This window comes from Leucoraja erinacea, chromosome 30, assembly GCF_028641065.1.
Source record: "Leucoraja erinacea ecotype New England chromosome 30, Leri_hhj_1, whole genome shotgun sequence".
In the NCBI taxonomy this organism is placed as follows: Eukaryota; Metazoa; Chordata; class Chondrichthyes; order Rajiformes; family Rajidae; genus Leucoraja; species Leucoraja erinaceus.
In genome coordinates this window covers 11,802,489-11,946,667 of record NC_073406.1, presented here as the reverse complement: position 1 = coordinate 11,946,667, position 144,179 = coordinate 11,802,489, and the positions used below count along the sequence as shown (strand labels likewise).

Below are 144,179 nucleotides of genomic sequence, written 5' to 3'. Positions count from 1 at the left end.
ACACAGTGATGGATTTTACATTTCCCAGATGGTTGCCTCATGGAGCGAGAATACGACCCACCATTAGATGGCAACTTCGTTTTACTACCCTTCTTAAATGTGGGACTCAGTGCAGATGATGTCGATAAAGCTAGCATGTAATGGGATTTATTAAACCCCTGTTGCCTTGTGGCAAACACACTCCCAATGTAATCAATCATAGTATCACAGGATCATACATCAGAGAAACGGGTCCCTTCAGTCCATCTGGTCCATGGCTTGTTCATTGTGACTTGGAAACGGCACTCTTATATTAGACCTTTCGAGGTCTTGGTTTCAAGCCCAATTCCAGTAACTGAAGCAATAAAGTATAGGCTGACACATTAGAGTGGGACAGGCAGAAGTCCTTCAGATGATGGATTAAGATGAGGATGCACCTCCTCTCTCAGATAGATGCAATGCAACCCTTGGTTTTCTTTCCAGAGCAGTGGAGCTCTCTCCAGGGTCTTTATTATTTACCCACGTATCAAGGACACTAACAATAAGACCTTATATCCATTATCAGACAGATCTTTGTGTGGTAATGTTGTGCTGAAATTGGATGCTGTAATTTCTACATTACAGAAATAAACTTCATAGGAAGATAACTGTTTATGTAATAATGTTGATTCAATAATCAGGGGAATATTAATCTACTAGATAAGCCAAGTTAGCAGCAATACTATGGAGGATGAACTCATGAAGAGTATCCTAAATGGCTTTCTTAATCTGGCAATGTTGAGCATCCAACAAGGGAATAGACTATTTTATACGTGGCATTGGACAATAAGGAAGGGTTAATTAATATTCTCATTCTAAAGGGTACTTTAGGGGCTTGGGACTGGATTTGAAAATGAATTAAATCAGTTCCAATGTTGTTTTATATATACAGATTGAAACTGATTTAGTTCAATTTCAAACCAATCTTTACTCTAAATAAGGTAAACAACAAAGTTAGGAAGAATGATATGGTAGACTAAGAAATTCCATAAAATGTATCGCAATAAACACCCAAAGGCTAACATTTAATTAATTAATACTCAGTCTAACATATCATTGGGGAAGTATAACAAATAAAAAAATGGTTCAGTAAAAAATAGTCTGATTCTCGCTCCGTTGTATAAGGCCTTTGACAGAGTGCTTCCAAAGAGGTTATTGAACTTAATTAGAACAGGGATTATCAATACTATTTTACTGAAGATTGAGAAATAGACAACAGATTGAAAACAGGATAGGAATAAATTGGTCTAATGGGGAGTGGGGGGGGCGGGGGGGTTATGATACAGGGATCAGTGGAAGACTCCTGGCTGCTCACAAATGATCTGGATGAGGGAACCAAATGTATTATCTCCATGTTTGCTGTTTTTTTTTTTGTTTTTTTTTATTTATATTTTTATTATTATTGGAGATAAGTACATAGTCTATTACATCATTACTGTCTTACATTTTTTAAATGATAACATTGACAGTTATTATTACATTGTCTCCAATATTTTTTACATTTTTCTTCGGTTTTTTTTTATAACTAGATAGAACTAAAAGGATAGGTGAAATAGAGGGAAAGAAGAGGGAAAGAGAGGGGGAAAAAAAAAAAAAAAAAAAAAAAAAAAAAAAAAAAAAAAAAAAAAAAAAAAAAAAAAAAAAAAAGAGAGAGGGGTGAAAAAGGTAATTAAGGAAGAATGGAAAAGTTTGTTTAAGTTTAAAGACATCATTCGAGATATGTTCGTATATTTCAAAGTGTAGTATTTCATCCAATCTTTAGTCCGGGTGCTAGTCAGGTTCCTGTGCTGAACTATTCTGACCCTTTAAGTACTCAATAAAAGGAGACCATGTTCCAACGAATAATTCCTGTTTGTCCAACAGGGCAAGTCTAATTCTTTCCACGTTTAAGGTCTCCGTCATTTCTATAATCCACATTCTGATTGTGGGGGCCGTAGGGCCTTTCCAAAATTTTAGGATTAATTTTTTTCCTGTTATTAAACTGTAATCGATAAAGTTTCTTTGTGTTATTCTAAGTGTTTGATTTAATTCTAATATTCCGAGTATTATTAATTTTGAGTTTGGTTCCAGTTGTGTTTTGGTTACTTTGGATATTATACTAAAAATATTTACCCAAAAATTTTTAATTTTTGTACAGCTTGTAAACATGTGCGATAACGTAGCTTCTGAATGTTGACATTTATCACATATAGGTGAGATATGTTGAAAAATTTTATGTAATTTTGTTTTGGCGTAATGTAACCTATGTATTACTTTAAATTGTATTAGAGAGTGTCTGGCGTTTAGTGAACACTGATGTATGTATTGTAAACTTTCTTCCCAAGTGTCTTTCGTTATTACCTGATTTAATTCTTTTTCCCATGCTTGTCTGTGTAAGTCCGTCATAGGGATGTCACTGTCTAATAAGATATTATATATAAAAGATATTAATTTTTCTGTATTAGGATGCTTATTCCAACATTCGTCAAGAATCTCTGGGTTTCTATTTCGAAAGTTTTTAGAATTTGATTTAACATAATTTCTAAGTTGAAGATATCTGAAATAATCATTCCCTCGAAGTCCATAAACCTGTTGCAACTCCTGAAATGTCAAAAAAGAGCCTTCCTTGTAAAGGTGTCCCATATTTTTAATTCCATTATTCTTCCATTGTGTAAAACCCCCCGTCTAAACATGAAGGCTTAAACAATGAATTATTCACGATTGGAAGAGAAAGAGATAAGTTATCTAATTTTAATGTATTTTTTAATTGTTTCCAAATTTTTATAGCACTAAATATTATAGGGTTTTCCCTGTAAATTTTCTTGTTTAATTTGGACGTAGCAAATAATATCGAACCAATGTCATAAGGCATACAATCTTCCTTTTCCATTTTTAACCAGTCTGGTTGCTGGTCTATTTCTCCCAACCAGAAGTTCATATTTTTAATATTAACTGCCCAGAAATAAAACAAAAAGTTAGGTAAAACCAAGCCTCCATTATTTTTTGATTTACACAAGTGTCTTTTGCTTATCCTATGATTCTTATAATCCCAGATAAAATCATTAACAATAGAGTCCAATTTTTTAAAGAAGTTTTTTGCCAGGTATATCGGAATCGTCTGAAAAAGGTATAATATTTGTGGTAAAAAAATCATTTTTATGGCATTAATTTTGCCAACCATTGAGATAGGTAATGTTTTCCAGTATTGGATATTCTTATGTAATTTATTCAATAATGGAGGGAAATTCGCTTTAAATAATGATGTATATATCTTAGTTACGTAGATACCTAGATATTTAAATTTTTCATTTACTACTTTAAATGGGAATAGTTGTATTATCTGTTTGTTATGTTCCCTTATTGGCATAATTTCACTTTTATTCCAATTTATTTTGTATCCTGAAAGTGCACCAAATTGGTTTATTAGTTTTAATAGGTTTGGGATACTAATTTCTGGTTTAGTGATGTAAATTAATACGTCATCTGCATATAAAGAAATTTTATTCACTGTGTCTTTAGTGTTATACCATATATTTCCGGATGCCCCCTAATTCTTTCTGCAAGTGGCTCAATTGCAAGTGCAAATAGTAATGGAGATAACGGGCATCCTTGTCTACAACCTCTAGATAGACTGAATTTAGATGAAAGTCTTTGGTTGGTAAGTATTCTAGCTGTAGGATTTGTGTATAGTAGTTTTATCCATGTGCAAAATTTTTCCCCTAGCTGCATCTTTTCCATCACCGAAAATAAATAAGGCCTTTCGACCTGATGAAATGCTTTTTCAGCGTCAAGTGAGATTATTGCTAAATCTTCATTAATAATTCTCTTGGTATATATAATATTAAATAATCTTCTTAGATTATAATATGAATACCGTTTCTGAATAAAGCCTGTTTGGTCAGGGTGTATTAATTTATTTATCACTGTACTTAATCTACGTGCTAGTATTTTAGTTAGTATTTTCTGGTCTGTGTTCAGAAGTGCAATTGCTCTGTATGATCCCGGATCTTCCGGATCTTTATCGGCTTTAGGAATAAGCGTTATTATAGACTCATTTAAGGTGTCTGGGAGTTTCTGTTGAGTGTAAATGTAATCATATAGTCTTTTGCAAGCGTGGGCTCAGCAGATCATGAAATTTTTTGTAAAATTCTGAACCTAGACCGTCTGGCCCTATTGCCTTACCATTTTTTAGAGAGCCAATAGACTCCTCAATATCCTTTATCGTAATTTCCCTTTCTAATAATTCTCTATCATTTGCATCTAAACCTTTTAAATTACATTTTATTAAAAAATCTGCTATTCCTTCTGGTTGTGCTACCGTTTTAGTTGAATAAAGGTTATGATAGTATTGTAGAAATCTATCATTTATATCTTTGGGCATTTTTAATAATTCTCCTGTCTCTGTTCTAATTTTATGAATTATTTTTTCCCCTTCCATTTTTCGCAACTGGCGTGCTAATAGTTTTTGTGGCTTGTCTCCAAATTCAAACTGTAATTGTTTAGTTTTTTGGTAAAGTTTTATTACTTGTTCTGAGTACATTTTATTTAATTTATATTTCAGTACAGCAATTTTATTATGTTTTAACGTAGATGGCGTTCTCGCGTTTTCTATATCTAGTAACTTAATTTCACTTTCCAGTGCTTGTTGTTTAATCCTGTTTTCTTTATTATAAAATGCTTGTGCAGAGATTAATGTACCTCGAGCATACGCTTTAAACGTCTCCCACATAAGGGAAGCAGGTGTGTCAGGGTTGTCATTTACCTCAAAAAATATTTGGATTTGTTTAGTAATATATTCCTGGCATGATCTTTCGTTCAAAGATTTGTGGGTTAAGTCTCCAATATGTTTGTTTCTCGGACATTCCATTTAATTTAATCATAAATGTTACTGGTGCGTGATCTGAAATTATGATGTTGTGATATTTTGAATTATAAATAAATGGAATAAACGTAGAGTCAACTAAAAAGTAATCTATTCTTGAGTATGATTTGTGTACTGGTGAATAAAATGAATATTCCCGTCCGGTTGGGTTTTCTATTCTCCAGATATCCTTAATATTAGTGGTATTAATAAATGAATTTAAAAATACACTTGAATTGGATTTTTTTTTTTTTTGCCTTGATGATCTATCTAAGTATGGGTCTAATGTACAATTGAAGTCTCCTCCGATTATTAATTTGTATTGTGCAAATTCAGGAATTTTATTAAATGTTTTGTTGAAAAAAGTGGGGTTATCGAAGTTAGGCCCATAAACATTTAGGAGGATCACTTTTTCTCCATTTAACTCTCCAACCACTATTATATATCTGCCATCCATATCCACTATTATTGAAGAGGACACAAAAGGTATTCCTTTACGAATTACTATTGCTACTCCTCTTGACTTGTGGGAAAAAGAGGAATGATATGATTCGGCGATCCACTTAGCTTTAAGTCTATGTTGAGATTGCTTTTTAAGATGTGTCTCTTGAAGAAATATTATATCTGTTTTAATTAGATTTAGGTGTGCCAAAACTTTACTTCTCTTAATTGGTTCATTGATTCCCTTGACATTCCAACTACAAAATGTTATTCCCTGACCCCTTCTTGTCATGTTAGCATCTTGCATATTGCATCTGAGGTGGTCTATAACCGGGCAGAAGGAACAACACATAGAATCTGACCCTGCTCCCAAACCTCAGATAGATGAATTTAAATTCGAATACATCATTCTTCCGATCATATCTCCTTGCCTTGGTCTTGTTTTTCCATTCAAACCTTGAGTTAGAAAAATATTTGAAGAAAGAAAAGTGATAGGGTTGGTTAGTGTAGGGTGAGGAAAAAAGAACTACATCTACGATTGGTGTAGTTAGTGATAGCCACACTAACGTGGCTAGAATTCTAAGGACTTCCGTAGCCTTTGTAAAACGAAAAAATTCCCAGCTCCGTGCCCGAGGAAGAGGAAAGGAAAAAAAAAAAAAAAAAAAAAAGAAAAAGGGGGAGGAAATTATATTTAACATTCAATAAACTTCTTATGGGAGTATCAAATTTATTTACCTAGTCATACTTATACCCACACAATATATATGCTCCTACCTACGTATACGCTTATATGTATATGTATACATACCCACATGCCTATTAGTATCAACACGTAACCCTGTAAAAAGGTTCAAGCCACCAAAATGATTTTAAATTGAAAAATAGAGCGAAAAAAAGAAAAGGAAATCCGTCTATCTTAGTTATGATATAGGTTAATTTACCTCTAACATATCTTTCTATGTACTATATTATATAATTCCTTTCTTCATTTATCAAAGACTATTAAGTGTTGATCATTGTTATCCATCTTATACCGTATTAACTTTTATAAGAATTAATAATGTTAATAATATTAGTGGAAATAAAGATATTTAATAAGTATTAGTTGTTACCTATATAGTTTGATATGAATTTATATATAATAGCAGTGATTAGTAACCGAAGAAGAGCCCAACCAAAAAAGAGAAAAACGAGGGAAAAACCCTCGAAAGATCGCAGTTTTTATCCAATGTCCTCCATCATTTTCGGTTTCCAAGTGTCTTTAAAGTTCTTGAACGAATTTTAAAGGTCCTTTTAGATCTGGCGGTCATCGTAGACCATGTCTCCTAAGGAGTGATGTAGATTCTTCAGTCTGGAGGTGTGTTACCGACTTCCTTGGCGAATTCGAGTGCTTTTTCATGGTCTGTAAAAAATAACTCATTGGAATTGTAGGTGACTCTTAGTCTTGCGGGATAGAGTAGGCTGTATTTCAAATCCGGTACACTCTTCAATATTCTTTTGGTCTCATTGAACAGCATTCTTTTCTTGAAGACCTCTGTCGAGTAATCTCGGTATATGCTAAATCTCACGCCTTCAAAAAGAAGTTGACCGCTCCGAACACTTTTCTTCATTATCTCATCAAATTCATGATCCTGTAGGACTTTTACGATTATTTGTCTTGGGTGGGCAACATCTTGCGTACGACGTCGCTGTGCTCTATGGGCACGACCGAGTAGAGGTTTGTGATCCAGTTTTAAGACTTTATGTAGAAGGTCTGCCACGAAATCCCGAGTGCCCATTTCCCTCTCGCTTCCTTCTTTCACCCCTACAATTCTTAGATTCTTACGTCTTTGACGCCCTTCCAGATCAATACATTTATCATTTAGTTTGCTCACCATACTTGTGAGACGTTGGTTTTCAATAAGGAGCTGACTTACTGTTTCTGCACTTGTCGCCGCACATTTCTCAAGCTCGGTTATCGCTATTCTGTGTTGATTAAGTTCGTGGCGGATAGGGTCCATCTCTGTTTGAACCTTTGTTTCCAACGAAACGAGTCTAGCTTCCATCGCTTCCATCTGGTTTTTGACCTCTTCCTCCCTCGTCCGCTTCCAGTTTTCAAACATTTGTTCAACTGTGGCGTGTATTTCTGCTTTAAGATCTACCTTGAAGGTGTCTAATTTCTCTCCAAAAATCTTCAGTTCAGCAGCCAAAAAGATTCTCAGATCATCCATTTCCGATTTTCTCCCTTTGGGTTTCTTTGGAAGTTCTTCTTGGGCCATCACTTTCTTTGGAAGCTCTTCTTGGGCCATCACTGTAACTGAGGCCGAGGCTTCTGTAGGGCCTTCTTTCTTCCGTCTGGGATCTTCCTTTACCCGATCTTCTTCCACGGGGGGGGGGAGTGTTGTATCGACATATCTTGAGTCGCAGGCCTGATGACGTCACGCAGGCTGCTCCATGTTTGCTGTTATTGATACTGGGTATCAGTGTAGATTTATGACACAGACACAGAGGATACAGGGGATAGAGGCTAGTGAATGAGCAAAGATATGGCACACAGAACGTGATGTAAAAAAAAAGTTTTTTTTTAAAGTCTTTCTCCTTGGTAGCAAAATGGAAAGGCAGTGCAATTTTAAAAGGTAAGAATATGGAAAGTGTTGGCGTTTACAAGGACTTAGGTGTCCTTGCACAGAATCTTTGAAAATCAATGCAGAGGTACTGCAAGTAATTTGGAAAGTAAAGCCTATTAGCCTTTATTGTAAAACAATTTGAATAAAGATATCTTAATGACATTAATCAAAGCCCCGGTGAGATCACCAGGAACATTGTGTACGGGTCTGGTCTTCCTACTTCAAGGATAGAGATGCAATAGGTATATTGATTTATTATGTAGCAAGAGACAATGGAAAGCATTATTTGCGAGCTATCCAGGAGAAACGTACCACAGACAGACAAAATGGAATAAAAATAAACTGCAAATGCTGGTTTATATCAAAGATAGATACAAAATGCTGGAGTAACAGTGGGTAAAGACAGCATCTATGGAGAAATCAAATGCAGAGGTTTAGAGTCGGGCCCCTTCTTCAGACCATAGCCATAGATGACGCGTGCAAAGGAGTAACTAGAGTGCAGAATATAGTGTTAGTACAGATGAAAAAATGTGTGGATGGGTCACAATGAGGTAGATTGGAACATCAGGAATTTGTCATTCGCACAATTGTCCCTTGTCCATTCAGGGGTCTGATCACAGTGGGGAAGAAACTACTCCTGAATCTGGCGGTGCAAGCTTTCAACTTTTGCATGTTCTGCCCGATAGTCAAGGGAAGAAGGGAGAATGATTGGTGTGTGAATGGTTCTTGATTACGTTGGCTGCATTCCCACGGAAGCGTGAAGTATAGGTGGTGGTGTGAGGTTGGGGAGAAGCGGAATAGACAGAATGTAAAGATTCATCAGATTGTTTCTTGAGCTGGGCAGTTGGAGGGCATTGCAGAATATTGTTCGATGACAAATGATTAAGCAAACTAGATCTATAATATGTAGATACTCACAAAAAGTTGGAGTAACACAGCGGGACAAGCAGCATCTCTGGACAGAAGGAAAGGGTGATGTTTCGGATCGAGACCCTTCTTCAGACTGGTTAGGGATAAGGGAAATGAGAGATTTAGATGATAATGTAAAGAGATAAATAACGGTGAATGAAAGATGAGCAAAAAAATAATGATGATGAAGGAAACATGCCATTGTTAGCTGTTTGTTGGGTGTAAACGAAAAGCTGGTGTGACTTGGGTAGGGGAGGGATAGAGAGAGAGGGAATGCTGGGGTTACTTGAAGTTAGAGAAATCAATATTCATGCCACTGGGCTGTAAGCTGCCCAAGCAAAATATGAGATGCTGTTCCTCCAATTTGTGTTTAGCCTCACTCTGACAATGGAGGAGACCTCGGACAGAAATGTTTGTGTGGGGATGGGAAGGAAGGAATGAGAATATATATTCAGAAGAATGAAGTCTGATTGCATTTGGAGGTCTTATTACTCTTGACAGGGTAGATGCAAAGATAATGTTAAGCTAGGTTGGGCTAGCCAAAACTTAATTAAAATTAAAAAAAAAAAAAGGGACAGCCATTCAGGACTTGGAGGAGAAGAGACCTTTTCATCAAGTGTTGTGAATCTCTGAAATTGAAACTCCATACTCAAGAGGGCTATGGATGCTCAGTCGCTGATTAAATTCACAGCAGAGATTGATGGATTTTTGGATTTAACTGGAATCAAGGGATTTGGATTTGTGGCGGATAGTAGCAAGGCGAAAAAAGACCAGTCGTGACTTTAATGAACGACGGAGCAGGCACAAGGTGCCAAAGGGCATATTCCTGCTTCTAGTTCTTCCGTTTTTTTCATTCTAATTGGATGCAATGTGCTAAGGCACTGACGAAGATTGTGTAAGTTGCTACAGAAATATGAGTCCTTTTATTCCCAGCTTCGGAAACTAACCAGATTCAAAACTGAGAACACACTGAAAAAGAGCCAGACTTTGAAAGAAATCAGTTTTGGATCAACTGTTCTGTCTCCACAGACAGGCAGTGCTGATCTACCTAAAGTGACCTTGATAAATTTGTTGCAAGCAAATGCAACTGTAACCTTGTAGCTATTTCAAGCTACAACTGATCTCAACTGCTAGCACTTTATTCCTTAATTGAAACACCACTGTAACAATCGACAGAATAGGTGACGCAGAGAACAAGGAGATACAACTGGGCCAAAATCATTGTTCATGCACTAATGTAGTTCAAATTCCACAAGTCAGGGAGTTATTTAATAACCTTCTTCTTGCACTTCTGCATTAAAACTTTACTCTAAAGGCCCTGTCCCACTTTCCTGAGTTACTCACGAACTCTCCCGAGCTTTCCCCTTGATTCGAACTCGGGGAATGTCAGGGAATGTCGGTAGCAAGCCCGTCGAAGTTTCGTAGCGGCTCGTAATGCCAGCCGTAGGAACTCGGGGCATCAGGTAAGTCGGGACGTTTTTTCAACATGTTGAAAAATGTCCACGAATTTAAAAAAATAGCCCCGAGTACCTACGAACGGCTATTACCGTAATTCTCCGAGTTCGAATCAAGGGGAAAACTGTTCAGTTCCAAATAAACCCAGTATCAAATATAAAATAGAGCCTTAAATTATTATTTGTGAAATTACTGAGCGATGGATGTTGTATGGAAGTGGACTGTTTTCATTCTTTACTGGGGTTTGTTACACATGCAGGGTGACGAAGGCAGGAATCCAAGGCCAAGTTGCTGAATATGTGAGTTTTTCCTGCACTGTGTCTTTGTGTGCAAACCAACATCTGCAGTTCCTTGTTCTACATAGTGAAAGTGTTGTTTCGCCCCTTCCATTATCCTGGTCTCTTCTGGGATTTGCATTCTCAGTTTGTTATCATGAGGAAAAGTTCAGGGATAAAAGGGAGAATAAATGATTGATTTTCAATTTTTGAAATTAAAGAGTGAACAAATGCACTGAAAGAGAAGAGAAAGGGATTTTTGATGGATCATTGAACTGCTAATTGGAATTTTCATCTTCAAAATGCAAAGGAAATCTCCCGTCTGCTCACAAATGGGTTTGGGCGGCCACGGTGCCACAGTGGTAGAGTTGCAGCCTTACAGCTCTTTCAGCGGCAAAGATGCAGGTTCGATCCCGACTACATGTGCTGCCTCTACGGAGTTTATGCGTTCACCCCATGACCGCGTGGGTTTTCTCCAAGATCTTCGGTTTCCTCTCACACTCCAAAGACGTACAGGTTTGGAGGTTAATTGGGATTGGTGCATGTGTAAATTATCCCTAGTGTGTGCGGGGTCGTGTTAATGTGCGGGGGTTGCTGGTCAGTGCGGACTCGGTGGGCCGAAGGGCCTGTTTCCGCGCTGCATCTCTAAACTAAGCTAAAACTAAACTAAATGATTGGTTTTCACTTTTTTTTATGAAGGAGTGAACAGAGAGGAGAAGGGGATTTTTGATGGAATATTGCACTTAGAAGTGTCAACATCAAAAGGCATAGGAAATCTCTAGTCTGCTCGCATATACCAGGGATTAAATCTCTGCCCTCTGATTATAACAGGGACAGATGTTTCTGAGCAGTCATTGAAGGAATAGTAATCAGCAGTCAACTGGTCACCGTGGAGGCATTACTATACATGAAGAGTTGATTCTCCAGCATCACTGTTCTGCTTAATCAGTATTCTTCCCATGCCGGCTGTGTGTGGCAAAATCTCATTGCAGTTTCCTACCTTCAGCTAACCCAGCTAGATTCCAGTCATTACTTGCTCAACACAACCATCCTCAATGTGTTGGAAGGAACTGCAGATGCTGGTTTACACCAAAGAGAGACTCAAAAAGCTGGAGTAACTCAGTGGGACAGGCAGCATCCCTGGAGAGAAGAAATGGGTGATGTTTCATGTTGAGGCCCTTCTTCAGACGCTGCCTGTCCCGCTGAGTTACTCCAGCTTTTTTGTGTCTATCCTCAATGTATTGTTGCCCCACCTTAGTCAGAAAGTCATAGAGCCATCGATAGATGCAGCATGGAAACGGGCTTTTCTCCACGTCGATCTGCACTGACCATTGACCACTTATACTACATTAGTCCTCACATTCATCCCATTTTTAAATCTTCCCACATTCACTCTAATTTCCCTAAGATTCCACCATGAACATACACATTTTGGTGGAATGGACTCGATGGGCCGAATAGCCTACTGCTGACCCTGGTGCTTATTTGGGGGCAATTTGAAGCGGCCAATTAACCTACAAGTCTGCAAGTCATTGGGATGTGGGAGGAATCCGGAGTACTTGGAGGAAACATGTGCAGCCACAGGGAGAACGTGCAAACTCCACACAGACAATACCCGAGGTCAGGGTTGAATATGAGTGTTTGGAGCTGTAAGGGCAATTATCTGACCGAGAGGTTCAGTGCACCTTCTAGGGCATATTAATCTGCTGTTGGATGTGGGCATTAACCACTTTTGGAATGAATCCAATGATGGCTGGCAGGGGGTGGAAAGGTTTTGGGTTACTGACATCATTGAGGCTGGATCAGTTCTGTTCAGTTCAGTTCATTGTCACGTGTACCGAAGTCCAGTGAAATGTTTCTGTTGCGTGCTAACCAGCCAGCAGAAAGGCAAGACATGATTACAATCGAGCCTTTCACAGTGTACAGAAACATGATAAGGAAGAAACGTTTAGTGCAAGGTAAAGCCATTAAGTCGAATCAAAGATAGCCCGACAGTAGTTGAGGACTGCTCTCTGGTTGCAGGTGGGTGGTTCACTTGCCTGATAACAACAGGGGAGAAACTGTCCCTGAATCTGCAGGTGTGACTTTGGTGCTGGGATTTGTGAGATCTGTGGATGGGGTTTCAGACAAGGAGGTGACGGCAGCAGGAGCAGAATTGATTCCTAGCGGGTGCAGAGTAGAGATCAGTTGAGGTAATGAATTAAAGAGAACCTACCTGATTTAGGTTTCCAGCACTTGCCTCAGTGACACTGAGGCCTGTACCTGTTTCAATTGTAATACTGTAAGACTGACATTTCTGTCCTGGGCCTCCCCCACTGTCAGAGTGAGGCCCAATGCAAATTGGAGGAACAGCATCTCATATTTTGCTTGGGTAGCTTACAACCCAGCGGTATGAATATTGATTTCTCTAACTTCATGTGACCCATGCTTTCCCTGTCTCTCTGTCACTCCCCATCCTAGATCTCCAACTAGTTATACTGTCCTTCTGATTCAATATTACTGCTTGTATGCTGCATTGTCACCTTCCCCTTAGCTAACAATGAACCATCCTACATTTCCTTATCATCATCTGCTTTGTCCTATTGTTTTCACTCCTTACCCTTCCATATCTCTATGTCTCCCTCTCCTCTGACTCTCCGTCTGAAGAAGGGTCTCGACCCGATATGCCACCCATCCTTATCTCCAGAGATGCTGCCTGCCCTGAGTTACTCCAGCATTTTGTGTCTATCCTCTTTCAACTTCACAGCTGCAGACACTTGCATGGAAAATAATATCTCCAGTGCAGGAAATGCATCACTGGAGCAAGCTCAATTCATGCCCTTGGGTGAAATTTCAATGTCGCAATTCAAACTGCATAGAATTGATCTATGACAATATTCATAATCGTATTACACCACAGTAAAATCAATGTTCACAGTGAAGGTTGCAGCATTTCAAAGAACACAGTCTTCATGGGCTTCTGACCAACAATCGCACTGTTCAATACTTCCCGCTATTGTCCATAACTTTCAGAATTAAATCTGAAATATTCAAAGTCAATGGGTTCAAACCTCCAATGGTTTAATATCCTGACAGTCTTCTCCTCACATTTTGCATGTGGAGTGCCCAAGAGATTATTTTCTGGTGACTCCCTCCTGTATAAACTCAGAAGATGAGAACCACTGCATAGCAACAATAGGAATGTATTTTAACAGTCAATTACAATTCAATGCTCTCACTCTTCAATTGGAGTTATTTCTCTTCTTATTTGTTGGATGTTATGGAATGTTTCAACATATAAATGATGCTTATTTTCCATGATTATATTATTATTTTTATGTTACCACAGTGAATTAGAGTTGTGTTTAAATTCTAATCAGTGAATGAACTGTTAGAAGTCTTCATTTTATTTCAGTTTACACTCCTCGTCTCCCAACTCTACGGATGCCATTCACTTCCTCATGCTTCATCCAACAGGAGGTTACCTGTGGATCTTGATAGCAGAGCCATTACAGGAAGGTACTATGCCCAAGATAGACACAAAATGCTGGAGAGAAGAAAGGTGAAGTTTCAGGTCGAGACCCATTCTTCAGACCCTCTCCAGAGATGCTGCCTGTCCCGCTGAGTTTCTATCTGCAGTCTGAAGAAGGGTATTAACCCGAAATGTCACCCATTCCTTCTCTCCAGAGATGCTGCCTGTCCCACTGAGTTACTCCAGCTATTTGTATCTATCTGCAGTTCCTTCCTACACAAGGTACTATGCACTTGGTTCTATAATTCCGTGATCCATCAGACATCCATTCTGAGATCACCTGGTATGCAACAATGGGTCTGGTTACTGGAAGAGGAGCAGGAGCCTGTCCTCGTATGTCCAATTCCTTATCCAGAAGACGCAGTTCAATCTGTTTGAGTCCTTGCCTGGAAATGGGTCATCACTAAAGTCTGAATGGTGGCGTCTGGAATGCCTCGTCTTAAATAATGATTGAAGCATTTCAAAGTTGGCCGCTTAAGCGGTTGAATAGCTAAAGCTTCCGAGAGCTATGGGGAGAGATTCACCTAAGGTGTGTTAATGAGGCTATTTGGTTCCTTCTTTGTGAAAACTTCTTTTTGTTCTCTGCTCTCCTCCGGCAATACTGATCTGTAGGGATGGCTCTAATTTCATGAAACGATTTTCAATGCCTCCCTGCTGTGTAGTATCATACCTGTGACTAAACGGTAGAGTGTTTGCCTCTGAGCTAATTGGCTGTCCATTCCGATCCCACTCTGTAAATCTGTGCAATTGCCCTTTCATATATTACCGAGTGGTGCCACAGGGATGCCGTGCTCCTGATGGGGCATTAAGCCTCTCAGGCAGAATATCCAAGATCTTCAACAGGCAAGTTTTCCCTCTGAACAATTTTTTTCCTCTCCACCCATTTTCTTAAAGAAAGCTCATTATTTGATCCCTAAACCAGGGCTCATTGTGGGATCAATTTGTGTACAAATTGGACAAAGATAGAAAGTAGGCACCTCATATTTCGCTTGGGTAGTTTACACCCCAACGGTATGAACGTTCTGTAACTTCAGATAGCCCTTGCTTTCTCTCTCCTTCCCCTCCCCCTTCCCAGTTCTCCTACATCCTACTGTCTCCATCTACTTTCTATCTTTATCCCGCCCCCTCCCCCGACATCAGTCTGAAGAAGGGTCTTGAACCGAAAAGTTGCCTATTCCGTCTCTCCATAGATGCTGCCTCACCTGCTGAGTTACTCCAGCATTTTGTGTCTACCTTGGATTTTATCCAGCATCTGGTTCTTTCTTACACAATTGTGCACAAATTGAATGCTAGCTTTCCTGCAATAGTGCTCGTACACCTCAAATTAAATCGCAAAGCTCCCTGGTATCTTTTCATGTGGAAAATTAAATTGCACAGCCTTTCAATTAGTTATAGTATCATCAAATTGTTGCAGCACAGGTAGCCAGGCAGCCCGAACCCAGGCAGGACAGTCAGTCCCGTTCTAAATGGCTTACCCTTATTCTTAAACTGTGGCCCCTGCTTCTGGACTCCCCCAACATCGGGAAACATGTTCCCTGCCTCCAGAGTGTCCAAACTCTAGCGTGTAATAATCTTACATGTTTCAATAAGATGCCCTCTCATCCTTCTAAATTCCAGAATATACACGTCCAGCCGCTCCATTCTCTCAGCATATGACAGTCCCGCCATCCCGGGAATTAACCTTGTGAACCAACTCTGCACTCCCTCAATAGCAAGAATGTCCTTCCTCAAATTTGGGGACCAAAACTGTACCCATTCTCTGCAAATGCAGAGTGGATGATAGCTTTGATGCGTTCATTCTGTAGGAGTGACCCCTAGCTCCCTGTTGCCTGTTACTTTTGTTTCCCATCTCTCTCCCATTCTGACCTTGCTGTCTACAAACTCCTGCACTCTTACAACAAGGTCCAATGTAAACTTAAGGAATAACATCTCATCTTCTGTCCAGGTACATTGCAGCCTTCTGGATTCAATTTCCAATACTTGAATGTTAGGTAACGTTCTGCCTGTCTCAGAACGGACCATTTCAGCCCATCTTCTTTTTAGCTCAGTTTTTTCTCTTTCCATTGGTATAATCTGGTTTGATGAGTATGCCTCACTTCCTTTCTATTAGTGTCACATAACACATACAAAGAAGCGTAATTGGCTTCCTGTTGTCACTTTGTCATTTGATCAAACTCTATCATTCCATCTCCCCATGCCTCCCTTGTCTTCGCCGCTACTGAAAACCACCATGTTTTACCCCTTTCTCAGTTTCGACAAAGGGTCGAGAACCTGAAACATGAACTGTTTCTCTCTCCACAGATGCTTCCTGGATGTTTTCAGCAGTTTCTACATTTTTTTTTCCGATTTCAAGCCACTAATAGTACAGCAAACTTTTTCTTCACAAGACTTTGTATCCACATGTTATGAGATCCTCTCACCTGGTGCTTTAGATACTGCTGTCAGCTTCCCCTTCATTGTCCCGTCACCTCCAGTCAGGAGTCTTTCGTTAACACCTTTCTCACAGCCAACAATGGACCATTGTGGGCTCCACCTTTCATTGATCATTGCTGCTGGCTTTGATTTGTCCTTTTACATATCTTTCATTCACTTGGTCTCTGTACCTTTTCATATCTCTCATTTCCCTCTCCCCTGACTCTCAGTCTGAAGAAGGGTCTCGAACCAAAACGTCACCCATTCCTTATCACCAGAGATGCTGCCTGACCTGCTGAGTTATTGTGTCTATTGTCACTGAAAATGTTGTAAGCCAACAGATCCTGTCCTATTGACAAGCCTCGCTGCGGCTAATTGTATTCACTTGAAGATAATTTGCTCCTTTTTTCCCCAATTACAATAATCAATAAAACAGTTCATTATAGAAGTTCCCTTCTGTACAACATGCTTTATTCCCACTTTGAATTAACCCATGTTAATTGAAGAACATTTTGCAGCCTGTCCTTTCTCATTAAGGTGCCGTGATAAAAGAGTTGAGCTCAATAGAAGGCAGATTTGGATCTCTTTTTCAGCTAATTGATTCACACGACTGGTCAAATCACTAAGCATTGCCCACAAGTAGTAATCACAGAATGAAAATTCCAATCTCATTACATCTGATTTAGTTCCCTTTCCATAGTTTCTTTGTCAGGCAAGACTCTTCTAGCACTCCGATCTCAGAACTGGAAGATAGTGGATTCAAGCCTTTACTTCTGACCACATAATCTACACTGACGTTTTAGCGCTGTAGTCATAGATAGTCATAGTGATACAACGTGGAAATAGGTCCTTCGGCCTACACTGTACAACATGTCCCAGCTACACTAGTCCCCCTGCCTGCGTTTGTTCCACATCCCTCCAAACCTGTCCTATCCTTGTACCTGTCTAACTGTTTCTTAAACGTTGGGATAGTCCCTGCCTCAACAACCTCCTCTGGCAGCTTGTTCCATACACCCACCACCCTTTGTGCAAAAAGGTTACCCCTCAGATTCATATTAAATCTTTTCCCCTTCACCTTGAACCTAGGTCATCAACTCACCTACTCTGTGCATCTACCCGATCTGTTCCTCACACATATAATTGATAAAAGTGAATATCTACAGATTTCCCATTTCAAATGAATCAATATTTGATATAAAGCCAACACCCTGTATGATACATGCCCAATAATTTGGCTGAAATTTACCTGATGATCCTGATCTCTGAGCTATTATTTCACAAAGCTATCCGCACAAGTTGGTTGTGATTTCTTGCACCTCTTGTTGCACGCATATGTGCCTTCAGGTTGAATACTATCTTTATATCATTATTACAGCTTCTGCTCCAAGGCCACAGGGTCATATAGCACGGAAACAGGACTTCGGCCAAACTCTATGGAACTGATGCGCTGCAATGCTGAGAACCATATTCTGCGCTTTGTATCTTCCTTTTTGCTCCATCTATTGTACTTGAATTTGACTATTGTATTTATGTTTGGTATAGCTGGTTTGGATAGCATGCAAAGCTTTTCACTGTACCTCAGTACATGTGACAATAATAAACCTAAACCTCAACCTAATGTTCACACCCTGAACTAAAGCATTTGAGTTGAAAAAAAATCATCATTAGTCAGTAGAATAAATGTGCTGTATAACAGCATCAGTGCCTTACATGCTGCCTCTGGAATTTAATTCACTATAGAGTTTGTTGCACTGTGGTGATTGTATAATCAGTTCAGCTCCATCAACTAGGGACAAAGTTGCTTCTTGCTGATTATCTAATGATTTCTGTATTGATGTTTCTGGGAACTCGATGGAGGCATTTTATACATCATGTTTCCTACTTTAGAATGGAGGCTATGTGTTTGGGCATATCATGATTCACAAAGATACAAAACAAATGAATATTTTTTTTTCATGTTGAACATATCTCTGGAATTATTAAATGGGATAGCATTTGGCTATTCAACATTTTACATGTTTGTTTTGCCACATTAAGCTCCGTTGTGTAAACGCCAAACGAAAAAATAAAAATGGATTAGCCCAGTTATGATGACAATCATAGTTGTATACCCTGACAATATTTACTGTACAGATTCATGGATGAAGAATGCGTAATTAGTTAAGATACCGTACGGATAAACTTGTATCCATCTAGAAGACCGTATATCTCCAGGAAGAAAGCAAAGTTGGGGAAAAGGTATAATATAAGTTGGATTTTACTTAACTCTCCTTGCGGAAGATATATAAATTGCAAGGTTATAAATATCATTCATCAATAATGCTAATTTTCTTGGGATTAAGCTGTTCCGACGTTCCAATGCACTTCCAGCTTGCAGGCTATTTAGGCAGACTTCGGTCACCTTGAATGTACTATCGGATATCACGAGTAGAACAAACCTTTCTTACATTTTGCTGCATCTTATCTCTTAATCCCTAAAGTGGAATTAGCTGAAGGTTATGAGTGAACTTAAGGGAGGGCGTCATATAGCAAGTGACATTACAAGATAACTTATTTTTCCCGCAAGTAATGGAAAATGTCTTTCTGTTTGATGTCAGCACAGTAATCTGCTGAACCATCAGACAATTCAGTTGCAGGCAAAGCTCGATGCAATAGGTAAGCATTATTGCTTCACTTTCTTTCTATCCTTGTATTTTTTTCTGATTAGGTTTCTTAACTCCATCATGTCCTAAACCATAGCATCAAAATCTGAAAATTCAACTCTTCTCCAGACTTAACCATTATTTTGTTTTCAGACTCTACTCGACAGCCTTGAAAAAAAAATTTAAATGCAGATGCTGGAAATCTGAAATAATATCTGAAAATGCTGGAAACACTCAATAGGTCAAGCAGCAACTGTGGACAGAGAAACAGTCAATGTTTTATGTTGGGGAGTTCATCAGTTACTGGACAGTAAGTAGTAATTGTTTCTTTTTCCTTGGATGCCATCTGACCATCTGAGTGTTTCCAGCATTTTCTGCTTTGAGGCTGGCAATGATTATGTGCGTTAAATAAAGGGCACTCAAAAACAATGTAAACCAGACCTGAGTAATACACGGGGTCCCTTAAAGACTGATCCAATGACTCCCACATCCATGGCTTCCAATAAGTCACATCATTTCAAGGCTACATTGCAATACCAAATAAAATACTGTTAAATGAACAAGTTAAGTGTGATGTAAATATCTTTATCTCTGCGCTGAACTAGGACTCGTCTCTCTTGTGCCAGGATCAATAATTGCACAATGGAGTTATGCAACAGTGAGCCTCTTGATCTGCATCACAACTCCTCACATGCCAGAATGCCCCTGATGCTGAGACGTTTCACAATTAGAGTACTTATGTCTTCAAATGGCATTTCTTTGTCTGCCGCATATTTCCAGAGGCGCCAATAAGTTTAATTTAAACAGGTTAGTGCTTCTGCGAGATACTACATAAAGGCATTTGAAATGGGATGCTCCAAGCACCTTTCCTGTTGCGAGGCTAATATTGCACTAGTGTGTGTCAATCTCTCTGGATGATTAAAAAATATCATTCAGAAAGCTCATTCTTTTATTGTGTTGTGTCTGTGTGTGTGTTTGCGTGCGTGCATGTGTGTGTGTGTCTGTGCGTGTGTGGCTGTGTCAAGTGTGGGTTTATGTGAATATGTATTTGTATGTGAGTGTATATGTATGTTTATGTGAATGAATGTATAAGTGTGTGTGTGTGAGAGAGTCTGTATTCATGTGAGTGTATATGTGTGCATATGAGTGTTTATCTATATATGTATGTGTTTGCGTATATGTGCAGTATATGTGTGTCTATGTGAGTGTGTCCATGCGAGTGCATGTATATTTATGTGGGTGTATATGTGTGCAATGTTGACATGCCAAACATCCGAATGCTAAAACAAGCCAATCTTTTCCAAAACCCATCAGAGAAAAAGATTACCGGGTGTGTAGAAGAAATTATTCAGGTTTAATCTCAAAGATTCCCAACAACAAATGGCAATCCCTCTCCCACAACCATTCAACATGGAGCATTGAGAAGTTTGAGGTGATTCGTTGGGAGCTCAGTTTGAATGGGAGAGGAACGGCAACCCACTCCTCCATCCACTCCCCACCCAATCTGCAGCAAACTCTGTCAGTGCCACATAGGCCTCATCAGCCACCTTAGAATTTACAGACAGACACAAAAAACTGGAGTAACTCAGCGGGACAGGCAGCATCTCTGGAGAAAAGGAATGGGTGACGTCTCAGGTTGAGACCCGTCTTCAACCAGGTTAGGAATAAAGGAAACGAGAGATGCAGACGGTGATGTGGAGAGACAAAGGATTTACAGAACTTGACCAAAAGCAAGTCATCCTCATTCCCAATGGACTTTCTAAGAAGAGGGAACATTCTGTAAAGTTTGATTCCAACAGTACAAGCTGGACTTTGCCAGCCTTTGGATTCTTTTATCATTTCCTGACTGCATTCATTTTTGTCATTCAATCACATGCTGCTGAAGATGTACATCATTTAATTTATTCTGACACCCTGCAGATGTGTAAATGACCTTATCACACCGACCTTCAGAGTAAATCACTAAATGGCACAGAAAGTACTTGAGGCAAATAACTGCATGATTTTCTCATTAACCTTTGTGATCATTGGAGTTTTGTTTTTTCCTTGACTTGTGTTGTGCGGGTGCCCCTATGTGTAAACCGTAAAACCAGCGAGGATCTGATTAGAATGGTATATCGCTAGGCATCATTTACATTGTTGTTTCAGTGGTTGTTTCAACTATTTGTTAAGGTCTGTTGATGGTGTCCTATTGGCACGATGGATGGGAACTTCTTCCAGCAGACCCAATAAACGTTGGTAGAAGGCCATTGTCAATCTTCCAATTCCAGGGACAACTGCAATACCTTCCAATCCCACAAGGGCGGCACAGTGGCGCAGCGGTAGAGTTGCTGCCTTAGGGCCTGTCCCACTGTACGAGGTAATTCAAGAGTTCTCCCGCGTTTTCCCCTGATTCGAACTCGGAGAATGTCCGCAGTGGGTCTGTAGGAGTTCGTGGATGTCTCGTAGCGGCTCATACGAGTAACGGTAGTGTACTCGGGAAATCTTAGGGAAAATGTCCACGAGTAAGAAAATACTCATGATGAAAAGAATTGTTACTTTTTACTCGTACAAGCCGCTACGAGGCATCCACGATCTGCTACGGACCCGCTACGGACATTCTCCGAGTTCGAATCAGGGGAAAACTCGGGAGAACTCTTGAATTACCTCGTACAGTGGGACAGGCCCTTTACAGCGACCCGGGGTCAATCCTGGCTACGGGTGCTTGTTTGTACATTCACCCCGTGACCTGCCAGGGTGTTTTCTCCAAGAACTTTGGATTCCTCCAGCACTCCAAAGGTGTACAGGTTTGCAGGTTAATAGGCTGGGTATAAATGTAAAAATTGTCCCTAGTGTAGGATAGTGTTAAAGTGCAGCGATCGCGGGCCAGTACGGACTCGGTGGGCCGAAGGGCCTGTTTCTGCACTTTATCTCTGAACTAAAAAACCCTAAAAAATGGGCTGCACGATGGCGCAGCTGGTAGAGCTGCTGCCTCACAGCACCTGAAGTTTGGGGGCTGCTATCCATTATGCTGCCGATCACAGATGCATACCTTTTCAATGTGTGGGAAGGAACGGCAGATGCTGATTTAAACCGGAGATAGACAATAAAAAGCTGGAGTAAGGACAGGCAGCATCTCTGGAGAGAAGGAACGGGTGACGTTTCAGGTCTCGGTGCTGCCTGTCCCGCTGAGTTACTCCAGCATTTTGTATCGATCTTCATTCCTTTTCAATATCAGGCAAGGGGCTCGACCTTGAGTTTGATACGGGAGATGTAGTGAGATGTCAGCAGCCATGTTACACACCCCTCCAGGTTTTTTGTTTCGATTGAAGTCACTCCTCCGACTTACACCATCACACCAAGTGAAGATCTTCCCCGCTGTATTTTAGTGTTACCTGAAACCCATGGAAGTTGTTCCCTTGACAACGCCAGCAACTTCAGCAAAGCGAGAAAAATAAATGGAGGAAAGGAAGATTAGACTGCTGTCCCTTGTGACAGTGCAATTGTTATTGTTTTTGCCTTGAAGTCAGACTCTGTGGACATTAACATTCTTGACTTCCATATAATTCTTTTTACTGCTATTTTAACAGAAATACATTTATTTTAAGTGAGCTGGTGCCGTCATTAAGATAGCAAACGGAAATATCTCACATAAAACGCTTTCAGCATTTACATGCTAATACTTTATGGATAAATTTGACACAATTTGAAAGGCAGATATCTCAAGACACAGCCAGAATGGCATTGCACATCCGTTATTGTCCATTCCCTGAATTACTTCTATTTGTCACTCAGAGCCAAAGATCTCTTGGAAATGTTCCACAGGGAAGCTGATCGGGCTATTCTGCCACTTTCAATATGAAGATTTTTTTTTTAAGGTTTTAACTAAAGATCTTTCTCCTGATCTGTGGGAATATTGCACCTCTTCAGTGTAAAACATAGTTTCACCCGTGAATAGATCTACGCTCAATAGAGTGCGTGAGTGAAAGTAAAATAATCATCTACTATGTCTTCAGCCCTAAGCCAAGTTTGAAGTGACCCATTTATCTCTCAAGATATCTTAATCATTGATAACTGAGTCAAGATGAAGTCATGCTTCAAGCAAGGATAATTACATTTTTGGCATCATATGCTACTTGAATATTCATTAAGTAAAGATTCATTCTGATTTAAATATGCCAAGGAATTGCGCTTGGCTCGCATAACTCTTCACGTCTGCAACTGATAGTATCCATTGCTATTGGCAAGCCAGCAATGCATAAAATTGTCACTGAGCTTGCACTCCTGTACTCTCTCCGTGCTCTCCTGGGATGGAATCAAGGCACATAGTTTTTTTCCTACTCATTCTTTCTCAGGACTTAGACAATATCTTATCTCCTATCAGGATGTCAGGGTGACAGGGGTTATGGGGAGAAGCCAGGAGAATGGGTTAAGAGGGAAAGATAGATCAGCCATGATTGAATGAAGTAGACTGGGCCAAATGGGCCGAATGGCCTAATTCTTCTCCTGTCACTTTTGATCTTATGAAATCCTACAGTTTGCATGCCCTCCTGTAATTAGCACCTTTAAAATCTATATTCATAGATCGCATGGAGCCTTTTATTTTGTTAATCGATAACAACTAAGCTACATGTGGCACTAACAGGGTTTACAAGGATAAGGGGGACCTCTGAAACCTGCCAAATAGTGAAAGGCCTGGATAGAGTGGACGTGGAAAGGATGTTTCCACTAGTGGAAAAGTCTAGGACCAGAGGCCACAGCCTCAGAATAAAAGGATGTGGTTTTAGTAAAAGGGTGAGGAGGAATTTCTTTAGTCAGAGGGTGGTGAATCTGTGGAATTAATTGCCACAGAGGCTGTGGAGGCCTTCTATGGTTATTTTTAAGGCCAGATGTTTGATTGGTAAGGGTGTTAGGGGTTAGTTCAGTTTAGTTTAGTTTATTGACACGTGTACCGAGATACAGTGAAAAGCTTTTTCTTATGTGGCTGTGGGGAGAAGACAGGAGAATGGGGTTGAGAAGAGAATGGAATTGAATTATTTATTGTCACGTGGCTAGACCCACTTCCCTCACGACGGTCCCCCCACCCCTGGTCCCCCATTGTTCTTCCCCTCCCCCCTCATGGCAGTCCTCCACGCTCTCATCGACCATCGCGTGCTGGTCGACCTGTGAGGCATTGCTGCCGCCACGTGTCAAGAGAGTCAAGAGTCAAGAGTCAAGAGTCAATTTAATTGTCATTTGGACCCCTGGGGGTCCAAACGAAATGCCGTTTCTGCAGCCATACATTACACACAAATAGACACCAGACACAACACTTCACCACCGCCGAGGCCTAATTGCCGCAAGGCTTCACCACTGCCACTGCTGAGGGAGGCCTCACCGCTGTCGACGCCCCGCTACACGGCTTTGTGGTGCTGACCCCGGACTCTGACCCTCAAGGCACCGGCCGGGCCTCGACCCGGGCTTCTTCTACAGCGGCGTCTCGATAAAGGCCTCCGGCCCCATTCCCAGTCCGCAGCTGTGGCCCATCGGGAAGCCTTCTGGCCGTGCAGCCCGTCGAGGGAATGCTAGATCGGCCATGGTTGAATGGCAGAGAGGGCTTGATGGGCCAAATGGCCTAATTCTGCATCTTAGAACTTATGAATTTATGAAGACAGATACTTATACTTAATGAAATCAGCAAAGAACATCGACTAACTTCCTGCCCTGTGCCTCCTTATTCTGTTTTGTAAATGAAAGGTTAATTCGTGAGCAAATCAATCTACTGGCTTCACAAACTGTTGCATCAAACAAAGGGGCAGCACAATCATCAGGGCAGTGAAATGATGGGGCAAATATTAAGGAAATAAATGGTTTCGACATCATGAACTTGTTGAATGTGAACTGTAGAATGTATCCTCTGCTGTATTGAAAAGCACCAGATCTGCCCGTTCAGGTGTACCATATTAACAAAAGCACTTCAATATTTATATTACCCAGTTGAGTAATTTCTTTTCTGCACCATTGAGACTGTGTAGAATATTACAGACAGAGATTATTTATTAATGCAAGCAAAATTATTTCCATAAATTAACAACCTATTCATGATTTTGTTCTCTTTTATATAATTTGTTCCTTACACATTTACAGTGTCAAAAAGAACCTATTGTTGTGCGCCTTGAATCAAACGGACACAGGAAGGTGACAGCTTGGGAGTCAGTCATTCAGCCTTTTGAATCCGTGCGTTCTGCTTTCAGGACATAGTAGGCATGACTACAGAACATATCAGTGTGTCCATATACTACTATATAAATATATACGCACATGAATAAATAAACTAACAAAGTGCAAGTAAACAGATAATGGGCTATTAAAATTCAGAGTTTTGTCTGAGCCGAGTTTAAAAGCCTGATGGCTGTGGGGAAGTAGCTATTCCTGAACCTGGTTGTTGCAGTCTTCATGCTCCTGTACCTTCTACCTGAAGATAGCCAAGGAGATGAGTGTGTGGTCATGATGGTGTGGGTCCTTGATGATACTGCCAGTCTTTTTGAGGCAGCGACTGCGATAGATCCCCTCGATGGAAGGGAGGTCAGAGCCGATGATGGACGGCAGTGTTTACTACTTTCTGTAGTCTTTTCCGATCCAGGGCTCTCAAGTTGCCGAACCAAGCCACGCTCTCTATTGTGCACCTGTAGAAGTTAGAGAGGGTCCTCCTTGACAAACTGACTCTCCGTAATCTTCTCAGGAAGTGAAGGCGCTGATGTGCTTTATTTCTACTAATTGCATCAGTGTTCTCGGACCAGGAAAGATCTTCAGAGATATGCATGCCCAGGAATTTGAAGCTCTTAACCCTTTCAACCATCGACCCGTTGATATCTTCTGTACTCTGACTCACCCCCATCAATGATACGTCCCACGGCAGTGGTGTCATCAGCAAACTTGATGATGGAGTTCGCACTATGACTATCGGCTACGCAGTCATGAGTATAGAGTGAGTACAGCAGGGGGGTGAGCACGCAGCCTTGAGATGCTCCTGTGCTGATTGTTATCGAGGCTGACTCATTTCCACCAATACGAATAGATTGTGGTCTGTGAATGAGGAAGTCGAGGATCCAATTGCAGAGGGATGCGCAGAGACCCACTTCTGCGAGTTTGGTAACCAGAGGGGAGGGGATGATTGTATTAAAATCCGAGCTGTAATCAATGAATAACAGCCTGACATATGAGTTTTTGTTGTCCAAGTGGTCCATAGCGGAGTGGAGAGCCAGCGAGATCGCATCCACCGTTGACCTGTTGTGGCGGTAAGCGAACTGCAGTGGGTCCAGGTCTTTGTCGAGGTAGGAGTTGATTTGCACGATGATCAACCTCTCAAAGCACTTCATCACCACTGACGTTAGTGCCACTGGTGACACAGTACTCAATAGATAACATAATAAACAAAGGAAAAAAGTTAAATAAATTAAAAAAAAACAACGTAGTGCAAACCAATAGAATTTCCTCGTGCAACTGAGGCAGTTCAAAGTTTGGAGTTTAGTTGGAGTTTGTAGTGTTCAACAGCAAGATGGTTCTTGGGAAGTAGCTATTCCTGAACCTGCCTGTCAAAAATTTTAAAGTCCTATACCTCCTTTCCGATGTAATGGGTGCATTGCCAACATGGTGTGGGACCTTAATGATTCTGGATGCCTTTTTGAGTCAGCACTACTTTTACATCCCTTCGATGGTGGGGAGGTCAGTCCCAGTGATGGGGCACCTTTTGCAATCTCCTTCCCTCCTGGGCTTTTGAGTTGCTGAGCCAGGCCATGATGCAACAGCTGGAGAAGTTCAAGAGAGTATTAATCGACGTACCAAAACTCTTCAATCTTCTAATGAAGTAGAGGCATTGGTGGGCTTCCTGTATCATTGCATCTATGTGCTGGATCCAGGACAGAACTTCAGAGATATTCAGTCCCAGGAACTTAAAGTTGTTGACTCTTCTTCAGACGTTTCAGAATAGTTGAAGAAGGGAGTCGAGTCTCAAGAAGGATTTTGGACCCGAAACATCAGCTATTCCTTTTCTCCAGAGATCCTACCTGACCAGCTGAGTTACTCCAGTACTTTGTGTCCTTTTTTATAAACCAGCATCTTCAGTTCCTTGTTTCTACTGATAAATGTACCCTTCTGATTTCCTTTAAATTTCTCCCCTCTCACTTAAACTTGTGCCTTCTAGTTCTAGACTCCGCTACCCTGGGTAAAAGATCTCCGCCATCACAATTTTATTAATTTCTATATGGTCACCCTTCAGCCTCCTGTGCTTCATCGAGAATTAATCCAGTCTCTCCCACCCCTTCTTACAATTACAGCCCTCCAGACTAGACAACATCCTGGTGAATATCTTTTACACTCTTTGGATTTCCATCGCATCCTTCCTGTAGCTTGGCAAGCAGAACTGTACACAATATTTTCAGAATTTCTTCAATGTATTTTCTTGACTATTTGTCCTAATGGCAAGAGATAGTACAATTGTGATTGAACAGGAGTAGACCAAGATGCAACTTAATGCCAACGACATAAAGAAATCTTCATGTGTAGCTGAGATCAAAAAACTGAAAGATCTTTGAGATGAGTTGTGACAGAATGATTATGAGTGTGGGTGAAGTTGCTTGGTACTGTGTGAAATCACAAGGAGCATTAGCTTTTGCAAATCAACCTGCAACTGCTCCCTTGTGAGTCTGTCCACCTACCCATTCACACCTCCACACTCATGACCTTGAGTCGAGGTGAAAGTCAAAACAATCTGCTGATGCTGGAAATCCAAACACCTTCCGACCGGGTACATTACAGCTTTCTGGACTCCGTGCTGACTTCTCCAAAATGTGTAGAGCTGCAGATGCTGGTTTATACTGAAGATAGACACAAAATAAGCTGGAGTAACTCAGTGGGTCAGGCAGCATCTCTGATTAAAAAAAAGAATAGGAGACGTTTCGGGTTGCGACCCTTCTCCAGTCTGCAGAAGGGTTCCAACCCGAAGCACCGCCTGTGGTTTTTCTCCATAGATGCTGCATGACCCATGGAGTTACTCCAACATTTTGTGTCTATCACTGAATTCTACAACTTCTGATAACTTGATTTCTCATTCTAAATTGATCATCTATCTGAGATATTGGCTCAGCTAACTTGTTTTCTTCTTTCTATACACATACACCAAACCAATTAACCTACAAACCTGTACGTCTTTGTAGTGTGGGAGGAAACCGAAGATCTCGGAGAAAACTCACGCGGTCATGGGGAGAACATACAAACTCCGTACAGACAGCACCCATAGATGGGATCGAACCCGGGTGTCCGGTGCCGCAAGCGCTGTAAGGCAGCAACTCTACCAATGCGCCACCGTGCTGCCCTAAAGTAGTGGTCAAATATGAAAGGGACATTAAAGAAGCTTTTAGAGGCATATGGATCATAAGATCATAAGTGACAGGAGCAGAATTAGGACATTTGGTCCATCAAGTCTGCTCCACCATTCAATCATGGCTGATCTATCTCTCCCTCCTAAACCTGCCATCTCCCCATAACGTCTGACTCCTGTACTAATCAAGAATTTATCTATCTCTGATCATAAGTGACATGAGCAGAATTAGGACATTTTGTCCATCAGTCTGCTCCACCATTCAATCATGGCTGATCTATCTCTCCCTCCTAAACCTGCCATCTCCCCATAACGTCGGACTCCTGTACTAATCAAGAATTTATCTATCTCTGCTTTAAATATACCCACTGACTTGGCCTCCACAGCCTTCTGTGGCAAAGACTTCTACAGATTCACCACCCTCTGGCTTAAGGGATTCCTCCTCATCTCCTTCCTACAAGAACGTCCTGTAATTCTGAGGCTATGACCTCTAGTCCTAGACTCTCCCACTAGTGGAAACATCCTCTCCACATCCACTCTATCCAAGCCTTTCACTATTCTGTACGTTTCATTGAGGTCCCCCCTCATTCTTTAGATATGCGGGAAACGGAGAGATATGGATCACGTGCAGGCAGAGGTGATTAGTTTTTAAGTTGGCATCATTTTTATCATGGACATTGTGGGCCGAATGGCCAGTTCCTGTGCTACACGGTCTGTGCTCTATGCTCTAACCTAGCTCGGTAATAACAACATCCTCACTACATTAATAATTCTTCCTGCCTTTCTGAGTGAACGAGCCAATTTGTTCCAAATTATACCCTTTTTTTTTTACTGTGGGTTTACGCTCGATAGGAATGGAAGTGAACTTCATGTAACCTTTACAGCTGACAGAAAGAAAGCAGTCTCTTGCCTCATCACACAGGACTATATTGGTAGTCAAATCCCTGAGGACTGCACTAATGTAGCATGTCTCTCTGCCCCTTGCTGGGTCTGTATAATTTAATAAAACCGCATTGCTATCCAGGAGCATGGAAGAGCTTTGAAAGGCAGCTTTTTTTAATTATAATTTGACATTTGGGATTCAGATGGGATCAATCAAAAACCATCAACAGTAGGTTCATGAAATTAAAATGCTTCATTATCTCTGCTGATTGTACATGGTCCTAAACCTTAAGGATGTTGAAAAAATTACGGGCATGTTCCCAATTGCGTTTGTAGAATAGCAAAGGCCACGGTTGTTCCACATTCCCAATGCATTAATAAAGTCAGCAAAACTGAGTTACTCAAAATGCCCATTTACCGTAATCAATACCGCCTGCTGCAAGAGGTGCTGTAGACTCTGTGCTAATTATCTGTTGTTCAGTTATACAGGTTGCAGCGTTTCCGACAGTGAAGTGGTTACGTCACTTGACTGGGGATCTGGGAATCTGGATTAATATCCGGAGAATAGGAATGCAAATCTCATCCCAGCATTTGTGTGTGCCCCGAATATAGATCCCAGCATTAAATGGAAGGTGAGTGCTCAAGCAGTCTAGATTTCTGGAGCTAACCTCTAATCCTGTAGTTTTTAAAGATGTGGCCAAAGAAAAAGTGGGTGCAATATTTTGATCGTCAGGAAATTTCACAGAATCTGGAAGCGTCCCGTCATGCTGCGAGATAGCAATAGAGTCATGTAGCATGGAAACAGACCCTTCTACCCCACTCATCACTGCCGACAAAGATGCTCTTTCTAAGCTTGTCCTATTTGCTTGGTTTTGACTCATATCCCTCGAAGCCTTTTCTATTCACGTACCTGTCTTAGCATTGTTACTGTGCTTCCTCAACTAATTCCGGTGGCTGCTTGTTCCATAAGCTCATAACCTTTGACACACCGGGTCACTGGGTTCCATTTTCCCACTGCCCTCTGTGTGAAAAAAGTCCCACTGAAATCCCCTTTAAATCTTTCTGCACTCAGCTTAAACCTGCGCCCTCTAGTTTTAGACTCCCTTATCTTGGGAAAAAGAGGGTGACCATCCGCCTTGTCTCCATCAGCCCCTCATGATTTTATAAATCTCTATAAAGTCACCTCTCGGCTTCCTTCACTCCTATGCTCCAGGCAAAACAGTTTCAACTTATTCAGTCTCTCCTCACAGCTCAAGCCCTCCAGCCCTGGCATCATCCTTGTGAATCTCTCCCTGCACGCTCCTTATTTTAATAACGAGTTTCATGTCCAGAAACCTTGACATCACTGGTGGGGAACTTAATACCTGTACAATCTATTATTGGTTATTTAGTTCAGAGATACAGCACAGGAACAGGCCCTTCAGCCCATCGAGTTCACGCTCACCAGGAATCCCCAAATGCTACCACTAAACACACTAGGGACAATTTTACAATTTTACCAAGTCAATTAGCCTACAAACCTGAATGTCTTTGGAGTGTGGGAGGAAACCGGAGCACCCGGTGAAAATCCAAGCCGGTCACGGGGAGAACGTACAAACTCCATACAGACGTCATTCATAATCAGGATCCAACCCCGGGACTCTGGCGCTGTAAGGCAGCAACTCTACTGTTGCGCCACTGTGCCCATACTAGGGATATGTAACTGGGTATCTAGAATGTTATAACATTAACTAGTAAGTGTCTCACTGTGTTGTGAGGAAGGGGTTGTTGGATCAGTGTGCCAAGGTACTGCATCAAGAAAATATACTCATAGAAATGATCGCCATAGCTCAGTAATGACCTGGAAGCAGATTCATCAATTTTTCATATCATTCACTCATGAGGTTGAAAATTGGTGCTAAACCAACAGCAGATTGATTCACCACACACGTACCCACTGTGATCTTAGTTCTCAAGTCATGTTGTGAAGGAGGATCTGAAAGCAATGCTCGAAATGTTAAATACTTTGGTAATTGGAAAACATCTCCACCAATTAGTAAGCTGTCAATGAGAATGTACAGCGGAGAGTCAAGATGGATTTTTAGAAGAAAAAATAGTGTTTCACGAGTCTTTAAACTTTCACCAGGTTCAACTATTGGGGTAAGTCTTTAGGTTTTTTTTAAAAACATTGATAGGATGATGGAATTTGTATAAAATATTAGAATAAAATCAGTAGACAAAAATGCTGGAGAAACTCAGCGGGTGAGGCAGCATCTATGGAGCGAAGGAAATTGGCGACGTTTCGGGTCGAAACATCTTCTTCAGAATAAAAACAGAATAAAATCAGTTATAGTTAATGGACACAAAACAGTGAAATAAAGGGGATTTATAAAAACGTAAGAAAATTGGATGTTAAATCTTTGCACTAAATGTTATACCATTTATCCTCATATTTCTTTACAATGTAGGAGGCCATAGTGACCCACTGAGCCTATGATGGCCCACAGAACAACCCTATTCCCTCATTAATTTTCCCTGTAACCTATTGTCCCCCTAGATTCTACCACTCATCTACATAAGGGCTGCACGGTGGCGCAGCGGTAGAGTTCCTTCCTTACAGCGCCAGAGACCCGTGTTCGATCCTGACTATGGGTGCTGTCTGTATGGAGTTTCTGCTTTCTCCCTGTGACTGCATGGGTTTTCTTCGGGTGCTCCAGTTTCCCCCCACGCTCCAAAGATGTGCAGGTTTGTAGGTTAATTGACTTCTGTAAATTGTCCCTGGTGTGTAGGGTTGAGATAGTGCACGGATGATCATTGGTCAGGAATGGACTCAGTGGGCCGAAGGGCCTGTTTCTATGCTGTATTTCTAAACTAAACTAAACTAAACTAAACTAAACTAAACTAAGCTAAACTAAAGTAGGAAAAATTTAGTGATCAATTAATCTGCAAACATGCACTTCTTTGGGACGTGGGGGAAAACCATAGCAGACTGAGGAAACCTACATGGCCACCAGGAGAAGGTGAGAAATACCAGACAGCATCTGAGGTCAGGATTGAACCTGGGTCACTGGAGAAAGGCAGCGACTCTACTAGCTATTTGTTTAAGAAGGAACTGCAGATGCTGGGAAATCGAAGGTACACAAAAAAGCTGGAGAAACTCAGCGGGTGCAGCAGCATCTATGGAGTGAAGGAAATAGGCAACGTTTCGGGCCAAAACCCTTCTTCAGACTGGCTAGCTATACTAGCTACTAGCTATACTGCTATGCCACCTGCTGGAGTGTGAATGGATAAATCTAATTACATTATAAAGCTTGGTGAGACTATAATTGGAAAGATCTGTATATGTTTGGTCTCCAAACACAAGGAAGGATGTATTTGCCTTTGAGGGAGTGCAGTGATGGTTGACTGGACTAATTCCTCGTGAAAAGAGATGCCATCATAAGGAGAGCTTGATTAACTTTGTCCTAACCTCCTCAGGCTTTAGAAGAAGCATAGAAACATAAAAATAGGTGCAGGAGTAGGCCATTCGGCCCTTCGAGCCAGCACCGCCATTCAATATGATCATGGCTGATCATCTAAAATCAGTACCCCATTCCTGCCTTTTCCCCATATCCCTTGATTTCGTTAGCCCTAAGAGCTAAATCTAACTCTCTCTTGAAGAATGGATAGCAAAACGGATAAACTCCCCAGTGGCTTGTCAGGGCATATGCTGTAAGGATATATCACCCAGTACAGAAACTGAAGGTCACACTCAGAATTAGCAACTTAAGGCTGAGACACTCGGTCTTGGAATTTATTCTAGAAACAGACAGACACATTTCTGGGTGATGAAAGGATTCAGAATATGAGAAAATCAAACTTTAATATTAAGTTCAGCCAAAATCCTAATGTCAGAGCAGGTTCAAGGCCTAGTGAAGCCTAACCCTCCACATGTTTTGGTTTTAAAAAACCCTAAAATAATTAAATCCAGCAATTGTGCAGTAGTGGGAAATCTGCTAAACATTACCCTAAGTATTTTATTTCTCTCATTTAAAATCGTAGATAGACACAAAGTGCTGGATTAACTCAGTGGGTCCGGCAACATTTCTGGAGAAAAAGGATGGGTAACATTTGGTTCTGGACCTTTCTTCAGTCGTCTGAAGAAGGGTCCCGACCCAAAACATCAGCCATTCTTTTTCTTCAGAGATGCTGCCTGACTCGCTGAGTTACTCCAGCACTTTGTGTCTATCTTTGGTTTAATTAACATCTGCAGTTCTTTGTTCATCATCTAATCTTAAAATCATCCCTGGAAGAGAAAGAAAACTTACTTTCAAACTCTGTCTCATTTCTCCTGAAACCACCTCTCCCTAGATAGTTCTGCAATTTCCAACATCTGAACAGAGATAATATCAAGTTCTTTCAAACCCAGCACGGACTCAATGGGCTGATTGGACCCATATGGAGAGTGAGATGCAATTAAGTGCAATATCGCTTCAGAAAGTAATAGGTAATAAAAGTTTAGTTTAGTTTAGAGATACAGCGTGGAAACAGGCCCTTCGCCCCATTGAATCACACCGACCAGCGATCCCCACACATTAACACTATCCCACACACACTAGAGACAATTTTACATTTATACCAAACTTATTAACCTACAAACTTGTATATCTTAGAGTGTGTTAGGAAACTGAGGATCTTGGAGAAACCCACATGGTCACGGGAAGAACGTACAAACTCCATATAGACAGCACCCAACGTAGCTATAAGCTATTTGCCCTGACAAGCCACTGAGGAGTTTATATGTTTTGCTATCCATTTTTCAAGAGAGTTGCATTTAGCTCTTAGGGCTAAAGGAATCAAAGGATATGGGGAAAAGGCAGGAACGGGGTACTGATTTTAGATGATCAGCCATGATCAGCTATAAGCACTGTAAGGCAGCAACTCTACCGCTGAGCCATCATGCCGCCCAACTTGGGCATTCTTTAATAAAGTGGTAAAACACTGTATAAGTGCAAACTCTTCCTTCCTAAGAAATTTCTGTCGGCCTGAAGGAAAAGTAGTGAAGGAGAAGGGTTGAACCATTTCCCATCAAACTCCGTTTATACTGTCAATGCCATTCCCTCCCACGGATATGTGGGAGAGTGGGAACAAATAATCACTGCCTTTGTTAAGATTATACCTTGGACGGTTCTAACAAGAATAGTAGCTTGCGCTCTTTATCTCATTTTAAGGTTTTGGATCAATTAAGTGACATCACCCAGCTGCTAATGGTGATAATTAATTAGTGTCACTTGCTGCAAGGAAAATGCTAACTACACACCCACAACATTTTTTTTCCGTGCTTGTCACTGCTTTACTGAAACACACATTGTGGGTTTGAATCTGGATTCTGAAACTAAAGGTGTTTGGAAAGCCCATCATCATAAGCCTGTTTATCGCAATTAAGCAATTTCAGAGACTTCATGAAAAGAAAATTCTTCGACAAGGAAGGAAAACCAAAACAACTGGAAATTGGACACAGTGCTACATTAACGCGGTGGGATACAGCCCTGTATTAACATGGTGGTTAAACCAGGGCAGTAGAAGAAGAAAGCTTCAGGTTAAATGTTAACGGTTTGGTAACTTGATTTCCGAATGTCATCATGCTAGTTGGAAAGTTTAAATACAGGTAGTAACATAATTAAAAGACGCAGCTATGTTATACAGTTATACTTGCTGTTACACACTGTCACTCTGTTATAACTTGCTGTTAAACACTTGCCCATCAAGCATCCCTGTGATGGTGCACTTACCTGGCCTCTGAAACAGCCTAGAAAACAATCCTCAAGCTGCGGATATGCCAAAACGACCCCTCTCTACCAGATGAATGAACTGAACGGTTTGAGGTTAAAAACAGCACCCAGACACATGCACTACTACCATCTCCCAGTGACCAGTCGCTCAGGCTGTCCGCAGCCGGATTTGTCAGCATCAATCCACGCAAAGCTGCAGGGCCGGACAACATTCCTGGATGCATTTTAAGAGACTGCGCGGAGCAATTGAAAGATGTCTTCACAGACATTTTTAACATCTCACTCAGCCAGGCAGTAGTGCCCAACTGTCTTAAGAGTGCCACCATCGTCCCTGTCCCGAAGAAACCAAACCCAGCCTGCCATCATGACTTTCGACCAGTGGCTCTAACACCCATTGTAATCAAGTGTTTTGAGCGACTGGTTATGCAGCACATCAAAAATAGTCTACCTGCCGACCTAGACCCACTGCAGTTCGCCTACAGAGCCAACCGATCCACGGAGGACGCAGTCTCAACAACACTGAACCTCGTACTGTCGCACGTTGATCGGAAAAATACTTATGCCAGGATCCTCTTCATAGACTTCAGCTCTGCTTTTAATACAATCATTCCGCAGCAGCTGGTGGAGAAGTTGGAGCTATTGGGGGTTGATGCTGGCACATGTAACTGGGTCCTGTACTTTCTATCGCAACGGCAGCAGGCAGTCAGGGTGGGCAGTAGGACATCAAAAACCATAGCCGTGAGCACTGGCTCACCCCAAGGCTGTGTCCTAAGCCCCCTGCTGTTTAGTCTGCTTACACACGACTGTACTGCTAGACTCAACAACAACTTCATCAACAAGTTCGCTGATGACACAACAGTGGTGGGTCTCATCAGTGACAATGATGAGTCGGCGTACAGGATGGAGGTGGAGCTGCTCACAGGATGGTGCAAATCCCACAACCTCATTCTCAACGTGGGAAAAACTAAGGAGATGGTGGTTGACTTCAGGAGGGCGGGGAAACAACACCATACACCTCTGCACATCGATGGAGCTGATGTGGAAAGGGTCAGCAGCGTGAAGTTCCTAGGACTCCACCTGTCAGATGACCTGACATCCACGACCAACACCACAGCACTGGTCAAGAGAGCCCAGCAGCGACTTCACCCTCTCCGAAGACTACGGAAAGCAGGTCTCCCCACTACACACCTACGAACTTTTTATAGGGGGACAATCGAGAGCACATTAACCTACATCACTTCCTGATTCGGGAGCTGCAAGGCGTACGAACGGCACCAACTAGACAGGATTGTGAAGACCGCCAGCAGGATTATTTGTGCTCCACTCCCTTTCCTGCTGGACATATACAGGAAGAGATGTATCAGCAGAGCCATCTCCATCATCAAAGACCCCTACCACCCATCGCATCACATATTCTCCATCCTGCCATCTGGGAAGAGGTACAGGAGCATTAGCTGCAAAACCAGCAGGATGCTCCTCAGCTTCTTCCCGCAGGCTATAAGACTGATAAACGGACTTTGCCCCCTGCCAAAGTATCGCGCACCAACCACCAACCTGGACACACTGCAGCAGAGCCACTGTCGTGCCGCTGCCGATCGGAACGCCTGTTGATGTTTAGTAGAGAGTAGAGTGTTTAATTTGTTCATGATATATGTATTTTTATTTCTATTTATTTTTTACTGCACACTGAATGGACACTGGTTGAGCAACATTTTTTTGTTTCCTCTGGGTATGTGAGTACTCAGGAAAATGACAGTAAAGATATACTAATAAGAATAAAACTGGGTGGCAACCAGGGTCACAAACATGGGAGAGGAAATGGCGAGACACCTTTTTGACTTGGCTTAATGGGCCAAATGGCCTGATTCTGCTCCAATGTCCAATGGTCTTAAATCAGGTCCAAACTTTGATAGTGCTTCTCTACCTCCTGTTCTTTTCTCCAATGTGCTTTATTGTGTGTTGGTAAAAGTGCTTGGCCATCTTGTCCAAGTCACTGCACTCCTATAGTGAAAATACTCCCCTGGTGCCGTTGGGTAGGTATTTCAGGACATAGACCCTGCAATGATGAGTGAGCAGCAACATTTGTCCATGACAGGATGGAATGTAATCTGCAGGTACAAGTAACATATTCTAAAAACTGAATTTTATTTTAAAAAAAACAAGTCAAGAAGGGTTTCGGCCCGAAACGTTGCCTATTTCCTTCGCTCCATAGATGCTGCTACTCCCGCTGATTTTCTCCAGCATTTTTGTGTGTCAATACCTAAAGTGCTGTTACCATTGGAGGAGCTTAATGTTTTGGCAATCCTCTTTCTCTCTGTCCTGTGCTTGGCTAGCTGTGTGCACTCTGTAGAGATAGTGGACATGGGGAGGATGTTTCAAGTAATGGGTAGAGTCTAGGACCTGGGCTCACTCAGAATAAAGAACACACTCAGAATAATGGGACGAACCTTTAGAATATAGATGAGGTTCAATTTCTTCAGCCAGAGAATGGTGAATCTGAGGAATTCTGAGAATGGCATGGTGGCGCAGCAGTTGTTGCCTTACAGTGCCAGAGAGCCGGGTTCGATCCTGACCACGGGTGTTGTCTGTACGGAGTTTGTATGTTCTCCTAAACCAGGTGCTCCGGTTTCCTTTACAGGTTTGTAGGTTAATTGGCTTGGTTAAATTGTCCCTAGTGTCTAAGATGGTGTTAACGTGCGGGGATCATTGGTCGGCACGGACTCAGTGGGACGAAGGGCCTGTTTCCATGCAGTATCTCTAAACTAAAGTAAAATTCATTGCCACAGATGGCGGTGGAGGCCAAGTCACTGGGTATTTTTAAAGCAGAGATTGATAGGTTCTTGATTAGTAACCTGTCAAAGGTTAAATGGAGAAAGCAGGAGAATGGAATTTAGAGGGGAAAATAGATCAGCCATGTTCAAATGGGGTAGCAGACTCAATTGGCTGAATGGCCTACTTCTGCTCCAATGCTTTATGGTCTTAAGTCAGGTCCAGACCTTAATAGTGGTTCACTGGCTTCTGTTCTCTCCAATGTGTTTGTATCATTTATTGGCCAAAGTGCCTGGCCATCTTGTGGGATGTCTAATCCATCGCTCCTTCCTTCATCACACAAACTGCAATATTGATTCATACGCAGTAATTCCTTGAATGATTTGTTGCTCGAAAGGATCATTGTTCTGGTGCTCAGTGATGATGACATGTAGCCATTTCTTAAGTAAACTTCACTTCAAGTGCCTCAACTCTGTTCAATAACATTTTGCTAAGCGCTCATTTTTTCACAGCCATTGTGCGTGCATCTTAGGGATTACATGGAATTCCCTGCCGCAGAGGGCAGTGGAGGCCAAATCACTGGATGGATTTAAGAGAGAGTTAGATAGAGCCCTAGGGGCTAGGGGAGTCAAGGGATATGGGGAGAAGGCAGGCATGGGGTATTGATAGGGGGACGATCAGCCATGATCACAACGAATGGCCTCCTCCTGCACCTATTTTCTATGTTTCTAGTTTCTACAACAGCGCAAGGCACACATTTAACTTCTGTGAAATATTGCTGCCTGCACATATTTTCTTATTCTCATAATCTTAGATAGTTTACTGTATGCAACAGCTATATCGTGATGTACTTAGCAAATGTTAAATTTTCTGTGGTTGGTTCCAAGACACATAAAGTATGTCACACATCTCTGTTTTTTTCTACTTCCAATCTTCATGAACATTTTGGAGATTGTCAACTCTTCGCTTCCTTTGACATCCTTTTCCATTCCATCGCTCTTTGCAGTTTTGTCTAGTGCTCCTCGTAAGGTTCTTCACATGTCCCTGCTCTCAGAACGATGTTATCAGCAAATTACAGGTTGTTGATCTTCCATTCTCTGATGGAGACAGTTTCTATGAAATACTTAAGGTGGCTGACATGGTTCATTCGAGATAGGAAGAGCTCAGAAAGGCTTGAGGCTTAGTTCTAGTTTAGCTCAGTGATACAGCGTAGTAACGGGACTTTTGGCTCACCGGGTCCATGCCGACCAGCGATTCCCGCACACTAGTACTATCCTAACACACACTGGGGAACAATTTACAATTTTACCAATGCCAATTAACCTACAAATCTGTACGTCTTTGTAGTGTGGGAGGAAACTGGAGCACCCAGAAAAAACCCACACAGGTCACAGGGAGAACATCAAACTCTATGCAGAAGTGTCCAGAAGTGTCTCTATTAACAAAAAATCATCTTAACCATTGCTACTGGCTTAACGCATTCTTTATTTAATTTATGGAGACTGGTGCCCCTTTGAATTGCCAAGGTGCTGAGGGATTGTGATACGTTTACGGTGCAATCAGCTTCAGGTCACAAAGAGGTTGCAGCACCCCGTCTTTGGAGTGTGGGAGGAAACCGGAGCACCTGGAGGAAACCCACACGGTCACAGTGAGAATGTACAAACTCCATACAGACAGCACCCGTAATCGGGATCGAAGTCTCTGGTGATGTGAGGCAGCAACTCTACCGCTGCGCCACCATACAATCCAACATCTCCAACCTGGCTCCAAACAATTCCAAAAGGTTTTCATGTCTGCACAAAGTTTTCTTAAGTTAAACTGTCTCAGCTATCATCCATTTCCTCATACTGGATTCAAAGATGCTACAAATAACGCAAGGTCTGATAAGCAAACCTTTCAAACTTGCAAAATGCAATTATCCCCCAATAATCTTAGTTCCATCAAGACTTTATCAGCATTCACCCTGCTGTGGTTTGCATGCAAAAAATCAATCACGATGAACCTTTTTATTCATTTCAAGGTGAGTTGAAATTTGTTCATAATGCATCTGATACACTTCCCAAGATCTCATTTGAGAGGTTTACGCTATGGTACAATTCTCTCTCTGTGACTAATAAGAAATAACATCTTCATTTTTTTCTGCTCTAGGTTATTTGGCATAGCCAGCTCAATATACAGTGGAAGTTCTTCCTTCCATTCTTTCTCAGTTAAACTTGTTACCTTTTAGTTTAGTTTAGAGGTTCAGAATGGAAACAGGCCCTTTGGCCCACCGAGTCCATATCAACCATTGATCATCCATTCACAATGATTCTATGTTATCCCACTTTTGCTTTCCCACCTCACGTGTTGGCCAATTTGCAGAGACCGTTTACCCTACAAAAAAACTATCTGAAGAAGGGTCTCGACCCGAAACATCACCTATTTATTTTCTCCAGAGATGCTACCTGACCTGCTGAGTTACTCCAGCAGTTTGTGTCAACCTACAAATCTGCATGCCTTTGGGATGCGGGGGGGATACTGGAGCATCAGGAAGAAACCAACATGGTTACTGGGAGAACGTGCAAACTCCACACAGATAGCGGCCGAGGTCAGGATTGAACATGGGTCTCTGGTGCTGTGTGGCAGCAGCTCTACCAGCTGCACCACTGTGCCGCATGCAAGGAGGAGTTGAGCTTTATATGGGGAACTGAGATGATCATGGTGAATGATGGGACCGGCCTGAGGAGCTTGGTGACCAACCCCTGCTATTTTCATGCATCCTTATGTGATCTCTATATGTTTGAGCTTGCATGTGAGTGTGAGTGTGTCTGTACATGAGTGTGTGTGTGTATGAGTGTGAGAGTGTCTGTACATGAGTGTGTGTGTGTGTGTGTATGAGTGTGAGAGTGTCTGTACATGAGTGTGTGTGTGTATGAGTGTGACAGTGTCTGTACATGTGTGTGTGTGTGTATGAGTGTGAGAGTGTCTGTACATGAGTGTGTGTGTGTATGAGTGTGAGTGTGGCTGTACACGTGTGTGTGTGTGTGTATGAGTGTGAGAGTGTCTGTACATGAGTGTGTGTGTGTATGAGTGTGACTGTGTCTGTACATGAGTGTGTGGGTGTGCATAATTATGAGTGTACATCAGTTCACGTGAGTGTGCGCATCAGTGCGAGTGCGCACACCACACTTACTTGTGCATGAGTGTGTTTGTGTGTGCCAGTATGAGCGTGCATGTGTATAAGTGCACATGAGTGTGTGCATCACCTTTACTTGTGCATGAGGTTGTGCACATGTGTGTGCATCTGTGTGTGGCATCAGTTGTGTGTGTGTATGTGAGTGCATGTGTGTGCGTGCGTGCATGCGTTTGTGTGCGTGCGTGAGGGCCATCCAGACAGAAGAGTGATGTGCAGTGCTGCATTGCACAATGTAACAATGTCTCAGCAACCTAGAGCAGCATTTCTCAACCTTTTTACTCTTGCGGAACTCTTGAAATAACTTTTATGTCTCAGGGAATCCCTACATAAAAATTGTTATATATCTTTATTAATCTCTTTCTTTCTCTTTCATAAACTGAAAGTTCATAAGGCAAACATAATATATTCTGATAACTGGTTTAAGCAAAAAATAACATGTTTTTCGCAAGTTTATTGACAATGCAAAAAAATAACTGAAATCAAACTGCTTGTTCAATATTGAAGCAAATAAAGGCAAACAGAACTAACCTTGGAGGAGAGAGTGAGCGCGAGAGAGAGAGAGTGAGAGGGAAAACACACATAAACCTTTCGTAAACTAACAAAAACATATACAAATACATTTTTGATTAACAAAAAATAAACATAAACATACTTAAATTTAAAAAATTCATATAACATCCCTAAATGACGGGTAAAAATGATTAAATAACGTGGGTGAATGAGGGACTGTACTTGCACGACACAAAAATGACTCAAAAATGCATTTACATACGAGTAGCCTATTTCAAGTTCAAGTTCAATTTATTGTCACTTAACTAATTAAGGTACAATGGAATTTGAGTTACCATACAGACATACCAAGTGAAAAGCAACAATACACAGAGCCACATAAAATAAAATTGAACATAAACATCCACCACATGCCGCTGCCGACGATCCGATGTGCAAGCCCTTGCGTCAGGATGATGGAATCTCCGCGATGGTAAGTCCGTGCCTCGCCAGCGGCCTGAAGCTCCGGGCCAGTCCCCGGGAAAAGTCGCACCACTCCACGTTGTAGGCCGCTGGGGGGGCGGAGATGCGACATGGAAAAAAATCGCATCTCTGTCGAGGTAAGTGTCTGAAAATAGTTTCCACGATCCCACCCCCACATAAAACATACCAAGAAACATTAAAACATACATTCAAGACATGCTTAAAATAATAAAAACAGAGAAGGGACGCGACAGACTGTTGGCGAGGCGGCCATTATGGGTGCACCCGGTGGTTAAAATTTTTTTTTAAATAAAAATTTAAAAGCACTATTTGTCACTATTTCTCTTGGAACCCCTAGCGACCTCTCGTGGAACCCTGGCGTTCCGGGGAACCCATGTTGAGAAACACTGGCATTCATTTTGCACCTACTGCTTCAGCTGCCTAAAGTCTGAACATGTAAGCAGCACAAATGTGCCTTCTAACAAATAAGGCAATACCTCTTTGAATACATATATATATATCAAAGATCAATATGCAGCTGTATACATCTATATTACTAAAAGTCTGTTCTTGACCGGTTTTGGCCATCTGTGCTGCGATTTCTGAGAGAATGTCGCCACCTACGGCCGTCATTTTTGGCCACCTCGCTCAGAGCCCCCCTCCGCCGCATATGTGCCGAGGATTTTTCCAGTCGATGAGAAATGACAGAGATATTAATGTTTTTACAAAACTCCCCATTCTCTCTGCTGCCCCCGATGGCAGCAGGGGGGAGGGAGGGACTATAAAACCAGGAAGTGGCGTGCCTCAATTAGTCTGCAAGATGGAGCTCTGTCAATTAGTCTCTGTCACTCTGAGCTCTGAATGACACTGAACAAATGTCTACAGCACTGTGAGTACCCTTAATTTGGTTTGAAAATGAAAAAATATAGTTAGTTTGAAGTAAAAACGTTCTGCCTGCAAATGGTTGTTTAGGTTTGGGTTGAAGTAAAAAGGCACTCTCTCTCCCCACCTCGCTCTCGCTCTCTCGCTCTCTCTCTCTCCCTCTCCCCCTCTCTCTCCCCCTCTCTCTCTCCCCCCTCTCCTCTCTCCCCTCCCCCCTCCCCCCTCTTCCCCCCCCCCCTCTCCTCTCTCCCCCCTCCTCTCCCTCTCCCCCTCCTCCCCCCCCCCCCCCCTCCTCCCCCCCCTCCTCTCCCCCCCCTCCTCTCCCCCCCCTCTCCCCCCCTCCTCCCTCCCTCTCCTCTCCCCCTCTCTCCTCTCCCCCTCTCTCTCTCTCCCCTTCTCTCTCTCCCCCCCTCTCTCTCTCCCCCCCTCTCTCTCTCTCTCCTTCTCTCTTCTCTTCTCTCTCCCTCCTCTTTCTCTCCCCCTCTCTCCTCCCCTTCCCCCCCCCCCCTCTCTCCCCCCTCCCCTCTCCCCCTCCCCTCTTCCTCCTCTTCCTCCCCCTCTCCCTCCCCCCCCTCCCTCCCCCCCCCTCCCCCCTCCCCCCCCTCCTCCCCCCCTCCCCCCCCCCCCCCCCCCCCCCCCCCCCTCCCCCCCCCTCCCCCCCCCCCCTCCCCCCCCCCCCTCTCTCTTCCCCCCTCCCCCTCCTCCCCCCCCTCCCCCTCCTCTCCTCCCTCCTCTCCCCCCCTCCCTCTCCCTCCCCCCCTCTCCCTCCCCCCGTCCTTCTCCCTCCCCCCCCTCCTCCCCCACTATCCTCTCCCCCTCTCCCCCCTCTCTCCCGTCCCCCTCCTCCCTCTCCCCTCCCCCTCCTCCTCCCCCCCCCTCCTCCCTCTCCTTCCCCCCCTCTCCTCTCCCCTCCTCCCTCCCTCCCTCCCTCTCTCCCCCTTCCCTTTTTCCCTCCCACCCCCTCCCTCCCCCTCTCTCCCCCCCCTCCCCACCCTCCTCTCCCCCCACCTTTCCCCCCTCACCCCACCCTCCTTCTTCTCCTCCTCTCCACCCCCCTATCCCTCTTGCCCCTCTCTCTGTGTCTCTGTTTCTCTCTCTCTGTCTCTGCCCCTTCTCTCTCTGCCCTCACTCTCTAAACCCCCCCCCCCCCCCCACCCCCCCCTCTCTAGATGTGACTGCAAGTTGGGGGCTATGCGTTAGTAGATAGGGTGGTTATGGGGTAAAAGGAGCAAATTAATATATCAAGGGGGGGAATTAGCATGAGTGCGGGGGGGGGGAGGAGGGGGGGGATAGTTAGTTTGTGCCGCTGCATGCCGCCTCGCCCCCCCCCTACAACCGCACATTGGGGGAACAGACCCAACGGGTCTGCAATTGGTCTAGTATATATATATATATATATGTTCAATACGCTTCAATTAAAGATATTGCTGGCAGAAGGAAAAAGATTTCTCAAAATGTTATGATTATGAAAATCTATATGCAATAAGTTTCATATATATATATATATGAAACTTATTGCATATAGATTTTCATAATCATACCATTTTGAGAAACCTTTTTCCTCTTGGTTTATATTCTATGGACCTCTGCCAGCAATATCTTTAATTGAAGCGACTGAGCTTAGATTCTCATCAATTTATCTTGTCAACAATATAATGAAGCATGTTATTAAGTGACTTTCCCATGACATCCTACTGTATGTCACTATTAAATTCATTATTAATACCGTCTTAATTTTGAACATAAAGGAAAGCTGGAGTTTGATTTTAACAATCAAAAGACATTTAATAATCTTCTGCCTGTGGATTATGGCTGTTGGGCTTCAAACATTAGTGAAACTGAATGAAAGGACGCAAACCTTTACAGTGATTTGCAGCGTTCTCTATTTTCTTTTATTAATTCTGAGCGCGGGTGCTAGTAGCAGGGGCTGTATTGATTGTCCATTTCTCATTGCCCTTGTGAGATGGTGATGAATCTTTCCTAAAGCTGTTGGGAGTAGCTTTGTACCACCTCAATAAACAAGGAACAAAACAGCCTTCAGAAAAGGTCCCCACCAACCCACACATCAGCCCACTCCATTCCCACAGATCAACTAATAAATACAATGCTGTCTGGTCAAAGATGTCCCTTTGTTAGGATGGATCTCTCTCCTCTGTTGAAATGGAATAACCTAGTTTGGGATAACAATCTCATTCCAGATTCATTCATTAAATTTGCGTGGGTTTCACTAGCCTGAACGGAGACAGATGATTCTTGACAAGATGCTCGTGAGAGATGCACAAAGTCACCATTTATCACACAAATGGCAGGTCATCTCACCATCTGGTGATGCGACGAAACCGAAGGACCCAAAAGAGGTTTACACGATCACAGAGAGAACTTGCAAACTCCACACAGACGTAGAAGCTGCTAAGAAGGTGGCAGCTTGACCAAGCCTGGGAAGTGATAGTTAGATGCGGATGATGGGTTTTTTCTCCATCCTACTTCTCCTCTCTTCTCCTTCCTTGCCCAGTTCCACATTATGATGCACTTCCTTCCTCTGCGTTTGCATTTGCTTGCAGCGATTCCTCCCAACCAGCCCGGTGCTAATGAGAGTTTGAAAAACTAAATAGTGCAGGCGCTGAAGGTCTGAAATAAAAAACAGAAACTGCGGGGTAGGGTCAGCTTATCAGGCAACGTAGGTGAAGAGAGAAACAGCATCGATGGAAGATAAAAGATCATTGACCTGCAATGTTAACACTTCCTGCTCATATGGTCAGACATTAAGTTTGTTCTGCCATTGTTATTTCAGAGACAATTAATGTTGGTCAAAGACAATGTGCATGTTCTGGGACCACAGTTTAAGTCTGTGATCGTTGCAGAAACACTCAGTTATAAACGTGGAATTCCCCTACTGAGATTCATCAGATTAAACAGGAGACTTTCCTCTAGTTTTCTTAACTGGATTCACAGACTAAATATGAATAAAAACAGAGAAATTTAAAACCAACATGATATAAATGAAGACAAATACATTACTTGACTAATACATTACCCAAAGGCATGCCCTGGGAATACAGCCTCAGTGTTACTGCTGGCATTACAGTACAGAGGATTGGCTCTGTGGCTGCAGGTAATGTTTGGGTTGCCATTCATCCACTGGTGAGCTTTAGTTTCTGTTCACAGAAGATACACACATAAAACTGTAGTAGTAACTCAGCGGGTCAGGCAGCATCTCTGGAGAAAAGGAATGGGTGTCGTTTCGCGTCGAGACCCTTCATCAGTCTGATGAAGCCAACTTATGTAAAGAAGCTGGAAAGCCAGTCTTTTACAGAAAAAAATGCCCAAGGCTCAGCTTGCATGTGTTCTAGTCAGAACGATCCTGTTCCATTATCACTCACATCATCCCTCAATGTTTGGTACTCAGAAAAGCACAAGCCATGTTTAACCAAACTTCTCTTGTTTAATGCAACCCATCTGAAAAACAGGAGTAGGGAACAGCAGCCAGGGGAAAAATGATACAAAATGCTGGAATAAGTCAGTGTGTCAGGTCGCATCTTCTCGAGATGAGTCTGACCCGCTGAGTTACTCCAGCACTTTTATTGTAAACCAGCATCTGCAATTCCTTGTACCACCCAGGGGAATCTTGTTAAACCAATGGAACTAAGAAATAGGAATAGGAATACTTTAATATCACATGTGATTAGGCACAGTGAGATTCTTTGCTTGCATACATAATGTATACAGATAGAAACATAGAAACATAGAAATTAGGTGCAGGAGTAGGCCATTCGGCCCTTCGAGCCTGCACCGCCATTCAATATGATCATGGCTGATCATCCAACTCAGTATCCCATACCTGCCTTCTCTCCATACCCTCTGACCCCCTTAGCCACAAGGGCCACATCTAACTCCCTCTTAAATATAGCCAATGAACTGGCCTCAACTACCCTCTGTGGCAGAGAGTTCCAGAGATTCACCACTCTCTGTGTGAAAAAAGTTCTTCTCATCTCGGTTTTAAAGGATTTCCCCCTTATCCTTAAGCTGTGACCCCTCGTCCTGAACTTCCCCAACATCGGGAACAATCTTCCTGCATCTAGCCTGTCCAACCCCTTAAGAATTTTGTAAGTTTCTATAAGATCCCTCTCAATCTCCTAAATTCTAGAGAGTATAAACCAAGTCTATCCAGTCTTTCTTCATAAGACAGTCCTGACATCCCAGGAATCAGTCTGGTGAACCGTCTCTGCACTCCCTCTATGGCAATAATGTCTTTCCTCAGATTTGGAGACCAAAACTGTACGCAATACTCCAGATGTGGTCTCACCAAGACCCTGTACAACTGCAGTAGAACCTCCCTGCTCCTATACTCAAATCCTTTTGCAATGAAAGCTAACATACCATTCGCTTTCTTTACTGCCTGCTGCACTTGCATGCCTACCTTCAATGACTGGTGTACCATGACACCCAGGTCTCGCTGCATCTCCCCCTTTCCCAATCGGCCACCATTTAGATAATAGTCTGCTTTCCCGTTTTTGCCACCAAAATGGATAACCTCACATTTATCCACAGATGATGTTAGACAGACAGGGACTGAAGAAGGATACTGACCCAAAAAGTCACCTATTCATTTTCTCCAGAGGTGCTGCCTGACCTGTTGAGTTACTCCAGCATTTTGTGTCTATCTTCAGTATAGACCAGCGTCTGCAGTTCCTTCCTACACATATAGAAGGTGATGTTAGTCGTTGAACAAGGAAGTGGGGTGAGGGAGAAGAATAATGTGAAGCATAGCATTATACCATCCATGGTATCCCAGCGACCTTTCCCATCTAATTCTGTTTAACAGCTGCCATTGGAACAAAGGGCCAGATAACAGCCTGTGCGCCAGTGAGAGAAAGAAGGGAGAAAATCAGATTACGTAAACACAAACAAAATCCTATACTACGAGTCAGCAGAAAAAGCAGTCCAATGCCTGTAAGCATTCTTAAAGATGAACCCTAACCATTTATAGCAAGGGTTCCCAACCTGGGGTAAAACCCAGCGGGTCCATTTCGCCTACCCAGGGGGTAAATATGGTGATTCCGGATTTGTACATATATTTTATCATTGACTTACTGAGTTTGGTTCAGGTATACCGGTATCTGTTCATCATTAGTTGTTCCTAAATAAGTGAAATAACATTGTTATCGTGCTATTAAAGTTGCCTGGGGTAAACGGGATGAAAAAGGTTGGGGAACCCCGGATTTATAGTGCTCAAGGGGGAATCCAGTGGAATCCAGATGCACTGATCTTGAATGATCAGCCATGATCATATTCAATGGCGGTGCTGGCTAGAAGGGCCGAATGGCCTACTCCTGCGCCTATTGTCTATGTTTCTATGAATCGTCGAGTGTCGAGGTTCGGAGTGTATCAATGACACTATGATACAATTTATTTGTTGTCATTTGAACCTCATTGAGTTTCAAACGAAATTTGGTTTCTGCAGTCATACACACAAGTAGAAGAACCAAGACACAACACAATTTACACAAACATCCATCACAGTGCATCTCCTCCTCGCTGTGATGGAAGGCAAAGTCTTATCTCTCCCCTGCACTCCCCATTCTCCTCCCGATGTCAGAGTCAAAGCCCCCGGCGGGCGATGGTAAATAAGTCCCGCGGCCATTTAAGCCGCGCCGGGCGATGCAAGACCACGCTCCGGGTCTTGACGTTGGAGCTGGTGCTGGTAATGATATTGATATATAATTACAGCAGCTAAGGCACTTTATTGAGATTTATAAAAGAGAGTGAGAGCAGAAGTAGAGAGCCCGAAGCTAGCAGCGGTGATAAAAATTGTCATTAGAAATTATGTTGAATCCCCTGTTGGAGGCAAAAGTACTGATTAGTGTTGCTGTGGATTTAGTGTGACTGTTCTGACTTGTCTCTACATTGTGGCAAATGGAAATGCTAATTAAGCACTCAGAGGAGATTTTAATAACACGTTGGTCTGTACTCAAGACTGGGCATTGCCCTTTTAATCCCTCTTGTATCTCATTTTATAATAGCTGTGATCAATTTTACACAAAATGAATGTGCTTTTAATAAGTGCTGCTGGTGCTGCCTTTACAAGCCGGCTACTTGCTTTACATTTCTTCAGCAGGCTGGGTGCCTCTCACTCTGTCAGTTATGTTACTTCCTACATTCTGTCTGTGCCATAAACACTTTCCTTCCCTAACTCGTGTGAAGTTAATGATCTCATTACAGATACTCAGTGTCAACGGCAAAGTAAAACCAAGCTTTGCGCAGCGGTATTTCACAAGGTGCCAAGCTGGGCGACATGGTGGCTTAGCAGATACATTAATAGAGGATGCAGCAGAAAGCAGCGCGTTTTGTTCCAGGGACGCAAAGTCGAATCCTTCCACGGCAGTCGGAAATTTCAATGCATTTTTGTTTTTAATGTTACGACCAGGTTGCCTTCAAGTCTGAAGAAGAGTTTCGGCCCGAAACGTTGCCTATTTCCTTCGTTCCATAGATGCTGCTGCACCCGCTGAGTTTCTCCAGCATTTTTGTGTGCCTTCAAGACTCAGCTGGTTCATCGACATTCTTCGGATTGCAGTGGTTAGTGCTTCTGCCACCCAGCTCCAGCGACCCAGGTTCGATCCTGACCTCGGGAGTTGTTTGTGTTGGCTTGTTATGTGCTATTAAAGTTGAAGATAACATGTTGAAAATTTTTCGGCAACAGTGCCGACAATTTTTGCTGTCGTAGGTTGTCATAGGTTGTCATAGATTGATGTAGTTGTTGTCGGAGGTGCAGATGTAGGTTGTCGCCAGGTGTCGTAGGTGAATTCCATTAAAACAAGTCAAGTTTATTTGTCACATACACATACGAGATGTGCATTGAAATGAAAGTGGCAATGCTCGCGGACTTTTGTGCAAAAGGACAAACAGCCTATAAACACAATCACAACACACATATACCTTTACATAATAAAAAATGGAAGGAAAAACGTTCAGTAGAGTTAGTCCCTGGTGAGATAGGCATTTACAGTCCGAATGGCCTCTGGGAAGAAACTCCTTCTAAACCTCTCTGTTCTCACCGCATGGCAACGGAGGTGTTTGCCTGACTGTAGCAGCTGGAACAGTCCGTTGCAGGGGTGGAAGGGGTCTCTGGGATGGGGAGGCTGGGACGGTGTTCTGGCGGCGGTTGCCTGAGTCCGGGGTTCGGCCGCGGGCCAGCAGCTGTTTCTGCAGGACTGGTGGGCGGCAGCTTCAACCACCCCGGGCCGCGGTGTTTGAGCCGCGGGACTGTTTTAACATCGCCCGGGGGGGGCGGGGGGTATCGCCCCAGCGCAGAGGGAGAAGAGGAGGGAAGAGACTGCGACCTAAGACTTTTGCCTCCATCACAGTGAGGAGATGCTGGGTGGACTCACTGTGGTGGATGTTAATGTGTGTTTATTGTTGTTTTATTGTATTGTATTATATGTATGACTGCTGCAATTTCGTTCAGACTAAGTCTGAATGACAATAAAAGGCTATCTATCTATCTATCTATCATGATATTGTTGGCTCTGGAGTTGCACCTCCTGATGTATAGTTCCTGCAACTAGTCCCTGGCAGTCACCTAAGTGGGACAGACCCTTTAAAGAAAGCTTTTTCATACAGAGAGTGGTGATATTTGGAATGAGCTGCCAGAGATAATAGTTGACATGTACATAACAACATTTAAAAGACATTTGGACAGGTTCGTGTGTAGGAATGGCTCAGTGGGTTGTGGTTCAATGGAGGCAAATTTAGAAGGGGAATCTTGGTCAGCATGGGGAGTTGGGCTGAAGGGCTGTATGACTCAATGACTCTATAACACCATGACTGTATGTACTGGTAGGTTATTTGACCAGTAAATAAAGGAGTTTAACTCTGTGGCAGCAAACTAATTCGCCTTATTTCCACTCTCTTTAACTACTGAGGTGCCTGCATTGTTTCTGATGTAGATATTATTAGTACATCTTTCTGCAGAAAATCAACACAGATCTGGGTGGGCAGCATGGTGGCGCAGCGGTAGAGTTGCTGCCTTACAGCGCCAGAGACCCGGGTTCGGTCCTGACTATGGGTGCTGTCTGTATGGAGTTTGTATGATCTCCCCGTGGGTTTTCTCCAAGTGCTCTGATTTTCCCCCACAATTCAATTCCATTCAATTCAATTCAATTTTATTGTCATTGCACAAATACAGGTATAGGTACAACGAAAAGCAGTTTAGCGTCTGGTCATATAATAAAAAATACAAAATAAAAATACAATAAAAATAAAAATACTGGTTGACAATGTGTGGGTTGTGGATGAATTAAACTGGTACATCGGCAAATAACTGTATACAAATGGGAGAGTCTAAAGATAGCTAGCGACGGGACTCAGAGTTCAGCAGTGTAATGGTGTTATTGAAAAAGCTGTTCCTCAGCCTGCTTGTGCGAGACCTGAGGCTCCTGTACCGCCCCCCTGATGGGAGGAGGGCAAATAGTCCATGGTTAGGGTGGGAGGGGTCCTTGATGATTTTCCCGGCCCGTCTCAGACACTGTTTGCGGTGGAGGGCATCCATGGCAGGGAGCGGGGCACCGATGATGTGCTGAGCGGTTTTCACCACCCGTTGCAGTGCCTTCCTGTCAGCTGCGGTGCAGCTGCTGTACCATACCGTGAAGCAGGTGGTCAGGATGCTTTCGACAGTACAGCGGTACAAGTTGGACAGGATCTGGGGGGGGGACAGGTGAGCTTTCTTGAGCCTCCTCAGAAAGTAAAGGCGCTGCTGCGCCTTTTTGATCAGTTTGGTGGTATTGAGGGACCAGGACAGATCCTCTGAGATGTGTACCCCGAGGAATTTGTAGTTGGAGACGCGCTCCACCTCAGTCCCGTTTATGTGGATGGGGGTGTGTCTGCCACCTCTGGTCTTCCTGAAGTCAACAATAATTTCCTTCGTCTTCTTGGAGTTGAGGACGAGGTTATAGTTGGTACACCAGGGTGCCAGGTTCTGGACCTCCTCCCTGTATGCTGACTCGTCGTTGTCACTGATCAGTCCTACCACCGTGGTGTCATCGGCAAATTTTATGATGGCATTGGAGCCATACTTAGGGACGCAATCATGGGTGAAAAGGGAGTAGAGGAGAGGGCTGAGCACACAGCCCTGTGGCACGCCGGTGTTCAGTGTTAGAGTGGAAGAGGTGAGGTTGTTGATCCTAACAGAATGTGGTCTGTTGGTGTCCAATTGCAGAGGGAGGTGGTGATGCCAAGTCCGCTGTGTTTCCAGCTTTAAGTTTCATTCCTTCTGCTGCCGGTCCTCTACCTCTGGATAGTTTCTCAGCTGTGATTTCCTCTGGGTTGTTATTTCCCATTTGGCTGCTGGTTTCCCGCCCAGACAGTGTGGGCATGAATCTCACGTTAACCTTGTGACTGTTTAGACAAGTTTGCGAACATCAGCCAGACCATTGTGCTCAGTCCTGTGTTGCACGGCTACAAGGTGGGGCACGGTGGCACAGCGGTACAGTTGGTGCTTTACAGCGTTTGCAGCACGGGTGACCCAGGTTCGATCCCGACTACAGGTTTGGACGTTCTCCTCGTGACTTGCGTGGGTTTTCTACGAGATCTTCAGTTTCCTAAGACGTACAGGTTTGTAGGTTAATTGGCTTGGTATAAGTGTAGATTGTTCCTAGTGTGTGTGGGTTAGTGTTAGTGTATGGGAATCAGTGTTTGATTCCAGAAGACCTTGTCACTCAGTGACTGCTGCAACCATACTCTTAGACTGTGGTCCATCCTTACTGAGACTTTGTGATGTCTGCACCTATTTTCGGTGCATCACTCAGCACATACTCCCGCACCCTGGAATGTGCCAGTCAGCAGCTTTCGCATAAGGGCACTTTGGTATGCTGTAGGACCAACAAGGTAGAACGGTGGGCAGCAGGGTGGCGCAGCGGTAGAGTTGCTGCCTTACAGCGACAGAGACCTGGGTTCGATCCTGACTATGGGTGCTGTCTGAACAGAGATTTTCGGTTTCCTCCCACACTCCAAAGACGTACAGGTTTGTAGGTTGTTTGGTTTGGTATAAATTGTAAATTGTCCCTAGTGTATGTAGGGTAGTGTTAGTGTGCGGGGATCGCTGGTCGGTGGGGAGTCAGTGGGCCGAATGACATGTTTCAGCACTGTATCTCCAAACTAAACATAGAACAGTGCAGAACAAGAACAGGCCCTCTGCCCCCATTATCTGCTGATTTGGGCAGATCAAACTGTGTCTTTCACTGAGTTGATCATCTGGTAGCAGTTGATGTTCTGTGTGAGTATGCCCTTTAGCTGTGGCTCATAAATGCCTTACCTTCTGTGTAGGAAGGAACTGCAGATGTTGCTTCACACCAAAGATAGACTCAAAATGCTGGAGTAATTCAGCAGGACCGGCAACATTTCTGGAGAGAAGAAATGGGTAACGTTTCGGGTCGAGACCCTTCTTCAGACTGAGGAAGGGTCTTGGGCCGAAACATCACCCATTCCTTCTGTACAGAGATGCTGCCTGTGCCACTAAGTTACTCCAGCATTTTATGCCTATCCTTCTCCTTGGTCTGATGGCAAATGTAGCTCAACGATGATACCCTCACTTCCACATCAGTGGGTGAGTGGTTAAAGTCCCAATGCGGCAACTCAACGCCATTGCATTGGCCACCACCCACACTTCCATGATTGAGCAGACACCACCTTGTTGAATTGCCGTCTCTCAGATGCGATATTCAACCAATGATCGAACAACCATTGTCTTAAAGAAGAGTACACAAAGTGTTGAAGTAACTCAGAGGTTAGGCAGCATCCCTGGAGAACATGGATAGGTGACGTTTCAAGTCGAGACCCTCCTTCAAAGAAGAGTGCTGACCGCTTGGGTGAATATTTATTCATCAACTGACTTCACATTTACTTGTCTGAAGAAGGGTCCTGACCTGAAATACCATGTGTCCATTCCCTCCACGCATGCTGCCTGACCTGTTCAGTTTAGTTTAGTTTAGTTGAGAGATACATGGTGGAAATTGGCCCTTCAGCACACCGAGTCCACGCCGACCAGCGATCCTCACACACCAACATTATCCCACGCACACTAGGGACAATTTACACTATACCAAGCCAATTAACCTACAAACCTGTACGCCTTTGGAGTGTGGGAGGAAACCGGAGATCTCGGAGCAAACACATACAGGTCAAGGGAAACATTTACAAACTCCGTACAGACAAGTAACCGTAGTCAGGATCGAACCGTAAGTTCCTCCAGCACTTTAGTTTTTTTTTTCCCCCAGATTCCAGCAATCACATTGTTTAGGCCCTACCTTCAATAGACTTCAAACACTTTCACTGCATTTGCCTGGGCTGGAGTTTCAGTCTCAAGGCAGAGAGGTGAATCGTTAATGTGCGTTCATTTTCCAATTAAACTAAACATTATTTTGTTTACTTGAATGAGTGAAGGCAGTGAGGAAAAAGGTTAGGATAGTCTTCTTTCAGCAGTCAGGTTTTGGAGCATGGAATCTACTGCCGTAGGGAGCAATTGAGCCAGAGACCATGACATTTTTAAAGGCTAAATTAGATAAATATTTTAAGTAGTGGAAGAAATGGTTCTGGGGACAGAACAGGGGAATACAATTAGCAAAGGTTGGCACTGGTGTCTTGGCTTTCCTTTGTGCTGTAAGTGCCCATGGTTCAATAATTACCTGTTAAGAAGTCACATTCTCTTCACACTCAAAAGGATTTTCGAATATGGAATGCATTGACCGCAATATCACATAAGTTAAGTCAGTTGCAGTTTTCGAGAGAGATGTATTATGTAAGAAAACGGCCTTTGATCGTGACTGCTGAGCCTGGGCGAGAATGGCACGTTTAAGGAAAGCAGACTATTATCTAAATGGTGGCCGACTAGGAAAAGGGGAGATGCAGCGAGACCTGGGTGTCATGGTACACCAGTCATTGAAAGTAGGCATGCAGGTGCAGCAGGCAGTGAAGAAAGCGAATGGTATGTTAGCTTTCATAGCAAAAGGATTTGAGTATAGGAGCAGGGAGGTTCTACTGCAGTTGTACAGGGTCTTGGCGAGACCACATCTGGAGTATTGCGTACAGTTTTGGTCTCCAAATCTGAGGAAGGACATTATTGCCATAGAGGGAGTGCAGAGAAGGTTCACCAGACTGATTCCTGGGATGTCAGGACTGTCTTATGAAGAAGGACTGGATAGACTTGGTTTTATACTCTCTAGAATTTAGGAGATTGAGAGGGGATCTTATAGAAACTTACAAAATTCTTAAGGGGTTGGACAGGCTAGATGCAGGAAGATTGCTCCCGATGTTGGGGAAGTCCAGGACAAGGGGTCACAGCTTAAGGATAAGGGGGAAATCCTTTAAAACCGAGATGAGAAGAACCTTTTTCACACAGAGAGTGGTGAATCTCTGGAACTCTCTGCCACAGAGGGTAGTCGAGGCCAGTTCATTGGCTATATTTAAGAGGGAGTTAGATGTGGCCCTTGTGGCTAAGGGGATCAGAGCGTATGGAGAGAAGGCAGGTACGGGATACTGAGTTGGATGATCAGCCATGATCATATTGAATGGCGGTGCAGGCTCGAAGGGCCGAATGGCCTACTCCTGTACCTAATTTCTATGTTTACTCATTTCTGCACCTTCACTTCCAACAGCCATGAGGAAATAGTTTTATTTCAATTTTATTTTTAATTGATTACTCGAAAATATAAACAGGAAATGCAATCGGTACACGGTTTTCTTTATTCATTGACCAGCAAATCAACATATTCTCTTACAATGCATCAATGGTGAGAAGTCAATGGGTGGCACAGTTGCTGGCATAAAGTGCCAGAGACCTGGGTTCGATCCTGACTATGGAAATGTTTAACCCTCTCTTATGATCCTAACATCAACAGCAACTTTCCATTGTTGCAAACTCCAACCATTGCTATCAGGAATGTATTCAGGTTACTTATTCATGTCACAGCCTACCTGTCCAAGATCGTTTGAACCAGAACCTATAGTTTATTTGAGTAATTAGTGTTTGTTATGAGGGAAACATTTACATGTTCACAATACAACTACCAATGAAAAGTGTTAAAAAGGATTGCAATTGCAACATTTCAACCCAATGTATTAATTCTTAAGTTTTTTTCTTCAAGTCGAAACCTTAATCAGCAGTTTGGGGTCGAAAATAATTTGCTTTCTCTCCAGTTTTATGAGTTTGGATGAGACTAATCTGGAATCCACAGACACTTTAACAGATAGCCAGGAGGTAGCCACCACAATGGGCAGGTGGGTGGTTTGTGAAGTCGAGTGGTTCTTTCTGCAGCTTACACCACCAGACTTTTACATCATAATAATCATAATCATGCTTTATTAGCCAAGTATGTTTTGCAACACGAGGAATTTGATTTACCATACAGTCATTCCAATAAAAAGCAAAAAAACACACAAAATCCATTTTAACATAAACATCCACCACAGTGACTCCTCCACATTCCTCACTGTGATGGAAGATGAAAAAAAAGTTCAATCTCTTCCCTTCTTTGTTCTCCCTTGAACCTTCCGTTGACGGGACGATCTTGGCTCCCATAGCCAGCGGTCGGGCCCTCCGCATTAGGGCGATTAAGCTCCCGCATTGGGGGGATCTCAGCTCCCTGCGCCGGGCGATCAGACCCAGTTTCGGAACCTCTTGCGATTTTGGAGCTTCCCGACATCAGTCTCTACCCGAGACTGCGATCTCCTCAATGTTGAAGTCCGCAGGCCACGGCAAGGGATCGCAGGCTCCAATGGCAAGTCCACGGCCCCACGATGGGGCTCAAAGTCAGTCTCGAGCAAGGCCTCCAGCTCCATGATGTTAGGCCGCAGAGCGACCGGAGATACGATCTGGAAAACAATTGCATCACCGGCAAGGTAAGAGATTGAGAAAACGTTTCCCCTGAACCCCCGCCCCCCCTACATAAAATAAACCAGAGAACATTAACATAAGCTTTCTAAAACACACTATAAATAACAAAAAAGACCAAAAGACAGACAGACTGTTGGCGAGGCTGCCATTACTGATGCTGCCACCCGGTCGACATACATCTACTGCATATCCTCAGGGTTCTCAATACCTCTCAAACACCTTCTCGACTGTATGTGGATCGGGCCCAGAGCTTCCAGGGAGTTAGTGGGGATATTTTGTATTCATTCAAGGATGTTGCAAGCATATCTCTGTCTATCTGGAAATCTCTTCTCATGACAGAGCTCGGAATAGAGTGTCTGTTTCTGAAGTCTTGTGTCGGCATCATTGATTATCTGTCCAACGTATGCCAGCACCAGGTGTGATAGCAGATACATCTGCTGCCGACTAGATAGTAGCTCCTGACGTAAGCCATGGATTTCATTATGTGTCATGAACAAGCTTGATATCGAAACTTCAGTCATGTGAATTTGAAGAACGTCTTGAGATGACAGATGGCCTTTATCACTGGCTCTCAGGAATGAAATAGAAATTCACAGAGACTTTTACAGGTGGTATTTATCATCAAGGATTCTGACCATCTGGACCATGCCCTTGTTTCGCTGCTGCCTTCAGGCACGTCCCACACCTTCAGTTTCAAGAGTAGCTTTACTTACATAGAAACATAGAAAATAGGTGCAGGGGTAGGCCATTCGACCCTTCGAGCCTGCACCGCCAATCAATATGATCATGGCTGATCATCCAACTCAGTATCCTGTACCTGCCTTCTCTCCATACCCCCTGATCCCTTTAGCCACAAGGGCCACATCTAACTCCCTCTTAAATATAGCCAATGAACTGGCCTCAACTGTGGCAGAGAATTCCGGAGATTCACCACTCTCTGTGTGAAAAATGTTTTTCTCATCTCAGTCCTAAAAGATTTCTCCCTTATCCTTCAACTGTAACCCCTTGTTCTGGACTTCCCCAACATCGGGAACAATGTTCCTGCATCTAGCCTGTCCAACCCCTTAAGGATTTTGTAAGTTTCTATAAGATCCCCCCTCAATCTTCTAAATTCTAGCGAGTACACGCTGAGTCTATCCAGTCTTTCTTCATATGAAAGTCCTGACATCCCAGGAATCAGCCTGGTGAACCTTCTCTGTACTCCCTCTATGGCAAGAATGTCTTTCCTCAGCCTTACAACGCTATGTACAATAGTGATCGCAACTTCTACAGAAGTGTGGCTGTTGGCTCGCTAGGAGCTCATCCGTACCTTTGACAGGTCTTGTTTTTGGTCCTGCTGGGAGTCCACAGACCCCGATTCACCTGGAAAACCAGGTGGGGGAGATGGTTTAGTCGCCGACTATCCTTCAACTATCAGGTTCTTGAACTGACTTGCACCACCCTCAACCCACCTGGAACATGGAACGTTATAGACCACCTTGTGCACCACTTTGGTCTTGTTTTCTAGTTTAGTTTACATTAGTTTAGATATACAGCAACAAAATAGGCCCTTTGGCCCACCGAGTCCACGCCGACCAGCAATCCCCACACACTAACGCTGTCCTACACACACTAGGGACAATTTACAATTATACCAAGCCAGACCTGTACGGTACTGTTTGGAGTGTGGGAGGAAACCGGGGCACCCAGAGAAAACCCACGCAGGTCACTGGCCCAACGTACAAACAGCACCCGTTGTCAGGATCGAACCCAGATCTCTGGCGCTGTATGACAGCAACTCTCCTTCTGCACCACCGTGCCCTAATTGTGTTTTGCACTGTCTTGTTTGTTGCCGCGTTTTCTTTCTTTGAACTGTCTTGTAGAACATGATTTATGTGCAAGTTAAATGATGTGTGTTTGTCTGAGTCTGTGTGTCTGTGATGCTGCTGCTGCTGCAAGCAAGATTTTCATTGTAATTGCACCTCGCTGTACTTGTGCATTTGACAATGGGATCGACTTGACTTTCTTCAAGGTTCTCTGTCTGTTATAACTGACTTCAATTCAACTTTGATGAGAGGTATTGAGTCACACATCGTAACCCACAAAGGTAATGCAAAGTTATCAACAGCAATTGTCAGGAGCTATGATCACGTTACGAGAGAAATTAAGTTATTGACCTTCAAATCTCCAGGGAAGAACAGAGACTAAAGTAACCATTGACATTTGCAAGTTGATTTTTTATTCTGGAAATTCTTTTGAGACACAATAATGGTAGTTATTACAAAGAGAGACACAAAATGCTGGAGTAACTCAGTGGAACAGGCAGCATCTCTGGATAGAAGGAATGGGTGATGTTTCGGGTCATGACCCTTCTTCAGACTGAGAGTCAGGGGAGAGGGAGAAACAAGATAAGGAAGGGTAAGGTGTAAGAACGAGACATCAAAAGAGATGAGGATCAAAGGAAATGTAGAATAGATAAATGTCAGCTGGGAGAAGGTGACAACGAAGCAAACATATAATTTAATTGGGACAGTCAGAATACTCGGGAATAGGAAAAGGGAGGGATGGAGAGAGAGGGAAAGCAAGGGTTACATGAAGTTAGAGAAGTCAATATCCATACCACTGGGGTGTAAGCTGCCACCAAACTCCAGAGACCTGGTTCCGTCCTGGCCTCCGAACACGTCTGTGTCGAGTTATGCGAGTCTTCTCTGTGATCGCATAGGTTTGCCCGTGTGATCTCATTTCCTTCCACATCTCAGAGATGTGTGGATCGCTGAGTTCATTGGCCACTCTAGATTGTCCCTATTTGTCTCACTTCCTGGCATTCCATCCCATAATGTCCAAAGAACTTAGTGCAACCCTCCACATCCCAGCTGGAAGCTCTTTGTTCTTCTTGAAACCAAAAGCAAATGTTAACAATTGAGTTTAATTATGCAATCAAAACTCATTCCCTTTGGCCCTGAGCAATTCGATACAGCAGCTACCTGTCCACAAGGTAATCTTTTCTTCAGTGCTAACACATTCAGCTCCCTTTTAAAAGAACTCATCAAGTCTGCATTTGCTGTGTCTCCTGGATTAGTCCTTTGTCAGCAATAACCTTTTACTATTACTATGACAAAACTACCTATAAAAACATGCCTGAAAATCTTTCCCCAATTGGTAGCACTAAACATACGGTGTAATAGCGCTAGCATGTTGTATTCCTCATATCAATTTGATTTAATTGACCAACTAAATGAACTCCGGAGACTGAATACAAAGTGCTGATATGTTTAACATTACTGACTAGGCATGAATTTCAAGGCAACACAATCTAGTCCTTTCTTTATCTTCAAAACATCAGAAATTTACAGCCACCTTTTTACAATCTCAGTTCAGTTTAGTTTATTGTAACGTGTACCGAGATACAGTGGAAACCTTTTGTAGCGTGCTAACCAGTCAGCAGAAAGATAATACATGATTACAATCGATCCATTTACAGTGTATAGATACATGATAAGGGATTAATGCTTTGTGCAAGGTAAAGCCAGCAAAGTCCAATCAAGGATAGTCCGAGAGTCACCAAAGAGGTAGATGGTAGTTCAGCACTGCTCTGTGGTTGTGGTGGAATGATTGAACAGCCTGATTAGTGGGCCACAGGTCTCGTCGGTCGCGCTAGGCCTCGCTGCTCGGGCCCTCGCCGCACCAGGAGTCGATGTGGTTGGTCTTTGGGTGTCAGGAGTCGAAGTAAGGACAGAGCTGAAAGGAGTTTAAGAAGATCATTGTTAAAGTAAGAAACGTTGCTGTAGGAATGGGTGGCACAGTGGTGCAGCAGTAAATTTGCTGCCTTACAGCACTTGCAGCGCCAGAGGCCTGGATTTTATCCCGACTACGGGTGCTGTCTGTACGTAGTTTGTATGTTCTCCCCATGACCGCGTGGGTTTTCTCCAAGATCTCCTAGGTTTTCCTCCCACACGCCAAAGACGTACAGGTTTGTAGGTTAATTGGCTTCGGTTTGTATACTTGGCATAAGTGTAAATTGTCCCTAGTATGTGTAGGATAATGTTAGTATGCGGGATCGCTTGTTGGTGCGGACTCGGTGGGCCCTGCTGACTCTCTAAACTAATCTAAAAGAGATTTAAAGGTGTGGAGCGATTGGAATATGAGTTTGTAGATCTGCCTCTGTGGCTAGTACACAAATAGTCGCCTACGTTGGGCTCCATCTTGGTGCTCAACCTCCTAATTACATCATATTTGACAAATAATAAATAAATTAATGATAGCATTTTAAATAATTGTCTATCTAAAGTCACAGAACAGAGGGCCGCAGTTACTGTATATTATTTATAATGGTATCTGGATATGAGTTCAATCCTTTTTTACTATTATAATTTACCAAAAGTTATTCAGGGATTATAAAGTTGGGAACACTCACAGAATAAATTCCATACATAATAACCCTCTGATGCATATTATCTATATATTCCATCATTCTAAGCCATAATTTAAAATCAGTCAAATATGTCCCAACATTATGTGAGTAGTTCTCTCGCTATGCCAACTGTCTATGCCCCATTTACAGACTATAATATAGCTAAATTACTAAAAGAGATGAACTGTCTGCAGTTACACAATGAATTAGAACATGAATCAGTCTCGTTGTCGAATTAATGTTATTGGGGGCAGTTTCCTTCTGACTGAGTTGCAGCAGCTGAACTCAAATTAACATCTTGGATTACAGCTGAGTTTTCTTTACCAAGATTTTACAGATGACTATTCCATATCGGGAACCAGAGGATATACGTTTAAGGTGAAGGGGGAAAAGATTTAATAGGAAATTGAGGAAACAATTCAGTGGTGGACCTGTAATCGACTTCAAGGAAGAACCGAGAGGCCGGTAACAGATTATCAGAAATTTTAATTACTACATTTTGGTTGGAAGAATGGGAAGCTGCAAAATAAACTTGAGGACACCGTTCCAATAGAAGTGTAAGGCCAGAGGATAATGGGGTGTATATGTGCCCAGGTCATTGAAGGTGCGGGTTGAGAAGATGGTTACAAAACATCCTGATCCACTGGTATGACTGCAGGAGTCTTGGTAAAACAATGGCTCAGCCACAACACTGTACTTTAGGAAATAAGTGAAGATTTTGAAGAGATACAGAATAATTTAGCAAGAGACTTTTTGAGAGAGTTCCCCTTTATACAGAAAATATTGCAAGGATACATTTATCAAGATACAAAGGGATACTGCTTAGAGTGGCAGAGTGGATAGACGTTTGAATTGGATCCCCTTTATCCAGAACCAGGGGTCACAGTGTAAGAATAAGGGGTACGCCATTTAGTACTGAGATGAGAAAAAACTTTTACACCCTTTCATGAAATAGCCTTGGCTAATTGATGAAGTCTTCAAATCGACAGAGGACTGAAATTGCCATTGATCTTATCCCTTCCATCTCCATTGAAGCTGCAATCTCTTTTGTAATGTGCATTCAACAGTAAAAATAAAATACATATTTTATGGTAAGTTCTACTGACTCTTTGATGGTATGAAAGGATATTTCTTTCAAGGGTCAATGAGCAATTTTGACACAAGCTCCTTTGGTATGCCAGGCTGTGGATCCTTCAGTAGGATTTGTATAAGTGGGGACGGCCCATAACCAGAGCAAGGGAGTTGAAATATCAGCAACTTCCTCACTGGAAAGGCCTGGGTTGTAAATGGCTGCAAGCCCTGATGTATTATTCCAGACCAGGGGTCACAGTTTAAGATTAAGGGGTAGGCCATTTAGGACTGAGATGAGGAAAAGCCTTTTCACCCAGAGAGATGTGAATCTGTGGAATTCTCTGCCACAGAAGGCAATGGAGGCTAATTCACTGGATGTTTTCACGAGAGAGTTAGATTTAGCTCTTAAGGCTAAAGGAATCAAGGGATATGGGGAGAAAGCAGGAACGGGGTACTGATTTTAGATGATCAAGCCATGATCATATTGAATGGCAATGCTGGCTCGAAGGGCTGAACGGCCTACTCCTGCACCTATTTTTCTATGTTTCTATGTTTTTAAGGCCTGATGTATTGTTTAATGTAGGATGGAGCCATGAGTCTTCACATAAAGATCATCAAAGAATTTCTTGATGCGATTTGAGCAAAGTGGGTAAGAGTGATCGGAAAGACAGTGGTGTTCAGCTGCTTGGTGAATATGAGGACAAACGCCCACTGGTAACAAAAACTTAAAATGCTGGAAAACCTAGCAGGTCAGCAGCATCTGTGGGAATAGAACCTGTCGCTTTTTGGCTTTCTGACAAAGGATCACAAAACCAAAACTGACTGCTTCTCCTTCCACAGATGCTGCCGAGCCTGATGAATATTTCCTGCATCTTCTGTCTTTGTTTCAGACTTCCAGCAACTGAGAATCTTTTCATTTTCAAATATCCATGTGTGATGCTCCTTCAAAAATAGAAAGATTTGTATTGATATAACACTTCTCCCAATCTCAGATCTTAGTGCGGTTGGCTTTCACCCAATGAATTACTTCTGATTATAACTATTGATGTGGCTCTTTAAATAACACCCCGGGAGTTTAGTTTTAATACAGTTCACTCTTGAGATATTGGAAACAGACCCTTTGGCCTGCTGAGTCCACATCTACCAGCAATCACCCGTACACTAGTTCTATCCTACGCACAAGGGAAAATATGCAGGAGCCAATTAACCTACAAAATGGGACTTCTTTGGAATGTGGGAGGAAAGCAGAGCATTTGGAGAAAACTCATGCGGTCATGGGGCGAATGAACAAGGTTCGTACAGACAGCACCCACCGTCAGGACCAAACTTGGGTCTCCGGTGCTGTAAGGCAGCAACTCTACCGCTGTGCCACCGTGCCACTGTACCTTTCAATTTGAAGCGGACCGGACTATGCATGAAGAATGGTTCGAATGAGGTACTAGTCAGGCAAGTAGTGGAAATGGAAATGTATTGGGGTAGGAGAGCATTCTTGGAAAAAATTTGCTGGAAAGCTGTGGAGAAGGAAAATAAATCAATGCTGCAATGCAGAAACGAACTGAAAATGCACAAAAAATACAAGTCCTGACAAGGCAGCTACACTTGACCAGTTTGTTGGAAATGGCCTTGAGATGTGCAATGGGAAGACATTCAACTGACGTATAATGATTTATTACCCTTGAAACTGGAGGGCAACCATTCATCTAGAATGCCAGAAATGTCCGGGACACAATGCTATTCCAAATCATTGAAACAGCTTCTGCATTAGCAGAAACAGAAGGCAGGATGCAGGCTTCCAACCTACAGATGTTGTGCAAATTTTGTGAAATGGTTTGTTCCCAAGAGAATTAAGCCTGTAAAAAAAAATATTCCATCACTCAAGAATTCCAATTTAAAAAAAATAAACACTTTACTTTAGACTTTACAGATACAGTACAGAAACTGGCCCTTCGGCCCACCGAGTCTATGTCGACTAGCGATCACCATAAACTGGCACTATCCTCCTACACACCAGGGACACAATTTTAACCAAAGCCAATTAACCTACAAATCTGCACATCCTGAGGGTGTGGGAGGAAACTGGAGGAACCGGAGAAAGCCCAATGCGATCACAGGGAGAATGTACAAATTTCGTACAGACAGTACCCACAGTTAGGAACAAACCCAGATCTCAGGTGCTGTAAAAGGCAGCACCTCTACCACTGTGCCACTGTGCCATTGTATTTTATAATGATTTAAAAAAACACATATGTATCTTTGGTATCAAAAAAAAATTAGTTTGCAATTAAATTAAAAGTTATATAAATAAAACATACGCATAATGTAGTCTTTATTCACCAGATGAAGCATTCAAGGCTCTGAGGACCTGATGAGATGCCACGAGCTTCCCCCACATGAAATAGTCATGCCAGCAATGAGGCCAGATTTAATTTCTATCAGAGGGCTATGAGTTTTCAAGACTCTTCCTGAAAGTGAAATGGAAGCAGAATACTCTTCGTGCCACACTGTGAAGCACAAGAGTGAGGAATATTACTCTGTATAGACGGGAACATGGAGCTGAGGTAACAACCGTGATCTTACTGAATGGCAGAGCAGGTTCAAATACCTGCAGGAAGGCACAGTGGCACAGCGGTAGAGTTACTGCCTTAAAGCCCTGTCCCATGATACAAGTTCATTTCAAGAGCTCTCCCGAGTTTTAAAAAAAATCAAACTCGTGGTAAGCACGGAGAATGAACGTAGCGGGTACGTCGGAGCTCGGGGACGTCTCTTAGCGGCTCGTAACGCTAACAGCAGGTACTCGGGAAGACTCGCTAACGGCAGGTAAGCACGGGAAGACTCGTGAAGATTTTTCAACATGCTGAAAAATGTCCACGAGAGCCCCGAGTACCGACGAGCGGCCATTACCGTAAATCTCCGAGTTCGAATCGGGGCATTTTCATGAGAGCTCTTGGAATGAACTGGTACCGTGGGACAGGGCTTTTACAGCTCCAGAACCCCGGTTTCTTCCTGACTATGGGCGCTGCTTGTACAGAGGTTTTACGTTCTTCATGTGACCCACGTGGGATTTCTCTGAGATCTCTGGTTTTCTCAAACACTCCAAAGACATACAGATTTATAGGTTAATTGGCTTGGTATAATCGTAAATTGTTCCTAGAGTGTGTGGAATAGTGTTAGTGTGCAGGAGGCGCTGGTTTGTGTGGCAAAGGGCCCGTTTCCACGCTTATCTCCAAAACTAAAACAAAAAACCTTCATGTTCTTCACCTCCTTCTCTTTCATGGTGGCTTTGAATATCAAGGAAGTGACAGGGAAGAAGAAGGTTGGGTTGCCATTGGTGTTTGGGTGGTGCCAGTGGTGAATCTGAGCACGATGGAGTTTGGACTGTTGAAGGCAGGGCATCCTTGTCCTGACTGTTCCAGGATGGCTGACAAACATGGGATAGATAAACGGTCATTCAAAATCTGAAGCGCTCTCTTTTCAATCATAAGCTCCCTATCGAAAAACATGACATGCTTCACCATGCTGTCAGCTCTCATGCTGCACGCCATTAGAATCATCTGAAGATGGCTATCACCTTCTCAATAGAGAGTAATCCCTACAAAGGATGTGGCGGGGACATTACGTATGCAGGCGGCAGGAGGAACTCACGGTTGCGCAGCAGTAGAATTGCCGCCTTACAGCTCCGGAGACTCGGATTTGATCCTGACGATGGGTGCCGCCTTTATGAAACTTGTATGTTCTCCCTGTGACAATGTGGGTGTTCTCCAGGTGCTCCAGTTTCCCACACTCCAAAGACATAAAGGTTTGTAGGTTAATTGGCTTCCGTAAAAATTGTAAATTGTCCCTAGTGTTAGGGTAGTGCTAATGTGCGGGGGGATCGCTGGTCGGCACGGATGGGGTGAAGGGCCTATTTTCGCGCTGTATCTCTGAACTAAACTAAACTAAACTGCAGATGCTGGAATCTTGAGTAAAACACAATATGCTGGAATAACACAGCATGTCATGTATCCTGTACCTATGGAGAGAATAGACAGATGATGCTTTGGGTCAAGACCCTTCTTTGGAGTCTGAAGAAAGATCCCAACCTGAAACGTCACTTATCCATTTCCTCCACAGATGCTTCCTGACCTGCTGAGTTACTCCAACACTCTGTGTTTATTATTGAGTAGATGTAAGGGTATGGTGGAAAGCCTAACATGGAGGCCTGTGTGAAGATGGGAGTAAACAGGATGAATAAGAGTTTTAAATTAAGTTGAGCAGCTATCTAAGTTACTTTGGCCCGAGTAAAATTTCCAACAGTTAATTAAAAGGGAAGTGTTGGGTGAATATTGTTATAAATGATGATTTCTCACCTACCTCCATCTCCACCTCAAACCTTTAAGCCTCTCTAATTTGATAAGGACAGCCAAGTATAAGACAGTGAACAGGCACACAATGAATTAAAAATCTTCAATAATTCAAAAGAATCTGCCAATCAAAAATATTTCAGCAAATTATAGATAATGTTTTCTTCTAAATGCAGTATCTCAGCTCTTCCCTACGGCAACTGTCCAGAAAAAATATATAAATGACACTCCCTAAGGGTTCTCTACAATATCATTTCCTCCATCATATAATTTAATGTGATTTTTTCAGTTACAGTCATTTCAATTTCCATTAATTTTATACTGCAATTTAATTTATTTTACCCTCATTTCTCTTAACTAATGTTTCCTTTACTCTGAACATCGCTAGGAATAAATAATATTTTTCCATCATAGGCACACTTTGTAGACTTACTGCGGGTAATGTCAGCGCAAATTTGCTGCAATGTATTAAGAGCCGCTCCTCCACCTGAGGTGTGTCTGTCAGTTAAAGGGGATTGTGTAAGAGGCTGAAAATCTTCATTGCTTCAAATGTGCCAACAGGTGATGATGATGGCAAGAATAGGCTCCAGTTAACCTTTCAATGGTTTTGTTGCGACAAGCTTTTGTTGCGAGCCAACCAGTCAGCGGAAAGTTAATACATAATAATAATAATAATCTTATTTATATAGCACATTTGACCCCAAAGTGCTTCACATAATTACATTACATTCACACACAGGCAAAGGTGGGTGAAGTGTCTTGCCCCAAGGACACAACGACAGTATGCACTCCAAGCGGGATTCGAACCGGCTACCTTCCGGTCGCCAGCCGAACACTTAGCCGATTGCGCCATCTGTCGTGATTACAATCGAGCCATTTTCAGTGTACAGATACATGATAAGGTTGGTCCATTATCTCCTGGTACCGCCTCCCACCCACCATCACGTACATCCAGTTGTCTCTCCTCCCCTACAAATGTGCTTTCAAATCAAGGGGAATTCCAGTCTCGAGCCCTTCAGACAAAGATCACACGGAAAACATGAAATAACTCATGGATTAGATTGAGTGCAACTGTTTCTTCTGACAGGATTTCTTGTAAAGAGGCATCATTTAAATTAGTTACCAGACCACTCAAAGGATCTATTTCCAAAATGTGTTAAAAACCTGCTGAGATAGAGAGTCAATTGAGAAGTTCAGAAGTTCACAGTGTTTATGGACATGGAAGCAAGGTGGATAGATGACTGAAACTGAATGGGAGGACAACCTCCAGAGAAGAAACCTTTCTTTGACACCACAAAATATGTTACTGCAATTAAACACTTAACGATAATGTAAAGGTGTCCAGTTTGCAGTGTGGAAGAGAAATAGCCCCGGGCAACGACACAGTTTCTCATTTCTTGAGCTAAGCTTCAAGGAAACATCCTTCCAGTCTATGATCTAATGAATGGTGAACGAAGCTCAAGAGACCGATTGGCGCAACTAATGTTGCCATCTTCCTCTTAGTTTAGTTTAGTTTAGCGATACAGCGCGGTAACAGGCCCTTCGGCCCACTGAGTCCATGCCGACCAGCGATCTCCGCGCAGTTACACTATTCCACACACACCTGGGACAATTTACAATTTTACCCAGCCAATTAACCTACAAACCATACGTTTTTGAAGTGTGGGAGGAAACCAGAGATCCTGGATTCTCCTCGGGCAGGTCACGGGGAGAACGTACAAAACTCCATACAGACAAGCACCCATAGTCAGGATAGAAGCCAGGTCTCTGGCGTTGTAAGGCAGCAACTCTACCGCTGCACCACCTTGCCGCCCACTTTGTTGTGACTCCATGAACTCCCAAGGCCATCTGTTCTTGTCTGATTGTGTTCACTATTCGTTTCCATCCACATTAATCCTCGCTTTGTTTAAAATGCAGTTCACACAGTATTGCATTCCCATACATATATATTTCTTCTCCATAAAATAAGTTACAGTGATTCCCATCTGGATTTTGCCTTCATTTTATTCTCAACATAAATTCTGATCATAAACTACTTGGATGAAGTTTCTCCCTGGAGTCACCTCAGCATCGGGTATCTGACCTGAATCTGATGATGAGCACAGAACTAAACGATGGAAATAAATAAATCAAGGCATTTCTCCAGCAAGCATGGTGTTTCTGCAACTTGTAAAGTGGCTCAGCGCCCTGAAGGTTCAAATCGCACTCTATAAACATGAGGGTGTTCTGCCAGACCCAGAAATGAGTATGTATCGCATTCTTTCTCCATGGTAGCAAATTAATTGCAAACCCTACAGCAGATAATGGGCTCGAACGTACTTTAGCAGACAGTTCAGTAAAGAACTGCTCGTCAGCCCCTCAACATGAACTGCCTTCCAACACCCACATCCCTACACTAACACACATAAGGGGCTATATTTTCAGTAATTAAGAAGATTTTAGGAAGATATTCATGAGTCAGGCCTGAATTCAGCACAGATTTAAAAGGTAAAAGATCAAAAATCTGGTGTTCCATCTGGATCATGCTGTTAATATTAATATTTTATGAAACACCAAATTACAATGTAGACAAGGTTATCAGGCCTGCAGAGTGAACACACTTACTTTTGTTAGCAATCATTACAATTAGCTGGGCAATGTGTTTCATTGATATTTTTGCAAATCTGTAGCTTATGAGGATGTTGCCAGGGTTATAGAGTCTGAGCTACAGGGGGAGGTTGAGTAGGCTATTATTTCTCTATTCCTTGGAGCGCAGGAGGATGAGGTGTGATCTTATAGATCATGAGAGAATAGATTAGGTACATGCACAGAGTATCTTGCCCAGTAGGTAAATCAAGGACCAGAGGATATAGGTTTAAGGTGAAGGGTAAAATATTTAATAGAAATCTGAGTTTAGTTTAGTTTAGTTTAGTTTAGTTTAGTTTAGTTTAGTTTAGTTTAGTTTAGTTTAGTTTAGAGATACACGGTGGAAACATGGCCATCTTGCACACCGGGTCTGCCCCGACCAGCGATCCCTGCATGTTAACACTCTTCTACACACACTAGGGCTAATTTTTACATTTACCAAGCCAATTTTCCTTCATACCTGTACGTCTTTGGAGTGAGGGACGAAACTGAAGATCTTGGAGAAAACCCATGCAGGTCACAGGGAGAACGTACAAACACCGGACAGACAGCACCCGTAGTAGGGATCGAACCCGAGTCTCCGGCGCTGCAAGCTCTGTAAGGCAGAAACTCTACCGCTGCTCCACAGTGCCGCCACAATGTGTGGTGGGTATATGGAACAAGCTGCAAGAGGCGGTAGTTGAGGCAGGGACGATCGCAACTTTAAGAAAATGTTTAACAAGTACATGGATAGGACAGGTTTGGAGGGATATGGGCCTAAGGCAGGCAGGTGGGACTAGTGTTGCTGGGCCATGCTGGCCAGTGTGGACAAGTTGGGTCAAAGGGCCTATTTCCATGCTGTATCACTCTATGACTCTTTGTTAACTCTTTAAGGGAGTCATACAGTCACTGACTACAGCACAAATGGAGGTAGCTAGTGTAGAGCCACTGCCTCACAGCTCCAGCAACCCTGGTTTAATCCTGACTGGTGCCATTATTCTCTGTTTTGTCCTAATCTTTAGCCTGTACACTTCCAGAAAAAGCCACGTGTGAGATATCCCACCATCCCACTTTTTGTTGCTTGTAGTTCTTTCCCTTGAAGAACCAAACAACATCACATTATTAAAGCCGATTTGGTTCAATTCCTGACATGCTTGCTCCTCAGCCAGAAGACCACATGATACCATGTTGGCACTCCAGTTCTAGTGCTACTATTATTCATGTAGTGAGCCCCCATTCCGATGAATCTGGTGAATATAGCTTAGTTTAGTTAGGTTTAGTTTTTTATTGACACGTGCAGTTAAAGAAAATATTACAATCAAGCCATCCACAACGCACTGATACATGATAAAGGGAATAACGTTTAGTGAAGTAAGATAAAGGACAAGGGGCACAACATTTAGTGCAAGATAAAGTCCAAAAAAGTTGAATATTGAATATGCCGAATGGGCAGCAGAGTGCCGCAGTGATGGAGATGCTGCCGTACAGCGCCAGAGACCCGCGTTTGATCCTGACTATGGATGCTTGGCTATACGGCGTTTGTACGTTCTCCCCATGACATGCGTGGGTTTTCACCAGGATCTCCGGTTTCATCCCACACTCCAAAGACGTTCAGGTTTGTCGGCCAATTGGCTTGCTATAAATGTAAATTGTCCCTAGTGTGTGTAGGATAGTGTTAATGTGTGGGGATCACTGGTCGGTGGGGACTCGGTGGGCGGAAGGGCATGTTTCCGCGTGGTATGGTGGCACAGCAGTAGAGTTGCTGCCTTACTGCGCTTACAGCACCAGTGACCCTGGATCAATCCTGACTACTCGTGCTGTCTGTATGGAGTTTGTACGTTCTCTCCACGACCACGTGGGTTTTCTCCAAGATCTTCGGTTTCCTCCCATACTGCAAAGACATACAGGTTTGTAGGTTACTTGGCTTGGTATAATTGTAAATTGCCCCTGGCGTGTGTAGATAGTGTTAATGTGTGGGAATCACTGGTCTGTGCAGACTTGGTGGACCAAAGGGCCTGTTTCCCCACTGTATCTCTAAACTAAAATAGCTAAACTAAACTAAACTAAATTATAATTTAAAGGCCTCCAATGAGATGGGATAAGTTATCCCATCACAATATTAGAAGGTTGAGTTCATTCTGATACACTGGCACACACTGCAACCTGAAGCAATTGTCAGCTGGCTCCTCATCTCATAGCACAAGTGGATCTATGTTATGTGCATCATTAGTTTTCATTTGCTGTGAAATGGCTTGGGATCATGTTTTCCCTGATGCTGAATGCGCAAAGAATAAACAGACCTCATCATTGCAAAGTATGCAACTGAGTTTGCAAGCCTAATATTCCAAGGGCCAGAAATCACTTTCTATCTCCCTGCAGACCTTCATCAGAATTAAATTTTACCTGGGAAGCGTTGCCCTTTTAACTCCTCTCTGTCCTGTTAACTACTATTCATGTTTCTGAATTTCATCCGACATTGAGGAACTTGGAAAAATACACAAAATCTATTGGTGATCAATTGAACAATTCAAATAGATCATTATTATTGAAAATTTAAACCAAAATCAAAATTAGTTGATCCTTTTAAGAAATAAAAATGTGACATTAGACTCAATTAATTAAAAAGAAGGGCTGCACAATGTTGCCCCTGGGAGAGCTGCTGCTTCACAGAACCAGAGACCTGAATTCAATCCTGACCTGTCTGGAGTTTACATGTTTTCACCTGACCTGTCTGGAGTTTACATGTTTTCATGGAAAAGCTCACTGTTGCATGCAATCCAGTCAGCGGAAAGACTATACATGATTACAACACATTCCTCCACGCACATGGTTACAATCGAGCCGTCCGCAGTGTACAGATACAGGATAAAGGGAATAAAGTGTAATGCAAGATAAAGTCCAGTAAAGTCTGATTTGAGATAGTTTAAGGATCTCCATTGAGGTAGATGATAGGTCAGGACTGCTCTCTAGAGGTCAATTGACCTCTGTAAAATGCCCCTGGTGTAGAATGAGAAGGTCGGGTAACAAAGGACTAGTGTGAATGGGTGATCAATGGTCGGCGTGGATGGGACGAAGGATCTGTTTCCATGCTCTAACTTTTAACTCTCAATTCTACACTGGCCAATTTGTTTGAGGTCTGCCTCTTTGTTCAATCAGTCGGGTAAATGGACTCAAATTTTTCTAGTAAATTCTGTTCTGCCCATTTTTCACAGGGTTGTCCATTTTTCTGAGATATCCCTTGAAGTATGTGCTTCCCCTAAATACATATTGCATCACTATTTACATTTAATGTCTGAGTACATTTTACTGTTCATATGTTATCATTGGCTCTATCAAGTCATTCATTCTTATAGCCCTATTATATCTGATTTAGTTGCCTTCCGAGGTGTTTAGATGCCCAATATTATTTGTTGCCACAATTTTTGATTGCTTGCAGTTCAGTACTGACTAGGAATGCTCTAGGTATTTAGTTTTAAGAGTGGCAGAGTGTCACAGCTGACAGAGATGCTGCCTCACAGTGCTGCAGACACGGGTTAAATCCTACACTCTGGTGCTATCTGTGTGGAGTTTGCACGTTCTTCCTCTGACTGCGTGTATTTCCCTTGGATTGGTTTCCTCCAACATTGGCCACAGCAAATATTCCCCATGTGTCGATAAGTGATAGAATCCAAGGTGTAACAGAATGTAGACAGAAGGGACACTGTGTGAGTAGGTAGTCAGTGCCGATTCAGTAAGCCAATGGGCATGTGTCTGTACTGTGTCTCTCTCTGTGACCCTATGAGTCTCCAAAGGTTGATGTTATAGAATTCTGAGCGACTCCAACTTAAATTGTTCAAAGTGGATTACAATAAGTTTATGGACATTCTGCTTCATTATGCGGAAGCCTGTGATCAGAGTTATCTAAGGATTGTCTTGTTTTGTGGCAAATTATTCTTTAACTACTTCGGGAAATCTAATTTGATGTCCAAACTTCCTTGAATGTAACCTCTCAGGTGTATTGAAAAAGATTGTTATGCCATGGCTTAAATCCACCACTCTAATCCATTTGGTGACAGGGTTCCAATGTGGCATTATAATCACTCAGAACATGCATTTTGGGTGGTGATTGATAATATGCAAGAGGGAACAGTAAAAATACATTCATTGCCATTTTACGACAGTTGCAACTGGTCTAAATGAATTCCTCTAGTTACGTCTCTGAATGTGTTCATACTCCCAAATGCCATCCAGTTATCTGCAGTAACACATTGTCCTCCCAGTCTGCACATGAATGTTGCCATGGTTCCGAGAAAAGCTCGACATTTGGCCAGGGCTTTCATTTTCATGTGAAAATCATTGTTGAATTCAAAGTCATTCTTTGTTGATCCTGGATGGACGTTGGGCAATGGCCTTTCCTGATCTCTCAGGGTCAAGGTAATAAATCCAGGAAAACATTGATGATCTGTATTGCCCCACCTCTATCTCTATGTTTGAGTACAGGCTGTCAATGTACATTGTAAAATGCATAGCATTATCTGTAGGTAGTGTCTGTGTCCTAGATGAAGCCGGCTGGTGTGTGTCTGTGCCAATGGCTTGAAGAAGGAGATCATTTACTCTGCTATCTACTGGACAATAAGAATCTCCTGTGAACATCCCTCAAACAATAGGACAGGGGTGTCACCACAAGGAACCACATGAGTGCTATGGTGCTATGTACCAAACAGAAGAACTAACACTACTATGTATAATACCAATAGTACTGAATATATAGATAGATAGTAAGCATCTATTAAGAGCTTTGCATCGTTTTCTTTTCTGTCTTTTTTTATGAATGAAGTTTATTTTTGCGCTGGAAAAGGAAATTAGGACTCACTATCACGAGTCTAATGCAATATCCACCCCTGGCTGTAATTCTTCAGGTACCATTAATGTGTCTGGCCTCTTGTGTATTGTGAGGAGGATGTAGAATTGCGAGGCTGAGAATTGTTCCCTGTTTAAGTATTCTCATAGTTGGTACATCTGGTATATGTGGCTAGAGGTGTTGAGCTGTCAAAATGTTCTTATTTTCCCTCTGTCCCTAATCGATGGGCCCTGTCAGTATAGTGCTCTCCATTGTTTAATTGTCCATGTGCTTCCAGCAAATACTGTTGCCTGTCCACAATGACGATGTTACTGACGTTATCTAGAATCGCAGTTCCATTGACTCTGTCCTCAAACCACAGTCTTAGACCACCCGCTTCTGTGATCCAAATGGGTTGGAAGGAACTGCAGATACTAGTTTACACCGAAGATAGATAAAAATGTTGATGTAATGCTGGTAGGCGGCACGGTGGCGCAGCGGTAGAGTTGCCTTACAGTGCTTGCAGTGCCAGAGACCCTTGCAGGTTAATTGGATTGTTATAAATGTGGATTGATAGTGTGGATGTGCGGGGATCGCTGGTCAGTGTGGACTCATTGGGTCGAAGGGCCTGTATCTGCTCTTCTCTATAAACTAAACTAAACAGGTCAGGCAGCATTTCTAGAGAAAAGCAATAGGTGATGTTTCAGACTGAAGAAGGGTCTCGACCCGAAACGTCACCTATTCCTTTTCTCCAGACATGCCGCCCGACCCGCTGAGTTCCTCCAGCATTTTGTTTCAATCTTCTATCCACTCTGAGATCCGTTCTGCAACACTAGACTATGGTTCCCGTGCCTCTCATGTTATTAACCTCTGCAGAAGGGTTCACAAGTCAGCTCACCTTGAATGACACGATTCAGAAGGTTAGGACAGATAGTCAGACGGCTGCCTTTTGCCATGAACTTGTTCATGTGAGCTGAAAGAGCCTGCCCAGCCGGCAGAGAATTACAGTAGCATTCCAAGGAATGATCATTTAACCTGTTCAGCCGCAAGGGGCCACAACCTGAGCTAAGATTGCCCACAACAAAACCTTTCACTTCCTCAGGGACAAGGATTATAGCAGCAGACTCAAGCATTCTGCATTCACCGCACAGGTGCATATGACAATAAACTCGCCTTGAATAAGGGGTGAATATCCAATCATCTAAAAAGATTGGCCAATTAAAAATTGTTTTTTAATACTCTTTGTGCGCTAGTCACAGAAATAGATAAACAATCAAGCATTTCAATCGCTCCACTCTTTTAAATCCCTACTCCGACAGATCTATACACTGTAGATGGCTAAATTGTAGTCATGTATTGTCTTTCCGCTGACTGGATAGCACGCAACAAAAGCTTTTCACTGTACTTCAGTACGCGTGGCAATGAACAAAACTAAACTAAACTAAACCTAAGTTTTAAATTGTTCAAAAATACAACATACTTACTGACAAAATATTTATTTGGTTGCCTGGGAACAGATGGAATTGAGGCAGTTTGGTTGCCAATCTGTGGACAGCATAACAAGTGCATTGAAATGTTGAAGCCTAAATTGTAGGCTGAGTTGATGGTTAGGGCTGCTTTATGGTAGAAGCTTTGGCCAGTAGAAGTCTGAAGAAGGGTCTCGACCTGAAACATCACTTACCCATGTTGTCCAGGAATGCTGCCTGCCCCGCTGAGTTACTCCAGCACTTTGCATCCTTTTGCTCAGTTCCTCTAATAGCTTGCTTTTTTGTTCAAGATTCCAGCATCTGAAGTCTTTTGTGTCTCCATTTCCTTTTATTCTCCCATACTAGAATTTCTACAGGAGTGTATTTTGTTGAAACCGCAGTAACGCTGAGGAGACAATCTTCTTCTTGCGTATGGCGTGCACAGCCTAAAGTTGTAGGTCAAGGGTAGATATCCAGGCCAGGACAGCATCATTTACTGGGTGGATGGCTTTGATTGCCCCCAGGGAAATGCCTCAGTGGGCAGTCATTCACGATGTGTGGGATGGTCTAGTCTGGACGTCCGCACTCACAAGCAGGGCTGTCTGTCAACCCCCACTCATGCAGGGGATGTGCTGTTCTTGCATGGAGGGTGCGGATTCAGTTCTGGGTTAGTCATTGCTTGCGATGGAGGACAAAACCATGTGGTTTCACTATGGGGTATGTGATGATCTCTCCGTTGTTGCTGGCATTCTTTCAGGCTCTATGCCACTCAGTCTTGGTCAAAGTCTTCCAGGGATTTAACGGAAGACCAGAAGGGTTTACAATGGGGATACAATGGGAAGTATAGTCTAAGGTCAAGTGCATGGGCACTAGGTCCGGGGTGAAGTGTTGCCCTATGGTATTGAGTGGTACATTAGTGTTACGGGGTTAGTATCTAACCTTGCTGCATTAGCTTTCTGTCCAACTTTACAACAAATGGGCCTCTGGTCAATGTCCCGTGTCAATATCACCTACATCTTTCCTCTGGCTACACCATTTGCAATTTCAAATAATTTCAAGACCACAACCTGTACATAATCCCCACCCGTTGACTAACTCCAGCACCTTGTGTCATTTATTTTGAATATCCCAGGGTTGGTTTCTATAGGTGTTTAAGAAGGAACTGCAGATGCTGGAGAATCGAAGATTACACAAAAAAGCTGGAGAAACTCAGCGGGTGCAGCAATATCTATGGAGCGAAGGAAATAGGCAACGTTTCGGCCCGAAACGTTGCCTATTTCCTTCACTCCATAGATGCTGCTGCACCCGCTGAGTTTCTCCAGCTTTTTTGTGTAACCTTGGTTTCTATAGGTTCTGGGTCGGGTGCCTTCTGCATTTCCCACTTCAGTTTGAATCATCCTCGGGTGGTGCTGGGCTAGTGTGCCCTGTCTCCCCTCTCTCATCCCCCTGGCTCCACAGTTGCTCCTCGCTCATTCCCATCCCTGCCCTGCCTCCTGCCTTTCATTCCTGGTGTAGCAGAGCCCTCTGCTGGGGCTTTCCAGCAAACTGCACCCTGAGGAAAGTAATGCCTGTGGTATTCCAGGTGTCTGGTCCCCTCTTTGTGGTTTACAATCCAGTGTCCCTGACCTTCTGTTGGGTTCCTGGATTTGTGGGAAAATAGTTTTTATTTGTTTATAGGGTCGTGTGGTGGCCCCAAGTATGGATCCCACTCTCCCCATATTTTCAACCATGCAAGGTGTAGTCACGTCCATTGTCTCTGAAGTTTCTATTACTTAGCTTGGTAACCGTTTGCCTTCACTGTACCTCGGTACACTTGACAATAAACAAATCAAATCTAAAATTAATGACGCATCATCTCTGCCTCTTGATGCTTTCAAGAAAGAGCTAGATAGGACTCTTAAAAATAGCGGAGTCATGGGGATATGGGGAGAAGGCAGGAACGGCGTATTGATTGGGGATGATCAGCCATGATCACATTGAATGGCGGTGCTGGCTCGAAGGGCCGAATGGCCTACTCCTGCACCTATTGTCTATTGTCTATTGTCTATATCTCAGGATGAGTTCAACTACCTTCCCCTCTTTTGAAAGCATCTACATGAGGTTATCACGAAGGATAGCAATCCGGACCATGCCCTCTTCCTGCTTTTACCATTCAACAGGAGGTTTAGTTTAATTTACAGCGCAGAAACAAGCCCTTCGACCCACCGGGTCCGCACCAACCAGCGATCCCCACGCATTAACATTATCCCCTACACACACTGGGAACAATTTACACTTATATCAAGCTAATCAACCTATATACCTGTACAGCTTTGGAGTGTGGGAGGAAACCGAAGATCTCGGAGAAAACACACATTGCCACGGGGAGAGAGTACAAACTCCGTACAGCCAAGCACCTGTGGTCGGGATCAAACCCGGGTCTCTGGCGCTGCAAGCACTGTAAGGCAGCAACTCTACCGCTGCGCCCCCATGGCCCCCCTTGTATGACTGCAAGATTTTGAGGACCCTCTGTACAAAAGGTGTTATATTTTAATCGCAATAATCAGATGCTGCTATTCTATTTCACATTTAAGAATGTTAGAATTTAGAATCTATTCCGAACGTTACGCGACACTGCCCTCTAGGTGGCACTGCAGTGTTAAAATTGTGGTATTAAAAATCCACAGGCAGTATTAACCCCACCCACTCTGGCCATTCTTGTGCAGCCTCTGCTGCCTCCTTCAAGGTCATACAGTGCCTTTCCAGAATGGCTAACGTTTTTTTAAACTTTCAGTTTCATTTTCAAGTTTTACATATCTTGAGCGGAATAGATGAATGGACAGAATGAACAGACAATGGGGTGAATGGAAGGAGTCTTTTACCCAGTGTAGGGGAATCAAGAACCAGAGGATGTGGCTTTAAGTTGAGAGGGGAAAGACTTAAGAACGAACCTGAGGGGCAACCTTCTAATACATAGGGTGGTGAAAATATGCAATGAGCTGCCAGTGGAGGTAGCTGAGACAGTTAAAGAACAATATTTAAAAGACATTTGGAAAGGTTTAGAGAAATATGGGCCAAACGTAGGCAGTTGGGACTAGCGTAAATTAAGCATCTTGGTCGGCATGGACAAGTTGGGCCCAAGGGTTTCCATGCTGTATGATTCCATGAATCTAATTATGACAGTGATGCCTTAGTCTAGTATTAAATATTCATCCCACTTGTGAGAGGCTATTGTGTTCTTGGTTACACAGAAAAGCTGGAGAAACTCAGCGGGTGCAGCAGCATCTATGGAGCGAAGGAAATAGGCAACGTTTCGGGCCGAAACCCTTCTTCAGACTGTTCTTGGTGGTAGGCCCACTCCATTCAAACATTTAATAATCAATATGGTTGCTTTAATGGCTAATCCTTTAACTCGTTGTGGGCAGCCACAGTGGCGTAGCAATAGCGTTGCTGCCTTACAGCGCTTGCAACGCCAGAGACCCAGGTTCAATCCCGACTACAGATGCTGTCTGGATGGAGTTTGCACGTTCTGTGGGTTTTCTCCGAGATCTTTGGTTTCCTCCCACACTCCAAAGACGTACAGGTATGTAGGTTAATTGGCTTGGTGCATGTGTAAATTGTCCCTAGTGTGTGTAGGATGGTGTTAATGTGCAGGGATCGCTGGTCGGTGCGGACTCGGTGGGCTGAAGGGCCTGGTTCCACGCTATATCTCCAAACTAATCAAAACTAAACTCTCCCAATACCTAGGTGGTCCCCATTCACTTTACATATTCACCCAATTAACATAAACACCAGAATTGTCCGCTCATCTTGGGACCTGAATGGTCTCATATTCTGACTCTCCACATTTTCATCAAATCCTCCCGACTACACCAGAAGGGGGTTTGATTGGAGTCAGGCAGCACCATATTTGGTACCAGCAGACAAAAGGAAGGCAGCAACAAACTTGCTCTCACATCACAATTACCCTCGGGGAAGAATATTATTCAAAATCAGCAGTAAACTCCCACGTCAACAGTGATTGGAAAGTCCAAGCTCTCCGTTCCATCTAGAGATGCATTCTGTTGAATGAGCTTCCGTTTCAATGCCCTCCCTCATGCTACCTCCTATACCATGCTCCTTCACACTCTCCTTTATCGATGCAACAATTAGCAAGTGGACAGCTATCTTTCGGTAACCAGCCAGGAACCAGTGATCTACAAATACTTTGGAGATGTGAAGATCATCTAAATTTTACAAAGTAACAGCAAGATTCAAAGCACCAGGTCATCCACACTGCATGTCTTGCTGCTTTGAGAAATGTCCACAATTGACTCATTACTTGGCGAATGTCTCCAGAGGGGAGAGAAAGATCGTGGCTTGAAGCTCATCATTGCCATTCTCCAATGTCCATTTCTCCAATGATGCATTTGCGTCAACTTTGTGGAACAGTCAGACTTGAGGGTAGCAATCAGGACATCAGGTCTCTAATTGCACAAAATCAATACGCCAAATGGACTTGGCTTCAATTTCCACTGAGAATAAAAAGCTGAATGTATTTTGACCATTGCCAGCTGTTGCCTAAGTATCCCATTGAATCAGAATGAGATTAAGTGTCCTTCTGATTTTATCGAGTAGTCCTGATTTTCCATATTGTTCTGATTATAAATATCTGGCAGTGTACTTGATTATAAGTGTTGGTAAGTATGCTATGCATGGATTTGCAAAGTTTGTTAATGAAAAGAGCTTCTAACAATGAGAAAATTTCAGCTCCTGAGATTAATTCAAAGAATAGCAGTGTTGACCTTGAAAAGCAGAGTTTTGTAAAAATCATGAATAGCACAGTTTTTCTAAAGTTTCATGATAAAGCCCAAGCCTGGCCAAGCGTATGCCAGTGTATCTCAGTACATGTGACAACATTAAACCTTGAGTTTCTAATGAACGCCTGTTTACTCGTGTGCATTCTCATGCCATGTGACAGAAAGTTGTTTAGATTTGAGAGCATCTAAACTTGGCTAACTTGGGGCTGCTCCTTGCTTGGATATTTAGTGTTTGAAAAGGTTCTGGGTTCTCAAGCTAATGCTTCAAAGTTTCCTGCTTACCTTGTTTCTTTATCAATGAGTTTTCACTTTATTGCGCTTTTCATTACCAGCCTGTTTCAACAACTACTATTGCCTGTCCCCAATGATATTGCTAACGTTTATCTCCTGGTGGATTGCCTAAGTTGGCATGGCTTCAAGGATGTGGCTTCTTGTTTATCGGACCGGACCAAGCATAGACTCAGCGGCCGTTCGCTGAACACTTGCACTTGGTCGCTAAGGCCAACTGGATCTCTCGTTTGCTAACCATTTTAAATCCTCTTCCCATTCCCACATTTAAACTTTCTGTTCTGGGTTTTCTCCGTTGCTAGACTGAAGCCGTACACAAACTGAAGGAACAGTTCCTCATATTTGGGAGCTTGGGTAGCTTACAACCAATGGTATGACCATAGAATTCTCCAATTTTAGGTAACGTCTAACAACAGCCCCTCCCACATTCTCCCCCGCACCCTTACTTACCCTCCTCCCCTGTGCCCCATCTGAATTTGCACCTATATCTCACCTCCCCTTTCATTCCTTCCTCCGGCTTCATAATTTGCAACTCTTCAATCAGTCTGTCTCACACCCTCTGCTTTAATCTTTGGCCTTTATTCCAACATGTGCCTATCAAAAGTATCCCTCACCTGTGGTCATGCTTCATGCTGCCTCACCTCTCTCCCAGCTTCCTTCTCTCCCCTCCCCCCCCCCCCCCCCCCCCCCCCCCCCCCACTCCACTACTCCCCCCCCCCCCTCCTTCCCCTCCAACATTCAGTCCGAAAAAGGATCCCCCCCAGAAATGTCACTGATTCATGTTCCCCGGCGATGTTGTCTGACCAGCTGAGTCATTCCAGCACTTTGTGTCCTTTTATATAAACCAGCATCTGCAGTTTTTGTTTCTACTGCTGACCCAAGTTGTGTGAAGCTTGGATATATTCATTTGCACATTCCAAGAGCTTGAGGAAATGACTAAATTGAGTCTCTGGAAAAACATCGGCACTAAAATGTTGTTGTGGAGAGGACTGGTTTGAGGACAAGGCACTGGCATCGTGTTGGATTGTCCAGAAATATCAGTCATTGAAATATAATCGATAAAAATGACAAAAAAAACAAGCTGAAACAAGGATGAAGATGCTGGAAACACTCAGCGGGTCAAGTCAGGTCAAGTCACCCCCTAACAGTGGAAAGAGATGCATGTCCCAGACTGAAATATAGCTCTGTTTCACTCCCCACAGACGGCACCTGACCCCCTGAGTACTTCCAGCCCAATTTGAACTGTATTGATTTGAAATAAACTCTTCGGAATCATGAGGATGGTAATATGGATAGGCAACAAGATATTTTCCAGGGATAAAATAACCACAATGTTCAAGTTCAATGTCCATTAGTCCTGTTTATTCAGTTCAAAGTTACTGGTCAGGAGATGTTCAATTACTGTAGTCCCACCTGTCAATTACTGGCCATTGTCTGAAAAGAAAGACACAAGAAGAGATATTAGGAGTAATTGTAAGATATGCTCAGAACAGCAATTTGCAGCACAAGTTACCTCTACTCAGCTTGGGTCATGATACAGTCGAGGCATTGACCTGAGCTGCTGCCTACAGTCTGGATATAGGCCTGGATAGAGTGGACGTGGAAATGATGTTTCCAGTGATGGGAGAGTCCAGAACCAAATGGCCCAGGCTCAGAATAAAAGGATGTACATTTAGAATGGAGATGAGGAGGGGTTTCTTTAGCAAGGGAGTGGTGAACTTGTGGAAATCATTTCCACAGACAGCAATTGAGGCCAAGACATTGGGTATTTTTCAAGCGGAGATCGACAGGTTCTTGATTATTAAAGCATCAAGGTTATGGGGAGAAGGCAGGAGAATGGGGTTGTGCGAGAGAGATGGATCAGACATGACTAAATGGCAGAGTAGACTCGATGGGCCAAATTGTCCCATTCTGCTCCTATGTCCAATGGTCTTATGGGCACCCGAACTTTCATTTCTCTCGGCATCCTCGTGGAAAGAACTAATGGGGATAAATTCATAATCGGCACGGATGTTAAGAGCATATGTGAGTGTCAGCTGGCAAAAAGTATTCACCATTATACCTTTGGATTCAACAAAGTCTGTAGATCTGAATGAGAGGAGATGAGCATAACTGGCAGGCATTCCTTTTGCTAGATACTGTAGAATAATATGTCCCTTTTGAGTGGCAGTTCTCCACAGCAGCAATGCTGGCATTGGAAACTTAGCTTGACCAACGATGCAACTATTGTCTTTTAGCTCCCTATCTTGTTCATCATAATTCTCGTCATGTTGGGTCCGCTCCCTGGTGGGATCCAGACGTTTAGACTGGTCTACTTGGACAACGTGCCATTATCATTGTGGATTTGGTGCCTCTGCTTTTATTTGGAACCTCTCTTTTGGGACTTTGCCACCTCTAGTATCTAAGATCATTCTCAAAGAGGCACACTCATGTGCTGCGATTCTACGACTTATCAAGGCAATATCTAGAAGAGCGGATGGGCGGTCATGGTGGCGCAGCGGTAGAGTTGCTGCCTTACTGCGAATGCAGCGCCGGAGACCCGGGTTCGATCCCGACTGCGGGTGCTGTCTATACGGAGTTTGTGCGTCTCCCCGTGATCTGCGTGGGTTTTCTCCAAGATCTTCGGTTTCCTCCCACAGGTTTGTAGGTTAATTGGCTTGGTAAATGTAAAAATTGACCCTAGTGGGGTGTAGGATAGTGTTAGTGTGCGGTGATCGCTGGTCGGCGCGGACCCGGTGGACTGAAGGGCCTGTTTCTCTAAAACTAAAACTAAAACCAAAGCTATTGGCGTTGACCAGAAGATACCGAGCATACCAAACATTCTGTTCATTACTAACACAAATTGAGTTATTCACACAATCTTTCTCCCATTGATTCACAAGTGAAATGTGTTAAAATAACCAGATCCCATTTAGTGTTTAAACTCAAATTAATTTGGACAAAAATTGAACAGCAAACAATTTACAGTAAATTTTGTAAATTTGAATAAATTTACAATTCAAATAAATGCTTTAAATTCTACAGTGAATTACAGTATTTTTCAAAACCAATCCAACTCCACAAAAGGAAAGAAAAATCATAATCTAAATGATAAGGTGTTCCAGTTTCATAGCATTGCTTATTAAGTATTTCATGCCTCTGTATATTTTTTGGCACTGTGAGACGTGTACCCATTAAAAATTATAGTTCTTTGAAGCATGAAACTGTTGTAATGGTTCTGCACTACTAAATATATCGTATAACGTTGTTGTCCAGAATCCAGCTTTTAAACATACTTGGAGATAATTGGGTGTCAACATTAAATTTCAAAAGATTTACACAGGATGAAATTGTCTCATGGAGTCCTTGGGTCATACAGTGTGGAGGCAGGGACTTTGGCCAAGTTTCCCACACCGACCAACATGTCCCATTTACACTAGTTCCACTGGCCTGTGTTTGTCCCATTTCCCTCTAAACCTGTCCTATCCACGCACCTGTCTAACAGCTTCTTAAATGTTGCGATAGTTCTTGCCTCAACTCCCTCCTCTGGCTGCTTGTTCAATACATCCAGCACACTGTGCGTGAAAAGGTTACCCCTCAGCTTCCTATAAAAACGTCCCCCCTTGGCCTACTGGTGCACCTATTGTTTATTGTCTATTGTCTATTAAACCCATGCCCTCTGGTTCTCCATTCACCAACTCTGAGCAAGAGACTCTGTGCGTCTACCCGATCGATTCCCCTTCTTCAATCTTTGCCATTTAACATTTGTATTGGATGAGGATTGCTGTGAGATATACAAATCCAAAACGCACAGCATCAGTTTTGCGTGGAATTATACTTACCGAAGCTATCCAAGAGTTGAAAGCAGACACCCGGGTGAAGACTGTGGGTTTTTGAGGGGTGTTGCAACCTCTACTTGACCCGAAGCTGACTACACCAAAAACGTACCACAATCCTTCAGCGCCTTGGCAATTCAAAGGGCCACCAGAGTCTCCCTAAATGAAATAAAGAATACATTAAGCCAGTAGCAATGCTAAGGATGATTGTTTTTGTCCTTCGGCCAATAGGAGTGAGGGTACACCCTCCATCATGTTCCATCATTCAATATGATCATGGCTGATCTGCCCCTGGTCTCAACTCCTCTCTTCACATTCCCATGCCTCCTCAATTCCCCAATCTTTGAAGAATCTACCTATCACCTCTTTCAATGCCTCCAGTGATCCAACCTATACAACTCTTCTGGGTCAGAGAATTCCAAATTTTCACCACCTTCTGTGAGAACATTCCTTCATCTCAAATAACCACCCCCTGCTTGTAAGTAACCACGTTCTCACTTTCAACGTTCTCCCATGAGTGGAAACGTAACCATTTACCCTGCCACGCTCTGCGTAGGATCATGTACGTTTCAGTAAGAGTGCTTGTCTAAAGTTTTAAGAGGATCAGTTTCCCGGATCTGCTTAGCATTTTCTCAAAAAACACAAAGCATTTAAAGTTGACGTGTGTGCAAGTTACTTACGTTACAGCCAGACTTCTCATACCCTCCGGCACAAACCATGGTAGTTCTCACACTGTTCCCCCACCAGTCAATTTGCTTGCACGTCTGATGGTCAACAATTGGCAGTAGTGCTTGCTGCAACTCTGCTGCAGTGGGGCCACCGGCTATAAAATTGTAGGTGGACAAACATGCATTCATTGGAGGACACAACCTGAGAGAAATTGCAACTCTCACATCACACCAGTTGGTGTGTAAAAGATGTTTCACAAGGTAGGTGAAAAATCCTGTTTCTCAAAAGCTAGGGTGCTTCAATTTCAAAATATCATCCTGTGCATATACTAATATTCATCTGTTAAATATGGCACCCAACAATAATTATGCATTAGACTTAAGATAATATATATTTAACACATAATGTTTGTCGAAGGCCTTTGCTGAATGTTAATCTGCCAACCTCTGCACTGAACTTCCAAGTGCAGGGAGCAAATGGCAATCAAGCCCCAAATTCCTTTGACCATGTTAGTCTTAGTTGATCTTGTAAGGGGAGCAACTGTTGGGAAGTGGGACACTGCATTTCACATTGGGAATGGGTTTAGTCCGCAGGAGGCATCTTCCCTATAAATAACGGCAATCGAAAACTCAATCGACTTCATTGGGCAAGAAGGTGGAAGACAGCAATGGTGAAAGACGACAAACAGGAAAGAATTACATAAAATTGGAATTTAATGGTCCTTAGATAAATGCAGCGACATCAGAACAAAGAGGATACAGTTGATACCCGGTGGATGGAAGGGTGGAAGGGTGGGGGGACCAAGAACAAAGAGGAAACCAGCAGGGAGGCCGCCAACAATGACGAAAGACAACGTGGCTCTAATGAATAATTTTGTTGCTTTGTTGGCTCAAAAACAGGGGCAACTCTTTGTATACTTTGTGTAATGTATGCAAAAGCAAAGAAGTTCACTTGAACCGAGGGACATAAGTATCATTGAATCATTGAACCTTTGAATGTACAGCAGGAACAACCGTTGCATAGCCCTTTCACCAAATAAATCAATGCCAGTGTATCTGCCAAAGGAAGAACCCATGATGGAAGGATCTGTTCCAACAGGTGATGTAGCACAGAGACTTCAATTGAACTGTGGATTACTTACTGTAGAGTCTGCCCCATCCAGTGACGATGCAGGGAAAGCCATTTTCAAATATCTCACCGGCTGGAGGAATACAAGCTGGCTTGACCTTGTCACTCAGAGTTGCCGGTTTTGTAAGTTTGATGAGAGCAATGTCATTCCTAAGACAAGAACGTTTCAGAAAGTTGCCGGGTAATAATTGATAATTTACAATGTCAACGCTTAATTTAAAGCAAGATTCAATTTAATAGATGTAACGGACTGCCCCCTGGTGTTTGGTCCCAATGAGAGAGTCCTCGATTCTTGCCAGTGTTACACCTGCAAAGCGCTTCAACCAATAATGCAGGCACAGCAATTTAAGCATCTTACCCGCAGGCCAGGCAGCTAGGGTTCCACTGAGGATGAACAAAGATCTTTGCTGCATCAATCACCTCTTCTGAACCTTCATCCACTCTCCTGTCGTACTCACCAAGTACCACACGGTAAGAGCGGCCTGAGCTTTAAAAAAAGATACACATTTAACGCTTGAAAACAACAACGGGCATGGTGCCTTACAATGCTATGTACGACAGTGATCGCAACTTCAACTGAAGTGTGGATGGCCGTTGGCTCGCTAGGAGTTCATCAGCCCTTTGACAGGTCTTGTTTTTGGTCCCGCTGGGGGTCCACAGCCCCCTCCTCACCTGGCAAACCAGGTGAGGGAGACGGTTTAGTCGCCGACTATCTGACCATGGAGCAGGTAGCACGGGATTACATGGTACCCGTGGTGGGGGGAACTGCCCCCCCCCCCCTGACTTTTATATGACCTGAATGGAAGCTGGCATTAAACGTGAAAGGGTACTTTTTATCCTCACTTCCCTTGGTGTAGTGAGAGTGGCACAGAGAGAGAGAGAGAAGTTTGCTGCTGTAGAAGGGGCCTCACACATACCTAGATCAGTAGATGTTTACTCTCTATTGCCAATAAACTTGATTTATACGGTAACTGAAGTGTGAGCTGTCAGAACAGTAACGTGTTGATGGCACAGTGTAGCAACTATTGGAGCTCCAGTGAAGTGAGTTCGATAATGACGTCCGGTGCTGGCCGTGTGGAGTTTGCATGCTCTACTTATAACCATGTGGGTTTCCCCCAGTTCCCTCCCACAGTCCAAAATTCTGTAGGACAGTAGTTATTTGGATGCTGCTCATTGCCCGAGTGTGCGGTAGAATCTGGGGAAGTTGATTGAAATTTGGGGAGGATAAAATGGATTGGAAAGATTCATGTTAAAAAGGGTACTCAAAGGTTAGCATGGCCTTGATAGGCCAAAGGGCCTGTTCCCTCTACGACACTGGGAGAATCCGACAGTGGGAACAGCATTTTGTGATTTTCTTTCACTCGAAGTAAGTACATACCTGATGCAGTGACCTGCAGTTAACACCCAGTTACTGTCAATGAGGCTTCCTCCACAGGTGTGGGAATAATACGTCCCCCTATTCACTTCCAAGGAAACCTAATAACAAAACAGAGCAAGTTATCCTAGAATGGGAGAACGGGAGAGAAGTATTAATAAGCCAACAGACTTATACGAAAGCAAAATATTACAGAGACTGGCAATCTGAATTAAACATGAGGTGCTGTTCCTTCAGCATAACAAAATATAATGAAGACCAACTCTTCCTTTGATTAGGCACACTGCAATCTTCGCCCTCAGTATTGGGTTCAACAACTTCAGACAGTGGCTTGTAAATCCGATTAACACATAAGCAGCAGACAAGGGATTAAACCTTTATGGTTCTTGGAACTGACTGCAATTCAGTGAGGTTGTGGATGATCCTGTGTTTCAAAACCATTTGCCTCTTTGATCACAAATCCTTCCTATGTCCTAAAACCTTATTGTTTCAGCTTTGTATATCTCAATGTTTAAAGATCCAAAGTTTACAGGCATCCTTCTCTGACTTCTCTATGTTCTACCTTCTCGGCCATTTTCTTAACCTGCCTCTGGAGAAAATGGATGGGTGACGTTTCATGTCAGATCCCTTCTTCAGGATCAGGGTCTGAAGAAGGGTTCCGACCTGAAACGTCACACGTGCATTTTCTCCAGGGATGCTGCCTGACCCACTGAGTTACTCCAGCACTTTGTGTCTTTCTTCGGTATAAACCAGCTTCTGCAGCACCTTCCTACACTTCCTAACACGTCTGTTCCTTTACAAACTCTTTGGCTTCAGCTCTCACTTTTCCACCTAGTAAGTAAGCATGCAGGTACATCAGGCAGTGAAGAAAGCAAATGGCATGTTGGCCATTGCAAGAGGATTTGAGTTTAGGAGCAAGGAGGTCCAACTGCAGTTGAACAGGGCCCTGATGAGACCGCACCTGGAGTATTGTGTGCAATTTTGGTCTCCTAATTTGAGTAAGGACATTCTTGCTATTGAGGGAGTGCAGTGTAGGTTCACCAGGTTTATTCCTGGGATGGCGTGACTGACATACAGTATGATGAAAGAATGGGTCGACTGGGCTTGTATTTGCTGGAATTTAGAAGGATGAGAGGATATCTTATAGAAACATATGAAATTCTTAAAGGATTGGACAGGGTAGATGCAGGAAAAATGTTCCTGATGTTCCCGAAATGTTCTGGGGGTGTCCAGAACCAGGGGTCACAGTTTAAGAATAAGGGGTAGGCCATTTAGGACTGAGATGAGGAAAAATGTTTTCACCCAAAGAGTTGTGAATTTGTGGAACTCCCTGCCGCAGAAGACAGTGGAGACCAATTCACTGGATGTGTTCAGTAGAGAGTTAGATTTAGCTCTTAGGGCTAAGGGAATCAAGGGATATGGGGAAAAAGCCAGAACGGGGTACTGTTTTTGGATGATCAACCTTGCTCAGGCAATGGCGGTGCTGGCTCGAAGGGCCGATTGGCATACTCCTGCACCTATTTTCTATGTTTTTATATTTCTTCAGTCTGAAGGCTCTCGTACTATCAGGCTCAGGGAATTTGTCTGGTTTTATAACCCAGGCACACTCTCTGTGTAAACATGTGCCCTTCTCATCTGCTTTAACATTTGTGTCTCTCAATTTGATGGGGGATGGACAGTGACTGCTGTATCATTCAACACTTGTAGCTGAGGTTGGATGGTCACATTGAACTTTAGTTTAGTTCCGTTTATTGGCACGTGTACCGAGGGTTTGTTGCATGCGAACCAGTCAGAGGAAAGACTATACATGATTACAATCGAGCCGTCCACAGTGTACAGATACAGGATAAAGAGAATAACATTTAGTGCAACATTTTCATTCAGTAAATTCTGATTGAAGATAGTCCAGTGGTCTCCACTGAATAGCAGGGAAGTATGAATGCAGGTCCCCGGGAAAGCTAAGATTGGTCTTTTTTTCTATCTGCAATGTGTTCAGTTTGCAACTCACCTGCCAGGGCCAGCTATATGGTCTTGCATTGATTCCATTGACTACCCTGGTGTATGGAAGATAGGTAGGATTTCCACAGGCATTGGCTGAAAAGACAAATGTTTGTCCCTTTAATACCTGACTCTGAAATACGTTACTAATTGAAGGACAGTAAGTGACCTTAAAGAATTATACAACATAATTTATGTCATAGGAGAAGAATTAGGCCATTCGGCCCAATCGAGTGTACTCTGCCATTCAATCATGGCTGATCTATTTTTTAATCATGGCTGATCTCTCAACCCCATTTTCTTGCCTTCTCCCCATAACCTTTGACACTCTTATTAGTCAAGAACCTGTCGATCTGCTTTAAAAATGCCCAAAGACTTGGCCTCCACAGCTGTCTGTGGCAACGAATTCCACAGGTTCACCACCCTCACCAGAACATTCATTGGTGACATTTCAGGGTAGGGACCATTCTCACTGGATCACACTAGTTCCATGTTATCCCACTTTCTCCTCCCCTCCCTATTCACTAGGGGCAAATTTACAGAAGCCAATTAACCTGAACAAACCTGCATGTCTTTGGGAAGTGGGAAGAAATCAGAGCCCGTAGGAAACCAATGCGGTGACAGGGAGCACATGCAAACTCCATACAGACAGTACCTAAGGTCAGGATTGAACCCGGATCTCTGGCAGTGTGAGTCAACAGCTCTACTAGCTGTGCCACTGTGCTTCCTTAATATACAGTATATATATATATATGGCATATTTAAGAAGATTTACTAACTTGAACATCAATTAACTTACCACCCGCCACAAGCAGGAGGATGAGGAGGGCTTCCATCATCGTACTCAGGCACTGGCAAAACGTGAGTGTTTTGGGCATTTTATATCAACGAAGGCAACGCAAATTCAATCAATCATTACTTTCCCAGAATTTGAAAACAAGCTTTGAAAATGGGGAGAAGCATTTAATCATCGTATACTTTGACACGATTACACTTCAGATTTGCACCAAGGTTGCACTGTTTTTGATCAATGCGTAAAACTCCGAACAAGGTATCTTCTTTCTTTCACTGAACGACTAAAGATGAGCCAAGCTGAGGAAAAAATGCCTCGTTCAAATTGGTCAAAGGATTTGCTTATTTGTGAACTTCTAAAAATGTTAGATTGGTTTAATATTTTAATTTTGTTCAGTTTAGTTTAGTTTATTGTCACGTGTACTGAGGGACAGTGAAAAGCTTTTGTTGCATGCTAACCAGTCAGCGGAAAGACAATACATGATTACACTCGGGTCATCGGCAGTGTACTGATTCAAGATGAATGGGATAACGTTTTGTGCAAGATAAAGTCCAGTTAAGTCCGATTAAAGATAGTCTGAGGGTCTCCAATGAGGTAGATAGTAGCTCAGGACTGCTCTCTAGTTGTTACGAGGATGGTGCAGTTGCCTGATAACAGCTGGGAAGAAACTATCCCTGAATCTGGAGGTGTGCATTTTCCCACATTTATACCTCTTGCCCGATGGGAGAGGGGGGAAGAGGGAGTGGCCGGGGTGAGACTCGACCTTGATTGTGCTGGTGGCCTTGCCGAGGCAGCATGAGTGGAGCCTTGCCGAGGCTGCATAAATGGAGCCACTGGAAGGAAGATTGACGTTTGAGATATGATGATCTTTGTATGTTGAGACTAATTTAAAGTTGTATGTGATAATAGTTAGTTTTTTTTTAAAATTCCAGACCTGGTCACTTTCTCCCAAGTTTTCACTTGAAGGTATTGATATTTTGCAGAGAGGGAGTTCCAAAGTCACTGTCAGGTTAATATCCTCCGGATGCAAGCCATCAAATAGTTCCTGTTTCTTCCAGGATCACATCATTTACACTAACGGACAGGAGCATTGGATCTAAATATAACATAGAACCAAAGATATATACAACAGCAAAGGACACCAATGGACATAGGTTTAAGGTGAAGGGGAAAAGATTTAATAGGAACCTGAGGGGTCACTTTTTCACACAAAGGGTGGTGGGTGTATGGAACAAGCTGCCAGAGGAGGTAGTCGAGGCTGGGACTATCCCAATGTTTAAGAAATAGTTAGACAGGTATATGGGTAGGACAGGTTTGGAGGGATATGGACCAAACACAGGCAGGTGGGACTAGTGTAGCTGGGATATGGTGACCTGTGTAGGCAATTTGGGCCAAAGGGCATGTTTTCAGTTTTTTTAGTTTTAGTTTTTTAGTTTTAGAGATACAGTGCGGAAACAGGCCCTTCGGCCCACCAGGTCCGCGCCGACCAGCGATCCCCGCACATTAATGCTATCCTACACCCACTAGGGACAATGTTTACATTTACACCAAGCCAATTAACCTACAAACCTGTACGTCTTTGGAGTGTGGGAGGAAACCGAAGATCTCAGAGAAAACCCACGCAAGTCACAGGAAGAACGTACAAACTCCATACAGATAGCATCCGTAGGCGGGAGCAAACCAAGGTTTCCGGCGCTGCATTCGCTGTAAGGCAGCAACTCTACCGCTGCGCCACCGTGACTCTATGACTCTATGAGTACCGATCCCTATCAAATTGCACAGAAGCGTCGGTCTAGTTTGCCCACTCAGGACCAAATCTGTCGCTTTCTGACAGGAGACCCTGATGTAGGGTCTCGACCTGAAACGTCAACCATTCCTTCCCACAGATGCGCAACCTGCAGCAGTTTGTTTTATGTTCCTGATCCCAGTATCTGCAGCATCTTGTGGATCCTGTGAAGAGGCACGATAGCTGTAAGAAACTCAAATCTGAAAGACTAGCTTACAGTATTAAGATTATGTAATAACACTGAAAAGCTCCCATTGAAACTTTCCTTCTCACCAAGGCTATTATGTAATGATTAAAAAATACCTCCTATCTAAAGTATACAATTAAATCAAATAAATGTGCAGAGAGACCGCAATGTTGTCAATGAAGGTGAAAAATGTGGGATGGAAAACAACAGAACACACCTGCACATTTAGATTTATCCAAGAAATGTAACAGCTACTTCCTCCACTGATATTCCTACAATGGGAAAAGATTCTGACTAACTATCCTACCTATGCCTCTTATAATTTTGTACACCTCTATCGGCCTTGGATCTTGTTTGCAGTGATCCTCCAGACGAGCCTACTATGCAGGACCATAGCAAGTGCTTTTCCAAAGTGCTTATGGATGCATCTACTACCCTGCTTTCATCAAATACAGGGGATGAGAGATTACAACCTGCACGTGGTCCACCCTGTTTCCACGAATGCAATCAACCTGGCGTGCACAATGAAATAAGATCAAATGGAACAAGTTTTCTACAACTTTAGACTGTGCACGCCATACGCAAGAAGAAGAAGTTCAATTACAGGCGGTCAGCAGGCAGTCAACAAAGAGGGGAGAAGCAATGTGATCTGGCTTTAGAGTGGCACCAGCCTCAGGGCATCCAGACTGTCTGCTGGGAACAGCTAGCCAGATCTCCGGAGGCTTTCAACATGACCACCACTGTCAGTATTTAACCTCAAAACCTTTCCAGGGCCCCACCAACCACACCCACATACATAAGGAGAGATCATGCGTATGATGATGGGATGATGCCTGTCTGTGGTGGGCTTGGCTCTGCATGGCTCCTAATGGACAATCACACTGTGTTAGTCAGGACTGTGCTCTCTCAGATCAAGCAGGAATACCTGTACTCTGGAAGAAGTTCCATTCCATCTGAATCTACCACTGTTCAGCTGATGTTTAGTTACAGCCGATTCAGCCATTTCCCAAGTCCCAGTGAACTGCTTTAGTTTAGTTTAGTTTAGATTAGTTTAGTTTAGAGATACAGCACGGAAATAGGCCCTTGGGCCCACCGAGTCCGCATGGACCCGCAAAACCCCCACACAAACACTATCCTACACACACTCGGGACAATTTATGATTTTACTGAAGCCAATTAACCTACAAACATATACATCTTTGGAATGTGGGAGGAAACTGGAATTCCCAGAGAAAACCCACATAGGTCACAAGGAGAACGTACAAACTCTGTGCAGAAAGCACCCGTAGTCTGGATTGAACCCAGGTCTCTGGCTCGGTAAGGCAGCAACTCTACCGCAGAGCCACTGTGTCACTCCGAGCTGCTGTAATGCATTCACCCTGTGACAGTGAAATGCCTACACATGGCACCTCAGTCGATGGTTGTTTGGAAACAATGGGGAAAGTAAGAGCTCCTTCAAATTTAGTTGAGCCTCTATTCGCTGGAGTTTAGAAGATTGAGGGGGGACCTCATTGAAACTTACAGAATAATGAAAGGCATAAATAGAGTGGATGTGGAAAGGATGTCACCACTGGTGGCAGAGTATAGGACCAGAATTAAAGGGCACTCTTTTATAAAGGAGGTGAGGAGGAACTTCTTTAGCCAGAGGATAGGAAATTGGTGGAACTCATTGCCACAGTGGGACTGGGGAGGCCAAGTCAGTGATATTGTGAAGGCAGTGACAGACAAATTCTTGATTAGAACGAGTGTCAAAGGGTTATGGGGAGAAGGCAGGATAATGGGAATTAGGAGGCAGAGATCAGCTATGATTGAATGGCGTAGATAGGCTGAATGGCCTAATTCAATTCCTATAACTTGTGAACTTGTGGCACTATGAGAATCACCCGTCTGCATTAATATTTCCAGCGGGTATCACCGAACAAGCGAGCGGCAAACGCAGGCTGAGCTTCGGCTGCCAGGAGTGGCCTGAAGAGGTCTATCAGTATTCACCAGGCAGGATCCTCAGGGCAATCATGGCATGACGTTGTGCAACAGAAAGGACTGAAGCCACAGGAAGAAAAAGCAGCGGGAGGAGGGGGTGCGGGGACGGGGGAGTTGATGGGAATGTGGGAGAGAACAGGTAACAGAAAAATAAGTTGATGAGTGAGATAATTGGAACACAGTGAGACGATAGGGTAACTCAGAGGCACAGCGGTAGAGTTGCTGCTTTATAGCGCCAGAGACCCAGGTTCGATCCTGACCACGGGTGCTGTCTGTACGGGTTTTTGTACCTTCTCCCTGTGACCATGTGGGTTTTCCACGGGTACTCCGGTTTCCTCCCACACTCCAAAAACAAACAGGCTTGTAGGTTAATTGGCACGGCATAATAGAAAATTGTCCCCAGTGTGTGTAGGACAGTGTTAATGTGCGGGGATCGCTGGTCGGCACAAACTCAATGGCCCGTAGGTCCTGTTTCCGAGCTGTATCTCTAAACTAAACTAAACTAAACTTGAAGAGCTGCCATAGTCCAAATGAGCTGATTAGCTTCCCTTCATGCTGTGTAAAATATGACAATATCTTTAAAATAAATTGATATGCTCTGCAATTGGAGCCTCGACTTCCTCATTTACAGACCAGAATGTTCGAATTGGTGGAAAGGTGTCAGCCTCGATAACAATCAGCATGGGAACACCTCAAGACTGCGCGCTCAGCACCCCGCTGTACTCACTCCATACTCATGACTACATAGCCGGTCATAGTGCAAACTCCAACATCAAGTTCACTGACCACACCACTGCTGTGGGACGTATCACTGATGGGGACGAGTCAGAGTATAGAAGAGAGATCGACCGACTAACCAAATGGTGCCAGCACAATAACCTGGCCCTCAACACCAGCAAAACCAAGGAACTGATTGTGGACTTTGGAAGAGGTAGGATGGGGACCCTCAGTCCTGTTTATATCAACGGGTCGATGGTGGAAAGGGTTAAGAGCTTCAAATTCCTGGGCGTGCACATCTCTGAAGATCTCACCAGGTCTGAGAACACTGATGCAATTATAAAGAAAGCACATCAGTGCCTCTACTTCCTGAGAAGATTACGGAGAGTTGGTTTGTCAAGGAGGACTCTCTCTAACTTCTACAGGTGCACAATAGAGTGCATGCGGACCGGTTGCATCGTGGCTTGGTTCGGCAACTTTAGCGCCCAGGAGCAGAAAAGACCACAAAAAGTAGTAAACACTGCCCAGTCCGTCATCGGATCTGACCTCCCTACCATCGAGGGGATCTATCGTAGTCGCTGCCTCAAAAAGGCTGCCAGCATCATCAAGGACCCACACCATCCTAGCCACACACTCATCTCCCCGCTACCTTCAGGTAGAAGGTACAGGAGCCTGAAGACTGCAACGTCCAGGTTCAGGAATAGCCCTCTTCCCCACAGCCATCAGGCTATTAAACTCCTCAAACAAAACTCTGAACATTAATAGCCCATTATCTGTTTATTTACTTTATCTGTTTATTTATTCATATGTGTATAAATGTATATAATGATATATGGACACACTGATCTGTTCTGTATTCATGCCTACTATATTCTGTTGTGCTGAAGCAAAGCAAGAATTTCATTGTCCTATCTGGGACACATGACAATAAACTCTCTTGAATCTTGAATCTTGCTATTTGCATGATTACCGACTACTTCCGCACTCACACACATACTTCACTCTAATTCAACGGCCATCAATTCTCTCAAGCTGTTGACATTTGAAAACCAAACTATGTGTTTTTTAACCACTACTTCTGAGTAGCTGTTGTTCATCTAATTCACATTGGGGGTTTTGCACAGGAAATGGGGCTCAGACCGAATAAGAGTCATCATTGATCAAAATGATACCTTGTAAGGAGAGATCTGTGAATTAAATCTAAGAAACGTATTGTGGTGATAACATAAGTTAAGAGTTTTTTTCCCCCATTTACTCCTTTCTTCTACCATGAGGGACTATATCAAAATCCATGCAGGCAATACCAAGAAGTTTACCGAAATGAGAGGCTATTAGCTATAACGAGGTTGGACAAACCTGGATACTTCTCTCTGGAGGGGAGACAGACTTGAATAAAGTTTATCAAAATTATGAGAGGCATAGATAGGGTAGACAGTCTGGGGAAAAGATCAAAGACTGGGAGATACAGCACTATGGTTTAAAGATGAGTGTGGTCACTTTTGTTTACACAGATCGGGGTGGGTGCCTGCAAGGCATTGGCTGGGGTGATGGTGGGAGCAGATAGGAGAGGTATTTCAGAGGCTTTCAGATAGGCACGTGGATAATGAGGGTATAAAGGGATATGGATCACGAGCAGCAGAGGAGATGAGTTTAACATCAGGTTTGACACAAAAAGTTTGTTCCTATGCTTCACTGTTCCATGCACCTCTTCTCTTTCAATCTTGATAACATTTGAGACTGTTTGCCTGGAGCGCTTCAATGTCAATAATGTTATTGTTCAGGGATCACAACATTTCAAAGAAACATTTCCACTCTAGTCGAAACTAAAAATCTGCCAGCATTTACAGAATGACTTAACAAAAAATCGCAAACAGCAAATTTAACTTCATGATTTTGTTTATTGCTAATTGAACAACAAATTGATGAAGAAGAGTTTTGGCCCGAAACGTTGCCTATTCCCTTCGCTCCATAGATGCTGCCTCATCCGCTGAGTTTCTCCAGCATTTTTGTCTACCAACAAATTGATGAAGATCGTTCTCTTCTTCCATTAGTTGGAGTTCATGACCTGAAAGAAGGGAAATAAAGATTAATTACACGACTTTCCACTAAAATGACAAAATATCTGAACATCCTGCTGCACACTTAGTCTATCGTGTATGATGTACCTAACCTCAGTTACTTTTCCAAATTTTATTACCAAAGTTCACAATACCAATTTTCCTGGCTGGAAATCAATAGCTTTCTTATACCTGTCTCACCTAGAACTCAAGACTATTAAATATTCTCCTAGAACTCAAGACTATTAATCATTTGGTAAATAAACAAAAAATGGGTATTGAATTTGAAAAAAAATTGATTCATAAGTTGATAAGTGATAGGAGTAGAATTATGCCATTCACCCCATCAAATCTAATCGTGGCTTATCTATGTGAACCTCATCCTCCTGCCTCGAGAGTATTCAAGAGTAAAGAAAATGAGATGTGAAGATACGGGACAGGAGAACGAATACACTGACAAAGGTCTCGACCCGAAACGCCACCCATTTCTTCGCTCCAGGGATGCTGCCTGTCCCGTTGAGTTACTCCAGATTTTTGTTTCTATCTTTGACATGGCTACAATAGATGGTTCTTCTCTGACTTTTAGTTGTGTAACAGGAGAGAAGTATTAACATTCAACCTGTAAACGGTATGTACCTGATTAATCCACAAATTGAAGGCGGAAACCCGGGTAAAGACAGTAGGCTTCATTTTGGTGTTACATCCGGAGGGCGACACAAAACTGTTCACTCCATGAACGTACCAACGGTTATCAGAACCTTTACAGTTCAAAGGTCCACCTGAGTCTCCCTGAATAAAACAAGATCAAACGTTTCAATGTTTTAATTCCTTTCACTATGGTAGTTGTCAACTCACACTCTAGTACAACTCTGCATGAGTTGGATGTTCTCCAAGATACCTTGTCAAAATGACCCACTTCACATCGCAGTACAGTTGCTGCCTTACATTGCCAGAGACCCGGGTTTGATCCTGATTACGGGTGCTGTCTGTACGGATTTTATACATTTTCCCCATGGCTGCGTGGGTTTTCCCCAGGTGCTCCGGTTTCCTCCCACACTCCAAAGACGTACAGGTTTGTAGGTTAATTGGCTTTGGTAAAGATTTGTAAATTGTCCCTACTGTACAGGATAGTCCTTGTGTACGGGGTTTGCGCGGACTCGGTGGGCCGAAGGGCTTGTTTCCACGCTGTATCTCTAAACTACACTTAACAAAGTGTACACAAAGATTAAATAAATGTTAGCATGCTATTATTTAATATATGATTATTACAAAAAAGCATTCTTGTCCAAGATGTTAAAGATAGAGGAGTCAGAGGGAGAAGGCAGGAACGGGGTACTGATTGGGGATGATCTGCCATGATCAACATTGATTGGCGGTGCTAGCTCGAAGGGCCGAATGGCCTACTCCTGCACCTATTGTCTATTTAACGATAACATTTTAATTTTGCAGCATTATGCGGACCGGCACACCCGCAGCGGACTCCGAATCTTCTCCGTGTACAAGCTGCTGGATGGAGTCTGTGTGCTACAGTTAACTCTGTGGAAGACCGCGTCTTATCTCCAGCTTCAGTAAGCACAAATAAAGCTCTTGAATTATTACGTACATTGCATCCAGACTTTTCAGCACCTCCGGCACAAACCATGGTCTTTTTCACAGTGCTCCCCCACCAATCGCTGTTGCTGCAGTGGGCATAGTCAATGACAGGTACATAGGCTTGCTGCAGCTTAGCTGCGAATTGTCCATTCGCTATAATGACCGAGACAAACAAAAAAAATTCAGTCCTGAAGGTGAATTGTCAGATATACCTGTATCAAAAAAGCAACCATGTAAGTTCGCCTAAGTAAGTTGCATCAGTAGTATGGAGTTTCACTAATCAGCCCAGATACCTCCATTCCTCCCTTTGGCAAAGGGTTGATTCCCACCATGCCTAGTCAAGTCAAGTTTATCAAGTCAAGTCAAGTTTATTTGTCACATACACATACGAGATGTGCAGTGAAATGAAAGTGGCAATGCTCGCGGACTTTTGTGCAAAAGACAAACAACAAAACAACCAAACAAATTATAAACACAATCATAACACACATATTCTTTTACATAATAAATAATAGAAGGAAAAACGTTCTGTAGAGTTAGTCCCTGGTGAGATAGGCGTTTACAGTCCGAATTGCCTATGGGAAGAAGGAAAAGGTGGAAATTCCCACCACGCCATTGGAAGTTCTCTGTACGGAAACAGTGTGCTTGGCAACCAACGAACATCTACGAGAATTCCCGACTAACAAAGTAAAAAATAAAGCCAGATACAATCGTGGCATTTATTATTTTGGATACGTATGTGGATATTTAGAAAATGGAGGGATATGGATTATGTGCGGGCAGATAAGAGTTGGTCTTGACATCATGTTCGGCACAGAAATGTTGGTCTGAAGGTCCAGTTCCTGTGGCGTGCTGTTCTATTTCTATGCACTTTGTGTAAAGAGCAAAGTTCCTCGTCGCACCCTCACATATGACAGGACCTTAATCATTTAACTGACATTATTAGTCCAGCTGAATCATATTTAACTTCAGAGGCAGCTGAACACAAAAGTGTTTTTTTTTATATACCTGTTCATACTAACCTCAGTACCTGATCCAACAATTTTGTTCGTTCAGCTTCTATCTACTCTCTATACTTCAACTCATAGAGTCCTAGAGTGATACATTGTGGAAACGGGCCCTTCGGCACAACTTTCCCACACCGGCCAACATGTCCCAGCTACAGTAGTCCCACCTGCCTGTGTTTGGTCCATATCCCTCCAAACTTGTCCTATCCATGTACCTGTCTAACTCATTCACATTTTTGCTGCTTGCCACAGTCAGCTCATCTATTACCACTGTGCTTCCCAAATTACACTGGTTTTAGTATAAAATCTCTGCGTTTTAGTTAGAAATTCCCTCCATGAGTAATAGCCTCTCTACCATCCTACTACATGCTCCTCAAAGTCTCCATTCACCCATCTCTGTCCACCTGCATCAAGCTCCCTCCCTTCAACTTACAATCATTTAGGAAGACCAGTGAAAAAAAAAAAAGAAATGTCTGGAAATACTTAGTAGGTCAAGCAGCATCCATGGGGGGGAGAAGAATGTTCATGTTTGACATTGCTAACCTTTCACCTGAAAACAGGACTTGAACAATTTGTGCTGACTTACTGGAAAGTCGACCCCATCCGGTGATGTAGCAATAAGCGTAATTGGCAAGAACAGAGTTGTAAGGTGGAATACAAGCAAGCTGGACATGGTCATTCAAGATGGCCTCCTTCGAGAGCTTGATTAGAGCGATGTCGTTCCTGCAAAAGAATGGAAATTCCTGCTTGCACCAGCAAACAAACACACAGGTATGCTAACCTCATCTTATTCTCCCCACATTCCAATCCTCTACCCCAGATTCCATCACACATCTATCCGCTGAGTTCAATTTATAGTCTTTAGTAGTGAAATGGGCCCTTCAGCCCATAGAATCCATGGGCGCAGTGACGCGTAAATAATATAGCGCAAATGACGCCCAAGTGGGACAGGCCCTTTACTGTTCTAAGTAGGAAAGAACTGCAGATGCTGGTTTAAATCGAAGATAGACACAAAATGTGGAGTAACTCAGAGAAACAGGCAGCATCTCTGGAGAGAAGGATCTCGTTTCGGGTCGAGTCCCTTCAGTCTGAAGTTCAGTCTGAAGAAGTGTGTTGACCCAAAACGTCACCCATTCCTTCTCCCCATAGATGCTGCCTGTCCCGCTGAGTTACTCCTGCATTTTGTGTCTCTCTACTCTTTTATGTTCTATCCATCTGCCAAACTCAGATAAGCTAACATTACACTCAATTTCCACACTTCCACCTGTTTCAGGCCTGTATGGGATGTATCTGAGAAGTGTATGTAGCCACTGAGTTACTCCAGCATTTTGTGTATGTAACCCTTGACTGTATTTTTGCATGCTCCATTACAACAAGCATGAAGACAATGAAATGATTCAATAATAAGATTCAAACTGTGCCATGACTTACCCGCAGGAAACACATTTTTCATTCCAATCTGGATGAACAAAGATGCCACTGGGATTTAAGATCTGCTCTCCAGTCTCATACACATGCCGTTCGTATTCTCCCAGTACCACACGGTAGGTCTGTCCAAGGCTGCCAACAGAAAAGTTGCAACAAATATAAACCGCATTTGCCCCTGGGATGTTTATTGTAGTTAAGTTTTAAGATACAGCATGGAAACAGGCCCTTCAGCCCATCAAGACCATGCTGACCATCAGTCACCCATTTGCACCTGTTCTTCCCAGTCCCACTTTTTCATCCACTCCTTACAAACTATGGGTAATTTTACTCAAAAAGAGGCCAATTAACCCTACAGAGCTGTACATCTTTGGGATGTAGGAGGAAACCAGAGCACCCGGGGGAAATGCACGCAGTCACACAGCGAGAGCGTACAAACTCCACACAGACAGTTCCCAATGTCATGACCCAACCCAGGTTTCTGGTGACGTGAGGCAGCGGCCGCTAAAATCAGGTCTTGGGGAAGAAAGGAAAGAAATATATCGATGTTGCCGCCATACTCACGAGATGCAGTGTCCTGCTGTCATAACCCAATTTGAAGAAATCAGCGTTCCACCACAAGTGTGAGAAAATGAATTGCCATATCCAACTTCTAAAGAAACCTAATAGTGAACAAAAGCATATACTTTAATCTTTTCTTCTACTTGGGCACCTGGTATCTTCTCCCATTTCCTGATCAGCCTTTGGCTGTGCCCTGTCTTTGTAAGATATTTGTGAGTCTGTAGCAGAAGAAGCTTGAAATGCTCAGAGGCCTCTCAGCTTCCACAGGTCAACCTTGTTCATTCCACAGATACTGACTGATGTTTTACATTTCCCAATAAAATGCAAACTGCTGGAGAAACTCAGCGGGTCAGGCAGCATCTGTGGAGAAAAATGGCCAGACAACGTTCGAGTCATGATCCATCAGAAACTTCCCATTTGTTTCTCCACTGTCAGAGTGAGGCCCAACGCAGGTTGGAGGAACACCTCATATTTCGCTTGGGCAGCTTACAACCCAGCAGTATGAACATTGATTTCTCTAACTACATGTAACCCTTGCTTTACCTCTCTCTCCGTCCCTCCTCCATCCCAGTTCACCGACTAGTTCCAATATCCTCCTGATTAAATATTACTGATTGTATGCCTCGTTGTCACCTTCCCCTCAGCTAACGGCACAGCACAGTGGCACAGCGGTAGAATGGCTGCATTACAGCTCTTGCAGCGCTGGAGACCTGGGTTCAATCCTGACTGCGTTTGCTGTCTGTATAGAGTTTGTACATTCTCCCCGTGACCACGTGCGTTTTCTCCGAGATCTTCGGTTTCCTCCCACGCTCCAAAGACGTACAAGTTTGTAGGTAACTTGCCTTGGTTAAATGTAAAAATTGTCCCAAGTTTGTGTAGGATAGTGTTAATATGCGGGGATCACTGACTCGGTGGGCCAAAGGGCCTGTTTCCACACTGTATCTCTAAACTAAACACTGTACCATTCTACATTTCCTTGATCACCGTTTCCTTTGATCTGTGTTTTCACACCTTACCCTTTCATATCTCCATGCCACCCTCTCCCCAGGCGCTCAATCCAAATCGCCACCCGTTCCTCTCTCCAGAGATGCTGCCTGTCCCGCTGAGTTACTCCAGCATTTTGTGCCCATTTGTTCCAACTCTGATTTCCAATATATAAGGTGTTTGTGCTCTTTGTGCTTAAGGGTCAGTACATTCTCACCTGCCATGGCCAGCTATACGGCCTTGCATCGATTCCATTTACCACCTTGGAGAAATAAGGAGGGTAACTGCTCATTCCGCAGGCCGAAGCTGGAATTACAGGAATCAAACTTTAACAGTTCATTCGAAGCAATGCATCACAAGGGGTGGGAGATTGCAACCTTCACGTGGTCCGCCCTGCTTCAACGAATGCAATCAACCTGGCGTGCACAATAAAATAAGATCAAATAGAACAAATTGTCCTACAACTTTAGGCTGTGCACGCCATACGCTAGAAGAAGAACATCGCATCATGATAGTCAATTGCAGAATTCAATTAATTATTCCAATGTAGCACTAAAGTGAAGTACAAATCCTTGTCATCTTCGAATGGGCCAGCAAACTCCTCGACAACAGCAGATACGGGCCAAAAAACAAAACCATCCATAATTCCACAAAGCAGGGTGGTTAGATCAACAGAACAAAGACACAAAAAGCTGCAGTAACTCAGCTGGACAGGCAGCATCTCTGGAGAGAAGGAATGGGTGACAAATCAGATCAAGACCCTTCTTCATTTTTTTTTCAGATCAATATTAGACATAAAGGTCAGCTGTGTAAATTTAATCTATTAGGACAATGTCCAGCACTTATTGGATCTTGCAACACATGGATGAACTGAAGCAGACAGTATCGGTTCTTGTGGACATTAAATGGAAAACTCAATTGCACTGTAAGGGAAATCTTAAAGCAAATTAGTGGCATTTATCAAAGCACATTTGCAATGACCCACAATGTTGTTACAATGCCATTAAAGAAAGGAAGAAGAGCATTTCTAGGACATTGTTATTCCCATTTAGTGCTAGTGTACAGTGACAAAGTCATACTGTGTTAACTGATTGGATGGCATCGTCTGGAGACTTAGTCATAGAATCATGCAGCACAGAGATAGGCCCTTCGATCCAACTTGCCCATGCCAACCAAGATGCCCATCTGCACCAGTCACACCTCCCTGCATTTGGCCCATATCCCTCTAATCCTTTCAGTTCCATCTGTCCAAATGTCTTTTAAATGTTTTTATTGTACCTGCCTCTACTACCTCCTCTGCCAACTCGTTCCATACATCCACCACCAAAAAATGTTGCCCCTCACACTCCTATTAGATCTTTTCCCTCTCACCTTGAAAACCATGTTCTCTGGTTTTTGATTCCCCTTCTCTGGGTTAAAGACTCTGCATTCACCCTATCTATTCCCCTCGTGATCTTACACAACTCTATAATGCCACCCCTCAGCCTCTTGTGCTTCAATAAAGTCCTAGCCTGCCCAACCTCTCCCAGGAGCTTAGGCTCCCAAGGCCTGTTAACATCCTCGTAATTCTTCCTTCCACCCTTTCAAGTTTAACAACATCTTTTCCATGGCAGGATGACCGAAACTGAACATGGTCCATGTTCTCCAGAGATGATGCCTGACCTGCTGAGTTACTCCAGCACTTGTGTCCTTTACTGTATTAACCAGCATCTGCGGTTCCTTGTGTACACAACTCAAGACTTACCCCGCGCTGCAAGCAGTACAATGAGCAGCAGCTGGTACATTTTTCTGCCGTGTTGCAGTGCAGGAGTTGGTCACTTTATATACTCTGCAGGCAACTATCTTTTGGATGCTTCAGGCATTTTAGTAACGTTGATGGCTGTTCACTTCCCACACAAAATGGAAAGGTAAACAGTTTGAGATTTCAGTGTCAAGGTTGTGCTGTTTATACAGTCTACCACCTGCCACAGGACTGTTTTCTTATACAGGGTCACCTTCCCCATCACCGGTTAGAGGGAACTGTCCCAAATCTACTGATTAGCGAGGACTGCATTAAACTAAACAGTAGCTCGATCTCAGTTCAGCAAATTTGTTGATCTCATCTTTGTGCCCCATATGTCGGGACTTTCATATGAAGAAAGACTGGATAGACTCGGCTTGTACTCGCTAGAATTTAGAAGATTGAGGGGGGATCTTATAGAAACTTACACAATTCTTAAGGGGTTGGACAGGCTAGATGCAGCAAGATTGTTCCCGATGTTGGGGAAGTCCAAAACAAGGGGTCACAGTTTAAGGATAAAGGGGAAATCTTTTAGGACTGAGATGAGAAAAACATTTTTTACACAAAGAGTGGTGAATCTCTGGAATTCACTACCACATAATGTAGTTGAGGCCAGTTTATTGGCTATATTTAAGAGGGAGTTAGATGTGGCCCTTGTGGCTAAAGGGATCAGGGGGTATGGAGAGAAAGCAGGTACAGGATACTGAGTTGGATGATCAGCCATGATCATATTGAATGGCTTGCAGGCTCGAAGGGCCTACTCCTGCGCCTATTTTCTATGTTTCTATGTTTCTATATATGAGGAGGGATGTTTAAGAAGGAACTTCAGATGCTGGTAAATCAAAGGTACACAAAAATGCAGGAGAAAGTCAGCGGGTGCAGCAGCATCTATGGAACGAAGGAAATAGGCAACGTTTCGGGCCGAAACGTTGCCTATTTCCTTCGCTCCATAGATGCTACTGCACCCGCTGAGTTTCTCCAGCATTTTTGTGTACCTTCTGAGGAAGGATGTGCTGGTGTTGGAGAGGGTCCAGAGGAGGTTTACAAGAATGAGCCCAGGGATGATTGGATTAATGCGTGATGATCGTTTGATGGCACTGGACCTGTACTCGCTGGAGAGAAGGATGAGTGGGGACCGCATTGAAATTTACCGAAAGGTGAAAGGCCTGGGTACGGGGATGCGGAGGGGATGTTTCCACTAGTGAGAAAGTCTAGGACCAGAGGGCAAAGTCTCAAAGGAAAAAGACGCACCTTTAGAAGAGAGATGAGGAGGGATTTCTTTAGACAGAGTGGTGAATCTGTAAAATTAATTGCCACAGACGGTTGTAGAGGCCAAGTCATTGGGTATTTTTAAGGTGGTGTTTGACAATTTCTTGATTAGTACGGATGATAGGGGTTACGGGGAGAAGGCAGGAGAATGGGGCTGAGAGGGATAGATCAGCCATGATTGAACAAAGGAATAGACTTGATGGGCCGAATGGCCTAATTTTGCTTCTATGATTTATGAACATAATTAAGGGGATGCTGAGGATGATGTATGACAAGGCATAGTGGAATTTGATGTTAACTTTGAACGATGGTGTGAAATGAGTGTCATAGTCATAGTGACACATTGTGGAAACAGGCCCTTCAGCCCAACTTGCCCACACCGGCCAACATGTCCCAGCTACACTAGTGCCTGCATTTGGTCCATATCCCTCCAAACCTGTCCTATCCACGTACCAGTCTAACAGTTTCTTAAATGTTGGGATAGTCCCAGCCTCAACTACCTCCTCTGGCATCCTGTTTTATACACCCACCACCCTTTGTGTGAAAATGTTACCCCTCAGATTCCTATTAAATCTTTTTCCCTTCAACTTAAACCTATGTCCTCTAGTCCTTGATTCACCTACTCTGGGCAAGAGATTCTGTGCGTGTACCCGATCTATTTCTCCCATGATGTGATTGGGAATCAGCATCTCTCTTTGTCGATCTGCCATTGAAGACAATTGAAGTTGACGTGATTGAAAATCAACCTCCGTCCAACAGGTACATCACGCATTCCACCAACCATGTGTCCCCTGAAACATCGGTCCCAAACTTGCAACACCCTTGTGTAGGAAGGAACTGCAGATGTTGGTTTACACCGAAGATAGACACAAAATGCTGCAGACACTCAGCATGACAGGCAACATCTCTGGAGAGAAGGAATGGGTGACGTTTCAGGTCGAGACCCTTCTTCGGACTTTTGCCACGACCTTACCAAAAACCTCAGCAACACTTGCATCTGGATGCTGATTCCAGCTACTAATTACAGGTCAGAATGGAATAAATACCAATAAAACACATACTGCTGGAGGAACTCAGGGGTCCCATATTGTTCCCATTTAGTGCTAGTAGGCAGCGACAATATCATATCATCTGATTGAGCGGCATTTTTTCGAGACTTAGAACCATAGAGTCAAACAGCACTAAGTCATAGAGATGGCTGATTGTTGCCATCTCTTATCCATGGTATTATTTGCCTGGGTGGCAGGCCAACCAAATTTTTCCACCGTATCTCAGTACCCGTGACAATAATAAACCAAGAGCATTGTCAAATTCAAGTTCAAGTTGGCGTTTATTGTCACATGCAGCAGTTAAGGTACAGTGAAATTGTAAGAGCTGTGTCTGAGCTGTCCGTTCTACGTTTTGGTATTCCTATGCACACCTGACATATTTCCAAACGGCATTGAGGGTAGCAGAGACCACAGAAAAGGAAGCCATTGGAAGTGACTTAACTTAGACTAGCGCAGATCCAGGTTGCCTGCTCCTCTGTAGGCAGTGGATCACAGGAAGTAGCCAACAGGACTGCAGACACTTGAACATAGACCATAGAACAGTACAGCACAGGAACAGGCCCTTCAGCCCACAATGTCTGTGCCAAGCAGGATGCCAAGATAATCAATATCCCTCCAAGTCCATATGCCTATTCAGATTCAATTTTAATTGTCATTGTCAGTGTACAGTACAGAGACAACAAAATGTTTCTATGATTTATGAACATAATCAAGGGGATGCTGAGGATGATGTATGACAAGGCATAGTTGAATTTGATGTTAACTTTGAACGATGGTGTGAAATGAGTGTCATAGTCATAGTGACATCTTGTGGAAACAGGCCCTTCAGCCCAACTTGCCCACACCGGCCAACATGTCCGAGCTACACTAGTGCCTGCATTTGGTCCATATCCACTAGTTTAAAAATTTCCAACATTTATTGTGTTCTGGGAAAGTATGGGTAGATAGGAAAATGTTTCCAGTTAATTAATTTATTCGCAGAACCCACTCAAGCTCTGACACTCCTCACTGAGCAGAGAAGTCTAACATGCTGATGGAAAATTTGTTATAAATTTGTTTGGAATCTCCCTGTAATTCATACATTATTGGGAGATCCCCTGTGAGGGGAATCCTACACTTGAGAGAACCACCTAGTCTGTGATGTAAATAAAAAGGAACTGCGAATATACTAAAGATAGGCCCAAAATGCTGGAGTAACCGTTGTGGGCACTTTGATCATCTGTATCTCTGATCTATTCTAAACCTTTTCATACCTCTAGTTTCCCTCTGAAGAAAGGTCTCTCTCGACCCGACACATTTTCTCCAGTTGCTGCCTGACCTGCACAGCGTTTTGTGTCCATCATGAGTCAGTCTTTAAGTCCAGCTACAGGTCCAATCCCACAATGATTCATGTTTCACGCTACAAATAAAAGTAGATGACAAATTAAAACAGCCCCCCTCCCCCGGCAAGATGTTCTTCATCCTCGTGCAAATAAAAACAATTCCCTTCACGAACAGACTGGGTTAAATTGCCAGAGTTTTATTCCAAGTTGCTGTGTTTTGGATGCAGGAGCCGCGGACTTCATGCATTTTTTAAATTAATCCAATCCATGCAACAGCTTGCACTGGGTTTCAAAGCGGTTCTATCGTGATTGTATTTCCCTTTCTGCAACGGTTGTGTTCCGGATAGGGGTTGGGTTTTATTTTACACAGCGAATCGGAGAGCGGTGGTGGCTGCGGGCTGGCGAACGAGCAGAGAGGACCAGGGGGAAACTGACAGTGACAGTGACAGCCAAGCCGCCCTGGGAACGCGGAAGCAAATATACTGGAGGGAGGGAGAGGAGAGGAGAGGAGGAGTAAAGCCGGCGACGGGGTAAGGAACGGGCCGGACGGACAGGGCAGGGAGCTGGTGCAGACAGACCCAGCCAGACTGGGACCTGGTGCAAGCGGCACTGACCCAGCATTGGGAGGCGGTGCAGGCGGTGCAGACACCGGGCCTGGACCTGGTGCAAGCGGTGCATGCATAGAAACACGGGTACATGGAGGAGTAGGCCATTCGGCCCTTCGAGCCAGCACTGCCATTCAATATGATCATGGCTGGTCATCCAAAAATCCCTGCTTTCTCCCCATATCTCTTGATTCCGTTAGCCTTAAGAGCTAAATCTAACTCTCTCCCGGGCTGGGACCCGGTGCAAACCCCGGGCTGGGACCGGTGCAAACCCCGGGCTGGGACCCGGTGCAACCCCCGGGCTGGGACCCGGTGCAACCCCCGGGCTGGGACCAGGTGCAAACCCCGGGCTGGGACCATCGCAAGCGGTGCAGACCTCGACCCCGGGTCCCAGGGTCTTGCTCGCTGCCCGAGGCGGATCTCTGTGAGGTCCCAGAGCCAGGGTCACTAGTGTGGGGGGTGGGGAGATGTTGCAGAGACTGCTCCCCACCCCATGTAAGATGGAGACAGTCACGACCAAATCACATTGTAGCAGGCCCCTGGTCCAGCTCAGGCCATTGAGTATCCATCAATTCTAATCCAATTTACCAGCACTTGATCCATTGCATTGTATGCCGTGGCAATTTAAACACAGGCTCCAGGAGTCTGAAGAGGAGTAACGCAGCATCTGTGGAGAACAAGATTAGGTGGCATTCAGGCTGAAGAAGGGTCTGAACCCAAAGCGTCACCCATCTCTGTGACACAAAAATGCTGGAGAAACTCAGCGGGTGCAGCAGCATCTATGGAGCGAAGGAAATAGGCGACGTTTCGGGCCGAAACCCTTCTTCAGATGATGGGGGGTAGGGGGAGAGAAGGAAGGGAAAAGGGAGGCGGAGAAGCCCGAGGGCGGGTGGATGGGAGGAGACAGCTCGAGGGTTAAGGAAGCGGAGGAGACAGCAAGGGCTAGCAAAATTGGGAGAATTCAACGTTCATGCCATCCGGACGCAAGCAACACAGGCGGAATATGAGGTGCTGTTCCTCCAATTTCCGGTGTTGCTCACTCTGGCAATGGATGAGACCCAGGACAGAGAGGTCGGATTGGGAATGGGAAGGGGGAGTTGAAGTGCTGAGCCACCGGGAGTTCAGGTAGGTTACTGCGGACTGAGCGGAGGTGTTCGGCGAAACGATCGCCCAACCTCCGCGTAGTCTCCCCGATGTAAATCAGCTGACATCTAGAGCAGCGGATGCAGTAGATGAGGTTGGAGGAGATACAGGTGAACCTTTGTCGCACCTGGAACGACTGCTTGGGTCCTTGAATGGAGTCAAGGGGGGAGGTGAAGGGACAGTTGTTGCATTTCTTGCGGTTGCAACGGAAAGTGCCCGGGGAGGGGGTGGTACGGGAGGGAAGGGAAGAATTGACAAGGGAGTTGCGGAGGGAGCGGTCTTTGCGGAAGGCAGACATAGGGGGAGATGGGAAGATGTGGCGAGTGGTGGGGTCACGTTGGAGGTGGCGGAAATGGCGGAGGATTATTTGTTGTTTTTGCCGGCTGGTGGGGTGAAAGGTGAGGACTAGGGGGACTCTGCCCTTGTTGCGAGTGCGGGGATGGGGAGAGAGAGCAGTGTTGCCATCTTCCCATCTCCCCCTATGTTTGCCTTCCGCAAAGACCGCTCCCTCCGCAACTGCCTACAACCGAGTGAGGTGGAGGACATTTGTCAATGGGCTATGCTCCCTAGAGGAGCAAGGGGCTGATAAAGAAGAAGAGTAAGCTTGTGCGAATTAGTTCAAGACTTTGAAGCCTGCTGGCTTTAAGCAGTGGCGGTGGGAAAAAAACACAAAACAATTGTATGTGTAAGGAGATGCGTAAGATGCTGGTTTAAACCAAAGAGACACAAAAACTGGAGTAACTCAGCAAGTCAGGCAGCTTCTCTGGAGGAAAGGAATAGGTGACGTTTTGGGTTGAGACCCTTCTTCAGACTGAGAGTCAGAGAAGGGAAACGAGAGATATACACGGTAAATAGGACAAATGATAAGCAAAAATCAACAATAATGAAAGGTGGAGTCCACAATATTTGTATGTAAATCTTATCTTTTATACTATTTGGGTTACAGCTGGAAAGACGTTTGACCCTGACCCTGGACTCGGTGTGGGTGGAAAGCATCCTCTGGAAGCATGCCCACTATTGGAGACTTAAACCAGGATGTCCTGACGGTGCTCCTCTCCCATGTCCCTGCGAGAGAATTAGTCCTGACGTGCCGCCTGGTTTGCCGAGCGTGGAAGGACCTGGTGGATAAAGTACACATCTGGAAAAGGAAGTGCCTTCGTGAAGGATATTTCAGAAGGGGCTGGGATACATTCCCAGAGAACTGGATGAAATATTATTTCCTCCGCCCTTTAATGAGAAATCTGCTTAGAAATCCCTGCGCAGAAGGTGAGTTTATTTTTTACTGGGTCTCTGATGTATGGAATTGGTTGAGTGAGTTGGATGGAGTCATGGGTTTTAGAGAGTCCAGAGGTAAACTCGGATCCTACAAATGCAGGATGAACGGTACGTTTGGAATCGATTCCTTTAAAAAAAATATATTGACCATCGCTGCCCTAGTGTCACCAAGTCATACAGCGTGGAAGCAGGCCTTCGGACCAACATGTCCCAACTACCCTAGTCCGGAATCTAACAAGACTTATTTAAACCCATAATAATTAGTCCTCAGTATAATAATATTCAGGCTCTGGTAACAATCTCGTCACAGGAGCAATTATGATTTGCCCATCATAAATGGTCTGTATTTATTTGCTATCCAGTTTCAATGAGTGGATTTGCCTGAGATCAACAGTTAACTTACTAAGGACTAAAATGTACACTTTCCACTGTGTACGGTGGGGCGCAGCGGTAGAGTTGCTGCCTTACTGCGCCAGAGACCCAGGGTTTGATCCTGACTACGGTGTTGTCTGGATGGAGTTTGTACGTTCTCCCTGTGACTGCATGTGTTTCTTCCCACACTCCAAAGACGTGTAGGTTTGTAGGTTAATTGGCTTCTGTAATTTGTCCCTCTTATGTAGGATAGTAGTGACCACTAGTCTAACGTTTTAAAGTCTAAAAAGAAGGGGACATTTTAAGAAAACAATTTTTTTTTGGTTGATATTTAGCAGGAGGTTTCTACGGAAACTTGCTGCTTTCACTTCATGAGGAAATTATGGACTAGTTGATTCAGCCCATTATAGTTCCCTCTAGTTTGCGAGGCTAATGTTTTCCTGCAGACACAGTGTTACACTGTCAGAGATATTGTCCCATGAATATGGCGATACATCTGAGCTCTGAATGGCCTTTCATCTCAACGCAAAAGCAGAACATGCAGAAAAATGGATAATGGCCTAGCCCATATCTACCCAAAACTAAAAATCAAATGATATGGTAAGTCACCCATGGCTGCTTCTGGGATCTTGCTATGCGCTCATGGCTCCTGTGTTTTCTGGATTACAACAGTAGCTACACTTCAAAATACAATGGGTTAAAATGGTGGAAGGCGCTATGTAAGTGCAAGATCCCACTGAGCGCTTTCCTTTAGTTTTGCCATAACTTGTTACTGACACTGTGCTATGGGTTCACAAGCAGTGGCAGACTGGCCAGGTGTCAGCTTGCCCGATGGCAAGTGGGCCCCTGATGAAGTGGGCCCCCTTTGTCTCCTGGCAACCAATATTTTTAGACCCAGTCCGCCACTGTTTACAAGACCTGATTTTAGAAGTGCACCTCCTTCCCCAGCTACGTAGTAGAACATTTGCGATGCTATAGGAAGTAAAGCTGGAAAGAGTGCAGGGAAGATTTACGAGGATGCTGCCAGAACTTAAGGGGAGGTGGGCAGGTTAGGACTTTATTCCTTGAAGCGCAGGCCACTGAGGAGTGATCTTTTAGGGATGTATAAAATCATGAGGGGAATCGATAGGGTACATGCACAGAGTCTTCTACCCAGAGTAAAGGAATCAAGAAGCCGACAACATAGGTTTAAGATCAGAGGGGAAAGATTTAATACGAATCCGAGGGGCAGCTTTTTCACAAAATGTGATGGGTGTACGAGCTGCAAGGAGGAGGTAGTTGAGGCAGACAAAAAATGCTGGTGGAACTTGGCGGAACAGGCAGCATCTCTGGAGACACCCATCTTCAGACCTTCTTCAGGGTAGTTGAGGCAGTTCTATAATAACATTTAAAAGACATTTAGACAGGTACATGGATAGAAAGGATTTAGTGGGATACGGGCCAAACATGGGCAGGTGGGAGTAGCGTAGATGGGGCATCTTAGTTGGACAAGTTGGGCCAAAGGGCCTGTTGCCATGCTGTGTGACTCTGACTCTGACTCCATTTTGTCTCACATGATCATCAATTGCTCCACGTTCTTCCCCCCACTCACCCATTCTTTATCTACGCTGCTCACGTATGTTAGGGGCAACTTTGAGCACTGGTTCAGAAGATCATTTATCACTTTGCATGTCGGAGTGGGAGATTGCAACCTTCACGTGGTCCGCCCTGTTTCGACAAATGCAATCAACCTGGTGTGCACAATCAAATAAGATCAAATAGAACAAGTTGTCCTATAACGTTAGGCTGTGCATGCCATACACAAGAAGAAGAAGACTTTGCATGTGTGAGGGTCCACTGAGGATATGTTTGGATGTTGTTGAACGAATGAATAATTGGCAGTGCAGCAGAAAGTAGAACTTATAAAACCGCTGAATTTCAGGATTGCATACCATCCACTAAAGTGCAAACAAAGATGTGACGTTGCCAACACACTCAATATGAGACATTATGAACCTCAAGTTCCTGTTTTCATTGCCCGTTTTCATTCTCTGTTCACACAGAACGATTTCAGTTTTGGACCCTTGATGAAAATGGTGGGGACCTTTGGAAAATTGAAAACTTGCCAGGAGAACAGTCAGCTAGCTTTCCTGACAGAAATGTAAAACAATTTTTTGTGACATCTTATGGGTAAGAACGTCTGTGTCTTCTCTCGCTGCTGATATTATCATGGTCAATGTCAGTGTGATTCCTGCAACTTCAGTCAGGCCTCTTCAGTAGGTGACATGGTGGCGCAGCGGTAGAGTTGCTGCCTTACAGCGCCAGAGAACCGGGTTCGAACCTGACTACCGGTGCTTGTCTGTACGGAGTTTGTACGTTCTCCCCATGACCTGCGTGAGATTTCTCTGAGTGCTCCAATTTCCTCCAACACTCCAAAGATGTACAAGTGTTTTTTGGTTAATTGGCTTGGTATAATTGTAAATTGTCCCCAGTGTGTGTAGGATAGCAAAAGTGTTTTCCGGGGATCGCTGGTCGGCGCAGACCTATTGGGCCGAAGGGGCTGATTCTGCGCTGAATCTCTGAACTAAAGTAGTCACATCCAACCAGTCTATAACCTTCAAAAAAAAACTTCCCTTGAAATCTCTTTCCTTCTCCTTCATGTACATATCCAATCTTCCCTTCAATTTATCTTCATAGTTTGCCTCAACCACTCTCTGTGGCAATAAGTTCCACATTCTTACCACATGTTGGGCAAAGTAGACTGGATTCACTATTGACTGACTTGGGGCTGTGAATGGTCCCATAAAAATCCACACACTAAATGGTGTCTCTTTATGCTCTTGTTTTTCTTTGGTAGCCTCTGCCGGAAATCTCAGATCGTTGATCTAATGGAAAATGGATGTTGGCGAAAATTGCTTGATGAAATTCAACCGAAAATTGTAGTGAGAGATTGGTAAGTAAGTAATGGTCCTCCCATTCAGGAATATTGATTAGAAGTTTGAAACTGGAGTGCATAGGGACGGGCCAATGACATTAAATTTTAGCAAACAATCATTGTCCTCATTTATAAATCGAGTAGAATGGATAAAGTTTGGATATGAACATTAATTGAGTGGAGTAATTGTGTTAATAGAAGAATTGTATGCAAAAATCTGTAACAACTTTGAAAATGGAGTGGAAAATTATCAATGTTCCAAAGAAACTGAAGGATTTAGTACATGAGTGATTCCAAAAGTAGGCTGAATGATCCCAGAGAGTGTGGGAGGACTCCAAAGATTGCAGTGGTTTCTGACCTATTTCATTATTGAAGTGGTTTAGCTAGGAGATTCATAAGAAGAAGTAAGATCTGGGAGGTGGCACTTCAGCGAGTACAGGACCCATGCCATCAAACGCTGAAAATAAGTCTTTGGGACAATCGCAAGGTCCATGTAACTAATCAGGCATTTATGGAGTGGATGTGTATTTTATTGAATGTGAACAAATTGTGCGGCACGGTGGCGCAGCGGTAGAGCTACTGCCTTACACCCGGGTTCGGTCCTGACTATGGGTGCTGTCGGTAGGGATTTCTACGTTCTCACTTGTGACCTGCGTGGGTTTTCTCCAAGGAACCTTTGGGTTCCTCGCACGCTCCAAAGACGTCCAGGTTTGTAGGTTAATTGGCTTGGTATATTAAAAATGTAAAAATTGGCCCTAATGCGTGTTGGATAATGTGTAGGGTAGTGTGCGTAGGGTAATGTTAATGTGCGGTCGGTGGGGACTTTGCTGGGTCGAAGGGCCTGTATCCATGCTGAATCTCTAATCTAAAATAAGCAGGGCTTTTGTTCAATAAGGTTAGGAGCCACTGGGCTTAATGAAACGATTGTTAGAGGTTTTGACAATTGGACAGACTTGTCTGTTTCCGTGATGTAAATTCTTTGTAAGCCTGGAGAATTGTTCGGAAGAAGGCTGTGTGTGGCTTACACTGTTGATGCATTGTCTTGCACTATGTTATTGAAGTACCTTTCTGTGTGCCCGTGGCAGGTATGCAGCGAGGATGGACTGTGGCTGCACTTACAAGTTACATGTGAATCTGCTTTCTGAAAAGAAGGTCCCTCTCCAGAGCTACAAGTCTAACAAGATTACAATCCCCCAGTGGAGTGATGCAACCTGGAACGAGGTAGCTCATTTAATTCGCTTTTTAACCCATTTTTAAATCTAGAAATGTAGAAGTTTTGTGCATCTCTGCATGCTTACTCTAACAAATAGCAAGGTTTGGAGCAAATGTCTATCCTAGTGCTGGTGTCAGTGGTGTGTCAAAACTGGGAAAAAACTCTTCCATTGCCTCTTTTTCCATTTCCCATTCAATGTATCCTTGCGCAGGTTTCCACATCTCTTTCTTTGCTCTTCATCAACTTTTTAATATACATTTTAGAATGTGTTCTTGAGTGCTTTGCGATAACTAACAGTGGTACCTTTTCTTTCAGATGGTTCATGTCTTCAAAGACTATGGGCCCGGTGTTCGGTACGTTCACTTTTCACACGAGGGGCAAGACACACAGTTCTGGGCGGGCTGGTATGGAATCCGTGTCACCAACAGCAGCGTTACCATCGAACCGTGAGCTGTAGGGACAGCAGGATATGGCCGGGCATGAAGAGATACGTCAGCAACAAGTTAACAAAATGCAAAGATATCACGTGCTGTAAATCCAAATTAAAAACACCCAACATTCAGCAGGTCAGCAGAATCTGGGAAGGGATCTAGTTTTTGCAGGGTCCCTGACCTGAGATGTTAATCCTGTTTTCCTTTCTTGCGTGTTGAGTGTTTCCAGCACTTTCTGACTTTATTAAAAAGCTGATTTGCATTTCTATAGTCAATGCATTAATACCTTGAAGGTTCTTGATATTTGTTTTCTAGGTGATTATTGCTTTAATGTGGATATTTACTCCCTGTATAAGAACAAAAGTGGAGGTGAGTTGTTAATAGGAACAGGTCACTTTCATTTCAAACGGCAAATGGTTTACTGAGCACTTCATTCTGACTATTTCTTTCAGTGAGCTCCTCTAACATTCATGCGGGTTCTGTCCTGAGGGTGATATGCATGATGGCCATGGCATTGCATTGAGGAATTTCCAATGGAATCTCTCAAGGGCCCAGGGACCTCCTCCCAGCTAATGATAGTTGGGGCACTCTAACAGAGAGTCTTCGCTGAAGAAGAAAACCATTTCTCAACTTTATTTTTAATGATTCTCTATATATTTATATTTGGATATTTTCAGGAGATAATCCCTATTCTTTTAACGTACTCAATGGAATCAAACTAATTGTTGTTGCACTACTGAAATTTCAGTGATCTAGCTCTATTTTCCCTGCCTCTATTATTTACACAAACACAATTGATCCGTAGATGGAGGAAACTGGAGAAATCAACACAAGGATAAAAGTTGGATTTCAGCTTGTGGACTGAACGTGTTCCTCGGGGAACCAGTTTTGGCTAAATAGCCTGAATAAGCTATTTAGCTGAATAAGTTCTAGTACTTGAAGTTCCTACAGAATAATACACAATGGAGACCGTAGGTGGGGTGGAATTGTTCCGTTCTTGACCAAAGCTTCTCAAAGTCCCGAATTACCTCAACATTTGTCACTTTTCACTTTATTCTTTAATTCCTTTGGTAAATGTAGGTTGGAGAAAAATACTTAATGGAAACAATGTTTGGCTTGTTCAATTAGTCCTCTAACTAAAGCAGATGATGGGGATACCTGTAAGACTCTTCACATTGTGTGTGTGATAACATTTTAATAAATGTAGCACGTGAATTTCATGGTCGCCTATCCCAAAATCAGTAAAGGTTTTTCAAATATATTTTTCCATGAATCCAGTTCCCCTGGTGACCATATTTATATGGCCATACTTTGTTTTGGGGGTAGATGTTCTTCTTGCGTATAGCGTGCACAGCCTAAAGTTGTAGGACAACTTGTTCTATTTGATCTTATTTGATTGTGCACGTTCAAGTTCAAGTGAGTTTATTGTCATGTGTCCCTGTATAGGACAATGAAATTCTTGCAAAACAGATAAATGTGTTCATATACCATGATATAAATATATACACACATGAATAAATAAACTGGGAAAGGCCAAATAACAGAAAGTGGTTATTAATAATCAGAGTTTTGTCTGAGCCAGGTTTAATAGCCTGATGGCTGTGGGGAAGTAGCTATTCCTGAACCTGGTTGTTGCAGTCTTCAGGCTCCTGTACCTTCTACCTGAAGGTAGCAGGGAGATGAGTGTGTGGCCAGGATGGTGTGTGGGTCTTTGATGATACTGCCAGCCTTTTTGAGGCAGCGACTGCGATAAATCCCCTCGATGGAAGGAAGGTCAGAGACGATGATGGACTGGGCAGTTTACTACTTTTTGTAGCCTTTCCCTCTCCAGGGCGCTCAAATTGCCGAACCAAGCCACGATGCAACCGGTCAGCATGCTCTCGACTGTGCACCTGTAGAAGTTAGAGAGAGTCTTCCTTGACAATCCGACTCTCCGTAATCTTCTCAGGAAGTAGAGGCGCTGATGAGCTTTTTTGATAATTGCGTTAGTGTTCTCGGACCAGGAAAGATCTTCAGCACGCCCAGGAATTTGAAGTTCTTGACCCTTTCAACCATATAAATGGGGCTGTGGGTCCCCCTCCTACTCCTTCCAAAGTTCACAATCAGTTTCTTGGTTTTGCTGGGGTTGAGGGCCAGGTTATTGCGCTGGCACCATATGGACAGTAGCTCGATCTCTCTTCTGTACTCTGACTCATCCCCATCAGTGATACACCCCACAACAGTGGTTGATGATGGAGTACGCACGGTGGTTCGCTACGCAGTCATGGGTATAGAGTGTGTACAGCAGGGGGCTGAGCACGCAGCCTTGAGGTGCTCCCGTGCTGATTGTTATCGAGGCTGACACATTTCCACCAATACGAACAGACTGTGGTCTGTGGACGAGGAAGTGGAGGATCCAGTTGCAGAGGGATGCACAGAGACCCAGTTCTGCGAGTTTGCTAACCAGTTTGGAGGGGATGATTGTATTAAATGCCGAGCTGTAAACAATGAATAACAGCCTGACATATGAATTTTTGTTGTCCAAGTGGTCCAGTGCGGAGTGGAGGGCCAGCGAGATCGCATCCACCATTGATCTGTTGTGGCGGTAAGCGAACTGCAGTGGGTCCAGGTATTTGTCGAGGTAGGAGTTGATTTGCTCCATGATCAACCTCTCAAAGCACTTCATCACCACCGGCGTTAGTGCCACTGGTCAATAGTCATTGAGGCACGTCACCTTACTCTTCTTGGGCACCGGTATAATTGATGCCCTTTTAAAGCCAGGTCGGGTTGATTGCATTAGTCGAAACAGGGCGGACCATGTGAAGGTTGCAATCTCCCACCCCAGGGGGGTTGTTAAGTTCCTGCCTATACTTTTGGTTTTGATGCATTAATTCATTTATGTGTGTATGTAAACTCTCAAATTAGTTGGTAAAACTAAAATATGAAACACCAGATATTGCACAAAATGGCAAAAGTTTCAGCTGACAGGAATCTCACCATATCTGCTTCCAATGCTATAGCAGACGTGATGGAGACATCTGAGTGTTTATGAGATGTGCTTGATCTACTTGTGTGAGTCAGGAAGAGATCAGCACCATAAAATAACCCCTGATAATATCCAAACAAGATAATATCTTGCTTTGTGTTTGGTTGATTAGACGTGCCCATCCAAGCCGTACTTATTAGCTACGATAGGTATATATTTGCTTGAATCAGACAACAGGTTTGTAGGTTAATTGGCTTGGTGTAAATGTAAAAATTGTCCCCAGTGTGTAGGGTGGTGTTAATGTGCAGGGATCACTGGCTGACACTGAATCTGGGCCGAAGGGCCTGATTCCATGCTGTATCTCTAAACTAAACTGAACTAACATGTCAAACATTACTTTACCGAGAGAACATCCTTATTTGATCAAATTAAACAAGAAACATTATCTGTCCTCCTAATTACTTTGTATTTATCCCATATTTGGGTTGTTCATATATTCTCCTTCCAAGAGATATGCTGTGGGCCAGAGGTAGATTAGGATGGTTTTGTGAGCTAGGTTCAGGTGCTCAAGTTTGTCTGGACAAGGCTAAACGTTTCCGATGTGGATGATATGAACAGCATAAAATTACCACAAGCCATTTTAAATATGAACATTAATAGCTTTTCCACTGAAACAATTTCATATTTTTGAAGGAGAAATTGCTGTTGGTGATATTGAAAATAATTACCTTGTGTGTTTGAATGAAGAAAATAAATTTGTGTTCATTTTACTTCCAAGTCAACTGTAAATGGGGACCATACATATCAGTCTCTGTCTTTGCTCCATTCTGCAAGCTGCTTGTGCAGTCACTTCCATCAATAAATTGCTCTTTAATAACTCAACCAGTTTAAGTGGAGAAGTTCTTTGATAAACGGTGAACATGTGCCATCCATTTGTATGTCTTGTTTGTAACCAACTCGAAGAACCTCCTTTTCAATCAACTGAATGCGACATATTTTTAAAATCGCTTCCTGCCGTTGTTTAAACATTCACCATTAACTTCCCAGTGACATTGTTAATTTGATGCACACGTTGCAGTTAGGCAGTGACGGAGTTTGTGCATTTGCATGCGTTCACAGCCAGAAGACAAACCTAACTCAACACCGGACAGGTCACCCAATTATGGAGTGACCACATTGCCTTTTTAGTCCTCCTACCATGGTTAAGATAAACCTGAGGTTAGTCAGTTAAACCTGTCTGCAAAACAGCCGGTCTGGGTCGAAGGGAGAAAGGCCGAGGTTCTCAGCTGAATTGTAACTTCCAGCTCCTGCTGTGTGCTAGACTTGCAGTCTTCTTTGAATGATGCCTTCCAATCTTCAGTTTCAAGACAAGTAAAAAGTGCCCTTACTCTGCATGGTCCCCTCAGCATTGAGCGGAGGTATCGCCCAACGTGAACCCCAACATTTAGCAGCCTTCCAAGAGGAGAACGTCCTCCTCATTCTAATTAAGTGGTGGATCCCCAGGTCTAATCTTATTTGTTTTTAGCTTGTTACTCCAGCATTTTGTTACTCCAGCATTTTGTGTCTACCTTCAATTTAAACCAGCATGGTGAACACACATTCAAGTAAATCTTTTCTGTACCCTCTCGCAAGCCTCCACATCCTTCCACAAGGGTCGTGGGCTACCAGAATTGCACGCAATACTCCAAACAAGGCCTTTCCAAAATGTAAAATTACTTCCTCTTATACTGAATCGCGCGACCAATGAAGAGAAGCATATCATACACCATCTTTACCACTCTATGTACATGTGTTGCCATTTTCGTGGAGCTATGGATACGAACCCCAAGATCCCTCTTGTACAAGGTTACCCAACTAATAGCCTCACATTGCTGCTCAATGTACCACATTTACCAAACATTTCTCAATTCCATTAACCAAGGTGCAGTTAAAATTGTTCCCGATGTTGGGGGAGTCCAGACCGGGGGTCACAGTTTAAGAATAAGGGGTAGGCCATTTAGGAATGAGATGAGGAAAAACTTTATTACCTAGAGATTTGTGAATCTGTGCAGTTCTCTGTCACAGAAGGCAGTGGAGGCCAAATCACTGGATGTTTTCAAGAGAGAGTTAGGTATAACTCTTAGGGCTAACGGAATCAAGGGATATGGGGATAAAGCAGGAACGGGATATTTATTTAGGATGACCAGCCACGATCATAGTGAATGGCGAGGCTGGCTCGATGGGCTGAATGGCCTACTCCTGCACCTATTTTCTATGTTTCTATGCAACCTGTCTGCTTCACCAAGACCTTGTGTCCTCTTTAAGACCTACCTTTGTATATAATTTTGTATCATAGGTTTCCTTGGATATATAATACTTTGGCCTGTCATCTAGTCATAAATATATAGATCATAAATAGCTGAAACAGCAAAGGTCAGTGCAATGGCACAGATAGGCGCTATGTTCTGCCACTGTGATGAATTCGGCTTGAGTAAGGAATGTGATACCTTGGAGAATGATCTTTGCACGCTCTGTGTGGAGCCAAATAATCAGTAAAGTAAGCATTCGCGATTTAAAGCACGTCAGGGTTTGTATCTTATGATGTTTATTTTCATCAATTCTGGGTCATATTCAGTCATTATTAGTACAGTATTTGGCAAAATCAGGCATTTTTAGTTATTTACAAAATAATCACTTGAGGCACATTAACTTTCTGTGTAAAGCATAACCACTTTGTTCCAGGCTTGCCTTCATTATTTCCTCGACCAGGTCTCCATTTCCTTACAAGTAACCATGAGTACATTTTTGTTTCTTTCCCCGCTTTCGCCTGTGCTTTTACCCACGGCGGTGTTTCAACAGAGCCACACCACTGAGCCATGCATTCCATGGATGCTTGGGGACTGCTCTAACCCACATACCGAATGTCAGGAGAGGAGCCCGTAAAGCAAAATGAATGAAAATATAAACACTGCATTGCTTATGTTTGTTGTCACTTGCAGAGCAATAATAGAGGCGATCAAGATAAAAGTGATATTCCACATAAGGCTTCAGGGGTGATTATTCTTTTAGGTCTTTGTTCACTCCCCCCCCCCCAAAAAAACACAATAATCAAAATTGTTTAAAGTATTAAATGAGATTAATTGTAAAATCAAGTATGCGTGTCATAATCAATATGTATCTTAGCTCAAACCATTATTTTGATGGAGTTTGGAAGCACCGCTGCACTGGTCAACTGTGATGGACCGACGTTGGTCAGTCTTAAACATCCAGCAACCGGCTCAATTAAAATAGCAGAGATGTACATAACAGTGGTGAAAACCGCTCAGCACATCATCGGTGCCCCTAACCATGGACTATTTGCCCTCCTCCCATCAGGGAGGTGGTACAGGAGCCTCAGGTCTCGCACAAGCAGGCTGAGGAACAGCTTTTTCAATAACACCATTACACTGCTGAACTCACAGTTCCGACGCTGGCTATCTTTTACACTCTCCTATCTGTATACATTTATTTGCCGATGTACCAGTTTAATTCATCCACATTGCACATATTGTTTAACCAGTATTTTTATTTCTACTATCTTGCTCTCTGACCAGACGCTAAACTGCATTTTGTTGTACCTGTACTCGTATTGGTGCAATGACAATAAAGTTGAATCAAATCAAATCAAAGTATGTGAGAAGTATGGATTGGTTCAGACTTAAAGCTGCAGAATAATATCTCCCTGATTTGTCAGTACGTTCCGTACTCTGAATATCGATACAGCAAGATCGTGTGGTGTTGAATGTGAAATCTTTGGTCAGGTTAAGATTAAATTTGCCACAAAATCCATTTTCCAATTGGCATGAGACAGGACACTACGCTCTCTTTCGTTAGTGGAACCGGATGGCAGAGGGCACAGTGTCCAACTTAGATCCTGACATTACAATTCCTCGAGTAAGTGCCCACCACAGCGGGTATCTTTTGGCATGACCAGCATCAATAAAATAAACAGCATCTTCCCCCCGCACCCTCACGCCTCACATTTGTCTGTGTTCAGCGACACAAACTGCTGAGATCTGCTGGCGAAATGCAGGCGTGTCAGTAGAAATAAAAATGGCGTAAAGTTGGCAGCGAAAGCATCGGGTGAACGGCTTGGAGCCGGGTTATTGCTCCACAGTGACGGTGCTGTTGGTGATTCTGGCTCCGTACCATCCTCCCCAAAACTGAGAGTCCTTTCCTCCATGGGTAAACTTCACGTAGCGGATACCGGGCCCATAGCTGGTGAAAGTGTTGGATATCTGCAAAGTAAGCAAAGCGGGTCATTACTGAATGGTTCATTGAGAGTGGCCACACTCTGGGAAATCCTGCACGTTAGAGTCAGCATTCAAGCAGCATGAAGTCCCTTGTTCTAACTTCCAATTTAAGCACAGGTTTCCAATCCAGGAGTATGATTCTACATTTGCCCAACGGTTTTAAATCCTGCCTGAATCATACCTCTTTCCATTCTGCATCACTCCACTGTGGGACCTGAATCTCATCAGACTTGTATTCTTGGAGTACACTCATGTCTTCAGACAGAAGTTCGACATGTAGATCATAGAAAAACCCGGAGTCGTGCCTCCCTGCATACCTGTGGATGAAGAGCAAACCAGTGAAGTTATCTTTCAGGGAGCGACGTAGACATCAAGTAGCGTATTCAATGTAGACGCAAGAGACTGCAGGTGCAGGAATCTTGAGTAAAACAGCAAAGTGCGGGAGTAATTCAGCGGGTCAGGCAGTATCTCTGGCAAACATGGACAGTTGGCATTTCGGTCAAGACGCTTCTTCAGACTCCAACCCGATGGACAGACGGCGTTTAGGGTCAGGACCCTTCTGTCCATTTCCCTCCACAGATGCTACCTGATCCGCTGAGTTCCTCCACAATTTTCTTAGCACCATGTTCAATGTATCAAGTGACATTAGAAACACCATTGTATCCAAGAGAGGTACATCAAGGAAGCAGGCCCTTCAGTCAATCTTCGAACACCCAATGCCAATATTACCCCAATCCATTTCATGCTCCCACATTCACAAAGATTCTACCAGTTAGTGAGCTGATTGTACAGGTCGAACCATAGGCAGCTTTTCAATTTGCTTACCAGTCCTTAACATTGATGGTAGGTTGAAGATTGTCCAGTATCTCAGCATCAAATCCTTCTGAGAGCAGATTGATTAGTTGAGTTTTTCGACACCATCTAACAAACATAAATACACAATAACTGCGTTCAATTCTTTAGGGAACGGTTGCACATAGCTAGTATCAGGACGGCTTATTGCACCTGGTCCGTGCATGTCTATTAATGGGATGTTAGTGTAACACTACGAAGGGATGATCATATGGCTGATTGGGTAGCGGAATACTGCTGTTAAAAAAGGCTTCTGTACCACTATAAATGAAAGGTTTACCAGGATGTCGCCTGGATTAGAGGGTATTAGCTATAATAAATTTGGGAAAAAATTGATTGTTTTCACTGGAGCGCTGGAGGCCGAAGGTAGATCTAATAGAAATATATAACATTTTTCACACAGAGAGTGGTAAATCTCTGGAACTCTCTGCCACAGAAGGTAGTTGAGGCCAGTTCATTGGCTATATTTAAGAGGGAGTTAGATGTGGCCCTTGTGGCTCAAGGGATCAGGGGGTATGGAGAGAAGGCAGGTACAGGATACTGAGTTGGATGATCAGCCATGATCACATTGAATGGCGGTGCAGGCTCGAAGGGCCGAATGGCCTACTTTTGCACCTATTTTCTATGTTTCTATGTTTCTATAACGTTATGAGAGGCATAGATGGGGTGGATAGAACCTTTTATCCAAGGGTGGTTCTTACTCAAAAGATGTAACAAAATATTTTTGGATGCTTTGATCAGGGAAGGGTTTTCCACTGTCGCCAGGAAGATCTTCCACTTTCCAGCCATTCCCATCATTATCTGTAAGTTCCCAGAAGTTGAATTCCTCTGTGAAAGTTGAAAGAGACAATTTGTTAATTCAAAGATCATTCAAATGGAGGAACAGCATCTCATATTTCACTTGGGCAGCTTATAGCCCAGTGGTATGTGTTGATTTCTCTAACTTCAAGAAGCCTTGGCATTCCCTATCTCTCTATATCTCCCCCACCCATGTCGCACCAGCTTCTTGTTTTCACCCAGCAAACAGCTAAGAATAGCTTGTTTCCTTTATCATTGTTACTTTTTTGCATATCTTTCATTCATTGTTCTCTATCTCGCTACATCATCATCGATGTATCTCCCATTTCCCTTATCCCTAACCAGTCTGAAGAAGGGTCTCATCCCGAAACGTCACCCATTCCTTCTATCCAGAGATGCTGCCTGTCCAGATTTTTGTGTCTATCTTCGGTTTAACACAGCATCTGCAGTTCGTTCCAACACACATCATTCAATTAATTCTGGGCTTGATGGGCAGGGAGTTTGAGTGTCAGGCTCTCTCTGATCTTGTCACTGAGTGCCTTCCACCTGAGATATTGTTTCCAGGGCAGGTCTTATCCTTTGCCTCCCTCTGTGGCCATCCAGCGATCAAAGATAGAGGGATACAGTGGACAATAAGCCAGAGGATGCATCAAACCCAGACTACCTTACAAATGAAGTCCACAATTGACAGATCTTGCAATGGATAGCGGACAGGAGCAGGAATCCTGCAAATCAGCGGACAGCTTTCTCACTCACTCACTTGCCACAAAGTCAAGGGTTCAAGTCTCACATCAATGATTTGGTACCATAATCTAACAAATTTGTGAGTTCATGTCATAGCAGAAGTAGGCCATTAGGATATTGAGTCTACTCCGCCATTCAATCATGGCTGATATATATCTTTCCCTCTTAACCCCATTCTGCTGCCTTCTCCCCGTAACCCCTGACACCCGTACCAATCAAGAAGTTGTCAATCTCCACCTTAAAGTAAATCAATAATACAGACACTCTAGTGCGAGGGAGTTCTGCCCCAGTAGAGGTGCTGTTTTGTTTTGGTGAAGGTATTAAGGTGAGGCCCTGTCTGTTCTCAGGGAGATGGGAGCGATGTCTTGGCTTTATTTCAAAGAGGAGTGGTGGAGGAGGAGGGTTCTCAGGAGCGCTGCCTCATATTTACCTCCATCACTAAACCAGATTGCCAGCCATGTGTCTCATTACTCATATCATGCATAGTCATGCTATTTGGCTGCTCCTTTCACAACAGTGAATGCATGTAACTGGCTGAAAAACACGGTCTGGCGCGTTGGCACAGCGGTAGAGCTGCTGCCTTACAGCGTTTGCAGCGCCGGAGACCCGGGTTTTATCACGACTTCGGGTGCTGTCTGAATGGAATTTGTACGTTCTCCCCGTGACCGCTTGGATTTTGTCTGAGATTTTTGGTTTCCGACCTACATTCCAAAGACCTACAAGTATGTAGGTAAATTGGCTTGGTAAAAGTAAAAATTGTTCCTAGGGTGTAAGATGGTGTTAGTTTGCGGAGATCGCTGGTCGGTGTGATATCGGTGGCCTGAAGGGCCAGCTTCCACACTGTATCTCTATACTAAACTGTTGGGAGGTTGGGAAGCAAGTGTGCCATCTTTATTACAATTGCATTGTGTTGTTGCCAAGAACTATTTTGCTATCATGCAAAATCAGACAATGCAGCATTAAACAAATTGTGGGACATGACGAGATGGACGAGTTTAAATTGATCCAAGGTTTCGTGGTGCTGGTGCAAAGAAACAGTTTCCCCTGGTGAGGGACTGGTAATGTTATAGCCACAACATTTACCGAGTGAATTAAGAAATCCTTGTTTTGTAGAGAAATTAGGAATGAATGTGGACCAAAAAACGAATTTTACTGGGGCTTTCAATAAAGAAATCAATGGATTTTTATGCACCGAAAGGTAATGAACTAAGGAGGTAAATGATGCTGCTGTGATGTCATTGTGTGGAATAGATATAAAGGACTGAAGATAGGTCCCGACCCGAAACGTCACCCATCCTTTTTCTGCAGAGATGCTGCCTGATCAGATAAGTTACTCCAGCACTTTGTGTCTATCTTCGGGTATATAACAGTATCTGCAGTCCCTTTCTACAGCCATAAAGGGCTGTAAGATTAATCTCAGGTTCCTCTACATATTAATGCCATATGTAAGAGTCTCAACCCATGCCTTCTATCCAGTGATCCTGCCTGGCCTGCTGAGAAACTCCAGCAATTTGAGTCCATCTTGGATGTAAACAAGTATCTGCAGTTCCTTCCTACACTAATTTAATCTTCGTAAAATCATAAGAGATTGGAGTAGGATTATGCCATTCGGCCCATCAAGTCTACTCTGACAATTAATCATGGCTGAACTACTTCTCCCTCCTAACTCCATTCTCCTGCCTTCTCCCCATAACCTCTGACACCCATACTAATCAAGAATCTATCAATCTCTGCCTTAAATATATCCACTGACTTTGCCTCCACAGCCATCTGTGGCAAATAATTCCACAGATTCACCACTCTCTGACTAAAGAAATTCCTCCTTATCTCCTTCGTAAAAGAATGTCTTTTAATTCTGAGGCTATCACCTCTTGTCCTAGACTCTCCCACTAGTGGAAATATCCTCTCCACATCTTAGTGTATTGCATTTCATTTTTGTGTTTTTTTTTGTACAGAATTATTGTTGGTACAGGTGCACAACCTTTTATCCGACGATCCAAATAACGAAAACCTCCGAATAGCGACATTTCTTCGGTCCTTGAAGAAAGGTCCTTGAAAACGTTCACCGAGGGCGGCCCGCAGAGGTGACAGCGGAACCTCCGGTCGGTCCTCGAAGAAAGGGGAACTAAATCCCCATTCATAAAAGAGGTGAGGGTATATTGCGCGGGAGGGTTATTAATTGACAATATGCTGCTGGGTTAAAAAGTTCCCGCGGTTGACACGATACACAGTGTATCGTGAGTCTTACGTGGGAACTTTTTAACAGCGTGCAGGCAGCAGTAGATTGTCGCTCCCTTCAGTTTCACCCCACCTACACCCCTCTGCTTCCCGGCCATGTGTGTGACCCCTTCCCTCCCCTCTCCAGCTCCCCGCTCATTGCACCGGCGCGGGGGCTTTGCACTGTCTTCAAGTCGGCGATGGCTGCCAGCAGGTCAGTGCAGTCACCGGAGACGTCAGGACCAATTGGACGTCGACCACCAGGCCTACCGCAAGCACGGAGATCCCAGAGACCCACAGCCAACAGCAGCCCAGCCCAGCCCCGCTCCAACTACAGAGGAACCTGGGTTGCGGATGATGGGGCGCAGCTCAGGGCGTCGTAGGGGCCCATCGGGGATCGGGTTCCTGTTGGTCCTGACGTCTCCGGCCACCTGCTATCCTCCGGGAACTGTACCGCCCTTGCAGGAGAGTGGGGTTGTTTGCAGTTGCAGAGGGAGGGGGCAAGGGCGGTACAGTTCCCAGTCTCAGCTCCAGTCCAGGGGGGTGGCCGGAGACGTCAGGACCAACGGGACAGCGACCCCCAGGCCCACTGCAAGGACGGAGATCCCAGAGACCCACAGCCAGCAGCAACTCCAGCCCAGCCCCGCTCCAACTCCAGAGGAACACGTAGGGGCAGAAGCTGATGGTGTGCAAGGTGTTCTTGGCGTGGCACAGCTCGGGCTGTGGGCAAACTACCACTTGTCGCCGTAGCGGCCCATCGGGGAGCGGATTCCTCTGGAGTTGGAGGGGGAGGGGGGTATTGTGCTGTTTGATCGCCCCCTACTATCCCAGGGACAGGGAGACACAGCGGCTTTTTAGACTGGTGGGCAATCACTTCCAAAGTTCTGCCCACACAGTCAGTACACCTCTCCTACACTGCATTTCATACAAACATTTATTCTGCAAGAAAAAACGACATTGAAGACTCAAACTCGCGACCGAGTAACTGCCTGGATCGAGGCGCAAACTCGCGACCTTGCGGATATGAGCCGAACACTCTACCACTGAGCCAGCCATTAAAGTCTACGCTAAAAAATTTCCATTCCCAAGACCGACAAATTCTGAATTACGAAAAGTGTCTGGTCCCAAGGCTTTCGGATAAAAGGTTGTGCACCTGTATAGTTATTGTTATGTAACTATTAATTGTAGTGTTGTTGTTGTTGTTGTACAAGAGTTTTGTGAGTCAGCCTTGCCCAACATTAATTTGGGTTCCTACTGGCAATTGTTGTTTTGGGGACTTATTTTGGTGTAGCGCGCGTGGAAGGTCCCCTGGTGGGCAGGTGGGAGACTGCATGTTGAGTAACCTGCTACTGTGATTAAAGAACTCAACTGTACTCCAGTAATGTGTCGTAAGGGACTGCATATGCTGGTTTAAACCGAAGATAGACACAAAATGCTGGAGAACTCAGCGGGACAGGCAGCATCTCTGGAGAGAAGGAATGGGTGCTGTTTTGGGTCGAGACCCTTCTTCTTCAGACTGGTTAGGGATAAGGGAAATTGGAGATATAGACGATATAGACCATTGTTAGCCGTTTACTGGGTGAAAACGAGAAGCTGGCATACCTTCTTTCATTGTTCTTTATCTCTCTACATCACCATCTATATATCTCTCGTTTCCCTTATCCCTAACCAGCCTGAAGAAGGGTCTCGACCTGAAGCGTCACCCATTCCTTCTCTTCAGCGATGCTGCCTGTCCTACTGAGTTACTCCAGCTTTTTGTGTCTATCTGTCGTCCAGTTATTACACACAGCCCAGAGTGACTGGAGAAATCAAAGCCAAAAATCATTGGGTTACATGAACAAAAGATTGAAAGGAGAAATCAAGCTCATTTTAGTCACAACCAAAAAAGCACTGGTACAAACCTTCACCACATGGATTCTTGATTAGATTGTTTTTCGCAGACGTGCAAAAATAAAATGCATCCCAGTCTTCTGCTCTTATAGTGTGAGTGGCCTTTGGCAAGCCTTCATCGTAAGACTGCGGGTTTAGTGCATCCACAAGCTCCTTCCACTGGGGGCAGACGAGTCTACAGATGTAAACCAACTCTTTCGGAGGGACATAGGACAGGATTTTGAGCAGCAGCTGTTCAGGTAAGGCATCTATGGCAGCCATCTTTCAAAATGGCTTCCCTCCCAATACACCACAGCTGCAAGGAATTTTGTTAAGAGAAACGGATTTAGAGTTTGATAAAAATGTTGGCATTGTGACCTAGAACATCAGAGGAACTTAATCTGAATTGAATTGAATAATTCATTGTCATATGTGACAAGTCACTGTGAAATTCTTTGCTTGCATCCCCGAGGTATACAAATAGTCGCCATGTAATGGGCGTTTACAATGTTTCAAAGTACCCCGTGCTAAGTACTCCTTAGTTCTCCCCCCCCCCCCCCATCCCCCTCCTTATAGGGTTTAACCCACCTTTTGGGATAAAGCGGTATATACAGAGCATAGAACAAAAAGCACAGAACAGGCCATTCAGCCTAACTAGTCGATGTTGGTACTTGCTGTACACAAAACTCTTCCCACCCTTTTGTACTCTAGCTCTATCCTGCACATTAGGGACAATTTACAGAAGCCGATTAACCTACAAACCTGCACGTCTTTGGAGTGTGGGAGGAAACTGGAGCACCCAGAGAAAACTCATGCAGTCACGGGGAGAACGTGCAAACTCCATACAGACAGCACTGGTAGTCAGGATCGAACTCCGGTCTCTGCGCTGTAAGGCAGCAACTCTACCTCTACACCACTGTGCCTCTCCTGTGCCATTATGCCGCCCGATCTTCAGAGCTAACAGCAAACTGTTCAATCTGCAGCATTTACACTTTGGAATCAAGTCAACGGAACCTCAGTCACTGAGCTGCCATAGGCAGATAAGACTAATGTGCTCACACTCGAATGCTGAATTCTAACATCGCTGACTTATTCATTGAATCGGATGAGGGAATTGTACGACGCAACCTGTAGAAGGTCCCTCTAGAACAAAACTGCCGCCATTGCACCACGTGACTGTTTGATAATAGGCGTTGTCAGCAGGAACCTAGAAACCATGGACCATTTCCTGCACCACTTCTTTACCCAGAGGGTGGTATGTATATGGAACAAACTGCCAGGGGAGGTAGTTGAGGCATGTTCTATAACAGCCTTTAAAGGACATTTGGCCAAGCACATGGATAGGAATGGTTTAGCGGAAAATGGGCCAAATGCACGCAAATGGGACTAGCATAACTGGGACATCTTGGTCAACATGAACAAGTTGGGCTGAAGGGCCCATTTTCATGCTCTAGGAGTCTATTCCTTATACCTGGGAAGCCACATCTCAAAATTAAACCCTGCTTCCAGTCTGCCAGCATAACCTTTGGTCAATATGAAAAAAGAGCATTTGAAGTAATTTTAGCCAAGTTTGAGTTTAGTTTATTGTCACGTATACTGAGGTACGGTGAAAAGCTTTTGTTGCACGCTAATGGTAATCAGAGGAAAGACAATAAATGATTACAATCGAGCAGTGTTGGAAACATTATTCACACATGTAACCCATCTCAAAGGGTTTTAAGGTAATCTTTAGCATGTGATGTTACCACCTTCATTGTGACTTCAATTGAATTTGGTCTGTACACCAACACACTCTGTGGAGGAAATAGGTTTAATTGTTGGCAATCTCAGGTCTCTATGTTTTGCTGCGCCATGTATGGGCTGCAGAAAATGCTGCTGGTTACACAGTGAAAGGGCTGGAAACGCCTCTATCATTAACCGGATCAATAGATTGAATAAATGTGGCAGATGGATGTCAATTTAAGAGAATGTGAGATCACCCATTCTGGACCTCTGGAATGTAGATCGGAATATTTAATAAACTATGAAAATGGAACAATGGGGGATAAAGGATATTTGAGGGGCCAAGTTTTTTTTAAAATATATTGTAGTTTGATATAACACTAAAAGATCACACACGCTAGTCCCTAAATGCATAGTTTTGCAAATTCATGAAATATATTTTCCTAAAAGTAAAGTATAATAAGAGCAGAAAAGTGCAGCACAGAAACAGGCTGTTTGACCCACAATTTCAGTGTCGGACATGATGACGAATAAAATAAATCCCTTCTACTTGCATTGATACAGATTCCTCCTTTCACTGCATATTCATGTTCTGGTCTGAAAGTCTCTTTAACGCCATCATTGTATCTGTTTCCACTGCCACCCTGGCCTTTCAGGCAACCAACACCCTCTGCCATAAACCTGGTCCACATATCTCCATTAAACATTCTCCCTCTCAACTCAAAGCTATGTATGCCCTCTGGTATTTGACATTTCCACCTTGGCACAAGGGTGCTGACAATCTACTCGATCCAGGACTCTTATAATGTTATATGGCCCCATAGCAGAAGCATTGGATGCCGCGGGGCTGGAAACTGGGAGCATCCTGAGCTAATTCTGCTACCACCATCATCTATTGCGACAAGTGATGGCTTCCACTGATTGTCACCGGAAGCTCGTGTCCTTATGAGGATGGACGATGACAGCGAGGTCAACATTTGTAACAAGATGGACACGAAAAGAAGAAGAAGATAATTTTATATACTTAGCAGGTCTCTCCTCAGTCTCTGAACCTCCAGAGAAAGCATCCCAGGTTTGTCCAACCTCTCATTATAGATAATAGTTTATGACTTAGGAAATATTCGGGCAAACCACTTCCGCACCCTCTCGAAAGCCTCCATGTCCTTCTTGAATATGATGACCAGGTCTGCACACAATTCTCCAAATGCGTCCTAACCAAAGTTTTATGGAGATGTTTAAACATGCGTGGGCTCAGATGAACAATCTTGAAAGCTGAAGGTTACATTCTGTCTGCCTCTCTCTCCAAGGATGCTGAGTATTTTGTGAATCTCTAAATACTGCTTTTCCTGGGATTACAACAGAGGCCACACCGTAGAGCCCATCAGATCTAAACTGCAGTTTGTGATCCACAGAACCCACTTCACATCACTCTTTTGCTAAGTAATTGAGTTACTGTAAAATTACTCTGAATTTGAAAAGCAATAAGAATGTGAAAAAAAAATGTCACGTCTCGTTTGAAGAGCTGTAGTAATTAAACCGGTGTGGAAGAAAAGCTCAGGCCTGTTACTGCATCTAAAGTGCATTCTCACTGGCAAGACTCCAGGCCAACCTGCATTGCAGTGTTTAAAGATAGTCCAGATACAAAAGCTGTTTCTCAGTCTGATTACAATGCAATTTATTTATGAAGGCACAATAATCTTGTATGTTGCAAATCTTCAGTTTTTTTAAATTTCCAGCTGGCCAGATAGAAAGATACAAAAATATCCGTCTCCTCAAGCCTGTCCTGCTTCTGTCAGGATGCTTCTGAGTTTTGCTTTCTATTTTTTCCTCATCCCGGGGATATAAAACACTAGCCCTTCATTGCCTAATCTCCACATCCTCACCCTCATCCACCCTTCCCCTCCTCTGTTCTTTCCAACTCAGTAATGCACATATCACAACCTTCATCATCTCCTCTTCCTACCTGGTTGAAAGAAACAAATACTTCCTTGCTGTTAACTCTGCTTGTGCGGGAGATCTCTCCACATCACACGCTCTGTTACTTACAGTTTCCTGGTGTATAGATCCACCCCTGGTCTCTCAGCTGCCACAGAATCAGTGCAGTGAGCAGCACTAAACTGCACATGCTCCTTGCAACATCGATATCCAGTTCCCTTGCACAGTCAGCAACCTTAATAAATGGTACAAAAAACTCCATCCAACTACAAGCGACATGAACATTTATTTTGGCTTCTATTGCACATACTTTCTATCTGTTTTAAATTGTAATCGCAGGACAAAAATGTTGCACATGCTTATTGCACGGTGTAGGAGATAGACACAAAAAGCTGGAGTAACTCAGCGAGGCAGGCAGGATCTCTGGAGAAAAGGAATAGGCGATGTTTGAATGAAAGATATGCAAAACGTAATGATGATCAAGGAAAGGTGGAGCCCACAATGGTCCATTGATGGCTGTGGGATAGGTGATAACGAGTTACACAGCCAGGACTACCCGCTGAGTTCCACCAGCTTTTTATGCTTATTACATTGCATTGCAACTTTTAGCTGCACAGTAATGCAGCTGGTAGAGTTGCTGCCTCATAGCGGCATGTTCGATCCTGAATTCGGGTGCTGTCTGAATGGACGCTTTCCCTGTGACCGTGACGGTTTCCTCTTGGTGTTCTGGTTTACTACCACATCCCAAAGACGTGTGGGTTGTTGAGGCTAATTGGCCGTTGCAAATTGCTTCTAGTTAGAGAATGTATACAAAAGTGTGTGATCGACCTGTGATCGATGAGTGATCGATGGCCGCTGTTGACTCGGTGGGCTGAAGGCCTCATTTCCATGTTGTATCTTTCAATTGATCAATTCAATCAAATTAAGCTGTACACTCATGTTCTTAAACATAGAAACATAGACAATAGGTGCAGGAAGAGGCCATTTAGCCCTTCGAGCCAGCACTGCCATTCATTGTGATAATGGCTGATCATCCACAATCAGTAACCCATATCCCTTGTGTTCAAGAAGGAACTGCAGATGCTGGAAGATCGAAGGTACACAAAATTACTGGAGAAACTCAGCGGGTGCAGCAGCATCTATGGAGCGAAGAAAATAGGCGACGTTTCGGGCCGAAACGGTTTCGGCCCGAAACGTCGCCTATTTTCTTCGCTCTAATGATGCAGTTGCACCCGCTGAGTTTCTCCAGCAATTTTGTGTACCCATATCCCTTGGTTCCGCTAGCCCCTAGTGCTCTATCTAACTGTCTTTTAAATTCATCCAGTAAATTGGCCTCTACTGCCTTATGTGGCAGAGAATTCTTATTCCTGCATTTATATCTTCACAGATTATTTGTATGGGGAGGAACTGCTGGTTTAAACCAAAGATAGACACAAAAATCTGGAGTAACTCAGCAGAACAGGCAGCATCCCTGGAGAGAAGGAATGGATGACGTATTGTGTTGAGACCCTTCTTTCTCGACCCAAAACGTCACCCATTCCTTCTCCCCAGAGATGCTGCCGGCCCCCTATGAGTTACTCCAGCTTTTAGTGTCTATATTCACAGATTATTTATTCAGTATTAAATTAATATCTTAATATCATACTTTTATAATAATATATTAAATAGAGAATCACCCTCAACAGAAGCACTAAGGGAAGATTGGGAACATGAGCTAATGATAAAGATCTCGAAGGATAGATGGGAAAAGTATTTGATGAATACACATAACTGTTCTATTAATGCAAGACATAATTTAATTCAATTCAAATTATTACATAGACTATATTATTCAAAAACGAGGTTGAATAAATTTTATCCAAACGTCTCTCCCAGATGCGATAAATGTTTGTTTCAAAACGCTAATATAACACATTCATTTGTAGGATGTACAAAGTTGAATACATTTTGGAGTGATATATTTGATATATTTACAAAGCTTTTCAAGTCAAGAATAGAACCCAAAACGGAATGGATTATATTTGGAATAATAGGAGAAGATACCAATTTAAATAAAGACCAAAATGTTTTTTTTAATTACGGGTTACCTTCTTAATTATTTTGGGCTATTTATCAAACCTCTGTACATGGTAGGTGGAGGAGGGAATTGGAGCATTTGCTCATTTGTGACGCCTCAGGGAATTGCTTCCAACTGTTGGCATTGGCCTCCATCACAATTTGGGAGGTGTGCAACTGCACTTCCAGGCAGCATCACAGGGGGGCGCAGTCAAGGCAAGATGAGTATAGAAAGGTTATAAAAGCAGAGAAAGAGGGAGATGCAATTGGATGTTGTTGCAGATGTGTTGAGATTCCTTGTGTCCCATGTATGGGGGCCATAAATTCTCCAAATGCTCATGCTATGATGTTGGAAGAACAAGTTCTTATGAGTGTTCACACTAAAACCAGAGAATTGGCATGGAACAAAGTAGAAATAAAGACAGGAAATGTTGGAAATTCTCAGCAGGTCAGGAGAGTCTGTGGAGAGAGAAGATGGGAAATGTGTAAGGCCAAGGATCTTTCCTGATGGAAGGTCATAGATATGAAACTTTAACCCTGCTTTTCTCCTCTTTTCCCAGCCGTTGCTGCTCATAGCTCAGATTTCCACAATCTGCAGTGTTTTATTTACATGTGGAGCATAGCAGGATCAGACCGAACCTGTGGTTACACTGTACACAATAACTGGGAACATCTCCATTCAGCTGACCCTTGATGCCTTTCAGGTGCCAGGCTCCTGCTGGAACAACAAGGGACCATTGTGAAATTCAGCCAGTGCTCTCAGTCTAGTTCCAGAGGTGAGGAGAGTTTTAGTTTATAGACACAGCATTGAAACAGGCCCTTCAGCCCGCCGAGTCCATGCTGACCACCGACCGCTATGTTAACGCACTTTCTCATCTGCTCCCTACACAGGCTTTCGATGGGCCTGACAAATTAACTTCCGTGCCTGACCTTGTGACATCTCCCAGCTAGAAGAACAAACAAAGGCATCCAGAAACATCATCTCCAAGGGCAGTGGTGCAGCAGTAGTGTTGCTGCCTTACAGCGCCGGAGCCCCCTGTTCGATCCTGACCGCGGGTGCCGTCTGCACGGAGTTTGTATGTTTTCTCCGTGACCGCGTGGGTTTTCTCCGGGAGCTCTGGTTTCCTCCCACATTCCAAACGACCTACAGGTTTATAGTTTAATTGGCTTTGGTAAAAATTTACATTTACAGTGTGCAGGATTGTGCTATTGTACAGGGATCGCTGGTCGGCGTGGACTCGGTCAGCCTGTTCCCGCGCTGTATCTCTAAACTAAACTAAAAGAAACCCCCTACACCCTAAAAAGATTCCCACACCGTACTCAGTGGGAAATATTCAAAGTCTGGGAACTCCCAACCTAGGAACCCCCCTGTAATTGATTCATTCACTCTGCAGATCACAGGAGGAGAGGGGGCAAGGAGACACACATAAATGACACAGATCTGCTTGTGTTGCTTGCATGCATGATTACAGGTATACATACACACAAATGCATATACACACACACATGCTTGTACGCATAAATGCATGTATTCTCAAGCTCACACACCATTTATGGGATGAAATTATGACTTCCCTCCAACGCATGTGCTCAATAAAACACTGAGTGATGCAGTTACGGAAAGAGAAGCCACTGCAAATGTATCAGAAGCATAACAGTCTAAAGTTAACGTTTCATTTTCTCAGCTGCAGTAACAGATCTGCCCAGTAGATGGTGATGCCAACCAAGATACCAGGTAATGGATTGTGGAGGAAGGAACTGCAGATACTGGTTTAAACTATAAATAGACACAAAAAGCTGGAGTAACTCAGTAGGACAGGCAGCATCTCTGGAGAGAAGGAATGGCAACGTTTCAGGTCGGGACCGTTCCTCTGACCTGAAGACCAGAGTCTGAAGAAGGGTCTCGCACCAAAACGTCACCCATTCCTTCTCTCCAGAGATGCTGCCTGTCCCGCTGAGTTACTCCAGTTGTTTTGCCTGTCTTCGGTTTAAACCAGCATCTGCAGTTCTTTCACACACAAATCTCCTTGACTGATCTCCTCCACTCCCTTGGTACCAGTACACGTACAGGGATTCCTCACCGTAGAATTTCATGCTCTGTTACTCCAGCTTTTTCTGTCTAAGCAAGCAATGGCTTCTCTTCTGAATGCTCTGTGGGACTGGCATGGAAGAGAGCTGAAGCCTGGAACAGATGAGTCAAGATCATATTGAATAGTGGGACAGGTTTGAGGGGCCGAATGGCCTACTCCTGTTCTTATTTCCTTGAACTCCAGCATGATAATAAACATTAACAAGGTCAATAGACAATAGGTGCAGGAGTAGGCCATTCGGCCCTTCGAGCATCTTATGTTTCAATAAGATTCCCTCTCATCCTTCTAAATTCCAGTGTATACAAGCCCAGTTACTTCATTCTTTAAACATATGACAATCCCGCCATCCTGGGAATTAACCTCGTGAACCTATGCTGCACTCCCTCAATGACAAGAATGTCCTTCCTCAAACTTGGAGACCAAAACTGCACACAATACTCCAGGTGTGGTCTCACTAGGGCCCTGTACAACTGCAGAAGGACCTCTTTACTCCGACACTCAACTCCTCTTGAAGGTCAACATGCCATTCGCTGTCTTCACTGCCTGCTGTACCTGCATGCTTACTTTCATTGACAGATGAACAAGGACCCCCAGATCCCGTTGTACTTCCCCTTTTCCCAACTTGACACCATTTAGATAATAATCTGCCTTTTCTGTTTTTGCTACCAAAGTGGATAACCTCACATTTATCCATCTGCCATGCATCTGCCCACTCACCCAACCTGTCCAAGTCACCCTGCATTCTCATATCATCCTCCTCACAGTTCACACTGCCACCCAGCTTTGATTCATCTGCAAATTTGCTAATGTTACTTTTATTTCCTTCATCTAAATCATTCATGTATATTGTAAATAGCTGCAGTCCCAGCACCGAGCTTTGCGGTGCCCCACTAGTCACTGCCTGCCATTCTGAAAGGAACCCTACTCTTTGTTTCCTGTCTGCCAACCAGTTTTCTAACCTTGTAGGCACTCTAGCCACAATACCATGTGCCCTAATTTTGTCCACTAATCTCCTATGTGGGATCTTATCAAATGCTTTCCGAGTCTCAATCTTACCTGAACTACAGTAACTACCAAGAGAGGGTAGCACGATGGCACAACAGTAGAGTTGCCTTGCAGCGCCAGAGACCCCGGTTTGATCCCGACCACAGGCGATTGCCTGTATGGAGTTTGTACGTTCTCCCCGTGACCTGCATGGTTATATCCGGGATCTTCGGTTTCCTCCCATAAGCCAAAGACGTACAGGTTGTAGGCTAATTGGTGTGGTATAATTGTGAATTGTCCCTGGTGTGTGTAGGATAATGTTAGTGTGGGGGGATCGCTGGTCAGCGCGTACTCGGTAGGCGGAAGGGCCTGTTTCCTCGCTGTATCTCTAAATTAAACTAAACCAAAAAGTTAGCAAGCAGTTACTGAGCAGAATGGTGGCCAAGGTGGTTCCCGTGGTTGCTGATGCTGCCCAGAGATAAATCAAAAGCAGAGCAACCAAACAACTTGAAATGTCTTTTTAAGGATCTGGTTTGTGATTTTTTTTTTTTTTTCTTTAGCCATTTGATACAACTTCAACAACATAAGGACAGTGCACTTAGCCTTTGCTCAACAACAAACCAAAATAACTTGTTCAAAAACCTTACGATGCCATTAACGAGTAACAGAGTGTCACGACTAAGTCTCAAATGAGAAAATGTTTTCTCTGTACATAATTATAAATGTTCTCTTTAATCTAGGAGTGTCTTTCCTGGAACAGTTTGATGTATATTTTACATTTCTACACCAATGATTCTAGTGGGTGAAACAGTGCCAAGTTCAGAACATCAAAGAACAGCGAAATAAACATTACATTAAAAAAAAAAAAGAAACTCATTTTACAGGCAAGAACAAGGATGTAGCAGAGGACTGCTGAAGTGTGGGCACTGAGGGGGCAAGTTGCAGCCCACTGTGTTAACTCTGAGACACAGGAAACTGCAGGTTCAGCTTTGCACAAAATGACCAGTAGTATCTTTGGAGTAACTCAAAGGGTTGGGCAGCATCTCTGTAGATGTTGGATAGGAGACACTTCAGGTTGGGATCCTTCTTCAGGCTGAGAGTAATACCCTTGTCCTATAACCCTGCTCCTTTCTCACAATTCAACCCTCGGGCAGCTTACAATCCAATGGCATGAACATTGCACTTATCAAGTTTAAGTAGTAGCCGCCCTGATCCCTCTCTCTTTCCTGTGCCGCCCCCTCCCCCCCCCCCCCCCCACCCATTTCTCCCACCATCCCACTCCTCAGCCTGTCCCCGTGTGCCTATATCCCTCCCTCTGGGTTTTACATTTCCTTCATCGTCTCTCTTGCTCGGAAACCCTTCTGTCCCCTTTTCAACTCTAGCCTTTGTCACTTACCATCTAACCACCCCCTCACCTGTATCCACCTATCACGAGATAGACACAAGGTGCTGGAGTAACTCAGCGGGTCAGGCAGCATCTCTGGAGAGAAGGGATAGGTGATGTTTCGGGTCGGGACCCTTTTTCAGTCTTCATCTGCATTTCCTTTCTCCACCTATCGCTTGTCAGTCATTGTCCCACTCCCCCCCCACACCCCCCCTCTTTTCCAGCTTTCTCCCCCACTACTGAAGACGTGGTCTGATCTGAAACGTCGCCTGTCCATTCCCTCCGCAGATGCTGCCTGATCCGTTAACTTCCTCCAGCACTTGGTGTTTTGTTCACAGTTCCAGCACCTGAGGGTAAGTAAATCCATTTGAAATTTCTCATGTGACCGTCTTTGACTTTTGACCCTCTCGTGGCAAGACAAGCAGCTGAGGGCTAATGTTCAGTTTAGTTTATTGTCACATGTACAGTGAAAAGATTTAGTTGCTTGCTAAACAGACAGCGGAAAGACGAAACATGTTTACAATCGATCCATCCACAGTGTATAGATACATGATAAAGGGAATCACGTCTAGTGTAAGATAAAGTCTGATTAAAGATAGTCCGTGGGTCTCCAATGAGGTAGATCATAGCTCAGTCCCGCTCTCTAGTTGTTGATGGGATGGTTCAGTTGCCTGATAACAGGTTGGAAGAAACTGTCCCTGAATTTGGAGGTATGCGTTTTCACACTTCTGCACCTCTTGCCTGATGGGAGAGGGGAAAAGAGGGAGTGTCCTTGGGGTGAGACGCGTCCTTGATTATGCTGGGGGCCTTGCCTCCTGGCAGCGTGAAGTGTAGATGTAGTCAATGGAAGGGAGATTGGTTTGTGTGATGGTCTGGACTGCATCCACAACTCTCTGCAATGCGCCTCCATGATTCCTTTTCCGAGTGATCACCTACATATGGAAAGATCCAGCGGCACTGGTCTGAAGAACAGATGAACTCTCTCTAACGTCCTGGTCAACCTTCTGCCCACCCGTTGAAATAGGTTGTCCAGTGACATACTGCTGCCTCTGACACCTTGCTCTCCGGAAAGTGACAACCACAATTCCTACAATGACCGCACTTCAAAAGAACCTCATTGGCTGTAATTGGACACAAGTATATGCATTGGGACAAAAAACAATGACATTCTTACCTGTTTTACAATGGGAGATTTATTATTTTATTTATTTTGTAATTTGGTTTCATGGGGGGTTAAATACCTTTACTAAAAACCCTTGCCACTTCACAACGCACGGTATGCTCCATTATCGCCAACGTGGACGGTGAGTGTCGCCGTGCCTGGGTGAGTTCAATGACTGGAGTGTTAAACGTATTGCAGTGTAAGCGAGCATGATGTTCCCATTTGGACAAGACTAACGTTACTTAGCTTGAACTGTACGCTGTGTACCAGGCTGAAAATGGAGAGGAACTGATGCCCCTGCGAGATTATCAGGGCACTATCTGGCAGAGTTTGCTTCCTGGAAGAGGAAGAAAGGAAGCGCGTTATCTGAAGAAATCAACACGGCCGTCAGTTGCTGAACAACAAACTGCTTAGAGTTGAGAAAGTTCGATGTAATGTTGGAGTTAAAGCCAAAGAAAACCCACGCGGTCACGGGGAGAACATATAAACGCCGAACAGATAGTGCCCGTAGTTAGGATCAAAGCCGGGTCTCTGGCGCTTTAAGGCACCAACTCTACCACTGCGCCACTGTGCCACCCTAGTGGTTTAGAATCAGGTTCACAGCTCGGGGTTGCAGAGTGGCCAGCAGTATGTGTGGCAATATGGAGTGTGTGAGGTTGCAGCCTCTGTTCAACTATCTAAAGGGGCAGCTCCTTGCCTTCTGGCTGCACTTCACACTCACCATCCTCATCTTTGCACATCCTGTTGCTTAGGGCTGAAGATCTCCTGGGCCTGGCCAAGCTGGATGTCCACGAGTCACAGTGCCTGAGCCAGCTGCCTACCCCTTTTCCCGGGATTACATCTGTGTCCAGCTGGTATTTGAGAAGGAATACGCGCTGGAGGATTTCCTGGACCGCTGAGCACTGCGGGAGGTGGAATGCATCCTTGACAAGGATGCTGTTATAGTGATCTGAAAAATTAGTGATGAGATAATTTGGTGATTTTGTATAATGGTGGTGGATTTGTCACCACTTTTTTTTGTTGTAAATATTATTTTTTAAATAATAATTAAATTAATTGCACTTGATATGTAAAATTATTTTTGATGTAGTCAATGGAAGGGAGGTTGGTTTGTGTGATGGTCTGGGCTGCGTCCACAATTCTCTGCAATGCACCGCAATGGTTCCTTTTTAGAATGATCACCTACATATGGGAAGATCCAGTGGCACTGGTTTGTGGAAGGACAGGTGAACTCTCCCTGATGCCCTGGTCAACATTCTGCCCACTCATTGAAATAGGTTGTCTGGTGATACTCACATTGCTTTTGTTTTTTTTAGTTTAGAGATGCAGCGCGGAAACAGGCCCTTCGGCCCACCGAGCCCGCGCAGACCAACGATTTCCCGCATATTAACACTATCCTACGCACACAAGGGGAAATGTTAATATTTATACCGACATACCTGCACGTCTTTGGAGTGTGGGAGGAAACCGAAGATTTCGGAGAAATCCCACACTGGCACGGGGAGAATGTACAAACCCCGTACAGACAGCACCCGTAGTCGGGGTGGAACCCGGGCCTGCGGTGCTGCAAGGGCTGTAAGGCAGCAACTCTACCGCTGCGCCACCGTGACCGCCCGTGCTGCCTTTGGTACCTTGCTCTCCAGAAACTGACTGTCACGCCTACTACATTACTGCAATGACTGAACTTCAAAAGAACTTCGTCGGCTGTAAAAAGACACAAAATATCTAAATAGACATAAAATGTCTATAAATTGGACACAAAATGTAAATAGTCATAAAATATATTTTAAAAAGCAGCATGTGTGGCCCGTGCTGCAGTTCTGGAGTGTAGTTGGTGCCAGGGTTCACACTGATGTCACAGTGTGTGTGGCTGGGGTGTGGCTGGCAGGAGGTCCACAGGGATCATGAACAAGGGCATGATTACAACCAGGATTGACATGCCGAGTTGCTTGATTCTTTCTCGCTCCCCTTAAGTTCAGTGGAAAATTTATAGCCCTGTCGTGTAACATGTGAAGATGAATTTAGTTTAGTTTATTGTCATGTGTACCGAGGTACAGTGAAAAGCTTTTGTAGCGTGCTAACCATTCAGCAGAAACGTGATTACAATCGAGCCATTCACAGTGTATCGATGCATGATAGGGAATAACGTTTAGTGTAAGGTAAAGCCAGCACGCAACGTCCGATCGAGGATAATCCGAGGGTCATCAATGACGTAGACAGCAGCTACATAAAGTGACATATAATTGAATTGAATTGAGTACTTTTAGCCAGACGACCCATGGAAAACCCACGGGGTCACAGGAAGAACGAACAAACTCCATTCGGACAGTACCGATAGTCAGGATGGTACTCAGATCCCTGGCGCTGTAAGGCAGCAACTCTACCGCTGCGCCATCGTGCCACCCACTGAGTTACCTCGTGTTTCCTTCAACACCTCTTTATCTTTCATTCAAAGGGGAAGTAGAACATAGAACACTACAGCACAAGTGGAATTCTCTGCAACAGAAGGCAGTGGAGGCCAATTCACTGGATGTTTTCACGAGAGAGTTAGATTTAGCTCTTAAGGCTAAAGGAATCAAGAGATATGGGGAGAAAGCAGGAACGGGGTACTGATTTTAGATGATCAAGCCATGATCATATTGAATGACAGTGCTGGCTCGAAGGGCTGTACGGCCTACTCCTGCACCTATTTTGCTATGTTTCTATGTTTCTAAGAACTGGCCCTTCGGCCCACAATATCTGTGTTGAACATGATGCCAAGACCAACTCTAATCTACCTGTTCATAATCCACATCCTTCCATTCCCTGCATATCCAAAACTCTGTTAAAAGCCACTATCATATCTACATCAACCATCACCCCTGGCAACCCATTCCAGGCACTCACCATCATCTGTGTTAAAAAGGTTGCCCCACACATCACCTGTAAACCTCACCCCTCTCACCTTATAGCTATGAGACAAATTGTTTGTGCTTTCTGCAGGGAGTTGTTATATCCTGGCAGGCACTGCTTGGAAAGTGGGGAGGATGCAGATTCAATCAGAACTATCAAAAAGGGAATCGGATGTATACGCAAAGAAACCACTGCAATCATGGGGAGAGATTAGGAGAGTAGAACTGAAGGGCACTTTCACAATGACCAGTCTGATCTGTTCTGAACTTTTATAATC

The 144,179-nt window shown here is 43.7% G+C and overlaps 4 protein-coding genes across 4 annotated transcripts; 1 reads left to right on the top strand and 3 right to left on the bottom strand.

The window, feature by feature from the left end:
• Window positions 1-81,827: 81,827 nt before the first annotated feature.
• On the bottom strand, window positions 81,828-90,383 carry LOC129711645 (proproteinase E-like). The gene is made up of 8 exons (XM_055659444.1): window positions 90,299-90,383; window positions 89,510-89,595; window positions 87,505-87,602; window positions 86,485-86,613; window positions 86,140-86,276; window positions 85,010-85,152; window positions 84,336-84,488; window positions 81,828-81,948 (listed from the first exon to the last, which is right to left on the bottom strand). Exons 1-8 carry the CDS (start codon window positions 90,375-90,377, stop codon window positions 81,931-81,933), a joined length of 843 nt encoding a protein of 280 aa, XP_055515419.1. The 5' UTR covers window positions 90,378-90,383; the 3' UTR covers window positions 81,828-81,930.
• Window positions 90,384-96,840: 6,457 nt separating this feature from the next.
• LOC129711643 (proproteinase E-like) lies at window positions 96,841-104,465 on the bottom strand. Its single transcript, XM_055659441.1, has 8 exons — window positions 104,334-104,465; window positions 102,807-102,895; window positions 101,609-101,706; window positions 101,051-101,179; window positions 100,206-100,342; window positions 98,623-98,765; window positions 97,656-97,808; window positions 96,841-97,027 (listed from the first exon to the last, which is right to left on the bottom strand). Exons 1-8 carry the CDS (start codon window positions 104,371-104,373, stop codon window positions 97,010-97,012), a joined length of 807 nt encoding a protein of 268 aa, XP_055515416.1. The 5' UTR covers window positions 104,374-104,465; the 3' UTR covers window positions 96,841-97,009.
• A 3,924-nt stretch (window positions 104,466-108,389) lies between these two features.
• LOC129711644 (F-box only protein 6-like) lies at window positions 108,390-116,225 on the top strand. The gene is made up of 6 exons (XM_055659443.1): window positions 108,390-108,539; window positions 110,704-111,023; window positions 113,447-113,573; window positions 114,241-114,336; window positions 115,404-115,539; window positions 115,847-116,225. The coding sequence occupies exons 2-6, from the start codon at window positions 110,765-110,767 to the stop codon at window positions 115,979-115,981; spliced, it is 753 nt and encodes a 250-aa protein (XP_055515418.1). The 5' UTR covers window positions 108,390-108,539; window positions 110,704-110,764; the 3' UTR covers window positions 115,982-116,225.
• Window positions 116,226-120,690: 4,465 nt separating this feature from the next.
• Window positions 120,691-133,539, bottom strand: LOC129711642 (F-box only protein 2-like). Its single transcript, XM_055659440.1, has 6 exons — window positions 133,447-133,539; window positions 129,711-129,994; window positions 124,752-124,878; window positions 124,024-124,119; window positions 123,380-123,515; window positions 120,691-123,183 (listed from the first exon to the last, which is right to left on the bottom strand). The coding sequence occupies exons 2-6, from the start codon at window positions 129,958-129,960 to the stop codon at window positions 123,049-123,051; spliced, it is 744 nt and encodes a 247-aa protein (XP_055515415.1). The 5' UTR covers window positions 129,961-129,994; window positions 133,447-133,539; the 3' UTR covers window positions 120,691-123,048.
• Window positions 133,540-144,179: the final 10,640 nt, after the last annotated feature.

What these genes read in the sequence shown, in the direction of transcription:
- LOC129711645 (XM_055659444.1), bottom strand. Translation starts at nt 90,377, where the DNA reads ATGCCCAAAACACTCACGTTTTGCCAGTGCCTGAGTACGATGATGGAA. An exon ending in CATATAGCTGGCCCTGGCAG is followed by an intron (nt 87,603 to 89,509) that starts GTGAGTTGCAAA and finishes TTTTGTTATTAG; the next exon opens with GTTTCCTTGGAAGTGAATAG. An exon ending in ATGAGAAGTCTGGCTGTAAC is followed by an intron (nt 84,489 to 85,009) that starts GTAAGTAACTTG and finishes TATTTCATTTAG; the next exon opens with GGAGACTCTGGTGGCCCTTT.
- LOC129711643 (XM_055659441.1), bottom strand. Translation starts at nt 104,373, where the DNA reads ATGTACCAGCTGCTGCTCATTGTACTGCTTGCAGCGCGGG. An exon ending in ACAGCAGGACACTGCATCTC is followed by an intron (nt 101,180 to 101,608) that starts GTGAGTATGGCG and finishes TTCTGTTGGCAG; the next exon opens with CCTTGGACAGACCTACCGTG. An exon ending in GAAAAATGTGTTTCCTGCGG is followed by an intron (nt 100,343 to 101,050) that starts GTAAGTCATGGC and finishes ATTCTTTTGCAG; the next exon opens with GAACGACATCGCTCTAATCA.
- LOC129711644 (XM_055659443.1), top strand. Translation starts at nt 110,765, where the DNA reads ATGCCCACTATTGGAGACTTAAACCAGGATGTCCTGACGGTGCTCCTC. An exon ending in TAGAAATCCCTGCGCAGAAG is followed by an intron (nt 111,024 to 113,446) that starts GTGAGTTTATTT and finishes CTGTTCACACAG; the next exon opens with AACGATTTCAGTTTTGGACC. An exon ending in AAAATTGTAGTGAGAGATTG is followed by an intron (nt 114,337 to 115,403) that starts GTAAGTAAGTAA and finishes TGCCCGTGGCAG; the next exon opens with GTATGCAGCGAGGATGGACT.
- LOC129711642 (XM_055659440.1), bottom strand. Translation starts at nt 129,960, where the DNA reads ATGGCTGCCATAGATGCCTTACCTGAACAGCTGCTGCTCAAAATCCTG. An exon ending in CAAGAATCCATGTGGTGAAG is followed by an intron (nt 124,879 to 129,710) that starts GTTTGTACCAGT and finishes CAACTTTCACAG; the next exon opens with AGGAATTCAACTTCTGGGAA. An exon ending in GTGATGCAGAATGGAAAGAG is followed by an intron (nt 123,184 to 123,379) that starts GTATGATTCAGG and finishes CTTACTTTGCAG; the next exon opens with ATATCCAACACTTTCACCAG.